Source organism: Falco biarmicus, chromosome 6 (genome assembly GCF_023638135.1).
Source record: "Falco biarmicus isolate bFalBia1 chromosome 6, bFalBia1.pri, whole genome shotgun sequence".
Classification (NCBI taxonomy): Eukaryota; Metazoa; Chordata; class Aves; order Falconiformes; family Falconidae; genus Falco; species Falco biarmicus.
Genome location: NC_079293.1, coordinates 90465464 through 90601226, shown reverse-complemented (window position 1 = coordinate 90601226; position 135763 = coordinate 90465464). Strand labels below are relative to the sequence as shown.

The following is a 135763-nucleotide window of genomic DNA, read 5'->3' as shown; positions in this document are numbered from 1 at the left end:
TCAAACAGGAAATATTAGGGCACTTCTCAAGTGAAAAGGTCTGTGGGGAGGGGGACATTCACAGAGAAAGTTGTTGCAGACAGCTGAGAGATAACAGCTAAATTATTTTAAACAGCAAAATAAGGATTCCACTTTATAACCAGCCATAGGACAGGTAAATATTTATATACACATATTTATTTTGAGGAGCAGAACAACCCACCCAAGCTCTTCACAAACAATTTTATACTGGTTTCCTAGTTTAGGAGCAGCTGTGGCGCTGGGGGAGGCCTGACCCGTTCTGCTGCACACAGCGGGCAGCGCCGGCCAGGGCCAGAGGCAACACCAGCGCCAGGCCGCATCCAGCCTCACCACACCACGTGGGTGCACACCACAGCCTAGATTTCGTCCTTAAAACCTTCCCACTTCCCACCTCCTCATTCCAGTTACTCAGGCAAAAAATCAGTTATTTGCAAAACTCTGTTTTTCCTCTGCAGCCTTCAGGTTCCTTTTTTCCTTCCTTCCCTCATGTTTCATGCCAAGCAAAGGAAAATGTTATGTTCGTCTGAGTCTAGGACCCCCTTCCAGAGAAAAAGCCACACCTGTGGGTAAAATCAGCCCTTCTTCAAATTAATTCCAAAAATTGAGAAGGGACTTCAAGGATTCCTCTGAAATAGAAAAACTAGAATTTTCTTCACTTGAGGAAAAAAGCACTTTGGGCAAGTGTTCCTTTAATATTTTTTCTTGTTCTTGAAAGAGGTTTTGTACAAATGTGAAAATTAATTAGGATGCAGAATGTAGGATCTTGTTTATGTGAACATATTTGTTGAAAGTTTATGAGGGCTGAATATTGCAGTAATTGATGCGTGCTTGTATTTCAGTTTCTCATGGATGCCATCTGGTCCAGTTAAGTTGCTCTGTTGTTTTATATATTGTGTTGTGGTAGGGTTTGGAGTTTTTTTTTCTTTTTTATGATTTTGTGCTTACTGTTATTTGGAAGGGGAGGGAGTGGGAGAGAAGGAAGTGTGGACAAGTTGGCGAAAGGGTGAAGTATTGTGAAAGCATGAGTGCAGGATCAGTTCTGATGAATTCAGTCCATACACACGCTTTACGTTAGGGACTGGCAGCAGGAGACTAGAAGGATGGATACATTTCACCCAGATTTTTGAACAGTAGTTGGCTAATGCCAGGAATGAGAGAGAACATCTGCTGAGCTCTTAATGAAAAATACGCATCTTTTTATCCTCTGCAAAAATGGACAACACGCTATTTGCATGCATGGTGGGTGAATTGAATTACTCCTGGAAGGGCCATATCGGGACAGTGCAGCTACTCTGCTGCATGTGCTGCCTGCTCACGCTCGCCATCCCTCAGCAAGTGATGTCTTTGTGGGTAGTGACATTTCTTTCCTGTCTCCCTTATCCTGGTGTAAAGGATGAGTAACCCACTGCCTGGAACCCAAATGAAGGGGCTCCAGATCTGTGCCTAAGGTGCTGTTTTTCTATCCCGAGGGCTCGGTCCCCTTCCTGCTAGCCAGGGACCCTTCCTTCATGAGCCAGACCTCATTTAGTCCAGCAGAGACCTGCCTGCCCATGGGCAACCCTGCATTTATACGTGGCAATCCGGATCCCATTTCCAACCTGCTTCTTTGCTGGCCAGCCACCACCCTTTCCCAGCTGCCAGCCCAGCACTACGTTGTCAGGGTGGTTTTCATCTCCTCGGTCAGAGATTTTTCCCCGCCACCTCCCAGGTCCGCTTCGGTGAGGTTCACCCTATGTTTGGGCCATCTGTTCTCATCTCACTCCACGCGGGCAGCAGCAGATCTACTGCAAAGCTGGCTTCTGTTCCACAGCAATAAACTTCTCTCCCCGTTGTGGCCACCGGGATACCTGTGCTAGCGCAGACAGCCAGGGCTAGTCCAGAACTGGCCATTACAACTGCTGGCCGGGTGACGGGCTGGCACCTCCAGGGGAGTGAGCCCGGTGATGATGCCATGCCTGCCTCCGTGGCCGGGGGCGTGCTGGGCCCTCCTCTCTGCAGTCTGACCAATGATTCTACAATACACATAGGAGATGAATTTTTTTTTTGGGTGTCTCTGTCAAATTAGACTGAAATCAGCTAATGGACTCTGAGTGCTCAGAGGGGACTGAAATGACTGTGCTTATTATAAAGCCAGGGGAAGAGCAGCGTTTCAGGCAAGGTGTAAATGGTTGCAGCTTGCTTGCCTATAGCATTCTATTGAATGTCCCCTTTCCCTATACCTTTATGCTTCAGGTTCCAAAATGCTTTGGAGGAGGTCTTGTCTTCGCAGATGAGAAGAAAAAGGTTTCTTAATCAAGAGACTAAGATGTCATTAGTAGGCTTGTGTGCATCACATAGCAAAAACATGAATGTGCAGAGGGCTGTGTATTGCTTTGGAGAGACAGAAAATATTTGGTAGACTTTAAAATCTCTCCTTTTTTTTAATGGCACTTACTAGATACTAATGCCCTTTTACTCCCCACACATTCACACAGTAAAATAAGAGATTTTTTTTAACTAACTAGAAAGAGGCAAAGCTTTGACGGATAGAGCCAGGCGGAAAAGGTATTAGGCCATAAATTCTACTCTGGGCAGAGCTGGCTGGGAATGGTTCAGCCTTCCTTGGGGGGTGGAAACTGCAGTCTCTTTAAAAAGCCAGTATTTCCCATAGGATATTTCTGTTTTGCCAAGAAGTAGAAAATTAAGATAGAGCAATAATAACATTCTTTTCTCTGGGCTGGGCTCACTCATCAAGCAATATCTCCCATGATGTCTTGCTTCTGGTTAGAAGTATGTGATATATGCTGTACTACTATCCTAGGCTTAGGACAAAACTAATTTTAAAAATACTGGAGTGATATCAGGAATAGAAATTACTTCCCCTGTCATCCGTCCATCTATGTGTCATCCCCGTCCCCGTTGTTGTTGTCTCCCCACCACGCTCTGTCCCCCCGTCCCCCCAAGACAGAGGATCTGGAGGAAATGACTGAAGAGAGGAACAACACTTTCCTCCCTTAAGTGATGCTGAGTCATTTCTCTGTTGAATGATGAGGCAGAAACTCAATTATGGCAGAAGACAGACTGTGATGAGGTTTATCTGGCAGCACAACTATCTTTCATATTTGGAGAGCCAAGGTCCAAACACAGATTGGACTGGAAACTGGATTTTAAATCAGGTCTTCCCAGCCAGGTGCTCCCAGTGCCTCAGTAGCCTTTTATAAGATGCATATGGTGATTTACCAGTGTTTCGCTCTGGGTGAAACAAATCTCTCTCTGCTCATTCTTGGCTGGTCGGTTGGTTTCAACGTGTCCTGCCAAATGCAGGAGCTGTGGTGTCTGCTTTAGCTGCCCAGACAGCAGTACCCTGGCATAGGGCAGCTTAATGGCTTGGATGGTGCTGTCTTTTGTGCTATCATGACCTTGTGTCGGCCACAACGGCCCGTGCAGCCAGCCCTGCTGTGTGCTACAGCGGGGCCCAGGGTCACCCCATTTCTCCTCCCATATGTCCTGCAGTGCTGCTGCGATGAATCGTGGCACTCGGGGCGGTGGTGCTTCCCCAGGTGCCTGCACAGGGGGAGGCTTGTTTCTGTTGCATTAATCCTTCTGTGTGAAAGTCTGCCCTTGGCTGTGTATCTAGGCACGTCCGCTGCTCTTTGCTTTCTTTTCTTGTGCCAGGAGAGCCCTGTGCATTGTCTCCCATGGCTCTACCACCCTGGGCTCAGCATTGTCTCGGCTGTAGCTTCTTAAGCCTTCCATAGTATTAAATACCAAGAAAAGCAAAACAGCACGGCTCTTCTCTCGGATATTTAATCCTGCCTAACTGCTGAGGGAAAGACCATTGTAGTTGCTTCTTGCATTCCTTAAATAAATATCTTCCATGAGTGTTTTGGCCAGACAGCTTTGCCTCAATGTCTTGTCCTGCACTTGGCCCTGCCTGTTGAATGAGAGACTGGTCTCGGTGAGACAGCTTTCTGCAGCATTTCTCCCAGCCCTTAAATGCAGTGATCAGCTTGATGGGTTTTAGCAAAAAACTTACCTGAGTATTTTATTGAGTCTCAGCAATGATTTCTCTGCTCAGCTTTCGCCAGATGCTCTGGCCCTTTGTTTAGTAGCCTTGTGTTGACAACTAAAATGTGTATGTAATTGCTTTGCTGAATCAAAGTTCTGAAGGCTTTAATCTTCCATAGAGTGATAATCTGCTGTATTCCTGACTCTCAGGATACCCGGAACATACAGGGGATGACCACATTACCTTGTCCAAAATGCTTTTCTGCTGGAGGCATCTCTGACAGGGTGGTACACTGGGAATAGATTCACAGCTTGGGGTTGAAGCTGATGGCAGTGTGCCTGGCTGACAATTGATGTGGCTAAGCCAGCAGCCTGGCTGTCCCTGCGGCAGGGGGCTGGGGTGCACCGCTAGGGACAGGGAGTGCTTTGGCTATAGCAGGTTAAACCCCAAAGGGATTATGAGTCAAGCGCTTGGATGCTAACAAAACAATAAAGTCAATTTATTTGGAGTACTGTGCAACCTGACCATGCCTTCACCTAACAGGGCTCCGGGATGGGACAGCTCCCTGGGATATCAGGAATGACGCATGTGTTGCACCATAACAGCAACTTTGGAAAGATAGATCACGGTTCTGGAAAAAAAAGATAGTTTGCAATAATTCTTGAAGAGCTTGATTACAGGAGGTAAGGACTTCATTGAGACAACACAGCAGGTATTAAGGGCCTTGCTAATCTCGTGGAGAAAACCTGAACAAAACCCAGTGTACAGAAATGAAAGGCAGGAAAATTAATTTGAGAAACAAAGTCTGTTTTCTGGCAAGGAGAAGGACCAGCCACCAGTGTGAGCTGCCACTGGGCATAACAAACTGCTCTGTGGGTGCCTTCCAGCCCGGATGGAAGATGTTTCAGGCAGATGGGGCAGATGTGAATAGCTGAGCTATACCTTAAAATGCCTGGCCTAAGTATCACAGCTGCTACTATGCAAAGGTCAGGACTATAATGGTGTGCCTTTCCTTAGAGGGGGCACTGGGGAAGAGTCATCTCCCACCCCTGGCACAGCTTTTTTGTGTGCCAGTGGTCAAGTTACCCAGCCCTTCCGCATGAGGTCTTGCTCCTCTGCATCGTGGTATCCTGCCAAGGGTCCCTGGGGCCAGGGAGAGGCTGTTGGGCTCCACAGAAAAGACCCTAATTCTGTGTTCATGGTGCCACGGATATGGACCCCAGAAAAGCTGTATTTGGGTTTTATCAGCTTTAGGGCATCCAGTTCATTCTCAAATGTTTATCACTGTCCCAACAAGGAGGTAGGGATTGCACTGGATGAAGGGATTGCGCTGGTTAAAAACAAGTAACTGAAACCCTGATTCACGCTCATTTGTGACTTTCTCCATCGAGATGAGTTAGTAAAGGAAGCTGGTGGAATGCGCATCCCCGTGTGAGCGGATGGAGCTGTCATGTCAGCCCAGTCCTTGTGGGGGGCAGGTGGCGGATGATGTCTCGAAACCCACTCTTGTCCCATGCCCTGTCGCTAACAGCTTGCTCTGAACAGGCAGCCTCGGGAGTGGGAGGAAATGGCAATTCTTCTAATGGAAAGCATCCCCTCACTCCAAGAACAGATTGCACTCATTCTGGCAACACCTGCCAGAGCCAAATAAAACCTGCTGGAGTAGCACAGCCACTGCTGAACCACGCGCCGCGTTCCAGCTTTTGGGAAGCAGCCATTGCCCGCAGCAAGGGGACTCCGGGTCCTGCTGGGTTTGCTCTCCAGAGGTGCTGGCATGGCCAAAGGAACGTGCCAGGCAGAGGTGCTCCGAGGATGGAGGAGCTCATCTTGCTCAGCGCTGGGGAAGGTCCCCTTGGGAAGTGCCCCCCACCCCCAACCGCAAAGCATTCTTCCCCAGCTCTGCCGTGTGACTTCTGCCCTGCAGGTAGGAGGGCTCACACTTTTACTTTGAGAGTTGTTGGGTTTAGGGATTTTGTAGCTCTTAAAGTCGACATTGCCTGCATAAAATAAGCTGCCATTTTGAAAAAAAAAAAAAAGGAACTATTAAATCTAGAAATCTTCACCACTCTAAAAATTTTTTGTCTTGTAACTATTGGAAACACAGACATAGTCATACTGCAGTCAGCTAATTTTTTCCATTGCTTTTGAGAAAAATAATGAGCTAATTAAGCAATTTCCCCTTTGGTCATGACATTACTGTTTTACAGCATGAACCTCTTTCTGGTACATAGGATATGTTATTTCTAGTGAAATCTGTTAAACTCAGAGCATATTTATTTATCAGACAGGCCTTGAAATTAGTAAAATAATTGGACAGGTGTGCTCAGTTTTCAACAGCCAGACCTCTTGGGCTGAGTCACCACAAAGCAAAGATGCTTACAGAAAGACATCTAGGACTCTGTGTGTTCTTTACTTGTAACAATGATCTCAGATATTTTTTGAGCTTTTCTTCAAAGCTTTTCTCTCCTTTTCCTTGCCCCTCCCCCAGTACAGCTTTTCCATAATCTAGCTGCCACTAAAAGATTTCTTCATTTCTTTGAATATTTTTTTCAAAGAAGCCCTAGGAAGATTTCCAGAAGTATTGTGCTCTGTTGCAATCACGTCTCAATTCTTCCCATAAAGAAGACAAGTCTGCAAAAAAATCTCCAGTGTCCATTGTAGAGCAACGTATTGCTTTCCCATCTCTTGAGCTACTCATCTACTGGACTATTCTGTGAAAAGTTAAGGAGGAATTCACTAGAACACACTGACATGCAGCCTAATCTCTAAGAGATTTATTTGTTTAGGGCTCTCTCACCTTTAACCTTTCTAGGGCACAGTCACTTCTAGCTTCCTTGACTCGTGTTTGAAAATTATGTTGGGTGTTTAGAGAAGCTGCAGTACTTGGTAAGGTGCTGGGCTGTTCAGTCTTGGAAGGTTTCAAGGTTTGGCTAGACAAAACCATGGCAGACCTGCTCCATTGCTGGCAACACTCTCGCTCCAAAGACAAGGCAGGTCTGAGGGCCTCCAGATGCCCCTTCCAATCCAGATACAGACAAAAAGTTATACGGCATCAGCAGCGGGGGATTTAAGGGTGGATGCCAGCATCGAACTGAGTGGTTGTTCTCCTGCCCTTGTCAGAGACATGCTGGAAAACAGACTGGAAAGGGTTGTTCCTTATCATCTGCAGCATCCACAACCTAGAAAGGCTTTTGAGAATGCTTACAGGAACAGCTGCTACATCCACCTTAGACAAGATATCCAGACCATTTTTTTTGCATTTACCATTCAACAGTGAATCAAAATGGTAAAACTCTGGGTTTTAACAGGTGGGTGGCTGGGTGGGACAGTCTTCCAAGTTCACCTGAGCTCTTTTCCTCACTGTTCATCCTCAGGCTGTCCAAGCCGTGTCTTCTGAGCTACAGGCAACAGCTATGTGCTTTTCAGAAACCAGGAGAGATGATGGCCAGATTTAATGCACTACAGTTCTCGTCAAACAGGCTCAATCGTTACACATTACAGCTACTGCAATGAGGAAACAAACACAAAAGCTGAATCCTGGTGGAGGAAAAGGTGCCAGAACACACACTGATATTTTTACCTTACAGCTCCTCAGACATCCTCGCTAGGAGGACCACCTCTCCTTACTTTTATTTTTCTCCCTGTTTGATTTTTTTGTTTGTTTATTTGTCTGAATGGATGGAAGTCTCTGCGGTTATCTTATATACATGTTTAGTCTCCCTGGAATACTTTTTCAATAACTTAGAGACCAGCAGTGGGGCACAGGTGAGTGTGTGGGAGAACTGACAGTAGAGGAATTCAAATCTGTAACCTCCTTTCTGACATCTCTTTTCTTCAGTTCACAGTTGGGAATCAAGCATCGTTTGAAATGTCTTCAAATATTAATATAGCATAAGCAAGATCTGAGTAGGTGGGGATTCAAGTTCTCCAATGCCAGCAACTAAAATAAACCAGATTAACTCTAAGGATTTGTCAGAGAAATGTCAACTTTTCTATGTTTTCCTGTTAGTGCATAAAAAAAGGAGATGTGGAAGTAAGATTGCCTCTTAGGCACCCGACAGCAAAGCTTGTCAGACTGTTTAAATGGAAGAGCTGCTCACCTTCTCAAAAAAAAAAAAAAGTCTCCTGCAGTACTGCTCTAACAGTTTTCATTTACAGATAAAAACTGGGCAAAAGTTTGAATGGTAATTTCCTGGTTTTATTTTCTCTTCTATTGTTTTTAGGTTTGTATGGGAGCATGCTGAACTAAATGCACAGCTGTACATGCAATGCATTCATGCCCACAGTTTGAAGTTCCTGGTTGCTGGTGGAGGATGGGACTCTTGCCAAGAAAACGGGTCTAGCAGGCCCAGAAAAGGCACATAACCCCTCGTACTGGGCTTACGAAATTGTTGTTTGTTTTGAAGTGACTGATGAGAAGGTTACCTGTAGGTTCAGAGTCACGATAGATGAGACTGCTTTGCACTGGCATCAGCCCAGCAAGTTCATGGGCAATGGTCCTGAGCAGACTGTCGGGCTCAGAGAGCTGGTCAGGCTCCGCAGCTTGAAATCCAGCGGCAGCTGCTGGCCGGCGGTGTTCCTGAGAGGGCCGCTGCGGGGCTGATGCTGGTTAACACCTTCGTTGGTGCTTTGGATGGTGGGACAGTGTGCGCCCTAAAGTGTGGTGATACCCAGCTGGTGAAAATGGTACGCTGGAGGACAGGACTGCCGTCCAGAGAGAGCTGGACAGGAGGGGAACAGGGCTGACAGAGCCTCGGGGAGTTCAACCAGGCAAATGCTGCATCCTGCAGCTGGAGCCCAGCCACCCCGGGAAGCAGGACAAACCAGGGCTAACACGTCAGAAAGCTGCTTTGCAGAAGAAAAGATGAGGATCCTGGTGTGCAACTTGTCTGGCCACAAGGCCACGTCTGGGTGCTGCAGCCAGCGTTGCACTGCACGGCACAGGACCCGCACTGATGTGCTGGACTGAGTCCAGCAGAGGCCATCGAGGTGGTCGGGGCTGGAGCACCGGGTGCAGGAGGAGAGGCAGAGGGAGCTAAGCTTGTTCAGCCGGCGGGGGGGGAAGCTCCCGGTGCCTGCAACCGCCTACCAGGAGGGTACAAAGGAAACAGATCTGGACTCTTTTTGGAGGTACATAGGGAAAGAATAGGAAGCCATAGGCATGCTTGCCAGCCAGCATAAGACCTACTAGATGTTAGGCGTCTTGGGCTGCCCTTGTTCTAGCCACGGCCAAGGGGCAGGGCGCAACCTACTGAAGGCAGCAGAGGAGAATTTGAGATCCTAATTCAGCGTGGGCTCTCCCACGGCGTTTGAGCTGCCCTGAGCAAATGGCTCAGTCTCTGCCCCTGGAGCTCCTGCTCTGGGGCTGGGCTGGTGAAACCGCACTGTCGTCTCTGCATTTGGGGAGGCTCCTGTCAGACAGAGGCTGAAGAAGCAAGTAAGAAGGTGAGCAATTCTTCTGGCTTACGGTGGCTAGACATTCTTCTAAAATGCACCATCAAGAAGGTTTTGTTCCAGGCACACATCTGTCACATCTTGAGGCTACTGGCTGAGGAGCATTAAGTTTTCCCACCACTGAGCAAGAGCGCTTTTGGCAGCCCCATTCCCGGAGGATCACTGGATGTTGCTGCTTTTGCTCTTCAGTCTGCCACCAAGGTCACTTGGGTTTAGGTCAAAACTCCTCAGGGAAATAGTGTGCAATATTAACCTTCCATGGGAGCTGATGGGTCCTGGGGAACTGCCTGACTCATGGCACTAAAAAAATGAGTTCTTTGTCAGTGTAAACTAGAGAAAATTGTAAGGTTTTTTTGTAAGTACAGAACTGTGCACAGTAGAAGGGGAGTGAGAATAACTGTTAATACCTCAATATCTGGGAGTAAGAATAACTGTTAATGCCTCAATATCTGACATTTACAGAGCAGCAACATTCCTGCCACTCTAAGAACACTCCACAGATTTTGTAAGTTAGAGGGATGCTGGTGTTTAGATCCAGCCCCCTGGCAAACAGACGGCAGGTTGAAAAGCCAAACACTCTAGCTAGGGCTAATTTTACAAAACACTAAAGAAAAGACTTCTGTAAATTTAAAAACTGCTACTTCATGCCACAAACATGAACTTGGAGGAGCCGGATCCTGGCTTGGACTGCGATGCAAGGACAGATTTTCAGGATTACCCTTGCGTGGGGGGTGCACAGCCAGATTGCTGGAGGTCGGGGTTACGGTAAGGAAGTCAGCTCCTATTTACGGCAGGCTGGCAGGTGTACAAGGACAGCCTTCCTGCAAGTCAGTTGATGGGTGGAAACTCACAGAGCTGCTAGGACTGGACTGGGAGGCCAGCCCCACCAGTACGAGGTTAGTGGGAACCCACCTGTAAGTAGGAGGGGGGAGCTGGGGTGCTGGCAGCGTGTTCTGTGCCCAGGGAAAAGCTCCTGCCGCCGCTCTCTACCTACACTTAATAAAACCTTCAAGAAACACAAAAGCAAGATTCCTGTCTGGCCACTTTAAAGCAGGAGAAAATATTATTAATGTACCACATGTTAGATATGTACCGAATGATTTGACCCTATTCAGGTAAGGAAACATGCATGTTGACTGTGTCACTGGATATTCGGTAACAGCAATGGCAGAGTCTTGTTAGCGGAGAATTGATTCTGTGGGATTGTTTCTGAGGAGCAAATCCAGAGCTCTGCAGCTGGATGCATGGTAACAGCATGTCACGGCCCAGCACTGCACATAACTCCCCTGCAAAAGTGCCATCTAGTCTGTTGCTTTTAGGACATGTAAGTGTATCTCCATTTGGCTCTGTTGTCAAAATGTATACCTTGTCAGGGAGTTGCTACTAGTACCCTAATGCATTTTCATGGAAGAATATCTTCATGAATCACAGATTTCCATGAAATTTTTTTTCACCACTTTAAAGTTTTTGGTACTATTATTATTGTTGTTATTTTCAAAATAACATTTCTCTTACCTTCCTTCTTTGGTCCCCTCCAGTTTCTTTTCCACTTTCTCCTCCTGCCTGCACTAGTAAAAGGAACCGAAGACACAGGAACACCACTTACTGGTGAATTCCCTTCCAAACACCTTCTAGTTACTGTGGCTTGAACTGATGATCAGCTGAGCTGTCGGCTACCTGCATTCTGTTCCTGCCAGTATTTCTTGTTGCATGGTAAGTATTTGTTGTGAGGCAGCCAAGGCAGCACAGGCAGGGATTTCAGAAGTGATAGGTCCTAGTCTCTGGTTTAGTAAGAAGCAAAAAGCATTCAGGGCCTGGGGAGCTAGTGCCATGATAAATAATAAGAGAATTCCCTCTGCACAGGGAGTTGAAAACACCATATGTCACCTCCCTGTATTTGTCCTAGTGTTTATTTGTTTAGTTTGGGTTTTTTTCTTTTCAGCAGCTGGAAAAGCTTGTAGTACTACTAGGTAATTGAATTAATGGGAAATTGTCAGCTTGTTTATACAATTAGTCTAACGAAGCATATCCCACCTCATGTGATTTCTGTTTAAAAAGAAAATCAGAAAAGACGTAGAAAAGAACAGCAACAGCAATGCACCCTGTGATGCTGGGGTCAAACTAGAGAGCTGTCATTTGGTGGTGGCGTAGTGGGAAACTCCAGCCTGTGGTCTGTAACCCGTGGAGAACGTTTTATACGTGATGGGAACAGATGCTCATGGCCATACTGCTAATGGCAAGCCCTCCTCACTAGGCATGGCACAGAAAGGGGGCACTGGTCTGTGGCTGTAATAAGGCAGGGAAATGGGGGAGGAAAAGCAGGTGGCCTGGATATGTGGAGGGACTTGGACAAAATCATGGGTCATGCAGAAGTTAAGCAGACCTGAACGCCACCATCATTCTGCGTTAGATCCTGGTTCCTGTAAGCTGTAATTAAAAATTTAAAAATTCAGTCAGCTTTAAATGTGCTGGAAGTGCCCTTCCTCAAGGTCTGCCAGTTTTCTTTTTGTTGAAGAAAAAGGCACAGTTCAGTGCATGAATTTTCCCCCAAATTTTCCCCAAAATCTGTAATATTTCCACAGCTTAGCAAAGCTGTCTGAGCAGTTTCTGCCGCTTGTTTCTCAGTTTGTTCCCCCAACCTTTTCCATGTGGAAGATTTCCAGGTGATGTCCACTTCATTTCCTCTGGAGGCAAATGGATGCACATCTGGTCTCTGTGCTTGTTCCTCCTGAAAGGGGCACCCTGCACGAGTAGTGGAGCAATGCCCATAATACTCAGTGCCTTAATGCGTGCACTGACTGCTGCAGGGGCCACCAGGTGCCTTAGACCTAAGTGCTCTGCAGGCTCAGCTACGGCAGCCCTCTGCCCCCAGAGACTGGGACATCCACCCAAACAGCTCCATCGCCACTGGCAAGGTGGCCATCAATGTCATCTCTGCTTTTCCTTTCCCTTCTCAAACCTGAAGCTCCAGCAGAGATTATTTGTGAGGTGGGATAATTAGAAGACAGTACTTATTTATTAATGTGATTCTGCTGTGCCCGGTCTGCTCTACTCTGTCACTCAGTGCCTGAATCACGGATGGAGCCATCCCCTCGGGCAAAACAGGGTTCAGCTGGCCGGTGTTGGGGTGCTGCAGTCCCCGCGTCCCTGCTCCAGGGATGGCTGTCACAGGCTCTGGCCCTTGCCCGGGGCTTTCTTGCGGACAATACATGTGCACTAGGAATAGGCAGAGCAACATTTTCTTGCCATTTGTAACGCCTTGGTTCCTTCATAGCTACTTCAGAGTTAACTGGGTTTGGGATCAGAGGCTGTAGACTCAGATGACAACCCCTTTGGACACTGGAGTTAGTCTGGAAAGAGCTACTTTCAAAGGTAGATTGTTTAAGACAAAATAATTGCCAAAAAACAGCACTCCTCCCTGAGCTGGTACTTTCTAGACTAATGTAGGCAGCGACAGCAGTTCCTCACCTCGGTTTTGCTAAGCTGTGTGCACCAGGCTCTTGTCTCCTTGGTGCAGTGGCCTCCATCCCCCTGCGTACCAGCAGCCTGCTCTTTGCTGGATGCCTGATGAGGGCTGTAGGCAATGTTGCCTGTCTGTGTGTGGGGACACTACAAGGTGTGTACAGAAAATAGCCAGCTAACTCCACTCACCCTTTTCATGCCTACATTACAAAGCGTGTCTCTGACTAATACAGCCAGACCTCCCTTCCCTGCTTCCTCCCAGCACTGAGCTCCCTTCCCGTAGGAGTTGTGTTTATTAGTACCTGAAAACACAGCCCTGCAATTTGTGCCACTGAACTCCCTCCTCTCCTCCCGGTTTTGATCACTCCAAGGCCTGAAGTCATCACGATCTTTCTGCTTTCCATGGCATGTGTTGCAGAAGTCTCTGACTCCGTAGCATCAGCAGCCGATCACAGCAGCTCAGGGGCCAAGGTCAGTAACGACTGATCGGCTGCCTTGTGGTACCAGCTCAAATGTTTTCTCCTTTGTCTTGGCATATGGTTCTGGGACTTGTCATTCACCATGGAGCTTTGCAGTGTGGGGTGGCAACAAAACAGAGGACTGTCACGGGATGTGCCGAGCCCTGCCTCATGCACTTGCTGGCTTGCTCCCTGTCTTGGGCAAGCGCGATGCAGGTGCAGCACAAGCTTTAGGGGGTGTGATGTGGGCTGAGGCACCGCTCATGCCACCCAGGCATGAGGGGTGAGCTGGTCAGCCCCACCACCCCTGGTCCTGTCACAACCAAGTGCAGAAGCTGGGAGCACCTGCAGAACTGGGTGACTCAGACACAGGGGACGGATAGTAGTAGCTGAAGCAAAAAAACCCAGTTCTGCAAATGATCCAAGGAAGCCCAATGAGAGCAGTGTTACCCATTCAAGCCAAGCCCAAATCTAGCTGCTGCTTGGGAGTAATTTCCAGCTGCTAACATCACCTCCGGGTAGCAGATGGTTAGCTCTGCCCAAGGTTAGTGGTCCCCACTGCCCCCTGAGCTGTCAGCCCCCTGCACTGGTCATTAGTCCCTGGAAAATGGCCCCATCTCTGCTGGAGCGAGGTGAGTGACTAAAGAAACCTTAGATCCCACTGGGGCGCAGGTCTGAGTGACGCACTGAGGCAATTGACAGCGGTTCCTTCTGCAGCACCAGAAACGCATGTGGTCCTGCTCACAGAAATCCAACTCTGCTCACGCCATGGACTTCTGAGCAGCCGGAGACCCCAGGTGGGACTGGCCAGGGTGTTAGTGCCACCTCTGCACCCACTGCCCTGCCCTGCCAAACCCACGTGTGGTAAGTATCAGCTGGACAGGTGTCTCCACACATCAAGGAAGAGGAAATTCAAGGCCTCGGACATCTCTTTGTCTTTCTTACCTACGTTTATGACGAGCTTTTGTCCAACAGTCCAGCCCGGTCTCTCTGCTGGGAGGATGTTCTGTGCAGGGCAGGCCAGCGAGGAGCAAGGCAGCGGCATTGGTGCTGGGAGCCGTGAGCCTGGTGCGGGCTGTAGCGCAGCTGCCCACCTGTCTCGGCGCAGAGCGCTGGGCTGTGAGCAGGGCGGCCGGACTGCTGCTCCAGGGCTGCTCCTGCACTCCCCAAGAGCTCTGGCAGCTGCCTGGGGAAACTGGGCAGCAGCACCCGTGACCAGGGCTCCATCCTCCGCATCCCCGTTCTTTTTCCTAATGCACAGGGGAATTTTGGGGCAGCAGTGCCCCACGGTTCAAAACAAAACCCATGCTGTACACTACTTTTTGCCTTCTGCCCGAGATGGGTAGCCTGCCCAGCCAAGGCAAATCAAAGTCTGTTCTGCTCCGGTGTAACAAGCAGAGCAGGCTGAAATGCTACGGCCAAGCAGTGGGGCTCGGCTGCAAACCACTTGGCATTTCCAGGAGCTCACCAACACCAATATTGTGAACAGCCACCCCATCCTCCCGTGGCTCCACTTGCTGTGCAACCCTGGTTGTCTTTTCATCTCGCTTGGTTTCCAGAGCTATGACAAGACGTGGGACATGAAAGCTGAGTTCGAAGGAGTTTGAGGGGTTTTCTAGGACTTGCATAACATGAGGGGAAATTGCTGAAATGCAATTTTGCTTAATATTCATATTACAGCAGATGTTTTCCCCAGTCTTTTAAGTGAAATTGCAGGATTTCAGGGTCAATTGTTTAATAAGTTGTTAAAAAAGAAAAACTCAACTCTTTTCTAATGAAATATTGGATTTACAACAGCATGAAGGGACATATTCCAAAATGTGTCATTTGGGGGAATGGGGAATCCCCCCCCCCCCCCCCCCCCCCTGTTTTGGTTTGGTTTGTTTCTGAAAAGCTTGCACAGTATGCCCACAAGGGAGTGGTGGATTGCTTTCCTCATGTTCCCATTCCTCTCTCTGATCCTGACATTTTGTTCAGATTGTATTTATCATGATGTGCCATCCTCCTGATACCAGTAGCAATACTGATGCCCGGTGCCCGTTCAGAGCCTGGCTTTGCAGACACCTGGGTGCTGAGGAAGACCACCACCAGCTTCAGAGACACAGAAGTAACATTGCCAACGGGAGACACCCTGGGCTTCGACTGAAACGGTCCTTACGCAACCCAAGAGAGTTTCAAAAGGAGGCACACGACTAGTGAACGCAGGTACATGCCCCTGTGCTGTGTTGGGCTGCTGTGACGGGGGCGAGGGGGCCCCCTCAGCAAATCCAGCTCTTGCCAAAAGAGAGGCTCGTGCCTTCTCCGTCCATGTAACCCTGCTGGTGTTCTGCCTTCTTTAGAGCCGGATTTAAGAGAGGAAAGGGAAAAGGAAAAAAGGGAAAAAGGGGGGAAAGGGAAGAAAGGGAAGAAAGGGAAAAGGGAAAAAGGGAGAAAGGGAAGAAAGGGAAAAGGGGAAAAGGGGGAAAAGGGGAAAAGGGGAAGGGAAGGGAAGGGAAGGGAAGGGAAAAGAGAAAAAAAGCAGAGGAGAGGAGAGGAGAGGAGAAGAAGAAAAGTGAAAGAGCCTGGGACTTGGTGCAATCGCAACTGCTTGGATATTCTTGAATGGCAAGGGTTAAACAAAGGGTCAGAGAAGGCAGAGCTTGTTTCTCGGGTAAATAACAAAAAAAGTTGTGGGATAACACAGTCCTCTCCTGCTCCAGATGATGACTTAACCTGTTTGGGCACAAATCTTTTGCATCCTTCACTGGCAACTAATATGCCTCTTAAAAGAGGGTGGCTGACCCCAGCTATTGTGGGGCACAAGTTTTCAGCCCTTGTGCTTCTTGCAAGCACAGGAGGAACATGCATGTGATTTGTCTGTCTGCCTGGAAGCTATCTGTTAACCCTTGGTGGGAAGGCAGCATGGAGGTGCCTGGCAGAGTGGGTAGTGCTGACCAGGACCCCTGTGCCACGGTCCCCACCCCTGTACAGCAAATCAGCTGAGCTACCAGCAAACTGAGCTTTGGGCAAGGAAGGCACCACCTGAGTTTTGCTGTCAGGCTAATTATGGCGGCTGCTTCCTTTCAAGTGGTGTTTGTACAGCCAGATTTCCAGCCTTCTCCCTCTGCTGTGTGTGCTCTGCATATTTAAATGAGCCTTGCTGGAGCCCTCGGTGAAACTGCCGACAAACTCACCGCCCTGCCACCCTTGCAGGCTGGTGCAGAGGTGGGCGCGCTGCAAGCCCTCCGCCTGCGAGAAGCGGGCACTAGCCGTGGTGAGAACGAGCGAGCTCCTGAGCAGATGTGACCACAGGTTTCCAGGAAGATAAAAAAAGCTGTGGTTTATGCCCATGGGGTTCCATTACAACACAGAACAGTGGAGGACTTGTGCTCTGTGGTAGATTACTGTGGTCTCTGCACAAAAGGCTTTATCCAGTCCTCTTTCTTCTCCAGACGCAACCAGTAAAGCATCTGTGTGTTGGCTTAAGTTACATGAGCAGTCTCTGTCTTTGCAGGTTTCCAAGGCAAAGACACAACCAACCCGACCTAGTGCTGGAGACAGTCCTGCTCTGGGCAAGGGACTGCACTGGAGACCTGCATAGACCCCTTCCCACCTGCACATCTCGAATTGCTATGCTCTAGCATGCTCCATCACTGGTTTTTGCAAGCTCAGCCCCCACCAGCGTTGGCATCGCTGGGCAGTGAGCCAGCTCCCTGCCCCAGCCAGGGGCTGGGAGGGATAGGACCCCCCCTGCCCCCCCAGTGCAAGCTCACAGCAAAGGGCAAAGCTCCCTTTGCCTACAGGAGCCGGTAGCCAGGTGCAAGCAGCGTGGGGGGGCAGCTGTGGCCACAGTGCCCACGGCCAGAGCCAAGCTCTGCACATCTCCTGGCCCGCTCCACCACGCCTGCTGCACCCTGCAGAGCAGTCGCCGGCGCCTGGCGCCTGCCGTTCCAGCGCCACAAACGCTTGCTGACTGCAGGGACCAAGAGTGGGCTTCTGTTTTTCCTGTGCAGAAGTTCTGCTAGGTCACACATCTATGGTGCTGCTCTGGGAAATAACGGTTTTCTTCTCTTGTTCAGGACATGAGTCCTGCCAGGTGTGGTGATGGGAGATGTGAGCACCCCAGATGTGTAAATGAAAAAAAATGATAAGGGGATGCAAGAACTGCGAGGTTTCTTTCCCAAGAAGTTAATGGCTCATCAAAGCCAGTGCTATTTTTGGCTTGGTAAGCAAGAGAAATCCCAATCTTGGATCACTTATGGCTGAATAAATTAAAATGGAGGGATGAGCAGGGACTAGTCAGATTGGAGAAGGCAGGAGACGGGCCGAGGAAGCTGGCTCGGCTGAAGGGGCCCAGGACACAAATGCAGAGATATTTGGGGCTCTCCTGCTGTTTGGGGTAGGAACCAGCCCTGCATGGCAGTCCCAAGCTACAGGAGTTCTTATAGGGAAAGTTCAGGTGAAAATCCTCCTGCAAAGGATGCTGAGGAATAATCAAGGAGGACACTTGATTTAAAATATATATTTTAAATATATATTTTATATAATAATAAAAAAATAAAGACAATTATCTCTCTGGGCTCATAAAATACAGGGAGAAGGTGAGATCTGCCCAAAGGCCTTTTAAATTGACCAGAAATTAAAATTTCCATTAATTACTACTGAATTCAGTAGTCCACACACCCTGTGTTTTGGGTAGTTTCCCGTGTCTGTCCACAAAATACAAAATTCATGGCATTCCTTGTTTTCTCTGCTGATACGACAAAGATGCAGCAGCATGTTTATTTAATTACTTTTCTATGCTTCCAGTCCTTGGTTTATTGCTGTTAGTGCTGGTTCACTGCTCACAGGAAGGATTAAGAGTCTCCAGTGGGCTTGTCTAGAAGGAAGTGATTGAACTGATGGTAGCCCGTTTCCCAAATTATTATCACTGTTGTTGTTTTTTTTAAAATGGGGGCATTTCACTGAAAATATGACAGTATTCTATCTGATTCTGTAACTGGTTGAAAGCCAGATATGGATTTTTTATTTGAGAAACAGAGTTCTTAGAATTTAAGATATATATTGTACAGAAAAAAAAATTAATTCCAGAAAATGTGAGAAGCTCTTTCTGCCAGAGCCAGGTCAGGTCCCACCTTTCTTTTAGCAACCGAGAGGCTGTACCGGTGGTCTGTCAAGGTGGAGCTCCCCAAGCCGTCCCCCAGCACTGCGCTTTGCAGCGCTGCACTGCTCCAGAGCGGGCTGCTGCCCCGCTTCCCACCGGCAGCTCAGTGTGCTGCAGTGATGCCCAACATGTGAATTATAGCCCACTTATCTCCTGGCTTTGCACATTTACAGACAGGATTTAGTTATAAGGCTCTGTGTGTGTGTCTTTTAACTGATATTGGGTCTTTGAACACAGTGACAGCTCTGGTTAATTATAAGTGATTAGCGATTCTGAAATATGTCCTTACTTTTGTATCATCTTGCCAATTCCCAGCTGTTTTCAGAAATACTTCTTGTGTTACATCTGAAAAAGGCTGGTTGCTTGGAACATCTCAAAATGAAATGTATTTTTAAAAATAATGTAAAAGCATTTCAGCAGCAGATGTTCATTTTCAGCTTAGCAGTTCAAAACACAGGAGCCCACGGTTTCCCTAGAGCTCTCCCTTGACACTACCACTGCTTTCCCTCTGACCATAAGCAGTGCAGCCTATTGAACCGAGGAATTTAAATCAGCAAAGAGAAAAAACCTATCAAAAGAAAATGCAAATTGTCTTAATGGTCCCTACAATCATCTGAAATGAAGAAGAGAAATTATCTCCAACTCCCTTGCAGATGGGTGTGTTTTATAACTGATGCTAATCTTCAACTCAAACCAGCACGCGTTGTGTTCTTCTCCAGAGGAGGGAATGAAGTTGGTTTTTTTTCGAACAGGTTACACAACAGCTGGGTGTGTTAGGGTTACAGTGGCATAGGCAGGATGGCCTTTCTGGTGACAACCTGCCATGACTCGTCATGGCAAGCTGCTATTTCCCTTCCCCGTTACTGTCCTAGCAGCTGAACAAGTGGCAACCATGGAAGGGAAAAATAAAGAGGTTTTTTTCCATTCATGTAAATGTCTTTCAATAAGAATTTTCAACATTCCTGGTGCAAGTAAGTCTAAAATTCAAGGGGTGGGGTGGGTGGGGTGGGGTGGTTTGGTGGTGCAGGGGAAGAAGTGTTTTTCTTTGGACCCGGCTTGGTATTTTAATAGATATGAAATATGAGGGTTCCCTGTGGGAAGGGTTTTTGGAATGTGACCAAGCTCTCCTTTCTTGCCTTGCTCTGTTGATACCTGCAGTGGCTATTAGACAGTGGGATACAGTGTGTTGATCTCTTGCTCTCCTTCTGGGCTCTCCTGGCTCAGCTCTCCTGGTGGGTGGCTGGTGCTCTCCTCCCGGGATGCGCAGGCTCTGGGCATTCGCTCTGCCATGTGCAGTGTCCCGGGGAGAAGCAGGGTCACCTGTGCCTGTTGTGGGTCTGTACCACGCGGCAGGATGCAGAGGTGAATCTCCTTCTGGAGCAGGGACCACTGGGAGCACGGTGCTTGTATCTGCATCACCGCCCTCGCTGCTCTGCTCTCCTGCACAGGGCCACCCGAGCAATCGTTGAATACATGGACGCTGTTGCATTCAGTGCAAAAGCCTCTCATCAGGTACTTAGCATTTTGGAGGCTGACACATACCTTATAAGTGCCGATTTTTAGACAGCTTACAAAGCAGATTACGTGTCCCACAAGGAGATTTCAAAGGGATTTTTACCTTCTTGCATAATATCTTCTTCCACCTTGCAAAAAATGCATTTTTGTAATGTGCTGCTATAAAATGCGAGGGCTTGTTGGTTTTGTTGTGTTGTTCATCATCGTGGAAATCTTTTCCAGCTAATAAGATGGAAATCCTGCCTGTCAGAGAATTAACAAAATGCCCAGAGAAGGCCCCTTGTGAAGGCAGAAGAAACTACTGTGGAGGACAAGATCTCTTCAAGTAGTATTTTTCCAATGAGCTGCTTCGTTTTGTGTAGGTTTTTCAGAGAACTGATGGGTATTTTGCTTTGGGGCTCAGGGGACAGGGACATGAGGAAAAGCAAGACAGAAATTCAGCCTCAAAAAGGCTCTCGCAGGTGGGGCTGCACAAACCTCACATGGTGCAGAGTGCCGTGCCAGCACTCTGTGCACATGGGAGCGGGGTGTATCTGGAAGGACTGCACGGGAAAGGAGACTCCCAAGTGGAATTGTGCCTGAGGTTTGCAGCAACAACCAAGGCAGGTGTCACGTGCTTTCAGCTGACATGTGCCTCAAGGCACAGATGAACTCTGATTTGTTTGCTGGTGGATGGAACTTACTGCCTGTCAGGGCTTTTGGAAGCTACCCATGGCTGGCTGGCGCTCAGGAATCAGCCTGCAGGCTGGGGAAGGAGTGCAATGACAAAGAGGGACAGACCCCCCCCCTCAGAGCTCATTCCTATAAGATGGTTCAAACCCCAGGAGCAAGACTCTTGCTAGTCTTGATGTTGCCTACCAGTCGTGGTGAGGCTTCCGAACTCCCCCAGCTTGCTTTTCTCTTCCGAACAGTGAGGTTGTAGATGTGCCGCAGGCAAAAAAAGTTCCTGCAAGGCAGAACAGGGCTGCCATGTGAACTCAGGGCAGTTATTTGGGGCAATTGCTATGTTCCCCTGCTAATGTAAGGGAGCTGGTGTGGCCTCTGCCTTCCCTGGTGCACATATGTGGAGGAGCAATCCCAGGGACTGTGAGTACGAAGCTTTTGAAGCAGTGCCATAACCTGACTTGATGCATGTCCGAGTTGTGCTGGACTCAGGTCCCTGGGAACCGTGGCCACGTGCCGCACTGCCTGCCTTCGGGGGTGTCGATGCATCTCCCAAGCGCAGGGTGTGCAAGGTTGCCTGTGCCTGAAATGGGAGATGTGGCTGGCAGCCCAAGGTATCCTCTGATTTTCCACTCAGATGCAGATTCAAGTGGATGGTGAGGGCTCCAACATGTATGCGGTGCAAATTAAATTGGGGTGGGAATAATCAAAACTATTTCTAAACAACCGAGTAAATGAGGACGGTACTTTCTCCAGACCATACCTGCCTTGCACCAGTGCTCAGGCTGGATGAATACCGACTCCTATTTCTTGGGATAAGCAGTGCTGAGGGGAGGGGTGCCATCTTCTTCATAACTCTGTTAACATTTTATACATTTTTGGTTGTTTGCTTGTTTTTATTTAACAAGTCATAGATTAAGTTCTTTTAAAACCCCAATAGCATTTCTAATACTTTCCCATTTTGTTTGTAGCAAGCTCATTTTCCAGTAAACCCTGGCCCAAAACTGTAAGAGGTCCCCTAGGAGCCTCAGGCAGGTGGGAAGTGCTCAACAGAACCCAGAGGTGGTGGAGAAGCAGCCAAAGGCTGGGGAGGAGCGAGAAGCAGCTGGCCAGGGAAGTATTTGAGTAGGGCTATTCCCATCTATTTTTTCCAAGTAGATACCGGCTTCTTCATTCCTTGAGCTAAGTACTGTCCTGCTGAAGGACATCATGCACAGCTTTCTGGAACTTGCATGTAAAATATTGCTGTGGGAAAAGCTTTGCCTGGACTGGCAGGGGAGCTCATGGTACCAGCTCTGTGAGGTGCCATGGTGAATCCAGGTGACTCGTGTGCAGGCTGCCCTTCCCTGCTTGCCAGGCTGAAACCTCTGGCACACAGTGACACAGCAGACACTGAGCATCCCGCCAGGCAGCGATCCCCACCTTGCAGCCTGACTCTTGTCATGTACCCAGTTTCCACAGAGGCTTCTCTAAAGGCTCTGTCAAGTACTTTGACTTCTGCTGCAAAGCAATACACAAATAAACAGCTTAGCTAAATCAATCCCACATTCACAAGTGCGCAGTGAAGTGACATCTACCTGAAGTCAAAGCAGTTCTGAGTGGCTCATTGATGGTAAGTGACTGTGTGCTGATGGGTGAGCACGCTGTGCTGCTGGCCTCCAGTCAAGGGACTTCAGATTTGGTGCAGTGAGAGGGAGAGAAAGCAGCAGCTGGAAGACAAAGGCAGCTTTTCCCTCATCAATAACTCCAGACTGTCAGAACAGAGACCTGTCCCCATCTTCCGCTCTCTGGGCTTACCCCTTTCTATCCAAATGTCAACCAACAAGCTTTCCTCTGGCTGCAAGGCAGAACAACGTCTCTAGCCAAATCCAGCATCTCTACGTTGCACCCGTGAATCATTGACTCTGTGCATTTCAATCCAAAAAGGATTTGTATGAAATCCCAAAGCCTCTAATATAACTTATAGATGTGCCATTATTGGAACAGTCTTCGGATGACCTGTAAACCTTTCATACACTGTCTGCCAGGACAGAACAGGCTGTGATGTAAAAGGACTCAACACCCAGCGTGGGGTTTTGCCCTCAGCCTTGGAGCAGCCAAGTTAGGATGAGACCCCACAAATGGAAAATTCCACCCCATCCCTCATCTCAGAAGTCCCCAGTCAGCACACTAATGCAGGGACCTTGTGTGAAGGGTATAACAGCCATTGATGTTCTGCTTTCCCTCTAATTCCTCTAGGCAACATTCCCTGGAGTATGTGGCTGGCTACCAGCTCTCCACTGCCCTGCTGGCAGCTGGGACCCCCCCTCCCCAAAAGGGTTTGCTCTGGGGCCAGCTATTACAGGCATCCCAAGATGTTACTCTCACCCCAGCTTACTTTGCTTTTTGCAGAAGTCCTTTCCACCTTCAGCTCAAGACTTGGCTCAATGTTCTTTGGCAGGACACTGGAGCAAAGCCAAGGTTGTGTAAATCAGTCATGGTGGTGAAGACAAGGGAGGCTGACACATGTAGTGACTTGCTCCGATGGCAAGTTGGGTGTGTAGAGAGACAGCGGGGCTCAGCTCAGCTCATAAAAATGAAAAGAGGGAGAAAAAAAAGAGAAAAAAAATATATATGCTGAGAGTTTAGCAACTTCATCCTCCTCCTACAAGAGTCTACTGTGACTTGATCTTTGGCTGAAGGGTAGATGAGCATGTCTGCATCCTAAATTCACTGGAGTATGTTGCGCATGGAGAGACACCAAGGACACGACGACAGCAGGACAGATCCAGCTGGCTCTCCCTTCTCAGAGCCTCATAAGGAACGCTCTTCCCCTGCATATGACAAGTGAAGGCTCCCCAGCCACCTTCCCTTCTCTCCATCTTATTTCGCCTGCTCTTCCTCTTCCCTGCAAGTGGAAGAGGCTGGGAGAAGGACAGCGTGAATGGGCAGACTACCCCTGTGGCTTGCTTCTCCTCCGAGCCATAAGCAAAGAGGGGCTGAAATTTCCAGGCAATTCATGGATTGTGATTCCTCAAATCCTTGTACTGTGATGTGAGACGAGGTCCCAGATCGCTCAGGTGCCCTGAAAAATTTCACCCTGTGTTTAACACTGCCCTGGCCCTCCAGAACTGTTGCATCTGCTGAAGCAGCACAGACCCAGCCGACACACCACTCTCTTCCTCAGCTTGTAGATGTCTCAATGCAGAATTCAAGCTGACTGCATTTCATCTGAGCCCACATGGGATCATGTGTCACTGTGTGCAAACTACAAGGAGAGGGTAAGAGCCTCTCCAAAGATGTTTCTGGAAGCTTTATGACAACCAGGAAATCTCCAACAGGTTCTAACATCAGTTCTCCAATAATCTTTGAAGAGCCTCTCATTTACATGCTTTAACCTTATTTCTTTCACAAGCCAAGGCCATGCAGGGGAAGGCTTGCACAGAGCGACGGCCCACCAAAAAAAAAAAGAAAAAAAAGAAAAAAAAGCAGGAAAGACAGGCAGGATGACTCTATCTTGAGCTTTTATTAACATTTCCAGTGACAGGCCTTCAAGCATTCTCTATAAATAGCAATTATTTAAACTTTATAGTTAACTGACATGACTCCAAACTGCACCAGACAATCAAGCCTTTAGGTAAGAAGCAGCAGCCACAAGCATGGCATGGATGTTTTTGAGCAGAAATACTCAGCTCTTTCTGTAAATTATTGCCCCGTTTTCTCACCAGCCTCCCAGGTGACTGACAGCGCTGCCGCGGCGATATTGGCGAAGGCTGTACCCCTTCCTTGCGCAAGCCCTGCGTAGCCAGCAGCAGAACTGGTAGCGCTTTCCCCTGGTGTCAGGAGCAGAGTTTGACTCAGTGCCTGGGCTAGAGTTATTCACAGCTCTCCTCAAATATCTGCCGATAAACAAGCAAAATAACTGAAAACATTCTGTTTATTTCCCTTGCTGTTTACTGCCAATTAGAGATTCATAAATAATGGCCACCTTTAATGAGAGGTGGCTACCAGCGATACTGGCAGTGGGCTTTTGATGGCAGGCTGCTACCACAGGCCTAAGAAATATAAACCTCAAGGTTTTAATTTATTCTAAACCTAAGGTTTGTAATTCATAAGCTGTGAAATGTGTGCTGGGGAGTGCTGACAGAGCCAGCTCCACATGGCCCCCAGCGCAGTGCACAGCCGAGCAGCCAGGGATGCTCTGTGCCACCCGCACTGCAGGGACCACTCGCTGCTCCGGAGGCTGAAGTGCTGCACAGAAGATATGTTCAATGGCAGAAACACTTCTGCAGCTTTGACTGAAGGACCTGTGCTGAAAGGAACAAACTGTTTTGACTGCTTTTTTGGGCATGTGAACACAGCTAAGACTTGTTAGCTGTGCCTCCTGAGGAGCAGCTGCGTGCATGCAGCTGTTCGGGAAAAAGAGGACTAGATCTGCAGAGGCCAGCCAATGGCTAATGCAGTCCTTCAGCAGGCAGGGAATCAACCTGAATTATTCTTCGGTCTGTTCAAGCTGGCAAAAAAACCCGGATTTTATTTTTTTTTAAACAGATGATCCCGAACTCCCTAAACTGAGCTTATTGCAAGTGGATGTCACCAGCTTCTGGTAAGATAAAACAATGGTACTGGGGTGGGAAGGGGACTGGGGAAGAAGGAAAGATAGTGAGTTGAGCAAGATAAATAAATACTCTGCAGTTCTACTTGGAATATAGAGCAATTTTGATGGAAAGGCCCTGCAGCATTGAAAATCTAGTGTTAAAAACCTAAAGGTTTTTATTCTAGGATTTAAGCAGGAAAGGATCTGGAGGGTCTCCAGTCCAGCTTCTCACCCTAAGCACGGTCAGCATGAAAACTGGCTCAGGAAAGAAAGGCACCTTGGATCCCACCACAGTGGTGCTGCTCGGAGTGGATGGGAGCCTTCTACATGAGAGCAGCGTGGCTGTACATTGCCACTGAGCACGTTCTCTCTTAGCCCGTGCTGCTGCTCGCCACGAGGTCGGGGAGGTGGGCTGGCGGGGATGCTCTCGGGACAGTGCTGCCCCGCTGTTCTTCGGGTCCTTTGAGCGACTGAGAGGGACCAGGCTGGGCGCAGGAGGCAGGTGCGTTCTCACCTTCAGAAAAGGGAAAAGCGATACTTCCATTTCGCTTTCTTCTCCCCACCTGGCGAGCAGTTCTCGGTCAAGAACTGAACGTATTTTGGAAGTTGAGAGCCTTATTTTGTCCCACACATGAGATGAGAGGGGAGCGGAGGCAACCTTGGCTAATAAAGTCAGAAGACAGAAAGCTGCAGCTGGCCCTTTTCAGTAAGCTAATATATTACTTTTGCAAATAGGCTATTTGAAAACTAGTTGTCATTGATGTCACCTGTGGTTGATTTCATCTAAGCTGCCAGCAGCGATATAATGTGCATAGACCCTGTTTGCTGGTCAGAAGGGTTGAGGGCAGACTTAAATTTAACCCCGCTATTTGGCTTCTTCGTTTGGGAGAAAAGTGTTCCTGATGTTACAGGCTGGGGTTTTAATCTGGTCTGGTGAGAAAAGCGAAAAAAAGAACCTTAAGGCAGAGATGTCACACTTTGGGAAGCCTGGCAGACTGTGTGCTGTAGGCACCGGGTGGTACACCCCAGCCCTATGCTCAGCAGGCAGCACTGGTGAGCCTGTGCTCCCCGTCTCACCCATTATCATAATTTTTATTTTGACAGAAGGGAGAGGGAAACGTTTCCCAGCTGCCTCCCCGCGGTCATGCAGCTATGACCTATCCTGCCCTGCAGCCAGCATGCCGGGACCGGAGGAGCCCTCCTGTATGCTTCCTCACCCCTCCGCCTGTGGGTGGGCTCCCAAAGGCAGCAGGGATGTGGCAGCCGCTCAGCTACACCAGTGCTGTGCTGGCAAACCCAGGGGTTTCTCTGGAGGGGGGGTACTTGTAGCATCTGGGCTGAATCTGTGTAGTTTGAACCAGGTTTGTGTAGCCTGGTTTGATTGTTTGGCCCAAAGACACAGGCGCCTTTGACCAAGGAGTGCTTTTGGTGGGCAGGGGTCCCCGCCAGCTGTTGGAGGTAGCCTACGGGACATTCGGATCTTTCACTCTGAGAGCACCTCGCGGCTCAGCGCAGCCTCCCCTGCCACCCTCCCCTCACCCGCGCCCCTGCGGAGTGGCACTGAGGGTGTCGGGGCGGGAGGTGCTGCAGGGGAGGGCGGCACCGCGTGCTGCTGGGGGGGCACGAGGAGCCAGGGGGGTGGTGGCCCCCCCGAGGGGCACACCGGGCTGGGTGGCTGGTGGTGCAGACCTGCCACCCTGCGTGTTCCCGGTCTGGTCTGTGCAGCCAGACGAGGGTCCCTTGATTTACCTTCTGAGACTTACGCTAGGCAGTCTTGTTCTAAGGAAAGCTAATAACGATGACAGTGCGGTTACAAACCGAGGTGTCACTGCTTTGTTTAAAAGTCGGGGAACAGGCAAATGAAAGCTCCTGGGCTGGCATGGGCAACAGGACCAGGAGCAGACACAGCATCCCTCGGCCTGGGAGCACTCAGCGCTCCGGGCCAGGCTGCCTCTGCTCCCGGGTGCCACAAGGACAGCAGAGCCGTCCTGCCTCGCTGCTGGGCAGAGCTGCCATGAGCAGGCTCACAGGTGAGATGTTTACCCGGTGAGTCTGAGATTTCCCCTCTGGGCCTCTCTTCTTCACCCTCGGTGTGATTCTCCCTTTCTGCATTTCTGTATCCGCACGTGGGACGAAGGAGCTGGCCCAGGTGTTCAGCTGCTGCTGCCCGAGGTCCTGGCTGGGCCACTCACACGTGGGCACCCACACGTGCTTTTGGGTGGGCAAGAATGCATCCGCAGCAGATAGCCACCTTTACTTGTCTGTACAACCGCAGAGAATTTCGGTACCCTCCCTGGAGTCCCTCCCACGCCCGCCCGCCAGGATGGTGCTGAGTGCTTCCCACCACGCAGCACAGCTGGAGTAGAACAGGTAATGCCGCTCCCCTGACCCCAGAATCTGCGCCTGAATAAATTGCGTGAATATGACTGTTAGACAGCACAGATTGTTCACATGTTGGGCAGAGAGGTAAATTCGTCAAATAAGTTGCTAAAAAAAGCACCCAACAAACAAAACCTTGCTCAGTGCTAATACGAAGCCTAAAATTTCCGTATTTCTACTGCCTTCCAAAGCGTTCCTGTCCTCTAGTCTGGCACACAGGAATCTTCTGCATGGGATGTCTACCACAGGCCACAACCGGCTGTAGCCCAGCCTTATTTTCTCTTCAAGCTTTAATCATCAAAGAGCGGAACCAATCTATTTAGTGCAGACTTCTGGTAACATAATTAGTTAACTGAGGTCCTTTGTCTCTTAAATTCAGAAATGTTACACTTCCCTTCCCAAGCCCTTAAATGGATGCAAAATTAAGTTATCTCTGGGGGTTGTTCTGGTGTTGACATGCCGAATTTTTCAGAAAGCTTATCTGCAGCACCAGGACGATCTGCCACTTAAAATACAGCAGCAGGGATATTTTATTCTCTCATGCTTGGTCTGAAATCAGAGGTGTTCTTAATTAATTTTTAAAATGCTCTTTTAAAAGGCTCTAAAGTAATTAAAGGAATGACAGGAGATGTGGTATATTACCCATGCCAAATATGATTCAGACAAACTGTCGCTAGAAAATGTTTCTGACAATTCAAAGTCCTCCAAAATCTATAATTAAAGCTGTTTGGGCTTTTTCTTTATTCTTCCCGTCAGCCACAGTGCTAAACATAATCTCAGATCTAGCAAAACACAAATTTCTGTGGAGGGCTCTGCTGTGGTTTAGTCTCTTCTCTGGTATTGGGCAACTTCTGGGATCTACGGGCTGCAGCTGGTGTCACCAGTAATGCGAGGCAACCCCCCTCCTCCAACGAGGCCGGGCTGCAGGAGCGTAGGAACCTTCCTCCTCCTCCCTCCTGCCTCTGCTCCCAGTTTGCAGGGTGATACAGTCAGGGAGGGCATTCCAGCCGCTCCGACATCGAATGGCTCTCAGTGCTGGCAGCGGTCCCATCAGCCTGGGGCCTCGTCCCGGTGGGTCTGGAAAATTGCTGGAAGTCTTCTGAAACTTTGAAACTGTGGTTTCCAAAGGGCACTTCGGATGTTGCAGAAAAAAATTTCCATAACCCCTAAATAGAGAGGGAAAAAAACCGTTTCAGCATAACACAAAGCAAATGTACATTATTATTTCAGGCTTTTCTTTGTTTAGGGGGGTGTCGTGGTTTCAGACCTGTCCCTTCAGGGCTAAGCACGTCATTCTGGTCTGCAGCCCCCTCTCCTGACCTTGGGCGCTGGGACTATTTTCAGACTGTGCCTGGAACAAACAAGTCCATTTCCATCCTTCGAAGCCCTCCTACAAATTTTCTTGGTTTTTGGCTGGCATTCTACAAATAACCTCCTACCGCTGCTCTCCCATCATCTCCCAGCTCTCCCTTCAGTGAAGTTCATGCTAACAAACCGAAAAGGAAGCAGGGGCTGACGGCTGACGGGATGCGATCCCTGCTCTGCTCTGCCACCAGCCTGGGTTCAGACTGCTCTGGGTCACCTTGTGCAGTCTGTGCCTGGGCCAGGAGTCCCCACGGTTTCCACGCAGGGTGCTTTCATTCTGGTGGACTGGGGGCTTTCCATCCATCCGTGTCCTTTGCCCTTCGCAAACTGTGACACTGGCTGAGATTTCCACCCATCTCCAAGCCCCCACCAGAGAGGGTACGATTGCTGGCGTGCCCAGTGAGGCTGATGCAGGGCTGGCGAGGGAACACGCTCGTGGCCCGGCCCAAGCTAGGTCTGCCAGGCAAGCTGGAGGGCCACCATAACCAGCACCCAGGTGGGCCAAGGCATGGCTTTGTACATAACCCTCCTACCCTGGTTCGGTTGGCTGTTGACAGAGATGGAGCCAGGTAGCATTTGTTTCCTTAAAAAATGCCAAAACAGCACATTAACGGCAAACACTGCATTGTCCCAGTGTCCAGGTGTAGCTTCTGGTGGCTGAACCTGCACTCAGCCGATGACCTCCCAGCAGCGGGGGCTTTGCTCCTTGGACAGCACCTCCAGGAGTCAGCGCCACCTCTGTGCTACCGGCTTTGAGCACATAGGGCACAGCCAGGGCAGGGCATGGCTCTCCTGGTGGGCTTTGGTGTCACACGAGGGTCTCTCTTGGGGAGCTGCCCCCTCCCCTCTCATCACTTCAGTGTCATACAAATGTGTGGCTGCCTTCAGCCCAGGGAAAGTGGGTGTCTTCTTGGAGCACTGGAACTTGCTGCTGCTGCCTGCACGTGTGGATTGTCCCATGAGGCTGGCCCATGGGGAAGGGCAAGGAATAACTTTATGAGAGAGTTAGGGAGAGATTTGCCCTAAAAATAGATAAAGCATGGAAAGAGGAAGCCCAGGGGTGGAGAAGAGTGGTTGAGAGCCCCGGAAGGAGGGAGCTGGAGGAGACTTGCATGCAGCAGTCCAGGTGGCTGCAGGATGTGACAGTCCTCCCACTGCTCAGATTTGCCTAGCAACTCTTTTCTTGGCTGCCAGCATCGCTGGTGTATTGCCATACAGATGCAGCCTCCATCTGACGGGGAACAGAGGAGGGGGGGCTGTGGGAACGCACCCCCACTCTTGGGAGGTCTGTGCCTGGTGCCTTGCAGAGAGGCTGCAGAGAAGGTGCTGACTCAATGGTTGCCCCTGGTACAGTGTCTGCCACCTTGTAAGTGATGGCTCCTTCACAGTCCTGCGACGCTCAGAAGCAAGCATTAATGAGGAGCCCAGCTTTATGTACTAAGAGTGCCCTTCGCCGCCGGGAACACAAGGGTATGGCAGTGTCATCTCCGTAGTTCCCTAACCATGGACACAAGCCATGAAAGCTTCTAGCCATAGAGAAGTGCTGGTGGAAATTCACTGGTTTGATCTGTTTTGTCTCTGGTCACAGCAGCGTTAAAAGCTACTTTTTGACCTACTTGCAAATCTTCACCTCTTCTGAGAGGGAGTCAAATATACAAGACCCCTTCTGAGAGAGGGTCTTATATTCCAACTCAGTGGCACAAATCTCCCAGGTTTTGTGCCTCATGAGTAACAGGTTGTGTTGTAAGTAGTACAGTGTCCTCCCAGAGGCTGGGCTGGCCCCATGCAAGATGAGAAAAAGTCCCAGATCAGACAGAGACAAATCTCTTTGGCAGCAACGGTGACAGAAAAGGGTGCTGACACCATCCACTGGGGCTGGTATTCAGAGGCAGTGGTGGGGCAGGTCTAAGCGAAAAAAGAAAAGGCAGCTGCTGGGAAGGGGAGGAGGAGGTCTGGGGGTGATGGCAGGGCCTGGGGTTGGGTGATGTCTCAGCTCACGGGGCTGAGGAGGTGCAAAGTGAGAAGAGAAAGGTTTGAGAGGGACCCTGGGCCAAGCAGTGCGGTTCATAACCAGCAGGAACCACAGGAAGGAGTGACATGGGTGGCTTTGTGCAGGATGGAATTTTCCGTGGGGTGTGTTGGAGGGGCTCTGTACCCAGTCAGTCTCTGCTTCATCCTCTCCTCCCTCTTCAGTTGTGGTTCGCTGGAGCTAACAGTGCTTCCACTGCAGCCCCAGGCTCTTTCATCACCTCTTCTCTCCTGTTGCCTGCTCTGTTTTGCCTGGAGAGCTTTTCCTTCAGCTTGCGATGTCAAGCTGTGCTCCTTGCTCTGCGGCTCCGTCGCTGCAGGCCCCAGTGAAATCCATTCAGGGATGGTGGGTACCTTTTCTGACTGTGCAGCATTTCCCAACAGATGCAGCATTTGCAAGAGGCGAGCTGAGGAGGCATTTGCAATCAAGAAAGAAGAGAGATGAATGTCAGCATCAAGGCTTGGGCTGCTCAGCAGCCTGCACACAGAGGAACATGCAGGGATCTCTCCATCCTGAGCACTTACATGGCCCACGTGATGGGCTTAGCTTCAGGGATCCCTTAGCTGGTGGGACGGAACCTCCGTAGGTCTCCAGTCCAACCCCTCTCTTGGAGCAGGAATATCACAGAGGTATAAACCTGTTGGTGATTCTGCTCTCCGCCCCTACAAACAGAGCAGTAAGCAGTGAAGCATGGCACCTTGCTGGAGCTCCAGGCTGCTGGGGCTTCAGCAGCTTCCCTGGGAGGAAGGCATGTGAGAAGCAGCAGGGAGCACCGCCTGTGATTCCCCCTGGGAAGAGGGCAGGAGCAAAAGTGTTTGGAGTTGGACATTTCAACTTCCAGGCAGCATTTTGCACACACAGAGTATTCAAGGCCAAGCTGCTTTAAGTTTAAAGAGAGCACCAAGCTGCTCTTCCCAAAGTCCAGCTCTTTCAGCCTTTCACGGGACCCTGATTTCTTTGGCCGAGCAGGGAGGAATCGGACATGTCTCACCAGGAGGTCACAGTTTTGAAGATACGCCAAGGCTTCTTCAAGAGACCCCCTCACACACCACTCTGCCCTGGAAGCCCTCGCCCAGGCAGTATTTTGGACCAAAGACAGAACTGGTGGCCTACAGGCCACAGCTCAGTCAATGTGGGGAGCAAAGGAGACACATCTCAGCGCAGCCCACCGGGGCAGCCTGATCCACCCCCCAAAATAACTCTCCATGACTGAGAAGTGAAAGGAACATCAAACATCAGTTTCTTTCTCAGCAGCTTAGCAGCAGATGCACTGAGACAGGGATCGTCTTCAGGCATAAAGTGTCCCTGCAGTTGTGTTTGAATCACCACCACCACCCCCAAGTGGATGGAACCAGCCAAAAACCTGACACCCACCCCCCCCCCCGCTAGTTAACTGCTAGTCAGCCGCGCTGGCTTCAGCTCGGCGGGGTCCCGGTGCCCGGCTGAAGGCTGCCCTTCGAGTGCACCACTGGCTGCACAGGTGTTCCCGGGACAGCCCTGAAACTTGGCTGAATCCTGTCACAAGAACGAGGAGGGCATGTATACGTAGACGGTGATGTTCCCGCAGCAGCCAAGCCAAAGTTACACACGCATGGAGATTATTTTCTGGAGAAAGAAGAGAAAAAAAGAATGTACCCAGGGAGCTCAGAGAATCAGTCAAGAACTGGGAAAGCTGGTCTGGAAAGAGGCTGAGAAAATGTGACTGTAGCCCAGGAAGGAGGTGACGGCAGCAGAAGATGACCTGCTCGTGAAGAAGCCCAGGGGCACTGGGACTCACTTGGGCAGAGGTCTCAGGCAGACGTTAGCACTTCCCAAGTAGGAGAGAGATTTATGAACAAGCCTAGAGTCAGTGTCCAGGCAAGTGGAGCTTTCAAAGGGCTGTCAGATTTCTTCTCTTCGCAATATACTGCAAGACAGTCCAAATTAATTTCTCATTTGTAGCAAAGTGTCACTTTACGCTTTGTCTTTGAAAAAGACACTTTGTGTCTCTTTGTCTAAGAAAAAATTCTTGCTTTATATCCCTGACTGAAATAGCATGCAAATGTAATTCCCAGAGCATTCATTTAAAAGACAGTTTTGGAAAGGCAATTTTGTAGTAAATTTATTTTTTATTTTAAGTTTTCCCTTCTCAAGGAAACACAGTGTTCCTGTGTACTACCAAAACGACCTGAGAAGCTCTGCTAACATTTTCAATTCAAAATTGCTGAATGCAACTTCTGTATCATAGAGGTCTGAAACAGCCATTGCACATGAAAGGGTCTCTGCTTGTATAGCACAAGGAAAGCCTGTATACTACAGTACGCTGCATACTACAAGTACACTGTGTACAGATATACAAGTATACTACAACCAAGAGACGTTTGGACGTAGGGAAGATCACCTTCATCCCACATTGCATTTCTGTCAAAATAGCACTGAATACTTTTACTAAAGTAAAAACTTTTGAATGTAGTGATCTGGTCTGAGGAAGCTTATCTGTGCTTTCTATCCAGAAGGCCTGTAGCAGTAAGCCATGTCATAGTGATTTTGGCATCTATTGACAGCCCCATGACGTGGTAGGTTTAGTAACGGGGAGCCTGCAAAATCTCTCTGGGCACTGCAGCTTTTTCTAGGAAAATGGCCCATCTGTGTTTCTCCATCTTCGTGTAGCAGGAACCAGGAACATTCAGTGCCGTTTCCCTGCCCTCCCACCATCCCAGACAGCCAGACCACCAAGCCGGTAACCCCCAGTGCGCAGCCAGCATGAGCTGTGCAGAACCATTGCCCAAAGAAACTGGCTAAGAGAACTGGGGGCAGGGAGGGGGAAGTCTACGTGTGTTTAAAAACCTGCTTGTGAAAGGGACTAGAAACACAGCACGAACAGCCCTTGACAGTGGTTTAGTTAGCAAAGGATTTCTACCACTGTAGTAAGTTTTAAACCTATGTCGCATCAAAGAAAGGAAAGAAATTACAAAAGCCCCTCTGAGCCCGCCTGCTCTCTGCTGCTGAAACCAGGCTGCGGCAGGAGTTACGTATCCCTGTCTTTTCCTCTAAAGTGTCACCGTTTACGCTGGTTTCCCATTTGCTGTGTGCTGTGACTGATCATGGTGCTCCACATGATAGCATGTTATGACTATCAATAGCCATCAAACACAATAAATCCCTATTACCTGCTGTTACAGGGAAGCAGAGTAACGTTTTCACGTAATGAAAAACACTGAGAAAAATACAGAGAGCACATTTCTCAGAGTATTTCAGAAAGGTTTAAGACAACAGGAAGATTTTATTTAAGGATTTAGATTTATCTGACAACGAAGCTGTAATATTAAATCCTGCTGAAATCTGGCATCGAAAATTCAGGGCTGGGTATTATTAGAAGCATGAGTCGGAGCAGTTGCTGAGAGGGGTATGGGAGTTTGACGTCTTGCCCTGGTGAGGGGAAATGCACTGATGCACACCTGGGCGAAGGAGCAGGGGAAGCTGTTCTGGTTGACACCACGTGGTATGCATCATGACATAAGGAGGAAGCAAGCCTGTTTCCATGCTACATCTAAAAAGCCTGCAGGCAGCCAAAACCTGCTTCTGTGCAGTTAAATTCAGTTAAAGTTAAATTTGCAGCTGAAGGCAAAAATCCAACCATAAAGGTGCGGGGGTTTTCTTTGTTAGTTTCTAGATGAATTCTAAGTCAAACTGCTCCTTTGCAAAGGGGCATGTCCATCTGCAAGCACATCTGCAGGGTCATCACTGCCCCACAGGAGGCTGAGGTCTGGGTGACAGCCTGAGCCATTGGTGTCTTGGTTCCTCCTAAGGCAGTTTGCACCCGCACCGGCCAGTCCCCGGGGATCTGCAGGGGAACCTGAACCTGTCCCACAGCCATTGAGTCGGTGGGCAGCCGAGTTTCTGAGAAAGGCTTGGAAGGGGAGGAACAGAGGGAACAGAGGGAGAGGCAGCAACATTCCCTTCCGCCGCCAAGCTGGACCAAGCAGCACGCTTAATCTCTGGATAGTCAGCACACAGGAAAATGTTGTGCTCGCTGAGGAGATAGGTACACAGTGAGGTGACTAGATTAACGTGTGTCCTAACGTGGTGACCGGACTAAGGTGTCCTAACAGGGCAGATCTTGGTGCGGTGCCCCATCTGCCCACACTTTGCCATGTGACTTTGGGTCCTGGATGCTGTCCTTGCCCTGCTTGTCTCCTGCTGCACACAGATGGGAGCTCATCTGTTCCTCCCAAAGCTGTAACGCCTCCCAAAGCACATCCAAAGGGCTCCAGGACCTGGATTTTCCTGCATCTCCATGGGCTGCTTACCATCACTAGCTGCTGTGGCAAGGCGAAAGCTCTGAGAAGCCCAGCAAGTCTGTTGGGTTGCTGCCCCATCCCTCCCTGTTTTGTCTCACCAATTCCCCCCACCCCCAAACCAGCCTTTCACATGGATGCAGGTCCCAGCCTGCTCCCCCACCTGAACTGCCTGCCCACCTCCATTCCAGAGCCCCTTTCCCAGCTGAGCACTGTGATTTCTCCCTACTTAAAAACGCGGCGGGAGCAGCTCTGTGAGGGCTGGCAGCTAGCTGGCACAGCTGCTGGTGGGAGTCGGGCTTGCTCATTGCTGCTGCTGCACTTGCCCATCAGGCTGAGCAAGACTGATGGGAGATGCAGAACCCAGTAATCCCATGGCAGATGAGATTAAAAATGGCTCTGCCTCCTTTCCACAGCAAGGGCCATCTCTGTATCTCTTTAATGCAACAGCTCTTGAATGTTCTGTAGGATGGCAAGGCATTCAGTCCATTATCTGCTATTTAAAAAAAAAAAAAAAAAAAAAAAAAAAAGGCAAGCAGAGACTGCATTGCTGGTTTTTAATTGCTTAAACAGTCTTCCAGCAGTCAGATCTGGACTTGGCACAATTCTTTCTCTGTTTTTATAAGACCTTTCCCCTCTACAGTCATTTCTCACCTTGATCATTTAATGTATCCTTTTTGCTTCTAATAGATTACATTATGCCAATGCTGGCTTAGAAGAAAAATGCTCTTCCCCACGGTACTAATTAGCAGCCGTGGCTGGCTGTTCCCAGCAGAGTGGACCTTCCTTCATCTGAAAAAGTCTTAAAACAGCAGAAAAAGTGAAATACCTTGTGTTAAAAAGCTGGGCCACGCTGGAACCCCCTCCTCTCTGTGCCTGGCTTAACAGGGATGATTCTGATTGCAGCTGGGAAGGGATTCCTGGCAGCCATCCCTTGCTGTGCTTTGCTCCGTGGGTTTGCAACAGAGGGGCTGCTGGATGGCAATGCATGTAGGAAATGCGAAGGGATGATCCATCTGCAGCTCCAGTCAGATGGGAACACCGGTGAGAAGGGGCTGGCAGCTCCCAGCTGGGAACGCTCTCCCATTCCGCTGACGGGCACTTGCTTACGCCACCTTCTTTGATGCACCCTCACAGAGAAGCAGCACTCATGGTAGTTTCTATTAAAATGAACAAGGTGCTTGCCTTACGAGAACAAGCCAAAAAAAAAGGTTAAACAGTTTCCTACAGAAAATAAATTCACTGGGATGTTGTCATCTGAGCCTTTGTAAGGACACGGTGGCCCCAGTGACAGTGGCCGAGCCTGTCAATCCCCTCCATGGGCTGATAGGGGCAGGCTGATACATCACAACAGCAACTTGAACCCGGGTCATATCTGAAGCAACTGTGTTTGTACCTTGTCTGTTATAATCCTCTGTCTCTAAAATGAGTCCTATTGTTTTGAAGGTTTTTTTACTATGCCATTGACAAGCCAGCTAACAGCATCCATGTGAGAGGGAGCACTTTAATACAAGAAGACCATCCTGATTTCTGCCACATCTCATTAATAACTCGCTGCCCTGCTATTGCGGCTCCAATTTCACGGCTCCCATTTGCACTCTCTCTGGTTAATTGCCACCGTTTTTAGCTTGCTGATATTAGTTGGTAATTTGTTGTGGCTCTGTCCATTTGACGAACACTGATTTCATCTCACCACCAATGCTTCTACCCCACTGCCTCCATGCGATCAACTGGTAAAACTAAAATCAATGAGAATTAAGTTTGAAGCTGGTTTGAAATCAGAACCATTGTTGTAATTGATTCACTTTAATTGTAGTGTCTCAGGCTCCTGAAGTCGGTGCTTCCCTTCCCTGTTACCACCTCGAAGGACACACAAGGGTGTCCTGCCCCAGCCCTATGGCAGCTACACCCGAGAGACCAAAGCAGCCAGAGCTGCGGTCCCCATGACCTACAGCTCAGCACAGGAGAGCAACCTCCTGCAGCGTCCCCACCGTACGAGAGCAAGGAGTCGTGCTGCTCTCCCTGACCCTCCGTGGGGAAACGCAGCCTGCCTGCAGCAGTTCAGGGATGTCTGTGACTAACAAATGCACCTGCTCCCAGAAAACACACGTCCATGGCCAGCATCCAAGGGAGGACCAGGACCAGGCTCTACTCCTCCTGGAAGCACAAAGACAAGTGTCATGGTTGTGTGGTTACAGCTATGATGGCTTGATCACGTAAGCAGGACGAGGCTTTGTAGGGACAGCTAATATCTTCTGTTAGCTTGAGTGACATGGCTGGGGAAAATCCCCTGCATTAGCCACTGATGAGCACCATTTATGAAGCTGCAGGTGGCCCTGGATGCCAGCACGATCCCTTGTCCCCAGCACAGTTGCAGCAGAAAGCACGTACTTGGAGCATTAGCTGCGGCTGCTGCTGCCCCTGCGCGCAGTGATGCTGGGGCTTGGAAGGCCAGGGCTGGGCTGGCCAGGTGGCCCTGTGCCACCAAGAATGTGTGTGGGCTGCTCTGTCTGCAGATGGCTGTGATTGGGCTCCTGCAAACGGGGATTTGCTGCAAGCCCCAACAGCTGTTCTGAGTTAAGAGGAGTGATAGCACAGAGCTGAACCTTGTGTGCCTGGGGGCCATAAATCTTGTGCAGAGCACTAGGAAATGAGGGGGGCAGGGAGAAAGCAAGATCCTGTGCTGGAAGGATATCATGTTAAACTTTTGAGCTCCAGATGAAGCCTTCTGTGACCCTGCAGTTGCATGTGAGTCTGTCACAGGGTGAGAGAGCTGTGGCACATGTTCTGTGCACCCTGGAGGTCCGAGTGGGGGCCTCAGGGTCTCTGGGGAGATGTGATACTTATTGTCTGCTCACCATCCTGCTTCCTTCTGCCACCCAAGGCCCCTTGCCTGCAGGCTGAGCCTTGGATGATTCTTGCAGCCTCAGTGGCTGTGGTTCTGAGAGCATCACCCTTCCCTCCCATTTTCTGTGGGTAGAAAACTGCTTTTTTGTTTGGCAAACCCAGGGGGCTTTCTTGGATTGTACCACCATATATGAGTTTTGGACTCTGTCAAAAATGCAGTTGCAAAATTAATACAAAACTTAGGTGTGATTTGCAAGATGAATTTGAGTGAGCTCAATTGGCTCCAAGTAAAGCAGGACCAAAGACAGTGGCTTAAAGCAAGAAATGAGTTATAATCCTTGCCTACAGAAGGGGTATATTGGATTCTTCTAGCTCTTCTGGGCTGGCAAGCCTCTCCCGCATGGACGCCATGAGCACACCCAGTTTGCTGCAACTGTGCACATTAGAGTCAGTCTTTGCAGCTCAGCAAAGATGTACTGAGTAGCCTTCTGCCTAAGCCTTAGATGCACAGCCAAGCACTTACCAGAGGTAAAATTACAGGCTGGATGCTGACAGTAAATCAGAGTTCAATTGCATCTCTGGGGTCTCAGAAGAGCAACTGGCTGTTTTATGCTGTTAGTTTTTGTTTGGCCTTCAATGCTGCAAGAGCCCAAATTAATAATGATTATCATAATTGTATATATATAAAAACAATAACAGTTTCAAGATCTAGGTGATAACATCAATCTTTAATGGTAGAATACTTCCTAGGTCAAAAGGAAAGGAAGTGGGACCTGTATGTACCATTGTAAGATCCAGGATTAAAACATAAAAGAGAATGGATGCAGCAACAAAGGCTGTCGGAGTTTCCAGCTCAGGGATGCAATTCAGTTAAATTACAGCTCCAGTCCCTTGCCCTTCCTGGACATAGTCCACTGGGAGAACTCAAAAATCAGCATCTTCATCCCCACACGCAGAAAAATAGCTCCAGCAGATGGTGAGCCTGCAGACAGAGTGAACGCATCAGGGAGGGAGGGGAGCGAGCCAGACCCCAATGAGATGTGCTGGGAGCGCAGCCCACCGCACTGGCTGGTGGCAGGACAAGCCAGGTTATTGCAGCAGGTTTATCCCCTGCTAGCGACGGCGTGCAGCACCTCGGTGCTGCCCCGTGGGTAAGCTGAGCAGGGTCTGGGGGAGCTCCCCCGTCCTACACTCCTGCGCAGCCCGAGCTGGTGTCTCTGCAGCAGGAGCCTCGCACCAGAGACGGTTGGATCCGGCTGCAGGGGTCTGCAGCACTCTGGCCCTGGCACGTTATCTCCCAGCTGTCTTCCACAGCAAAGAAAGAAAAGGAGCAGATCACTCATGGTTTTGTTTCAGCTGGTAATGTTTCTCACTCAACAGCATTTCCAAGAGAGACAGACTGAGCAAGGACTTCTGTCAGTGAATCAGAAAATTAATATCTTCCCCTCCGTATATCTTAAATTTTCATCTTAGCATTTTGCTGTTAGCATTTTTCCATGTTGACAGCTATATTGCTGGAACACTGCTAGCAGATACCTGAGTGCTTTGGAAAAACCCTCCTGGCCACATACCTCTTCAAGTATGTCGAGCTTTTCTAACTGGTGCAGTGGTTTGTTAAAGTGGGTGGAGAATTTCTTTAAAGAACAAAGAAGGAAATAATAATAATAATAGGGAAAAAAGTCTTGGAATGTGCCAAGGTCAGGTCATAATGACCTGATCAAATCTGACCCTGGATAAGACATGGAAATATTGGGTATTATAAAAATAGTAGAGTTCAAATACCTGGGGCAAATCACTCTCATTATACCTTTCCTGTAGTTCCCCCTAAGGATGGAAAAAATGTGTGAACCCGAGTTACCCGACAACTTCACAGCATGCTGAAATCCAGGGGAATCTCTAGCTGCCTTCTTAAACGGCCTGATACATTACTCTCTGCAAAAGAGTAATTAAAATGCAGAGGCGGCTACTCACCCATGCACAGGGGAGGCTATGCCCAGGGCTCGGGCTTTATTGCTAAACGGTCCTGGAGTGACCGGGAGCACATACTCTATGGAAAGTCGAATAAATGTGTTTCCTACATCCTTTGGTGACCAGGAGCAGCCCTAAATTTTAGTAATGTGGAGCTGTATGGTCTCTGTCATGCCCTCCAAACAAGGCAGCTTCGGTCTGTCTGCTCATGGCCACGCACGGTGGGCAGAGTCCTGGTGCCTCCAGCACAAGGGTGGCTTCTGTGCGCTCTCCTGCCTCGATGTGACTTGCTCCTACTGCGTGTAAAACGCACCCTGGCCATGGAAAGCTGGCTGAGGTAGATTCCAGATGTTTCCCAGGGAGCAGACACCTGCCCGTCACCAGGACACGTGGTGCCATGTGACAGGGATGTGGCTGCGCATCGGGCCAGCCCCAGCGTCACGTTGCATCGCTGTGCCTGGGGCTGCCTGCAGCCTCGCTGGCGCCGAGCGGCCGAGCTTTTCCCTCTGGTTAGGAGAGGCAGCGCCGGACCCTTGGCAGCAGCCGGGGGAGCCAAGTGACCTGCGGTTGCCTAGTAAACATTTCTGCACATCACAGCCTATTTGCACACATTGGGCATGACTGTTTCCAATGCAATGCCATCTGGAATAAGAACAGGCAACTGCAAGCATGTATTTGAGCATTCAGACAAGTTTAGAAAGCAGACAGGAACGCGAAAGTTAACATTCAGATATTTTCCAAGCTCATATACCTAGAAGCCAAATGCTCCAGCTAAACAGATTGTGCCCTATTAAATCAAGACAGTGCCTTGACAAAAGCCTAGCCCACAAGACGTCATCTGGGCCATCATTACACAACAGCGTGTCCATAGTTTATGGATGTTCTCCCTGCATTCCTCATAAAAGCAATGATGCCTTGCTGCCTGCCCTGCCCACCCCAGCCACCTTTCAAGGGCAGAGGGATTAGCGTCACAGGAGGGCAAGCAGTGTATGCGGGCACTGAGCCCTTCGTGTCTGGAGTGGCTTTTTGCACTGGGCTGCTTCTGTGTTCACACAGCACCCACACAGTGGGGTCCTCACCCACCTCTGGATAACCCCAGTACAGAACTATGATAATCTACCAGCTCTTTGAAAAACGATATGTGAGCTAGAGTCAAAATCTATTAACCTAATTTTCAGGTAGACTGAAGCCATTTTAAGCTGCTATGGCAATAGAAAGGGCTTCATAATTACAGGAAATTTTATTTATAGTCACTTCAGGGAAATGTTCTTAGATATCTCTTCCTCCAGTTAATTGATGGACTTTTAACTTCAGATATTGAACACCATTGCAAAGGCTGCAATAGATTCTCCATCCCTATATACTCATAGCTGCAAACTAAGCTGACATCTCATTTTCTTACTCTGGGGAGGACCCTTGGACATTTTGCAGCGTGGGTACATTTAAGCTTCCTGGGAACAGACCTGCTCTTTTTCCAGATCTTTCAGGGCTGCCTGGTGCTTACAGGCAGGAAACCCCTGCTCTGGTGCAGAAGGGGAAGAGGTGGCTGTCTTGTTCAGAGAGAAAGGCTCGACAACATCAGCTTTTCAAGGCTGCAGAGGAACCTGATTTTGGTGTATTTATCCAAATTTATAATGTGCTTGTCGTCATGGTATCTAAGCATTCCATAATGGGTTTAAAACAAGAGCAGTGGCCTGGGGCTGTCATTCGAACCTACTTAGGTTTTGCAGGCTGAGGTGGAAACAGAGAGATGGAGCGGTGCTGAGATTCAGAAATGGCATTAAAAAACGGAGGAGCCACCGTTAAGTCACTCACAGCCGGGTGCTGCCCCTTTGCTTGCTGCGTGTGGTACCCAGCGGTTGCCCCTCACGTCTCTAACCCAGCAGAGCAGGTCTGGCCCTTGTTGAGCAGTGCCTGGAAGAGAGAGACATGAACTGGGATATATTCCCATGGGAACACAGGAGGGAATTTCCTTATTCCCCCTTCCCACTCCAAGTACCCTCTGGCAGTTCAGGATTTGTCAACCAAAATGAACCAGTCTAGGTCTCTTTCTACTAAGTTAAAAGAGTGGGAGAAGAAAGACGAAAGACTGTTCATGACGGGTTATGGCGCTACTGTTCCAGATGAAGAGATGTCGGTGTGTATCCGCGGCCAGAGGCTGGCTCCCCGCCAGCGACCTCCAGCACCCCAGCCAGAGCAGGTACAAGAGCACAGTGCATCAGCCGTGCCTGAAGAAGGGATTTTCCTGAGTGGATTTATATCTAGAAGCATGAGCTGGCAGCCCCAGATGTCACCGCTCTGCTTTTCTGGGCCTCACATTGCAATTACCTCCTGGTCACCTGCAAAAACGCCTTGTGCCTCTGTGCCAGGAGCCATGGCGTGGGGCGCTGGGTCTCGGCACTGCTCAGCACTGCCGCGGGGTCCCATGTTTGGAGGGAGAGGGGCAGGCGCTGCTGCGGTGAGGCACAGTGCCCTTCGGTCCTCCCACCACCCAGCTCGCCCCTGCCAGGTCTCTGCTGCTCCCCAGCCGGTCAGTTGTGTCCCCCGCAGAGGGCAGGGGGCTCCGCATGGGGGTCCTGCCTCCCCCAGCACTCGGCCGGCCGCAGCACTCCTTTCCTTCACGTGCTCTCAAGAACCTCTGCTGGGCAAAGCAAAGCCCCCGGCCCGATTCCAAGATGCCACCAGCAACAATTGCCTTTTCCTCCCCCACCCAGTTAAAAACACCTTTCAACATCGGTGTCACCTGACGGCTACAGGCACGGAGCCCGTCACCACACGCTCCCCCTTAACTGGAGCGGAACAAGCTCTCTTTCCTCGTGAAGTATCATCTCCAGCTGCTGGCCAGGTTTTATTGTTCTTTTCTGGATTTCCTCCAGCTTTCCAGCAGCCGCCAAAGCACACGGATCCGCGCCAGCCCCGCGCAGCTGGTGCCCTGGCACAGCCAGAGGGGACACGTCCCTCCCGAGCACAGCGCCCAGCACTGCCCTGCACCCTGCCATCCCCAGCCCCTCACCGGCACAGGCACCCGGCTATCAGGCTATCAGGCCAAATGTGGGGTTTTTTTTCCTTCTGAGAATGCCTGTGGATCAAAGCTCCACAGAATGAGCCTGGAACCAGAGAAAGCAGAACATTGCTGTGCAATGGAGATTTTAAGTAAGAAGCAGGTCCCCATTCCCCATTTCCTCTGCCCTTCTCCTTTCATGTAAATAAAGTTGTATGTGATCCTCTGATTAATCTGAACTTGATATCACTACAGCAATATATTCTTCGCTGACACTAATGTATTCCACAAACCACACTCCACTGCATTGTGTAGCTGGTAAAACCACAACGTGACTTTTGCTCATCCACACCTTCAAGGCAGTTGTAAGAATTTGGGTGGGAGGGGGAATTCATCTTCCAGAAGTGGTGTGGAAATGTTGCCTTTTCTTTCCACTTCATAATTAGAGTATTGAAGCATTAGCATTTCCTGCATGGTGGAAACTGTCTGTCCAGCCCTAATTAAAATGCACTTTTTTGAATGGGATATACTTACTGTGTAAGTTATCTAAACAGCTCATTGTTTTTATGATGTACTGTATGACACATTTATTATACATACATGTGTATAATTATATATACTCTATTACATATCTATCATACATACAGGTATGTATGTACTCTATTACACATTTATTACACATACATGTATATAATTATATGTAGTTCCTGGTAGTCTCCTGTTCACCCGAAACTGTCACCAGCATTGATGACACCACTAAGCAACAGCCAGTTATGCTCATCGCGTAGCCCAGCTGAAATCCTGAAATCCCCGTGCTCTGCCCAGATCCTGCCCATGCGCCGGAGTCTGGCAGACGGCAGCACTGCCCGCAGCCCCGCAGGCAGGCACCCAGCCCCCCTGAGCTGTGCGGGGCTGTGGCTGGGGGTACCAGGGGCATCGGTGCACCCCCCTCCCGCTGGGCAGTGGCCAAGTGGCTTCCAGAAGCTTGAGCACAAAGTTATGGAGTTGAAAAACCTGCCTGAATAACAAAAAACTTCATGCACTTTGGTTGCCAAGTATGGGTGCCTTTCCTAGCCGCTGCAGCCAAATGCAAAGCCTCCAAGCACTGGCTACGGCTTTTGCAGCAGTAACAAAATAATTCTGTGGTACTAATAAAAACTTCCAATGAGAGCAGAGGTTTCTCAAGTGTTAACAAACGTTTGTGGAGGAATATCCTCTGTTCAGAGGTGGAAATGGAGCTTGCTCTGCTGCTGCCTCCTGCTCAGCCTCCTTGGCTTTCCTAGCAGGATAGGATTCATGATCCTGGGGATCAGAGACTCATGGAATGGTTTGTGTTGGAAGGGACCTTTCCAGGTCATCTAGTGCAGGGACATCTGCAACTAGATGTCGCAGCGAGGCCTCTGGCAGGAGTGTCCCCACAAGGTTACTGCAGGCAGGGCCCCAGCTCTGCCCTGGAACGTCACTGTATTTGGATGGCACATAGAAAAATGTTTTTCTCTCGCTTCATTTTTTGCAGAAATTTGCTGAGCCCCCAGGGAAACAGTTGCATTTAATATGGTGACCCCCAGGAAGTGGAGCAGCCTCGGGAAACACACTCACACTGGGCTTAGATTTCAGCTCTTCCCTGAGAGCCTCTTTAAACGTCGTCCCTGGGTCCCAGCCCCACGCCTTCCCTCCTGCTCGCTGTCCCGTGGCCGAGCACTGCTGATAACTCCTGCAGCGCAGCGTAGTGTGCTGCGGGGCCTCAGCAAGCCCTGGGCATCCTCAGGGCAGAGCCTGTCCCATGCCTGCCACCCCTCTCCCACCCCTGGTGCCCCAGGGGACTTACGCTGCCGGGGCAGGCAGTTCCACAGCCCTTCCCTCCAGAGGAGAAACAGGTTGTCCATTCAAGTGAGGCCTCACCTCAGCCTGGCTTTTTGGCCTCCCCCCGGCAGCAGGAAGGGATGCAGAGTGCTCCCCAAAAGCCAGACCCTGGGCTTGTAGAAGAAAATGCCTCTCCACAGGCCAGCGGCACGAGACATGCCACCCCGTCCCCATCCCACGGTCCCTCCTGCCCCCGTCCTCCACAAGCTTTGCCCCAGCCTGGCAGCACCTGGGCTGGCACCGCGGCGAAGGCAGGGCTGCGCTGGCTCTGCTGCCTGGCAGAAGTGATTTAACTCCAAGACTGTTGGGGAGGGGACGTAGCCAGCAGCATTTCAAAATTCTGGGTTTTTTTCCATTTTTTTGCTCACATCAGAGTCTTGCTCTGAACCTCCACATCTGTTCTGCTGTGAATACTAATCAGTTCTAATATGAAGCATCAGCCACAGCAAAGCTCTGCTACAGGGAATATCTCTGCATACAGTGACAATTCCTCAGTCTTAATGAAGGGACTTAAACACAGGGAAGCTGCTCCCCTTGTGCCCAGCCAAGAGCCAGGAGACGGCGATGAACCTTAGCTCGCAAGCCCCGATAAGCTGGACTTTTTAACCTTCATTCCTAGATCAGGCAGGTACATGGATGGAGCTAATGGGCTTTCAGCAACCCCTGCTGACTCAGAAAGCCTGGAGAAAAGTCCTTGGATCACAACACAGATGTTCCTTCTACCCCTGAATATACCTTCCTTGAATATTACTGCAGTGGTGCCACGATGCGTACCTGGGGGTAAAATCTGCTGGGTGCTTGGTGCGACCGAGGCACAGCAGAGAGGGCGCTTGCCTCAAAGGGACCGCGGCGGTTCTGGGTGCTTTTGTAGTAGGGTGTTGCCCAAGTACAGTATGTTCAGAATGGCTGTGGCTCTCCCGATGAAGCAAAATGCTGAGCGTTTTTTGGAGGGCACATGCTATATTCTGGGTGCTGAAGGACCCAGGCAAGGAATCCATAAATAACAAGCCAGTGCCCTCCTCCTCCGCCGCTCCCGCTGGTAAGGACTGCTGTAACCCCACACCAGGGCTGCTCCCAGGCCCAGCACTGGGGAGGGGGCCCTGCGGTTTGGGCAGCAGGCAGCTCTTTTCCACCAAGGTGAGAAATGCTGATGGATCTTCACCTCAATGAAATGGTGTTTGCAGTAATCGCACAGGAAAGCTCTGCAGTGGGAAAGAACCCCTCTGGTGAGCAGCCAGTTAAACTTCTTGGAAGTGGCACATGGACACAAGGACTTCTCCACAGACCTTCTCTTTTTGAAGGGGCATCTCAGGACTGCACTGCTTTTATGGGAAAGAATTTTTTCTCATTTCCAATTGTAAATTCCCTTGTCCCTGTCTTTCCACTGTGCAGCCCCACGATACCCCCTCAGACAACTGATGACAGCAATAAGACTTCTCTTCCCTAGACAGAAGAAACCCATGATGTGCTCCAGCCCCTTGATCATCTTAGTGGGCCCTTGCTAGACCACTCATCCTGGAGAACCCAAAACTGCACAATTCAATAGGTGCAGCCTCAACAGCATCAAATAGAGAGGAATAATCATTTCCCTTGACGTTTTGGCTACTGTAACCCAGTATGTACTTGGCCCTTACTACCACAAGGGCATACTGTTGGCTTGTAGTGTTGCCTAGTGTTGTTACACACAAAATAGAGCACAGGGCTTTGCAACAGCAAAGCTAATGCACGATATGCCAAGTGCAAGTTTCCCTCTCCTCAGCCAGAAGATCCCAGTACCTGGCCTGCACATCAATGAATCTGCACCAGCAGAAGGCTGTGGGACAGCAGTGAAATGGGGTGGCTCATTTTTCTGCTCCGATTGGAAACCTTGTTTTCAGCCTTCTGGACAGAGGACAGACAGCGAGTCCAGCAGGACAAACTTACGGCTTCCTAATGCACTTTTGCATTCTCTTCTGGGCTGGAAGGCATGTCCTGTTGAGGAGCGGCTAAGGACTGCGGGTTTGTCTCCTTTGGAGAGAAGGAGGCTGGGAGATGACCTCATTGCTCTTTGCAGCCTCCTGAGGAGGGGACATGGGGAGGGAGGTGCTGAGCTCTTCTCCCTGGCATCCGGTGATGGGATGTGCGGGAATGTTCAAAGCAACATCAGAGGAGGTTCAGACTCGATGTTAGGAAGCATTTCTTTACCAGAAGGTGGTCAGACGCTGGAACAGGCTTCCTAGAGAGGTGGTCGATGCTCCTACCTGTCAGTGTTTGCAGCATTTGGATAATGCCCTTTAACTTTTGGTCAGCCCTGGTCAGACAGTTGGATTAGATGATCATTGTAGGTCCTTTCCAGCTGCAATTTTTATTCTGTTCTATTCTGTTCTGTTCTGCCTTTTTCTCTCTACCGTGATAAGGCTTTGCAGACAGGAGAAGCATGTCTGCTGCAAACACCCAGTCATGGTTGCTCATTAGCACCTCACAGATCTGCAAGGAAGATCATTTTTCTTTTGTGAAGAAACTAGGTTAATATGATCTTTTATGAGGAAAAAGGGAGCATTAAATAATTGAGACGAGAAATGGTTGCAGCGTGGTCAGGTCTGAAGTGAGCAGAGCAGAACAGTGGGGGAGCCATGTGGAGTGAGTTTCTCCATGCAGTTTGCAACAGAGAAGGAAGAGGGTATAGCCAGCCCTGGTTTCTCCCTGAGCTGAAGAAGTTGTTGGTTCAGATAGTACCACGGCCTAAATTCAAGAGATGACTCACCCCTCTTAGTAGTTATAAAGTATCATCGGGGATTTGGGGTTTTTTAGAAAGCAGATTATCAGCTGTGTGTAGAAGGGAGTTGGGTGAGCTGTAAGAAGAATGTTGCTAAGAAATTCACGCACTAGGTGGAATGAACTCACTGCAGGGAGAAGAAATAAAATACCCATCCATGAACACTGCGTGGCAAACAGCATCACGTGCCTCCAGGCTCGCTCACACCTCCGGTGGGTGCGTTCTGTGAAGCTCAGCCAGATGGAAAGACTTAATGTTGTTTTGTCCTCTTCCCTAAGCGGCAGTGACAAACTGAATTATCGCTCCCAGGGGCAGCGGACAAAAAATCATCTTGATCCTTTTTCTGTCTTTGCTTTTGAAACCACCTGCGGTAGGTGGGAGCTCCACTTCCCACTGCCCTCTGAGGAGCCTTAACGCCCCATTTGCCCTGAGCAAACGAGGCCTTCCTCCTGCCAGAAGGAGCAAAGGCTGTCATTTCCCAGCCTTTGCTCTTCACCACATGGCTATGGGGTAAAACAGAAATAGGAAGCCTCTACAAAAAGTAAAATTAAAAAATTACAAAAAAAGAAGATTGCTGTTTGGCTAATGGTGGATCACTAAGGTCAATTATAATGCCCCTGCACAATGCTTTGGAAGGTACCAGAACATGACGGGCTGTGGCCCTGAGCTGTTCAGCCATGCTTCCTCGGGCCAGCACCATGGAACTGGTCCCACCGGAGGCAGTGGCAGGCTGTTCCGCAAGCAGCCACCTTCATTAAGCGTTTGCTTTTATTAGCAGCATTTTCTCTTCCACCAAGACCAGCTCTACTAAACTGCTAACGTCTCCTGGCCCTCTTTGTCAGGTTTGATGGGGGTCAGAAAATATTTCTGCCCAACCTCTCACCAAAAGTTTCACAAAGTCACATCTGTTATCCAGTGTTGCTTTATTTGGGGGGTGGTCAGTTTAGAAAAAAAAAAAAACAACAAACAACCAAACAACCCCCCAAAAAACCCCAAAACCAAAAACCAGCAAAAAAGCAAAGACCTCCAAAATTGTAATCAAAATCATGCAAGGGGAAGAGTGTTCTGAAATAGTTTTAAAAATACATAATTTATTACTGGAGCAAGGAAAAATGCAGGAGCAGATGAAAGCAGATGTGAAGCGATATAAGAGGGAAGGAACAATCGTATCTTTCTGTGTGAAATGACGGGCTGAGAGCTGGCTGTTACCCCTCGGGAGGGAGAGACGTGGCGGGCATGCTAGAAACCAGGCATGAAAGCGCCAGCTTAATGCATCTGTAACTATGAGGAAAGGAATATGCAGAAGGCAGAGGATATCGCTGTGCTTCTCAAACCGACTGGTGGGCTGCCATCAGCCGGCATGCGGCGTGCACTTCTGGTCCCACACCTGTACAAGGATGGAGCAGGATGGGAGAAGGTTCCACAAAGGATGATGGAAGATCAGAGATCTGGCACAGCTTCCCTACGAGCAATGGTAAATCACGTAGGCTGGGGCTCTTCAGTCTGGAGAAGCAATGCTTTGGGAGGGCATGTCAGGGCTCTGCCAAAGCTCAAGTGCTCTGGAGCAAGTGAGTAGTGGCTGCCTGTGTAAGAACACGGGGTCATGAAATGATGCTGCTTGAGATCAAGTCCAGAATAAATGAAAGGAGGCAACTTGTCATACCCCAGGTGTAAACTCGTGGAATTCCCTTCCAAGGGGCACTATGGGTACAAGGCAGGACTTTTAGACACATCTATTAGGGCTGTGTAAAAAATGGGCCACAACTTCAGGAAGCCCCCTGTGCTGAAAAGAGTTGGCTAGAATATATATAAGCAGGGAAGGTACCCTGTACGCTTGTCCTCTTATTCCTTTGAAATGCTTGAGGAAGTTCTGTCATGCACATGGAAAACTCAGCTGTCAGGTCACGGCATTGCTGTGTTTTTTATTGCGGTAATATCTGAAGACCATAGTCTCTCTGAATAAAACCCACAGGACTAGTAAGAAGAAAAATAATGCTGCGTCTCACTGTGTTATTATCAATATCTGGAATTTTTCATGCTTGCAGTGAAACTGGTGCCCACTGAAATAATACCCTGAAATAACCCTGTAGGTGGGGAGAGCAGATTCGGGCTGCTGAAGGAACTGGTTAGTAAGGTCCCCTGGGAACCTGCTTTTGAAGGTACTGGGGTCCATGAATGCTGGTCACTTTTTAAGAGCCATTGCTTGAGAGCGCAGGAGCAGGTGACTCTGAAGTGCCAGAAGCCAAGCAAGCAGGGCAGGAGGCCGGCTTGGATGCGCAGGGATCTCCTTCTAGAACTCAGGCGAAAAAGGGAAGCGTGTGGGCATTGGAAGCAAGGACAGGCGACACAAGAGGACTACAGAGATGCTGTTCCTCGCTGTAGGGAGAAAAGTCACGCAGCCAACGCTCGACTAGAGTTCAAGCTGGCCAGCACTGTGAAGGACAACAAAAAGGACTTCTTGAAATATGTTAACAGCGAAAGGAGGACCAGAGTCAACATTGGTCCCTTAGGTGATGAGGTTGGTCACCTCACAAATAGAGACAGAGACATTTAATACCACTTTTTCCTCTGTCTTTAACACAGACAGTTCGCCCTGGGACACCCAGAGCCCTGGGCTGGAAGACTGTGACTGGGGAATGATGAACTCCCAGCCGGCTCCAAACTTGTCTGAGCCTTGCTGCTCCCCCAGGATGTGCATAAACCTGTGGGGCCTGATGGGATTCATCCCAGGGTACTAAGAGAGCTGGCCAATGTTATCGTGGGACCTCTCTACATTATTTTTCAAAGGTTTTGGGAGTCTGGAGAGGTACCAGTCAACTGGAAGCTGAAACGCTATCCCAGTTTTCAAGAAGGGTAAGAAGGAAGGTGCTGGTAATCACTGGCCTGTCAGTCTCACCTCAGTGCCTGGTAAAATTGTAAAGAAGGTTATTCTGAGAGTTACTGAAAAACACTTGAGAGACAATGCAGTCATTGGTCATAGCTACAGCGGTTCACAAGGGGAAAGGCCTGTTTAACTACACTAACTTAATTTTTTTTCATGACATCACCCACCTAGTTGACCAAGGGAAGCCAGTAGATGTGGGGGTTTTTTTGGATTTTAGCAAGGCTTTCCATATTGCCTCTCACAGCATCCTCCTGGGCAAAATGTCCAGCACACAGCCAGGCACGTCCGTAACACGCTGGTGAGCAACTGGCTGACGAGTCGGGCCCAAAGAGTTACAGCGAATGGGGTTACAACAGGCTGGCCACCAGTCGCTGGTGGGCTCAGTCCTGGGGCCAGCGCTTTTCATGCTCTCATAAATGATCTGGACACAGGAGTCAAAGGTACATTAAGTCAGTCTGGCGCTGACAGTAAATCAGCAGCAGCTGTGGACTCCCTCGAGGGTAGAGACACCTTACAGGGAGGTCTGGAGAGACCGGAGAGCTGCGTGATCACTGATCATACAAAAGCTAACGAGAGCAGGTGCTGGATCCCGCATCTGGGATGGGGTAGCCCTGCCTATGCAACATGAACTGGGGGGCCGAGAGGCTGGAGAGCAGCCCCGCAGGAGGAGACCTGGGGGTCTGGGCTGACGGCAAGCCGAGTGAGCCAGGAATGTGCCCTGAGGTTCTTCTCCATGAGATTCTTCACCGAGAGGGCAGTTGGTCACTGAACAGGCTCCCCACAGAAGTGGTCATGGCACCAAGCCTGACAGAGTTCAAGGAGCGCTGGGGCGACGCTCTGAGTCCGATGGTTTAGTTTTGGTGTTCTGGGAGGAGCAGGGAGCTGGACTCGACACTCCCTATGGGTCCCTGCCAACTCAAGATACTCTGTGATTCTATGACAGAGGTCTTAGAGCAGAAACGAAAATCACTGAGCCTTAGTCATACTAAGATCGGTGGCTGAAACCAGACAAGTCCCCTGACGATAAATCTGGCAGTTCCTCCAGCACCTTACTGCAGCAGCAGAGACAAGTACTGAGATGCTTAATGGACACCCTGTCGCTTGTGATGGGGTCACTTTCAGATGGCAAGGATGGGCTGCCCAGCGGGGAGCTCGGGGCTCAGAACTGCCTCAGTGAGGTGTAGAGGAATGAAGCTGGGTTAATTAACAATACACAGCTGTGGGCTGGCTTCAGGGGCGGTGGGTGGCTGGTGTGGATAAGGTGCAGCTGTGGCTGGTTCCTGCTAAGTGGTTAAATAGCTCTAAGGGGTATGGAAGAGGAGTAGTCAATGAAGAGAGATTGGGAAGAAGCAGAGTGAGGAGAGAGAGTGCCCTGGATGGAAGAGAGACAAGAAGGATACAGCAGAGGGACTGGCCTGAAGAGTATGAAGAAACAGTAAGACAGTAGAATCTGACCGATGGTAAAAGCCTTGTTGCAGCCTCCTGGCTTGTTTGTGCTGCAACAAGGTGCCACCCCAAGCCATGCTGCTTGGGAAGCGTTGCAGAGGCTGTGCTTCCCTGCCTGCCTTCTGCACAGGCTCCCTCCAGCTCCCAGAGCACCAAACAGCCAGTGGTGGCTTCTTTCTTGTACATCTGCATCTTGGCCAGGTAATCCTCTCATTTGCCTTGCTGTCAGCTGAGATGATCTGCTGTTTCTCCAAGATTTTCTTGTTCCCCATGGCCAATGCCAGGATGGAGACAAGGGAGGGAACACTGTTCTGTACTCCTTGCATCAAAAGCTTGAAAACAACCATTTCAGGGTATGTCTGTGTCCTTTACCAGGAAGGAAAGCTGGTTTGCTGTTCAGTTATAGCCTCCCAGCAGTGCTGGTAGGAAGGAACCCTGAGGGTTTCCAGTGCCACCCTCTGCTGTCACCAGCACTAGGGCTACAGAAATTCTGAAAACCTCCAGGGATGGAGATCCCTGACTGATGAGCTGTCCCAGGGCTGAATTAAAAATCCTAGGGCAAAGCAGGACCATCCCCTTCTCACCTATAACCCAAGGCTGACCTTAGGTAAGTGCACTGAGAGAGGAAATATGCCCACCCGTTCTTTCCAGCATGACTCATAATTAAGATATGTCAATAGTAGCTGCCATAGCCTAAAAATCATCCCCCCCACCTTGTCTGCCATCAGCTAGGGCTGACTTCGCAGTTCTGGTAGCTTTACTTGCAGCCAACTTCAGATTGGATACCAGGTCTCTTCTACTCTAAAGGATAAGCACTGCTTAGCTGCTGGCTTGATTGACAGGAGATCTGAGGTTGTGATTTTTTTGGCTAATTTTAAGAGAGCATGGATGTAGCTGGACTCGGGCGCATTGTATCAGCTGAGTACAGCCAGCCCCACTTGAATGTGCCCGCTCTGAACCTTTCACAGATAGTTCCTTCTTGTTTGTGCTTTGTATTGCCCCAAAAGCAGGTAGGAAAGGGCACAGAAAAACATTCCTGCAGAACTGCCGGCCCATTTGCCTGGGAAGACAGGGAAGTGTCCCTCTGTGTATGGATCCCTGGCCCTTGATGAGCTGTGGCCTACCACTGAGATCACTTATGTCAGAAGATCATGGGGTGTTTGGGATGCTGGGTGAGGCAGGGGGGATGGTTCCAGCACGCTGACTCCTATACCAGCATCTTTCTGGCAGTGAAGTGCTCCCGCTAGGCACAGCCAGGCTCGCTGCATTTTCCAGCACACATGTGGTGTTGGAGCCAAGCATGCCTGCACATCCCTGCCCGCATCCTACAGTGCTCCGTGACCCCCCAGGGTGGCTGGCTGCCTCGGGAGCAGGAGCACTCTTGTCCCAGGCTCAGTGACATGGAGTTATCTGACCATCGTTGCCACCCACAGGCTGGTTTGTAGGATAGAGGCCCGCGGGGAGTGAGCATTGAAGTGCTCTGAGTGATGCTAACACTGCGCTAGGGTACGTGTGGCTGGCTAGGACCGCTGGCCATCCCTGCCAAGCACCCCCCGAAGCTGCTGGAGTGGCCAGGGACCCACCGTGCTGTTTATAACTGACCTCCCTGCCAAGAAGGGCAAGCTGGGGAAAAGTGTATTTCCATTCATGCAGGCAGCACTGAATATATATTGAAGGAACTGCAGTGAATTCGTGGCTTTTGTCAGTTGGGAAAGAGGTTGAATTCAGGCAACAAATTATTCAGAAGAAATTGTTTGCCAGACTCTCATTATGAGCTCTACAGAACAGAGGAGTTGAAACATCAGATACAATTAACTTCATGTTATAAAACCCTTTTGGGATGTAAAGACTAGACCTTGCCAGCCCTGCCGCACTGTAAGGGCCTGGCTGCTGACGATTTTAATAGGAACCTATATCTGTTTGGCCTGTGTATGTCTGGCTGTAGCAAAATCCCTGAAAAATCTATGGGATATTGCTGTGGATTTGTCTGAGGAACGGAGGGACACCCCGGAGCAACGCAAGCAGAATTCAAGTATGAGTCCTGAGTAGGACTAAACATTCCTCAAAGTAGCAAAATATCAAGTTCATAAGCATTAGCACTGGAAAGCATTTTGGAAATTTATTATATCTAGCAGGATCTTGCTGAGGGCAAAGCTAGACAAGCACCCGTCTTCTTTCCTAATCAGCCCTTAATTACAAGGTCTTTGCTCCATGCAGTTAATAAATCTCTTCAGGACCAGGCACTGTGAGAGCATGCATTCTGTGCAGCACGGCACAGGCTCCGTGGTGGGGCAGCGGCCCAGGACCCGCAGGGTGAAGGAGGTGCGATCGGCCCATGAGCACGGGAAGGCAGAAAACTGGCTCAGCTGACACAAACGTGTCCTATGGAGCCTACACCGTTCCACCGGATTGCTCACAGCAGCTCAGAAATTGTTGATCTTCACTTTTCTAATACACTATGTTGGACTTTTTATGTGATTTTATATTATTGTCAACTTCTATTTTTCAGTCCTGTTCCAGCTAAATTTCTTTGGCCTATGTGAAATATCTTTTTTAACTTTTAGGGACCTCAATTAAAAATAAAAATAGTAATGGAGGTTGTTTCTTTCTCTTCACTGCCAGGGAAATGAAAACCCAATTATTTGCACAGCTCCAGATAGATGCAGTGGGAGAATAAAGGGAGGATGTGCCCTGCAGCTGGGCAGAAAGCATTGCTTGAAGCATTCTGCCAAGTGAAGTTCATTGTAAGTGCTCAGAGGCAAATACTGTGTGTTCCTAAGGAAACTATATGTTGCCCATTTCCAGTTTTTATAGCTGTCACCTATTTAGAAATAAGGTTTTGGTGCTTTTAAGGTAACTGCTGATCTTAGAATAATTCAGTTTAATTAACCAAACCCAAAACAATGTTTGCATTAGTAACTAGCAAAAGAGAGACTCAAACCACTGCGATTATTCCCTGAAATCTCACATAAAGGAAACTTAATAACATCTGTCACTTCCTCAGCTTGAAAACAAAAAAGCATTAAAGGAAAAAGCCAAGAGGGATCCTGCTGACACAGGGGCCTTAAGCGTAATTCCACTAGACTTATTTTCTTTTTTATAAAACAACAACTGTGATGGTGACCCTTAGAACAACCTACAGTGATGATTCAGTTGCAGCCTGTAAACAGCAGGGATCAGATTTATTTTGCGTCTATACACATTGCAACGTGGGACAAATGCTCTGTACAACACTGCCAATAAAGAGCCATCGTTTTGCACTTTCGGTGTGGGGCTTGTTCAAGAAATAACTGAGGCCAGGGCTGTGATGCAACTGCACCTGGCAGCCTTAGGAAAAGGAAGGTTCCGAAAGGTGTTGCTTTGTTGCCTCAAGTATCAGAGGTACCCGACATAGGCAGCTCGTGGAAATAAGGAGTGCAGGACCAGGCTCAGACAAGGGGGAGCTCAGGGTGGCTGGGACCAGCTGGTGCATCCGCAAGCTCTCATGGGATTTAGGGATAAAATCAGCTGTTAAGAAGGGTCCAGTTTGTGCAGCCTTTGCAAATGCAGACTAGGTTTTCTTTGCAACCAAGAACACCAATCACAGCAGCAAGAAGATTTGTGCAACTGTCCAACTCAGCTGGCACCGTGTAAAGGGAAGCGATGCGACAGTCTCCCTGCGTTGGACAGGCTGAATGTGGAGCCAGGGTGGATGCTTTTCTGGAGGACTGAAGATCTCCCAGGAAGAAGCTCCTGCAGGCTGGCTGATGTGTGCTGTGTTCGGGTGGATACTGAAAAGAAAGCAGAAACGGAAGCACTGACATCCACATTAAGAGGCAGAAGCTGTTTTGGAATAGAGTCAAAGCAAATGGAAAGGAAAAAACGGAAAGGCTCCATTACTGCTGGACAAGTCGAGAGTAGCCAATGTCAGGAATTAGGCTTTTTTTCCTTAATCTCACAGAGATGCCCTCTTCCCTCCGATACTTTTAAACAGGAGTAGGAGGGCAAGGGCATGGATTTTGGGTGACTTTCAGGGAGATGCCCAGCGATGGCAGCTTTTCCTGGGCCGCCTCCTCTCACCACGGCTCTGCTGCATTTTTACCAAGTGCAAGGGTCAGGCAAACAAGCAAACCGAAGGAACAGATACAACCATTCCTGGGGAAGTGCCTGGTGTCAGGCACCCACTAAAATCAGCAGGACATTTGCTTTAACATCTGCAGAAGTCTTAACTGTCACTGCTAATTGAATCTGGAGATTGTTTAATTAAACTAAGCGGATTAGTGCAGAGATCAGCCAGAGAAAGCTGTTGCTTGGCCTTAACACGTGAGCGGTGCCGTAAGGACTCATGTGTGGCGACGGGAGCCGATGAGCTAGTGGGCATCCCAAGAACTTCACCGCTGCCCTGGCAGAATTTGAGGTCCAGCATTTGGCCCCTCGCACTTGTCATTCTCTGGACAGAGCCAGGTGCCCGTATCCACACGTGACATGTAAACTTGCCCAGTTTTTACACTGGTACAATTAAAATGGAAGTTTTAAATTATAGTTCAGACAGGGATGCTTTCCCACCATTTCCAGTTTGTCTTACAGGAAATAACCATAGGAGATGGGATCTGTAGGGATTCTGGTCACAGATAAACCCTGGCTCAATAAAATACATAACAGGAACCACCACTAAAGGGAAATGATTGCCTTTATTCAGTGATCAGAAGATCAGTGTTCTTGACTGCAAAAATCAAGCACTTGGGATTTAGCTGGTGATAGATTTGATGTTGCCTGAGCAAACCTTATTCCACCCAACCCCTCCACTAACAGCTGCTGATTGCAATGTCACAAACTGCTTTTTTCTACACTGCTAATGTCTCTCTCATGGAGGATATTTGATTTTTTTAATTGGAGTATATTAAACTATAATATATTGTGAATTCCAGCCTGGGTGACAAATGCTGAGAACTTGGAAGTGGCTGTACAACACTATTTGTGACACTCAAACTGCAAAGGTTTGTGCGCTGCTTAATTTTCTTTGCATGCAGCAGAGAGCAGTAAGCAGCATTTGCAATGCCCAGTATGCAACGCCTGGCGTTACTGGGAGAGAGGGGGGGCTGACTCCAGGCTAGAGCCTGCTGAGATCAGTGCCCTCGGGCAGGCAGTCCGAAGGGGCGAGCCATGGCCCTGGACCAGGACATTTCACGCAGGGCTGAGCGCAGAACGGGCGCCCGTGAGCCAGGCGGCGCCGGCAGCCTGGGGGCAGCTGGCCGAGGGGCAGCGCAGGGCGGGCAGCTGCTTCCCATCGCCCCTCGCCCCGGGAGCCCGGGGAGCCCAGCAGGGAGGCAGTGTCAAGGGCAATACGTGTAAGCACTCAGGAAAATGGAAAATTGATCTCCACAGGCGGGTGTTGCTCGCAGGGTCCTCCCGTCGCCAGCCCTGTGCTCACATCTGGTGCAGATGTCGGTTGCGTTCCCAGCTGGCTTTGCCTGGTACGCCACCATTCATACTGGTGAAACTGGTGGGCTTTACGGCATCCACGGAGCCAGCCTCACCGCGGGCAGGAGGAACGGGCCCAGGTGCCCTTGCTTGGCCGAGGCAGTAACACGCAGCTGTTGCCAGCTCACCGCGTAGCTGCTGCTCATCACGGCGCTCGACGGTCGGCAGCCAGGGGCTTTGTGCACCCATGCTGGATCCCTTGCACTACCCAGTATGCTTGTGTGCACGCATTATACACGCTAAATTACACAAATGCACAATTGCAATAATAGAATATTTATATTATACATGTGTTTATGTATATCGTGCTAGCTACCTTGATGCGAGTCTGAACAGAAATATTCTAACTCAGCTCTCTCATAGTGCTCACCGGCCATGGAGACTGCCAGCCCCGTGCTCCCACTCTCTTCAGGGTGCTTGGGCTCTGCTCAGACCCCACGTCCCACGTTACTTCTGGTCCCCTGCGTGCATGAGGGCACACGGGTGAGTCCTGGCAGGAACACCACACAGTGGCGAGGAGGCAGGTCCTGGCACAACAAGAGCTCCCTGAGGTGCTGTACAGGCATTCCTAAACTGAAATTTGGACTTGGCAGGTAAAATCGTTATCTGGAAAGATTATTTATTTTACAAGTAATTTTTGAGGGGGAAGGCGTTGCTCTGTGAATATGTATCTATCCATGGCAAACCCAAGTGGTGTTTTCTTGCCCAAGAGGTAACTTGGTATTGTAAATACTGGGAGAGCTCTGTGTCCAGGTGTAGTACAAATATGATGCACATCTTGTACTCACATGAACTCTTCCTACCAATGGTAAAAAGCATGAATGCATCACTTGATGGTTTTACCTACATTATTGGCCTTTGCATTGTGACCATTTTTTTCTAGTACATGAAAAATAAGCGATCTGTTCAGATGGAGTTGGTCTTGAACTGCTTTCAGCATTTTTTAGACACAAGTCCCTAGAGAGAAAGAGCTCTCAACTGCCAAACTCAGCTGTTAAAGCATCTGGTAACCAAGGAGGCTACAGGTCACCTCCTATAAACTTTTAGGTGGCTACACAAATGAGAAGAGCACAAAGCAGCAGAAGTCTAGGCTATTTTTAGGAATAAAGGCAGTGCAGCAGCTATCCTGTATTATCAGTGCAATTTACACTCTCCAGACAAAATCCGATGGACAGCTTTGAGTGGCTGCTGAGTCATCTTAGACTCCTAGAAGTGCTGGTTAGAAGGTCCCCATGGAGTCCTCAGCCCAGCCTCTGAGTCACAGCCTGAGGCCAGCACTAGGCTTGGTGGCCCGTGGCTTTGGCTGTGGCTTGGCAGCCTCTGCAGCGGGCAGGCCCCACCTCTGTGGAGCCCGGTGGATCGGCTGCACCGCCCTGCCAGGCAAGATGCCAACCTCATCATCCCAAATGCGAGAGCTGGCGCTTTGCTCAGCTCCTGCTGTCGGAAGAGGAGCTGCTCCCCCGGGGCCAAGCCGGGGCCAAGAGCACAGGGCTGTGGCAAAGCTCAGAGCCAGCCTGCGCCGCCGGGGAGGGCAGAGCTCGTTTCAAATACGACATGTTTCAGCTGCCTGCTCCTTCTTCAACCCTCGCAAGCACCTAGACGTGCCTTTTCCAGGTTTTCTTGTGGTGACCCAGAGGACTAGAAACAACAGATTGATAGTCCTCACCTTGCCTCCTGATACCTCCCATGGAACTGTGTGACCGTTACTTTTAGAACCGATTGACTCATCAAATAGCTTGGGTTGGAAGGGACCCTCGAAGGCTGCCTAGTCCGACCCCCAATTCAACCCAGCCCTGAGCCTGCTGCAGCGACAGGAGAAGTCACACCACTGGTGCACCAGTGTGCACCCAGAGCTCCTCCCAGTGTCACCACCTGCCAGCTCCCAGGCGTTACCTGAATTCCATCCTGGATCTCACAGCTGCTCTCAGTCTCTTCACTTGCCACATACCCACCATTCATTGGCTTCCTGCTCTGACGCTTCTTCTGCTGCTTCATATACGCGCTCTCTTACAAACAACTGTCAAGTCTCCTTTGCAAATCTCTACAGAGCTGGAAGGTTTTACTTACTGTCACTGAAAAAGACAGCTCTTCTCATTGATAAAAACAAGAGGGTCAGAGGCAGTAAAATCAGCGCATGAATCCAGCTGACCTGCAGAAACCTGTATAAAATGATGACCGTAAAGAGTGTCACTAGCCAGCTCCTCTCTGCCCTGCCTAGCGCTTGTTGGGGTGTGTTGCATGCCTGGAGGAAAACTCCTATGAGCCACAGGCAGAGCAAAGGAGACAAGACCTCTGCACTGGGCGTGAGGGATGAGAACTTATTTTTGCTTTGGGGAGCTCTGTGCTCTTTGCCAGCTCGCGAGTGCCATGGGAATCCAAGCCCTGAGCTTGTACAGGCTGGAGGGATCAGGGTTGGCGGGGTGGAGGGCAGTCTGCTCTCCTCTTGATTCTTCTCTGTGTTTATTGCAGAGGGCGGTCACCCACTGTGGTAGCAGCACTGGAAGAAAGCAAAACAATGAGATGAAGAACTCCCACCTGCCCACGGCATCGCTCCAAGGGATGCCAGAGCTGCCTGTGCAACCGTACTGCATTCAGAACAGTCACTGCAGCCATTCTGCTTCCTCTTCTGGAAGACAACCGATTATTGAGTTGAGTTATATCTCCCCATTTGCTGAAATGGTTTGTCAATAGAAAGGTAGTTTGTTGTGCTCAAAGCTTTGATGATTCCATAACAGCAATTCCCTCACCTACTATCAAGAACTTATCCTTTTATAAGGTGTACAGTGCGATGCCTGGGGTGTTCTCTTCCAAAGCAGCCAGGTACCTTATCCCCTTGCTTGGGAGTTTCCTTGCCTTGATGTTGGTCCTTCTTTTTCCTCCAGTTCTGTTTCAGGTAGTTTCTCCCAGCTCCGAGGTGGCACGGGATTTGCTCTGCACTGGTTGCCCCAGGCCATACAAAGAAGTAGCTCACAGGAACCTAACTGGTATCCTGGTGCGCTTTGCAATGCCTTGAATACCTGCTTCCATGTGTACAAAAAATACACTTTGAAAACAGAGGCAATATCCAGAGTCTCATTTGACACAGGTTATGGAGTAGCCTGAGAGATCTTGGGAAAGGGGACCTCAGTGCTGCCCGGCACGTGTATGCCAAGGGAAGCCCTCTTCTTTGCAGCCACTGCGGTCAGTGCTGCTGGGCAGGCAGAACCAGCAAGGCAGCAGGCTGTGGAGACACAGACAATACGAACCATGCTGTTGCCGCATGCATAAGTTAGCACTGCCCCTGCTTGTGCAGAGAACACTGTCAGGAGCTTCTCTGATGTGCAACAGCAAGATCAGCTTTGCAGAAAATGCCGCCTTTGTTTGTAAGCCTGCTAACACACAACTTGCTGTAGCACATGCATTGAAGTTGGAGATGCAGGGGCAGGTCCAAGAGCTTGGTTGGCACTGTACGTGCTGTGCCCCGCCAGGGTCTCTGTGGTGGATTTAAGAGCCCTGCACTGTGCATGTAGCTGCTGGCTCGCACCACACTGCGGGGTGCACAGCCACTCTGCCTGTTCCTGGCTCTTCTTCTCTCCATGCAGCTAATTAGGGACACATTCTCACCCTTAATCTCCTTCCAGGTTAGTTCTGCTCTGACAAAGATTTCGCTGGCTTTGGGTTTTGCTGTTTTGTTTTTTTCTCCAGTTCATCTCTCCCTTTTTTTCAAAAGACAAGTAATACTGGGTTGTTATGGAAGGAAGCTGTGCCCAGAAGGTGAAATGCTTCAATAAGAGAAAAACAGGAGAGAAAAATACTCTTTAGCCTGGCAGTAGCCAGGAAGAGCTCTAAATCTCCTAGGAGGTCATGTCACTGAAGATCAAAGAGGCTCAGAGAAGGCTTGCCTGCTTTGGAAAAAAATCACCAGAAAGCTCTTAGCTCCCTCCAGAAGCCATTTCCCATCCAGTAACTTAACCAGTAAAATATCTTGTGAGCCTCCTTTAAAGCAGTGAACTAAAAAGTGCAAAGTATGAAGTGGGATTTTACGTCCCCACATATATTTCCAAAATATGTTTATACTCTTTGTGGAGACTCAGCATGGAACTCCAATGCAAGAGAGCGGACGGTACAAAAGGCAAGGCAGGGACACTGCTGGCCTGGATGGAAACTGCCGACCTCACTCCGTACTCTCTGCTTTTGAGAAGGGGGAGCCGGTGCTGAGCAGGTTGTCATCCTGGGGCCAGGGCTCTTGCAGGGCAGAGGAAGAGGCACCCAGTGAAGCAATGTGTTAGGCTGCAAGCATCAACGTTCATAACGCTTACTCACAGGCGAGCTATAGAAACCTGAGCAGAGCACCATAAACCAGAACCACCTCATAACAAGAACGTTTTGTGAGAGATGGGGCCAACAGGCCTGGACACTATTACTGAGCAAGCCAAATCAGGATTTCCCTGGCACACAGGTGCTTTATTTCATTTTCAGCATAATTCTGCAATAAAAGCTCTTTTTCCCCTAGGCATTAGTGGCAGATGACAGGCCATAAGCGTAATTGCATCGCTGAGACACAGCTCTTGCTGCAGCTAATGGTTTCTTTCCTCAATAAATGATACAGGCAAGAATGTTTGCACTTGGTCCTCCTCAAGTATTCCGAAAATCAGACAAGACTAAAACATTTCCTGAGCTCAAAATAGAATAATGTATTCACAATTTATATTCAGAGCATTGGTACTTTATTCTGAATGAGGCAACAAATCGCAGGCAGGCTGACTGTTCACGAGCATGATCGTGCGCTCAGCAGAAAGTGCTTCTGACTGTATTTGTAATGCAAGGCACTCACTACATTGCCACAGTAAAAATATTTGGCTTTGTTTATAGATGTTGAAAACATCTCTGAAACTTATCTTCCCAAGTGACTGGGTTTCTTCTAAGCAAAGAAAAACAAATGCTTCTCAAGGTGTTCTCAGATCTCTAAGTGTTTCAGGTTGTCTCAACTCATCACAATACGTAAAGTCACTCTGAGGCAGCAGAAGGCTCCTGGGGCAAGGTTTCAGCAAAATACTGTCAGTATGTTTCTGCTCCCCACCTGACAGCTGGGCCCACAAACCAAGACTGTCTCAACCACAGGGAGGTACAGGACTGAGAGCGGAGACCATCTTCAAGACTGAAGTCACCCACCCCACCCCACCCACTGCAGGATTGCCCGACCCTCCGCGTAGGTGTGAGATGACACAGCTGTGCCAGTGCAACCTCTGGGGCACCCGAACCTGGGAAGGGGTGAGATGATGCTGGGCAGCATGGTGAGGGAGGCCCTTGTGCTTTCCAGGTTAAATCAGCACCAGGGACCTGTCTCAAGCGCTTGAATGCGAATGCATGTAACATGGTGAGGGAGCACTTGGGAAGCAATAGCGCATCTAATAAGAGTGAATCCGTCCTTGCCATAGCAGAGCAGCATGTCCCAGCAGGACCAGGGCACTCCAGAGACCGGGGTGCCTGGGGTCGGCAGCTGCTGCTTTGAAGGCGGCAGCAATAACCTCTCTGTGAGCACCGAGCCTGCCTCTGTACCGTGCATCTTCCCGTTTCCTGAGACCGTACAGAAGGTGCAGCTTGGTTAGGGAACAACACTGCAATTAGGAGGAGACAATCAGCACATGCACCAGTGTGTACTGCCCGCAAAGCCGGCACAGCCTTCTGCACTGCAAGGATTTGTTGGGTCTCCTAGAATGGTTTCACGTCCAGCCTGACAGATGCTGGCTTAGGGTAGGACTTCTGAGAAACGAGCCTGGCTTTTGTTCTGAAGTGTGTAGACTCTCCTGGTTCATAACTTTAATTTGTGCCTAATGTTTTTTTTCCTCAAACTAAGAGCAGAAGTGCAAGGCAGCAGCTCCAGGAGCTTACCCCTGAGGAACTGGAGGTGCAGCTCAGTGCGGGTGAGGGAAGGGCTGTACGTGAGCCCGACCTCGGCTTGGGGAGCCACTGAAGCGACCTGAGCGTGGGGAGGGCACGTCTCGACCAGGCTGTATCACGGGCTGGCGTCCTCCCTGCGTGTGCCTGGGGAACTGGTTCCTGCTGCTGCTGCAGGCAGGAATGCGGAGCCTGAGCCGGGGCATCCGTCACAGCAGGGATGCAGGGCTGCCAGAGAGAGGCCCTGGGAAAGCGTGAGGGCGTTTCCAGGTCTGAGCCCCAGGAAGCATGCATGAGGACAGAAAGCAAAAAGCAGCAGGGGCTGACTTCACTTAACCGATCCTGGAACTGCCTCTGCCACCAGCACGACTGGGCTTGCAGCCTGCCCTGGAGGCTGCACACTGGTGATAAGCATAAATATTTCAACATTTCATATTAATGAAATTGACTACCATGTGCCCTGAAGATAATAGCCATTGAGCTGTCACTCAGAACATTTTAGGTGTGAACAGATGCATTTTCCCCTGCAGCAATTTTCCTCTGTGAGAATAGTTAAATTATTAAAGTTTGCCCAGAAAGCATTTCAGCAGCTCATTAAATGCAGTGTATTTTGTGTAGCATTAAAGCAATTCTTTTAGTAATTAACTAAATGTATGATAAGACATTTTAACTAATATTGCTTTTCTCATGTGAGTGGTTTTCATTCATCTCAATCTAGTGTCCTCCTGGCTGACAGCACAGCAGGGAGTCTCGGCTGCCACCCGGGGTGGGGGCAAGGGGCAAGCCTGTCGAGCTACAGCATGGTCCTGACAGGCTTGTCACCGCAGCGTGGCAGGTCCTTCTCTGAAGCAACCATCCACCTCTGCACCAGACTTGCTGCCCTTCTCCCTCTTATCTCCATCCTGCAGTTCCAAATAGCAATCTTGATAGTTCTCCACATTTTGTGCTCCTGTTTTGGACTTCCGTGCTTCTCCTCCTGTGTCCATAGGTACCACGTAGTTTCTCCCTTCATGCTGCTGCTGCTTCTCTTTTCATCAAGGGCTATTTGGGTAGCTTTGCAGCCCTATGGGCTGGCCCATGTCCCACAGTGGCTCTTTCAGGTGCCTTTTTCTTCCTGGGGCTGTTGGATGGCAGAGCCAGAGCTGCTCTCTGCTGTGCAATGGCCTCAGGCCCAGGGGAGCTTTGCTGAGCCGGAACCCCTGTGTACTGGGCACCCTGGGATCTCTTGGTCTCCTGAGCTTCAAGGGATGTATTTGTCATCCCTTGGTTTGCTCTGCTGCTGTGCTCAGCTCCTTGAATCCCCAGTGTTGCAAGTGCAATTGCAATGGCCCAGCCACCACATGCACATGCATGGCACAGCACAGGGAAATGCATCCTCAGCCTCCAGCTCACAGTGTTTGCTGCAGGTCATCACCAAGACCTCCATCAAGAAAAGCAACACTCAAAAGCCTTATGCTACGTAGCCTCATGTCTTCTGCCCTTATGAGTGAGCAGGCCTGTCCTGAAGCATTCCTGAGGCTGGGATGGGGTCAGAGGCCCCATCAGGATCCGTTGCTGGAATCTTTGCGGGTCTCGCTTAGCGCATGTCAGGTTTCTCTGCAGCCTGCGTCCTGTCATGCCGCGCCAAGAAGGCGCTCCCAGGCTGAGGGGTGCTCTGTGCCACCCTTCCTCCCTGCGCCAGCACTGGCCAGGTGGGCACTGAGCAGCCCCCGGGCAGCTGTGCCGTTCCTTCCGCACCCCCAGGCACGGTGACCCCGGGGACACCTGCAGGCCCCCAGCATGCTGGGGCAGGCCCTGGCAGTGGGCACAACGTGGTGCCACAGCTCCTGTGGCGCTGGGGAGCATCAGGTCTGTGCCAGGAGGCAGCGCTGGGATGGTCCCTGCTCGGCCAGTGGTTTGCAGGCATTCCATCAGGATGCGGAGCCACGGACTGCGGAGTGAGCTGCGTGGGAAGCAGGAAGATGGATAGGGAGGGCTCAGGCCATTCCTGCAGCTAGGTTTTTGCTGAGCAGCCAGACCTAGGTGACCCCTTTGCTCAGCACTTGGGAAAATCTGTGGCAGATTCAGAGAGGTGCTACATATGCAGAGTTCACATCCTTGCCCTCAATGGAAAAAAAAAAAAAAAAGGATTCAGCATTATCTGCACAGCAGCCACCATCAAAGCCATTATTTCACTTCTGTTGTTCATAAATGGTGATACTATTTTATTTTTCCTAACAAGTAATATAACATAGGGCATCCACTGAAATGGAGCACTTTATTACACCACAGCGTCCAACATTCCTAAAGATATCTGGGATACTCCCTAAATTTAAAATGGACCCCCCTAAATCTCAAGACGCAACTGAGTATAATATGTATATAGTTTTTAGCAGCTTCCCTGTATGTTGCTTTGTAACCAGAGAATGAAAATTAATTGGTGCAAATCCTATTTCGGAATATATTGGCTTCATCCCAGAGTTGTTCAAAGAGTTTTCTTTTACTCACTTCCACCAATACAGAGCATGTGTGGTGTTCGTAAGGGAGATGGAAAACTCCTGGATCAACTCACTTTTCCTTACAAATAGCCTGCCACAGACTGGCACCTCTTTGCCTTGTTAGTGCAACATAGGCTGCAAAGTTTAGTGTTAAATACAAACCGGAGCAAGATGAGGAGCTTGCCTTGTCTTCCGAGCATTTAGTGTACCTTGGCTGTTAGAATCCTCTCACTGGATGGTGAAATGGAGGTTTTTGTGTTGGTGATGGGCTGTAGTGGGATCCCACAAGAGGCTCCCACATCCCTGCTTAGCACACTGCCCAGCAGGCATCGGAGGAGACGCCGACCCTGGCAGCACCAGGCTGGCAGGGAAGTGCTGTTGATAGAGACATCTTTGAAATACTTCTGGAGTCAAAGTCTGCCACCCACAAATGGACAGGGCATTCAAGGGATTATCGCTAGCAGCCTTCCTCTCTAAACAGCTTACTGAGTTTCAGTATTGACAGCTGGGAGTGCCCAAACTGGATAACAGGAATATTACTACTTTTTTTCTTTTTTCCCCACAGTCCCCAAGGTATTATTTTCCCCTCTTATTTAATGTAAGGAAGGTGATGTGTAACTGTGGAAACCTTTAAACTCATTTCACCCACGTTTGGGGGGAGGGAGGCTGGGGCAGAGAAAATGGAGAAGAGATACTCTTTTCTTTGACAGATTTCTCACAACTCCTAGATCCCACAAAAACAAGACACAGATTCTCTTAGGGAAGGTGTTTCTTTTGTTCTGTGCAATTCAATAATAATTTGAACACAGTTGAATTCTCAGTCTTGGTCTTTATGTCCTGGATCCTTCCACCCATCTGTCTGAGCCTGGGGTTTCAGAGCCTGGAAGCTGCACAACTTACCATCCATGTGGGAAGGAAACAGTGGGAAGAGAATCAGGAAGAGAATCAGGAGCACAGGGAGTTTTAAAGACTCCTACAGCCTTGCTGGTGGACTCATAGCAGGAGCAGAAACAGGAATTGACTCCCTGCTCATTACCCTCTAAGCCAATACAACCCTTTGTGCATTCTTGCTTTCATCTCCAGAATAGAGCCTTTGGCTCTGCCATTCCCTGGGAGAATGTCAGCGATGGAGACAGCGCAGCCCCTGTGGGCCCTTCGGGCAAAGGGGCAGTGGGAGAAGGTGGAGGCACGTTCAGGCTGGGCAGGGTAAGCAGCACTTGTGTCCCAAGGCAGGGGGAATCTGCCTCTGCAGCACTGATTTGCAATGCATGGAAAAAAGCCTTTGTTGGTTCAGGAGACAAACACTGCAGGTGTCAGTGAGACCAGCAGTAAAATATCCTGAGAGGACAATTACAGAAACTAAAAGTGAGCAAAGGCAAAGAAAGGTGCTGCTGTTTTGTACTTCCTTTCTCAGCTGTATCAGCAGTTGGGATGGAAGCTAGTGCAGGCCCAGGACCCAGGGATTAACGCCTGCCTATGATCCAGAGATCATACGAGGAAAGACAGTTACAGCCTGGTTATGATCAAAGAGCAGCGCTCTCACCAGCAACCACACAATACACTATTTGGCACACTGGTACTGCAGCTATGGCAGTGAAAACTTTAGCCCAGACCCTCCTGCTAGGTAGCATGTGAAGGCATCAAAGAAAAGTAGTAATAATTAAAAAAAAAATTTAAAGTATGATCATCTTTGTGTCAGTAAGTTCTCCAGCTCATACCGCAGCCTTGCTACTGGCACAGGAAAGAGGCAAACCCAAGTGACTGAGTGCAGGCTGGGTGAGAGCTCTTCGAGCTGCCTTTGCCTGCTGACACTGTCACCTGCATTTCCAGCACTGCCTGCTAGAGCTTATTGAACAACCTAGGCGTATGCAACAGCAAGCTGTCCTGAGGGTCCTGGAGTCATTGCAAAAATGGAGATGCTGCTGGTGAATAAATCAGCTGTTGGTCCGGCGTGCATCATTAAACCATATCAATGAAAGATGTGTATGGGTGCTTAACTGAGTTACCTGCTTTTCTTTAAGTACAGTGTTTCCAAAGAAAGAAGAAAAGACCCCAAATAGTCAAAGGAGCAATTCCAGTTTCGAACCTGTAGATTTAGTGCTGGTGGTGAACTCCTTTGTCCTGTACAGAATATCTGCCTTCCTTTGGGGTAACTGCTGTCTTCCAGGATGACCAGTATCGAAGCTGTCCATTCTGTTCTCTGATGCTTATATATATATATATATATATACATATAGAGATACATATAGTATGTTTATACTCATGTGCCAGACAGAGGCAGGGACCTGAGCATGCAAACAAGAGTTTGCAGATTGATTTAATCTTCTGCCACCACGTGACAGTGGCCCTAGCAAGACAGTCTTTGCAAGAGCAGGTCTACAGATGTGAGACTGCAGCTGCTGCTCCTGTGTGACTTCCCACTGCACCCTCTACTTGACATCACCTGTAGTGAAGCCTGGTGTGACAAACCCCCTGAGAGTTCCCGCTCTTGAAGGCTGCTCACCCCAGCACCACACTGGCAATGGATTTGTGCTATGACCCTGGGCTGTTCAGGCGTGCTGTCGCTGTGCTAACCCTGCCAGAGCAAGGGGCTGTGCCCGCCAGCCATGCTGCTGGCATTGCTTGCCGTGCCCCCCAGCTGTGCTGCTGGCATGGGGTCCAGCAGCGCTCACCATGCCCCCCAGCTGTGCTGCTAACATGGGGTCCAGCAGCGCTCACTGTGCCCCCCAGCCGTGCTGCTGGAATCCAGCAGCAGCTCTTCAGGACCGCATCCCGCTCTGTACCTGAGCGCTAGCAGCTGGTTTTTGCAGAGAGCAGCCTTCTGTTAGCAAATGAGCCATGAGAGACAGGTGGAGCATGGTTTGTTACTGCCAGCAATGGGGAGGAGAGCACATAAATAATGTGAAGAGCTGAACAGTTGCTTTGTTTACTACTCCTGTATCTCTGGCTGCTGCCATACTGAAGTGAACTACAATGCATTTGATGCCAGGTGGCAACAATACTTAGATCTCAGTGGAAATGTGTATTTTATTAAAAGATGGAGCAGTACTGTCAGATGAACGTTACCCTGGCTGAGAGGTATCTTTGAGCAGCCTTCTGGGCCTGCCAGACCCTGCTTTACATGTATGTTTATTGCTCTCCATAACTGATTGACTCCCTTTCTGACTGTGCAGCTTTCAAACCAGGTGCCTGGCAGTAACCATCTATTTCAAGAGGCGTGTAAATTATTTTCTCTCCTGCCTGGAATTCAGTATACCTTAATGGAGCTGGCCACAGGAAAGCTTCAATCTATTTCCAGCTTTCACTTTGGCAGGTTATTGATGTGCAGCTCTAGAGAAACAATGGCAGTACTCACATTAACCTTTCCAATCAGCTACATGCTGGTTTCACATCGCTGTGCTAAAAGCCTGGCAGTGGCTTTTGGGACTCACAGATGCCACCTCAAAACAATTAAATTCCAAGGAACGTCATTGCTGAAAGACTCTTAACAGTAATGGTACCTTCAGAACTGCAAGTCCGCTTATGACCTTTCTTTTGGCTTCATTAGCAATACCACTGTGCAATTGCATGGTAACTGTTACGAATGGCCAGTGCACCTGCTCATTTCCCTGCTTGATTCTGAGCATGACTAGCAGTTGCAAGGCCCATGCTGACCACCTACATATCAAAAGTGGAAGAGTAACCAAGCAGAGCAAGCAACAATTGCTCCAAATTCCTATGTTAGTATAATTTTGTATTGGGAAGAAGCAAGGGTTTCACCTGGTGCCACACCACGTAATGTTGTTAGATGCAGCATCGCTACAGCTGCTGTAACTCTGTCAAGTATATCCCTGATATTGTGGGCACCTGGGATTTATGTGTCACCTCCTCCATAAAACTGATGCTTATGCCCAAATAATAAGAAAGTCAAGCACCCAGAACTGTTGAAGGAAACAATCAGCCAAATGTGAGACCCATGGACTGAAAAAAAGAGGATCCTGACCAGGGTAGGAATGTTTCTGACTACAATTCAGTGAACAGGTGTATTAAACACCCACTGAAGATTTCAAGTTACTGAAAGCTGTCTGGTTTCAGCAGCTGTGCAGCATCTCCAGGTTAGCAAAGAGCTGTATTGTCTTTCCCACCCTCCTTGGCAGCTGATCTTTGGTCCCAGAGATACACTTCTGTAGTGATACTGGGGTTCTACAGAATGGGAGCCTCCACAGACTGGCACAGCAGAAAAGGAAATGAAACACCATGCAAGCTACAGGCAGGAGCAGAAACATCATGCAAGCTGCAGGCAGGAGCAGAAGGGTAGCACCTGCCAAGGGAATAGCTGATTTTGCTGGCACAGAGAGGAGTGACCACCTGGGGGATGGTGGGCCACAGTCACGCCCGACTGGCAGAGGAGAAACATGAGGTTTCAGCAGAAACCCTAAAAACACTCAGGTACTCAAAGGCAGCAGCAATCTGGCAGGTGTGCCCTCATGGATACTGCTGATGGCTTTGCTCTGGCATCTTTAATGACACCTTCCTGAAACAGGATCCTTGACAGTGCTCCTGTATGAAAGCAAACCGTTGAAGTGCAGGTTTCCATGGAGAATCTATTGTGCTTTCTCCTGGCAACCCTCCCCTAGGCAACACTGGCAACTGGCTATTGTGTTTGCAGAGCGGGGCTGATTTGGCCCTTAGCAGGGAAGCCAGGGATGGGGCCTCTTCCATGTGCCACCAGGGCCTGGGGTCCAGGTGGGCATCGGGGCTGAAAGCTCCCCGGTTCCTCACTACCCAGTGGCCCAGGCAGGTAAGAAGGGTACAAAACCTCATCCTCCTCTGTCTGGGGGAGATTTACTGCTCCTTGGCATGCAGCTGTTCCCACCACACCTGGAGGATCTTCCTACTCCTTTTTAAACATGCATGGCTTAGCATTAGTTGCTGGACCGCTAAATACATCTGAGGCTTCCACATTACCAGGCCACCCACATCTGCCTGTGCTGTCTCACCCTGAGCCCTGGGAGCAAGGTCTGGCTGATTTTCCCCAGGACAGCAGAGTGCCGATGCCGGTTCATTTCTGTTCATTTCTCACACGTTGTTTGAGACACCAGCCTCTTCCTGGCTGAAGTTGACCCAAAGTGAGTGAAGTCCTTCTGACTCCGCTAGGTCTCAGAGCTCCTCTTTAGAGAGGCTCCTTCTTGCCCATCCAAAGTTCCTAGGAAGTAGGAGCCAAAGCAGTGTAATGCATTTAGTTGACGTTGCTCTTACAATGGGAAAGCATACACTGGGAAGTAACTTTAAACAACAGAGATTTACAGGCAAGGAGCCAGGCAAAACCACAGTGTTTATGTTACCCGTTGTTAAAAATTACCAGTCTTGCTGAAACAAATGAGGTAGATTGAGACTTTGCTATTATTCAAAGATAGGAAAACGCTAATTAAAATCACATCTCCTCTGAAATTTTTATCTGCTGGCGTTTGAGTGCACTATCCATCCTTCATTGGAGCAGGCAGCCTGCCTTTGAATGATCAATTATCAGCCTGCATTGCTGTCCCTCCCAGTGGCAGCACTGTTCACACAGCAGTGACTAATTCTGGTTCAAATCTATTTGACTGCCACATAAAACTGTTATCACTGGTGAAAAAATTGGAGCAAATAAGGTTTGCTCCAAAATATAAATGACAACAAGCCCAGACAGTAGGCTTACTGTCACTGTTTTCAGTTCTGGTAAGTTAGCAGTTATAAATTGATTCCTTTTCCTACCCTGAGACAGCAAAGAAACAGCTGATAACATCGCTTTGCTGGAAGTATTCCAGTACTGGACAGTCCAGGTGTGCATCTCACAGGAGCGCAGTGGGACACTAAAAGCACCAGGCTGCCTGATGGATACCTGTGGAGTGTGGCTTTTCCCACCTTAGCCTCTCACCACAGGGAGAATGGTGGCTGCACCACGGTGTTTTAACAGTCAGTTGTTCCCCATCCTGGGCTGATCACCCCTCAGGTTCCTTCTCCCCACCAAGCCCACATCCTTTCCTGCCTGCCATGACAGTGCCGTGCTGGCGCTAACCAGGTGCCACCAGCAGCTCCGGTCATCTGCCTTCCCTCTAGCTTCTCATGGTGTCACCCACCCCAGCTTCTTGCACAGTAGCCAAGCACGAGCACTAGGTGTTTTTCTGGGGCCCCAGCCCTAACACAAAGACTTTTGCAGGTGACCTGGGTCTCTGTGGAGCTCAGGGCACATGGGGAGACTTATCATGCCATTCCAGTTCTAAGGAGAGAACCTGGGGTTCGACCAGGTAAGATAATAATAGTTTAGAGCTAATGGAACCAGATTTCTTTAAGAGGGTTGAAGTGAAACCCCCAACCCCCAAAACCCTTCTGAGTCAATTCAGAACTTTGTTCACTTTTCAGACTCGGAAGATTTTGCTCCAAGATGATTTAGCCTTTTGAAATGTCTTTTCTTAAAATGTAAGTCCATAGTTAGAGGGTATGGGAGGAAAATAATCATAGTAACCCTCACGAAGGAGGCAATCTGATTTCTTTGAGTTGGATCTAGAAGCTGAATGACCAGTAGTGAACTCTAGCTTTCAGGACTGCATATTACTTTTTCTCCATCTTTTTTAGTCTGTGCAGCCTACCGAGAGACTCACTAGTGCATAAACCAATTCCCATTGACACAAAACAAAACACGGCCCTACGCTGCTGGCATTGACCAGCTGTAACAGTGTGACAAGGTAATGTTGCTAAACAGCCATTTCACTGGCTGCAATTTTCTTTCTATGTAACAGATTTATACAAGGCAAATTCTTTCTTTCCAGTAAACGATGCGCAGAAAGTGGCATTTCCATCAGATCACCCAATGCATAAAGAAAAAAAAAAAAAAAAAAAAAAAAAAAAAAAAAAAGAGTTTAATTTTCTACGTGACACAATTACTTCCAAAAGAAAGAACTGGAAATAAATACCACAGTGAACATATCTGCAGGAATTTATGAGAGACTAATTGGTTTTATCCTTAGTGACACTGGCAGGGTTACGTCCTGAAATATGTGGTATCTTAATGCTGTGAGAATGGGCATTTTTAAAGTGCCTGAAGATAAGATAAAAACCCTGTTTAAAAGATTATGTCTTGCATCGATTTTCTGCCAGCAGCTGGTCTGTCAGCACACTATGGGAAATTCTTCTCTACAGCTTCTTGGGTGTATTTTTGTTCCATAAGGTACAAAGCAATCATTGTGTTACGTGTTGAATGTATGACAAATCCTGAAAACACTGCAGGTTGTGCGCTTCTGCTAATGCAAATTAAGCTATTTGCTATTACTGTAGTCTTTAATACTGGACTCGTACATCAGGAGGAAGAACGCTAATGCAGCACACGAAAACGCCTGTGTTGCAGAAGAGGGCAGTCAGCAACTCCACTGGCTTTGCTGCACAGGAAGAAGAGGGGGGGGGGAAAGCTGCTGTGAATCACTTCCATCAAAATCTTCCTTGCCTCAAAAACAGCTCTGAAAAAGCAAGAATTCATCCCCTAGCATGCTGCCTTTTCGTTCCTGCTGTAACTGCCACACAGGCACAGCGCCAGGCACTCTGCGGGAGGGGAGATGCTCCCACCCGCGGGGCTCGCACCCAAGGGCGCAGGTGGGCACCGCGCCGAGCTGCGGCTCCCCGGCTGCACTCCCTGCCAGCGGGTCCGGGCTCCGCAGCAGCTCTGGGCGCTCGAGCTGCCGCAGTTCGGGGAGGGAGAGCTGGGGCACGCTGCAAGCTGGCAGCGTTACTGCCAGGCACAGGGGAGCCTGCCCAGCTACAGGCAAAGCTCACTGCGCAGGGAGCGGCTTCTCCCGGAGCCCACCCGCCTCTGGAGCAACCGGCCCGCAGCACTGCTAGGGCGGCAGGCACGCCGGGCCCCCGGCCCGCACGGCGGGGCTGCCGGGCAGGAGGTAGCGCCCAGCCCGGGGCCCATCGCTGGGAGCACCCGCGGGTGCGGGCGAGGGGTGCGGGGCCCCCGCGAAAGCGACCCAATGCCTGGGAAAGCCGCAGGGGCTCCAGGCCCCGGCCCCAGCGCACCGCTCCGCTGAGCCCCCAGCTGCTCGCGCAGCTCACCCCCACGGCTGCCGGCCAGGCCGCGGCGGGCCGGGCCGCAGGGCAAGGGCCGCCCCCGGCTGGGGTCCTGCGGCGGCCTCTGCGGCGGGGCTGTCCCGGGCCTGCCTGAAGGACCCGTAATCGCGCAGCTCCGGCGGGAAGGGGCTGGGGCAGCCGAGCGTTCCCGTAAGGCTCCGACTGAGCGTCAGCCGGTGTTTTTCGCCGTCCCGCTCCAGTTTTCCTCTCAGTCGCCCGCTCGCTGCCTTCGCTTTCTCCTCAGGCGGTACGCCGGGCGGCTAAGTACGGTGGCGGGCAGCGGGGGACGGGGCCGGTATGGCGGCGGCCATCGGCCGGGCGTGCGCCTATGGTGCCTTCCGAGCGGCGTGGCGAGGTGATGGGGGAGCGTGTGGTACCGCGGGCGCCTCCTCGGCGGGGGGAGGCCGTGCTGGCTGGCGGGCCTGTCTCCCGTGGCAGTGGCCTGGTCCGGGCAGTCGCTACGGGAGGCACGGCCCCGAGCGGTTCCCCGCACTCCGGGGTGTCCCTCAGTGCGGGTGTGCCGTGCGTGTGTGTGTGCCATACGTGCGTGCGTGTGTGCCATACGTGCGTGCGTGTGTGCCATACGTGCGTGCGTGTGTGCCATGCGTGCGTGTGTGCCATGCGTGCGTGTGTGCCATGCGTGTGTGTGTGCCATGCGTGTGTGCGTGCCATACATGTGTACACAGGTGAGCGCAGAAGGTGGGTCTGTCGGTGTGTGTGTTGCAGCTGGGTGTACCCAGTTGAGCGCAGAAGGTGGGTCTGTCGGTGTGTGGTTTGCACCCGCGTGTGCACAGGTAAGCGCAAAGGTGGGTCTGTCTGTCTGCTGCATGCATGTGTGCACATGTAAGCAGGAAGGGTAGGTCTGTGTGTGTGTGTTGCATATGGTGACACACAAGCGCAGCAGGTGGGTTTGCTGTGTCCCAAGAGCAACCCCTTGCCACCTGCCTACTCTGGGGTTACACCAGCGGGGCTACTGGGGGGTGGAGGGAAGGCAGGATTGTTTGTGCTTCAGGGATGCCTGGTCATTGTCATATGTGTGCATATTTGTGTATCGTAAGCCCTTGCACTGATTTTCCCCCTGTCGTATTAATTCCAGTGGAGGAAAATGTGCTTTGCTGTTTGCTGTGTTCAGCTCTGTCTGTGAGACTCAGTGGTTCCTGTGGCACAGTATTAAATGGCAAGTGATTAACTCAAGAACAACACATATAGGAGCAGGAGCCCCTCTGTATGTGCATGGATGAGAACACGATACAGCTGCATACATTTCCTTGCCTCTTTAATCACTCCAGGTCCTACAAGAGCTACATATTAATTCAGTTTTATATCTGAACAATGCTAATGGCACTTCCTAAACAAATGTGGTTTTTTTTAAAAGCCTGTATTTTGCTAGGTAGTGTCAACCTAGTTGCTCTTGCCTGCGTTAATCTTCTCCAGTACAGATGTGATAAATACTTTATGAAATAACTTGCTTTACACTGGCATTGCCACCAGTGGACAAGGCTGCTGTTGTCACTGCTTAGCAGTTTCCGTATTTCTTTCTTCACATGTACTTCAGATCATAAATGCACTTTAGACATGCAGTTCTTGCTCATTGTTACAGGGTTTGGTGCAGGCCAGCTGTACCTTTGGAAACCTGTCAGTTATTTATTATCCCATCAGAGTAACTCGGGCCATATATGCCTTAAGATCATGGAGTGAGGTGGTTTGCTTTTTAATTAAAATGTGTTTTCTTCCCATTCTTTACCTTTCTCCTCTTATGTCTTCCTGGATATTCTTAGTTGTTAGGAATCCAAGTTTGTTTTCAACACGTCTCTATTTTTTCTGTAGCCATTTCTTTCTATTTTTTAGTACTCTCCAGTCACTTTCAAAACTCAGATGTATTATCTTTCCCAGTAGAGGCTTAGGAGGAAGGCAGAACGGTTTTTCCGCTAAGGATCAGAGTTGGCTTTGGATCTGTCCTTCAAAGACTGTGGTTAGAAAAGTGGGGAAATTGTGTTTTGATATATGAGAAACAATACTGTATAACTGAAAACTTCTGCTGAGTGGCATTTTCTGAATTATTTCGTTAATTTTGATATAGCTGGTTTTTTTTTGATCTGCACACTTCTCATAAGAGAAAATTATTTTCATTATACAGTGGTTTTAAGCAGTGAATACTCCTGAGGTTTTGAAACAAACCTAAGGTTGTATAGGTGTAGTTACTGCAGTGCCATGGGTACCTTAGCCTTTTGTATTGCTCAGAGCCCTCCATGTCCAGCTTTGCTGCCTGCCTTTCGTCAGCTCTGTCCCCGTTCCCCCAAAGTGTCAGCACGGCTGCAGAGCAATTGGGGCAGTGTTTTCCCATTGTTCTCTTGCTGTTGTCCTTCATGACATTGCAGCTGTGAATCCCAGTAGTATTTGCTAGTAGCAACCAGCAGCAGCAGGAAATAGTTCTCATTCCCTTTACTGTCCTCTGGGTTGTAGGTTTTGGATTCATTAGGGGATGCCACGACATGCCGTCATAGCGCTTAACAGCCAACCAGCCTGCATCTGTCCAGTGAGGAGTCCTAATGAAAAGTATATACATACTATGGGAAGTTCTTATGTGAGGGAATCATGTTCAGCACTGGAGACTACCTTGAGACACACATTGTATCTTTCTGCCTCCTTTTGTTTTCACTTTTCCTCCAAATTTTTTTCCATTGTAAAGAGGCACTGTATGCCATCAGCTGTGAACCCTGCTAACAGATATTAGCGAATCTGTCTCAGAATCCTTTATGCAGCCTAGATAGCTTGTACGTGCTTAAGTTCTAGGCGAAAGTCGTAATGAACTACACTAATGCCTGTGTGTTTTCCAGGGAAAGCTGGCGACTGAGGTGGGAAGAAAGGCCAAATTAAATTAGTAAAAGTATATTCAAGTTCGGTATTAGAAAACCTGGATCTGGGCATGTTTTTTACTTTCAACAGAGGATGTCCCTTCTTTCTCCTTCACTTTCAATGGCAAAATAAAGTTCTCTAGCTTTTTCTAGCTTCTACAGTCCTCTGAAAAGTCCTTGCCTCCACAGTTGCCTTGCCTCTAAGCAGTTAATGAATTTCTAGTCTCTTTTCTTCCTCAGGGCAATCTATAATGAGGTGTTGCCCATTCTGTAGGGAAACTGCAAGTAGGCCAGTGGTGTTTCCTTGGCGGAGGGAAACATTCTTACTGTTTAGTCACAGAGTATATCCTAAAAAACCCAACACGTTTCTTTCAAGTAGACCAGGCACATTAAAAGGTTGCAACTGCTTCTAAAGTGTTTATTAAAATAACCTGTGTCTTTTCAGGTGTGACCTCTAACTCTCTGATTCGATTACTTTGGTGTTCCATGCTTAGCCCCAAGCAGACAGCGACCCTTTCCACCCTTTCCGTGTGCTGTGATTTTAAATGCATGAGGTTTAGCTTGAGAAATTAACTTCTTCACATCCAAATTTTTCCAAGGTAGCTGGAGGGGTTTTTAAAAAGTAGTTTGTATCGCTGCAAAGATTTCATTACTACTTGTGCACTTGGGCCTTTCTTGAGATGATATGAAGAAAAAGTAGTAATGATTCTGAAGTGTCTTCCCTGTTGCGATTGTTTGTATGATTGTGTTATTTCTGTGCATAACAGTTTCATTTGAATAAAAAGTAGCAAGCAAAATGTTAAGTAGAAAAAACAGGCAAAAAATCTCCTGAAACTGCATTGCCCATTAGAGGCTAAATTAACAGTGCTTGATATCTTCAGAACTGCAATTTGGAATTTAATCAGAACATCTTTGGTTTTTTTGTATGGTCTCTTCGGAGAATGTCATGATTATTTCAGCCTGGAGCCTCCCATGTGTAGTCTGGAACAATGCTTGGGCAATTTTTCCAAAGTTCTAATTATAACTGCACAATAAGCATCTTGATGGCTTTTTTAAAAGTGTTTTTACAATGCAGTTCTCACTGCTGAAACCAACTTCATGCACTGTTTCTCTCAGGTATGGAACTGAGGAAGAACAGTTTTCTGTATTTACTCCTGTGGAAAATAATTACAGGAGTAGAGGGGATTATTATATTGTTGCCAATTGTTAAAAAAAAAATATTAGTGCTCAGCTTGCTGAACACTGCATTCACTAGTGGAGTAAGTACGTGGATGTTCAGCACGCTTGCTGTCTTTCACAATGTTGTTAGGTGGTGTAGCAAGCAAATGGCAATGCATGCCAATTTTTGGCATTGTGCATGGTGACAGATGCTGCACCCCGTGCATAAATCTCCTGAAGGTACCATGTTAAATATGCAGTATGTAGCTAAAATAAAGGTTAGGAAATAAAGGAATGGGTACAGTAGCGTACTTGTATATGAACTAGGGTGAGGGTTAGAAAGAAAACTGTTAGGGATTTAAAGTTCACAGACATAAGACTGTTAATCCATTGGGTTCACTTTTCTAGCTGTCTTGGATTCTTCTGTTTCACTTTGTGAGAAGAATGAAATGGTTTTGTAGTGGGTTTGTTAAGCGAACTTTTAGTGCTGAATATATGTATATTTATATTTGTAGAAAATTTTGTACCTAGCCAGTGAAAGACAACACTTGAAAGTCAGTGCAAGGTTTTAATTGCAATGTTTATAGCAGGGAAGTATCACTGAGGAGTTAATTTTATGTTAGCGCAGTGCATGACTTAAATACAGTAAGCGCATTTTTTTTCTTCTCCTTTGTTGATGTGTATTTTGCTGATGACAAGACATCAGTCCAGCATTCATGACCTGTCTTACTTTTACAAACGATTCAGTTTTGAATAGCTTATTGTAAGAAACATTTTAGATTTTAAATAAAAATCCCATCACAGATGTTTAGAGGTTATGATGCATCAAGTGTTCATAGTTACATGTCAGAATGCTGTTTTATTGAGATGTGAATTTCGAACTGTTTACATTCCATAAATATTTTTGTTCTTTGCTATCCTTTCAAAGTGTCTATTCCTTTGGTAGCAGTATGCGTACAGAAGTGTGTGGATATACTTTCTGAAATAGCAGCACTCAGTGTTTTGAACTGTGTGAATCATGTCAGTTTGTTTTTTTTTTTTTTTTCCGTATCTTCCTCCTCTCTCTTCTGTCCTGCTGCAGTTCAGAGACCAAAACAGTCTCACCTCCCAGCGTCCAGAATACAGCCATCACAGCCCCTGGGCTTTCCTAGACACAATTTTGATGGCCAGCTCAGAACTGGTATTCTCCTGCTGCAGGTCTTAAAAGTATAAATTGCTCTCACTTTAAAACAGACTGAATCCTTAAAGAAAATAGGAGATTTGGCACTGGTTTCAGTGAAGCCAGCATCTCACCCTGGGCTTTAACAACTTCTGTTATGAATTGTAATGGTCAGATGTTGCAGTACTTATTTTAAAATAACTGTATCACCAGACTTCTTGAGATCAGTTGAAGGTTGTCTGACCTTTTTCTGTCACACCAGTGTTCATTTGGCTGCTGCTTTTTCTGACATTTGACTTTTTCCTCTTCTGTGCCCCAGCCATTCTGTCAGAATTTTATTTCTTCAGCAGCTATTCATCTGATTCCACTGTCTTTTGATTCTTCTTGCTGTCATTTTGTCCTGACTTTATTGCCTCTTCATAGACATTTTTCAGATTTCCATCATAATTTCAGAAGGAGATGGTATTTAGAGCATGAAACTTTTTTTTTTTTTTCAATTAAAGTGGGAGTAAAAGAACCAACCAAAAGCAAATAGCATTGCAAATGTATTTGGTAATGAAGTAAGCTGTCTAATACTCTTATGTTTTGTTTTCCAAATGAATGTGTTGTTTCTCAGGCATGCTCCCTTCGGCTAATAAAGAGCAACCTTCCTACATTAGCTGAGCTGCCTGGCGATCTGTTCTGGAGGTGATAAGAGCATGTGTAATTGGCTAGCTTTGTAATAATCAAATCTGGAGGGCCATGGGGAAGGTACTTCTGGAGGTACGTTCTCCTTTCAGGATGCCAGAGTAAGTCAGGTTCACGAATTTGCAGAATCACAGAAGAGTTGAGGTTGGAAGCCTCTGGAGATCATCTAGTTCACCTTCCCTGCTCAGAGCAGCGTCAGCCAGAGTAGGTTGCCCAGGACCGTGTTCAGCCCCCAGGATGTATTGGTGCATGCCGTTCCTCTGTGAGTGCAGGACTTTGCACCTGCCCTTGTTGAACTTAATGAGGTTCCCGTCAGCCCATTTCTCCAGCCTGTCCGGGTCCCTCTGATGGCAGCACACGACCCTCTGGTGGTCTCCCAGTTTCACACAAAACTGGGAGGTGGTGTCCCAGATGACACAAAACTCCTCCCAGTTTTGTATCATCAGCAAACTTGCTGAGGGTACACTCTGCCCCGCTGTCCAGATCATTAATGAAGATACTGAACAGGATTATTGGGCTGATTTCAGATTATGTTTTCATAGCACATACCGTATTTTATTTTATTTATCTATCACTTTTGATTGTGTCCAGGAACATTACTACACATTTTGTTGCTAGGACAATATTTCTAGTTTTGAAGAGTGCGTTCTCACTCTATCAGCAATAGAAGTCTCTTAGAAGCCTTCTAGTCATTGTCTTTTTTGTGGGATTTTCTGTTGCAATATTTCCCCCCACCTTCTGCAACTTGCTCTGCTTTTCAAGACAAAAGGTTCAAGTCTGATTCCCTTTGTAAACTAAACTGTACGAGTAAATATTACTGGTTTTTCTTCTGATGTGTATATTTGCAGGAAATGCTGTTTCAAAGGAGAAAATGTCCTACATAGAAACACCTTTCTGTCTTTATTCTCAGGGTTTGCTTCAGTGCCAGTGAAAGGGAGTTACTGTTCATATTCTAGCCTGGCATGGGCTTTCCAGACCCGGTGTTCCATCTCTGCCCCCTGGACTGTGACAGTGGAGCAACGCAGACAAAGCAGTTTCTTCAATACGTGTAAGTCTCGAGTTGGATTAAGATTATTATCTGTAATAAACAGAAGAAGAAGAGAAAATTTTGCTTTGGAGAGATAGTAATGAAAATGTATGTGTGGTAAATTTTTGTATCTACTCTAGTTGTATTATCTCCTAAGATTTTAGTGGCAGCTACAGCTGTTGACAGGTGTGTGCAAAAGGTAAGTTTATTATCTTTTCATTGCAAGTAAGGGTTTGCTTCATGTCACAGTGAATCCATCTAATATACGTCATCGTGTGGAAGGGGAAACACCGTCCCCTCTGTTTCCTAGTGCTTTGCTGAGAATATGAATAATTTGTTTTTCTACATTATTTTTGAGCCATAGGCAAGACACACTGTTTAAGCTGTGCTGTCTCAAAAATGAAATTACTAAAATGAAATAATGTGTTAAACAAAAACTGCTGATAATGTCCTGCTAAATATCTGGCCAGCTGCAGTATTTTCCTCCAGTCCTGAAAGGAATTACACTCACGCTTAACATAATTGAGAAGTGATGGCTGTTTAAATTCAAGATTGGGACTGTGAACTGAGACAGCTGAGGGACCATTCCACCTGTTTTGTCGTTCCTTATCCTATCCTTTAGGGGAAGAGAAGGAATAGTAAGAACATAATCTGTGGAGGAGATAACCACAGCAGTCTGAGAGTGAAAGTTCTTTGTTTATAATCCGCAGAATATAAGAGCTCTGCAAAATCAGGCTTTCAGAACTCGTGATCTCTTCTTATTCTTCTCAGCTGCTCAGTGGCAGAATACTGTATTTGTTTTCTTTACATTTGCTAAACAAATGGGATTTAAAAAGATATGCTGGCTGGCTGTTTGTCTTACCCAATAAATTTTGACTGATGACTGATTTCAAATGACTGAAGGCAGAGAGGTCTTGGAACACCTGCAAAAGTCTGCACTGTGAACCAGCGGCTTTGAACGGTAGAGGTTTGCTAAGGATGCCAACTGCAGGAAAAAATCATTTAGAACTTTTTTCATAAGCACCCAAGCAGTCACAAAATAAGAATATGTGAGAAGCTAAGCACTGTTCTTATTTTGTTTAACTTAAAATTTAAGATATAGCACTGCAAGTGATTGCAATTTGATTACTATTTGTAGGATAGATTATTTCCTTAATTATGCTTATGTTCATATTTTCAAAGTCTAGATGAGCTCTGTTTTACCAGGAATTTTGCCAGCTGCCTTGTTAGATGACTTAATTAAAAATGTTTGTTCGGTGATTGTCTTGAAGGTGTTTGTTGTGATGGTATCCTCATTATCTGACTTAATAAAATTTTAAACAAGTTATATTTAGGCAAACTACCTAAAACTATTGGCTTACTTGGAAGAATTTAAGTGTACCTCCTTCATGTATTCAGCAGAGACAGTAGCCATCAGATTTGGACGACTGAGAGTTTTACATTTCAAAGAACAGCTGTTCTAAGAACAGTTTCTCTTACAGAATTCAAAAATAAAACCTTCAAAATTCAAATGAAGTAGGTATTAACAGTATAAATCGCTCATATCCTCTAACAGCATAGTTGCTTCAAAAGTGGTAACACTAAAAATGCAGATATGATAGTTTTATGTGAAACTATTTTCAAGTGAAATGTCAGACAAATAACAGTCCTTTTTGACGGAGAAGGGTGACAAATTTTTCTATCTCATTATTGAAGGTTTAACTTCTATTCTGGTTTTTAAAATAGTAACGCACTCTTGTTAGTAGGGTCATCTGTACCTTCAACTTAGCTATTAAAAACAGTTTAACCCATTTAAATAGAAGGAAGGAATTTAAAGAGGAGGAACTGCAATTACCCTAGGCAGTCTGTGTTCCTTATCCAGATAGCTGCCTCCTGCAGCTCTGACACAAAAAACATACACAGGGTTTTATTCCTGTCCAATGACATATTTCAGTGAGTTCATAATGAAATAATTTTAAATTATCTTGTTATTACAGGCTTAGCTTCTGTGCCTCCCCTCTTTTTCCCGTTCCACCCTCCCCACTATGGGAAGCAGTTCAGTTTCCATTTTACTTAATTTCACATGCTTAATTAGAGATGTGGAAGGGCCTGAGGTTTTTCAGATCATGTTTAAAAAATACATAACTTCCCCTGAAAAGTCTTGCCTCTTTTTCCAGTGCGTTGCATTAGACCTGGTCTTTGCAGATAATGTCTGTCTTGTGCCTGTTCCAGTCCAGCTGGTGTCCGAGCGGTAGGGCAGGGCTGTTTTCTCTGCCGCTCGTGCACATCCGTGCTCCTGCATGCTGGCACACAGACAGGGAATCCCACCGATCCGGACTTAGGTGCCTAAGCTTCAGTCATCGAGAAGCGTTGATAAAAAGTGCTGTATGTTTAATGGAAGAAGTATGTATCTGTCTGACCTGTAGGTGAGGAAGATGTGAGATATAGACCCTTTACGTTTAATAGCCACAGAATTGGGGTGAAATATGTGGGCTGTCATTCCTGAAGGCAGCAGAGGAACACAGATGGGTCATGAATACTGAAACGGTTTGGCTGACTTTCAGCCATAGGAGTTATCTTTCACCCCAATCATCCAAACCAGCTAGCATAATTTTCTCAGTATCTGTTTTGTATCTGGGTGCATGTGAGAATAAAGAACTTTTATTCGATACTGGGACTATATAGAAATTGTGCTTTCCTACTCACAGTATTAATTCCATTAGTTACCCTTGGGAACAAATGAAAAGAATGTAATTTCTCTGTTGCTAGGTGATGTTTCCTCTTAGGTTAGAGTACAGAATAAGGAATATGATGATTTTTCAGAGGTTATAGACCTAGATTGTGGCAATCAAGGGGAAATCATTTAGACCACTAATTTAAAATCATACTCAGAGTAACACATTTTGTCTCTGGAGGCTTTGCATATTGGAAGCCTTTGTGCTTAGTATAAATTTCTGTGTCTGTGTTCTTTCTTGGAAACATCAGTTCCTGAAAGCCTGCTCCTTGATAACATTTTATATTACATTTTTGTAGTCCTATGTGAGTTTTCTTTGGATTAAATTGTTTATTTTTTCTGCTGTGCCTAACTCTGAGGATCAGAGTGAAAAAAAAATTTTGGTTTTCAATTTTTAAAGAATTTTTTCTTTCAGTATGAACATCTGGATAAATAATTACTGAGTTACCACTTGTCATTGTCAGTAGGATCAGATTAAGAGTTTTGATGTTTCAGCATTAAGGGTATAAAGAGTTCCAAATATACAGCTGCCTTTTTCTTCGATTTCTTTTTTTTTTTTTCTGTTTCCTTTTACAAGGGGAGTACCTGTGTGTTGAAGAATAGCTGGTTAATTGTTTTTAGTCAGAAAAAGGAGAGTGAATATTAAATGCCTTACAGGTAATTGTACTTAAGGGGGGGGGGGGGCAAGGGGGAGCTATTTTACTGGATTTTGATTTGTTACTATGTGATATAACTTTTGTGAAGGTACTTGGCCTCTGGCTTTCATTTGTCGTGAGGAAATGAACCAGGCCAATGATGTTCAGTTTGCAGACCTTGCTGAAATCTCTGTTCTCCGTATCCATTTGCTGGCACTAAGGCCAGCTTTGTAATACTTATTATTTAAAAAAAAAATTGCAAATGAAAGCTTTAATAATCAAAGCAACCTTTAAAAGATAGTAGCATTTACAACAGCATCTGTTAACTAAGTTAAGATCTTGGGTTTTTAATAAGATGTTATAAAGGAAAAAAAATACAATTTCTCAGATGTTTCGCAGGATACTTTACATCAGTTTTGGGTTCTTTGTTTAAGCTAGCAAGTTTTTAGTCTGTTAATGGCTGGATTTGTAACTGGATTTATTCAGGATCTGAATTGTGACTAACCTGAAAATCCCATGTCTGCAACTTCCTGCTGACGTTGTGATAAATTGGTAGTTTTAAAAATGTAAAATTGCAAACTGCAATGTGCAAAGTGCACTGTGAAAGTGTCCTCAAGGTTTGCAGTTAAGCGGAGTTATTTGCTGTGCCTGTGTAGTATGAATGCATCTTTCAGAATAATGTTTTCCAGCTCCAGAGGTTTTGTTGTAATATCATAATGCAATAGATTTGTTTCTGTGCTGTGCTATGGCAGTAACAGATTATAGACATCTTTTGCTGCCACCAGATTTGCAGATACCTAAAGATGTTCTATCCTGCGATCCACATAATAAGAACTTTCACATTTTTTAAAAGATTAATATTAAACTTCTGTGAATAAGCAGGTAGCTGCTGGAGCTTCAGTCTTGTATCTGCAAAACCAAACAGAAGCCAGGAAGTTTGTTAGTACATGATTTTTTCTTCCCCCTGTTTCACTATTGTGGAAATCCAGCTAGCAGTGTGAAGTAGAAGTGAGCTTAAGTTTTCAGTGGAAACATTTCAAATATGCGCAGTTCTAATTTTTAGTCTGTGAAGTTTATATAAAACCATGTATGTGCGTCCCATGGTGCTAATCTCGTACATGGCCTCACGTTCCTCTGTACGGTCTTGCAGTAGTCCTTGTCTTTCTCAGACATTTTCAATGTCCAGATTCTTGCAGTTCTGCAGTCAGGTACCACCTGCTGTCCGAATTAGTTCTGAGTGGCTCGGTAGTGGGCTGCCTAGACTGAATGCTTTATATCCTTCACTACTTCCTGGGTTTGTGTGAAGGCCCTGTAGAGCCAACAAGCGATATCCCCAGAAGATGACAGCTTAAGACAGTTGAGGCAGAGTTGCAAAGAGGAACATGTATTTTGCTAATGCTGCCCTGTTATTTGAGGCATGACATGGTGGGGGGAAGTTTTTCTTCTCTTTCAGCAGAACTCAGTATCAGATACGCATCGTACGCTTCCATTTAGACTGTGAGGGGTGTCTTTTGCAGTTGAAGAAAACAATGTTTTGAGCAAGGTCAGTTAAGGAACTTGAGAGCAGTCCAGCACTTAGATCTCATTTCTTATGGATCCATGCTTTTCTGCTTGTGGACTGGGCTTAAGACAGGGAGTCAGGAAGCGGTGATGGCACACGGAAGCAGTGATGGCACACTGCGGCAGACGGCTCAGTCCCGAGAGGAAGGCAGTAGCAAGGATGGGTTCTCATTTGGAGTGAACACTGGTTTTCACAAAACTGCTTTAGAAGCTTGCATGTTATAAGTAATCCATCCAATGTTAGTATGCCATTGTTTGTTTTTCTCTCATAAATAAGCCTACTTGTATTATCATCTGCACAATATTCCCTTTTGAATTGTGGTGGAAAGGATTCAACCTGTTAAAGGAGTTAAATAGTTTACGTATGTGCCTTTAAACAGGCTAAGCAAGTCTTAAAATTAAAGACTTCCACTTTTAAAACTAACAGGAAAATACTGTATTAGAAACATAGCTTGTCAGGAATAATTGATGGTATGGGCTGAGTTGACAGTTTTTGAACAGTATGCGAGTTCAGTTGAAGATTCTAAAGGGATATAAAGGAAGACTCTGTCTTTGTTCTGGACAGTTCATTTCTGTTGTTTTGGAAGTAGGTGTTCCGTGTAATTATATAAAAGTTAATGTGTGTAATTGAAAGTGCCGTCTGAATAATTTGCTTCGCATTTGATTCACGTTCAGCCACTGAAATGAGTTGCAGGTTTTGGTCTGAAGACGGCTGCTCTGCATACACTTTTGCCTGTCACCTTTATCTTAAATGCTTTGTAGTTATGGATATTGTTGTTAGGCACATTTTGTAAGACTGTGAAAAGGTAAGACGTTGTAAGGCCCAGATGTAAAAATACAGTTGAGCACTCCTTTTCGTGACCTAAGTGATTTAAATTGCAGTCCATTGCCAAATCCTAGATAGAGTAGTTCATGTAGCCTGCTCTGTGCCAGTCTCTGTCCTAGGTAGGAATCTTTTCAGTACAGTTGGGGTGGTGGCTGGAAACAGAAAGGTGTTTTTTGCAGGGTGGGGTTTTGGAATGGAATTTGTGAAAAAAGAGAAACACACATTCTTGCAGAAAATGGGAGACCAAGCCTGAAGTCCTTCAAGTCAAGTAGCATTTGAGTGTCCAGATACCAGATAAGCATCTTAACTACTGAATTAAGCCAAGGGATCTTTTCCTTTGGGTGTAACCATCACCGTCACTTCCTTTGCCTTCCCTCTCCTGTCCTGTGTCAGCTGCATCTACATCACTCCCCTCGCAAACTCTTCCTGGCAGTTGCTGAATCTAGTGCCCGTTATGCTGGCAGCTATCGCCCCTAGCAGTTTGTTCTTTCCATCCCATATTGAGCAGTCACATGAAATAGGCTATAATTGACTTGAAGTTCAGATTTCTCTTGTACCGACTTAAAATGTGAAAATGATCTGGTCACGTAGTGTGTGTAAAATATGACACGTTAATCCAGCCATGCTGGCTGTGGGATAGCTAAATACAAACGCTATTTGCAAGTCATTCCACAGTCGTTATTTTGTGTGTATTTTTAATACAGCTGGCAAATTCATATTAGCGGATGGCCTTGACTCCTTTAAGGAAGATTCTTTTAAATCAAAATAGATTTAGTATTAATATGAATTAAGAATTCTAACTGTTAGTTTGTATCAAAACCAAAGGTTTCTCTTAATCTGTTTCTAACTTGGGGTCCCTTAATGACCTGATCATTTGTTGTTGACTGATAGATTAAAAAAACCTTTATGCTCAGTTATTTGAAATGTTCAATTTCATAATGTGCTTGCAAAGGAGTAAAAAAAGAAAGCTGCTTTTGTTGCTCTTGTACTTCCAGTCTTATTGATGGATAGAGTTCATTAAAAATCTGAAGTTTCTAACTTATAATGGTTCTTGGTTTTTTTTGTTTCTACTTCATTGTGATGTTTGCCTCTGTAGGCCTAATTTACATGAAAATAGCCTTTTAACTGTTGCTATCAATTTTCAGCTTAAATGGATTTTCTGCTGCGGTTTTGTTCTGTAAGCTGCAGTTTATATATGTAGCTTACTGGCCTTATTAGGGAATAGATGCCTCAATAGGGGACCTGGAATTTGGGACTGAAATGCTGTTCTAGCATATGTTGCCACTGGAAGTATTGAAGTTTTTATTATGGACCTGGGTTTAGGGTATTTTTCTCACCTTGGCTCAGAAATTTTGAGAGTGAAGGCACTGGTTTTTATTCTTTGCTTTCCTAACATGGAAAGGAATTTTTTTCTTCTTACATGGGGTGGCTCAGAAAATATTATTCTCTTCCCAGTTCTGTTACAGGAATTCTAGGCTAGGGTTTTTTTGTGCAAATGGTCTCTTGGCAACCTCATTGTAGATGTAAATCAATTTGCTTCTTCAGGTGCATAAATAAGATTTATTTAGCTAATTGATGTCTTAGTTTTTCTATCATGAGGTGCTTCTGAGCCAGCTGGAAGTGGCCGTGCTTAAGCTAGGTAGAGCTGGAGTCAGTGAAATCCTGTGGTCACTTCAAACCTAAATTATTTGATGTTTCTAAAGAAGACCAAGGCACACTGCTCTGAGAGGTATAGGCAAACAGCGAAGGGCAGGGAACACAAGTTGGATCAAGGGAAATTCTGGTTACACAGTAGGAAAAAGACCGCCCTCACAATGAAAAACTAACGCTGGGCCAGGGTAGGGGTCCAGAGAGATTGTGGAATTTCTATTACTAGAGCTATTCAAAGGATGACTGAGCAAGTCTGTCCATCCTCAATCTTGAAGTTGAATTTGGCTTTGAGGCTGGCTCTGCTTTGGGTGCAGGATTAGATCAAAGACCTCCTGAAGTCCCTTATGTAAATTTTTCTGTCAATCTCTGATTCTGGTTTATTTCACTCCTTGTACAGTATTCAAGGTGGGGAGTGGAACATCACTAAAACGTACAAGGTGACGCTAGAGTAGAAGCAATAATACATTTTCAAATTTAGTGAATTTAGCTCTAGTGAGGGGAGTGGATTGGGTGTTTTGGGAGTCATGGTTTTTTGGGTTTTTTTCTTTGTTCTCAGGTAATTCTTTGAATAATTTTATACATTATTTCAGTGCCTTTGTCTAGCTTGTTCTTTATGTTTAATGCTGTCCATATGCTGCCTCATTCCTTCATAAAACTATAGGCAATCAGAAATAGTCTGGGGGGGTTTGGCTAATTTTATGATCAAAATTGAAGCTTCAGGAAGCTATAGTTCTACAAGGAGAGAGGAAAACTAATGGAAGATAAACCATGTACGTGCTTAAGACTGCAAATTGTGAATTTTTCACGCTGTCTTTCTATCTAGTTAAAGCTTAAGATGAGAATCTCAGGAATTAGAGAGAGGTACCTACTGTTCTCAAGATTACTGAGCCTAGCAGGAGAAAAAGTGCTTCAGAAGTCCAGATGAGGAACTTCCCACCATGACAGTGCACTGTGCGCAGGTAGGGAACATCGTTCTCCTTCAGGTGCTGCAGCACTGGGGCCTGTGCTGTCTCTGAAGTACATCCTCACCATGGTGAGGTTCCTTTAATATGCTGAACAGTGCACTTGCTGTGTCACCTTAATGTCTAGTGCCACTTTCACTGTTGAAATACTGTGAACAACTACATGTTGAATGTACCGTTGCAGAATTTTTACAAGAGACACCCAGCTGAAATGCTGCCCACAACCTGTCAGAAGAAAAGAGGCATTGTTTTCAGGGTGAAGAGTTCTGATGGCCACTTGGCAACAAGCTCGGTGTGCAGAGTATTTGTATTCACTAATTTGTCTGAATAACTTTTTTCCTGAATTGGCATATTTATCTGGCTCTTCAGTAATGGATTCTGGCTATCTGGTGATGGTGTAGTAGCCATGAAGTTATTTTAAAACACCCCTTGTTTAGCATGGAAATTGTGAGTGGAACCCAAAATGCCAAACTTAATACATAGAGGCACCTTACTGGGAGGTTTTGTAGATTGACATGATTTAAACACTGGTTCCTAAAAAAATTTTAATTGTAAATTGTAATTATTTGCCATAATGGAAACATGCTTGACTTACAAGGATTGTGTTAGTGTGATTAATTTTCTGAGATCACCAGCAAATGCAGCTTAAACAAAGTACAACACTTTCAATTTTACAGTGATGCAGCACCCTGGCATGTGGCTGAGGATTTGTTTAATGGTACATGTCACTGGAACCAGCAGGTTTATGCATCAACCAGTTCTACCAAAAAGTGGCTGTGATGTTACTGTATGTGCAGCTTTACCAAAACTGTAAGCGTTTCGGTAAGATTTCAGAACAGCATCTTACTCGTTGCTCTTCTGTTTTACAAATGGAGGAAACATCTGGCCATAGTTCTCTGGCTTTGGAGCCTTGTTAATTATTTTTGGTTAAATTGGTAAAAGAATGCTAAAATTTTGTTATTTATTATCAAAATTATAAAAAATAACAGAACAACAGGTTAAAAGCCAATGCTTCTAAAAACCCATCAAGAATTTTTAAAAAAAGCAAAACAAAACTGCTGTTGGGCTTTGCAGGCTTCTGAAGAAATCTGTCTTCTTATGAGGAAAGCCTAATGTTCAGAAATCCTGCAGACTGTTCTAGTTGGCTCTGATGAGACAGGGTTGTGGTTGTCTTTTTTTGTAGAGATCATACAACCCAATTTAATCGGAATAATCCACTTCTGCCTGTACCTCAGTAATGAGATTGCTTAATAATTTAGTTTCATCATGTCTGTGCCCATGTTAAAAATTCTTATTTGACAGGATAGCAATTTATTGGCAGTGTAGTTGTCACAGAGAACTTGTGTAATTTAACACTGAGTGGATAACTGTGTTCACCTTAATATCAGTATTAGATGCTAGCTATATAATTAAAGTGTGACAAAGATTAACTTCACCTTTCTGAACTCTCAACACATTCTGCTTTAGAAGGATGTTCTAAATAATTGTTCATGAACACTGACAGGACGACCTCACTCTCAAGGCTTTGCCTGTACAGAACAAATACTGAAATGCAATTCTCAGTAGTGAAGAATTTGTTTATAAGCTGTCTGGGACATGAACAGACTTTTCACTGCCTAATATACAGTTGCATAGTTCTTACCAGAGATGCGCATCCTTAAAATGTTAGCCATACAGTAGACTTTGAAAAGTACAGCCGTATCAGAGAACCGGAGTAGGTATGGGTTGTTTTTTACAACTTATACGGTGATGTCTTGTTCTACAACTGAATCTAAGAGGCAAAGTTGTACAAACAGAAGTGACATACTGTTCTCCCTGTGCTGATCCTATTTCAGCTATACCTAGCGACCATCTCTGAGGGCAGGCCCGTCATTTGATTTTCATACCTGTTTAGCGCTTGGCCTATTCTCAGTCAGTCCTCAGTGCTTCTGCTTGTGGTGAGGTGATAGAAATGCGTGTTTGCCAAGAACTTAGTGCATCCATACTGTTTTTTCAGAAATATCTTTCAAAACCAACAGATACTCAGTATGAAAACTATACCTTACAGTAGTGTCTTAGAGGAATTAATTAAAAATTGACTCTAGAATGTGAGAAAACCTTGCCTTATAATACCAAATGTCCTGCTAAGTGAGTATCCTGCCTCCAACAGCAGCTGATGCTATTGGAAGAAAGTAAGAATTGGATGAACATGTAGGGATGCTTCCATAGAAAAACTTCACAACCTTCAGTGATTTGTGACATGGAGTTTTTTTGGTTTATAGCTCTGGATAGCTTTCTCTTTTATGAGTTTTTCTGGCCGCTTTTGAACCCATGTAAATGATCTGACAAGAGTGCATTCTCTTTTCTGTAGATGAGTAAGTATGTGTTTGTCAGAGAAGACAAGGTCAGGGAAATGCTCTCTGCACTGCAGTGTAGTGAGGTTTGTGAGGCTTAGTTCCTAGAGGACTTGATTTTTGAGCCTTTGACCTGCCTTCAAGAAAAAATGTGTCCTTGCAGTCATTAAACGGCTGAGTCTAGACTGTAATTTGTCATGCAATTTGTAATAGAATATGTAAGCAGCACATTCCCTTTGCACATGCTCTTTCTGGTTTTGTGTGTGAAATATTTTTTCGCAGTCCTGTTTTTCTTTGGAGATGGTGGCAAAACCATTGGTGCCTGGAGAAGGAAAGGGGTGAAATACCATACCTTTTTAGAATTAATCTGCTAATAAAAGTACATACTCCAGGCTGAAACCTGGAAAAGAACGTTAGTGACCAAAAAGAACTACGTTCCTTAAGGTAATATTCAGGATTGTAACTGCATTAGTGGGTGGCAGTACATTGAAAGAAGCATGTTTATTATAACATGTTCATTAGTCTTTTAGTTATATCATTAATATTACTATCTTTGGGTCTCTGCTTCTGTGCTGCCCCATGACTATTTGTCATAAAAGCAATTTTTCCTTAAATTTTTTGATGTGGAAGAAGTGAGCCTACTTAGCTGTTTTACAAAGTTGATTCTTCTCCTTTTACTCCTTTCAGTTTTCCAACTTAATGCTATTTGTCTTTGTGTAGTTTGTATTCTAAGCAAGCTGGGAGTTCAACTTGCAGAATGCAAAGAAATCTGCTTTTAATCTCAGTTTATCAGGATCTAGGATACTGTTTTTTGATGTGGTTTACAGCAAGTCTTTTTGGTAATAGTTGCGAGTCACTGAGATGTGGTCTAATATCCATCTTCCTCTGAAGCAAGCACTAGGGCTACCTGGTTCCTGAAATTCAGGGATAGTATAAAAAGACACAAAATCAAATCCTTTTCAAAAAATTACAAACATTTTTTAGGTAGATTAAGCAAAATGGAGTGTTGTCATACAAATTTGTTATTAGTGGTTGTTAGTGATCAGCTTGCATAAAGCATGCTTTCAGCAAAATTCAACAGTGGATCTTTTTCTAGGCCATAAAGTAAAATCTTAAATATGACATATTTTCTAGTAGTTTTTTCAATTAGTAGCTATGTGCTTTTTGGTAACTGACTGGAAATGTCTGGTCGCTTTTATAACTGGGTCTATTTTAGCTCTGATGGAATGTATGCAGTGTTACATTTTACAAAGGCAAAATAAACGTAAGACCACAAATCACTACAAGACTGCATACTTACCGCACTGTCTTCATTGCAGACCATTTCTGAAATGTGAAAAGCAGTACAGTGATTCTTATTTCTGTCTGGGGTTATTTCCTCCACTGAAAGACATTTGTCCTGCCTGTGTATGTGCTCTCCCATCATATTGATGCTTTGCTGCCAAGCCAGGTTGACCTTTCTTATGGTCAGATTTTTGTTTTCTTCGTTGCTGTGTTGTCTGTCTGTTGTAAGCAATATCGCCACCATTGTAATCTTCTTGACTGCAGCCTATCCCTTCCATATTCCATTCTTGTCACTTTGTCTTAAAATCAGCGTGGTATCTGCCATCTTATAAAGAACTCTCAGCTCTGTAGCCTGCAGGCTTCTGATGTGTTTCATTAAATTCAGCTGCTTTCCAAACACATGATATTATTATAGACTGATTAGATGAACTGCACTTTGGTACTAAATGTGATGTTTTCATCTGGTTCTAATTTTGTCAATATTTGTGCAGTGCTTGAGGCCAAAACTTGACTCAGGCTGACATCATCTCTCTGGATCCGTTAGCATTGACTGGTCTCCTTTGGTACAAAACAATCTCCTTGCTCCATGACTTTTGCTACTTTCCTCTATTAGGTGATCTTATCGTACAGATATTTGGAATACCGCTCAAAGTGCTGAGGGTTTTTTGGAGTGTATTGTCAGCTCGAGAACTCCCTGTTTTTGTCTCTCAAACGCTCATTGCTGCCCCTCTGCAGCCTCCTTTGTAGCTGCTGTGAGCCTTTGTGAGGCCACACAAACTGCAGGAGATTGGGGAACTGTTCCAGCTGGAAAATAACCTTGCAAAGGAAAATGTGAATATCTTTATTATAATTCCATGTTTCCAGGCTAGCAAGATTATCATAAAAATAATAATAAAAAAGAAATTGCCCGTTACAAAGTGTCTTCTGAATAAGCTAAGAAGCTTAACGTGATTGATCATCCACCTTCCAATTCGTGCAACAGTCCTGTAGTCCACTTGAGAACGTGAAAAGCTGCATCATGCATTACCTGCTTACCACCAGCCGTTGTGTATACTAAACTTTAAGGCAGTGTTATCTTAGGGTAATATTCACTACTTGTCAGACAGTCTAGTACCTCTCACAGTTTGGCTTTTATTGAAAGTAACATGCTGAGTCAGCAGTGAAGTTTTTCTGTTTAGAGAGTTCTGTGAGACTGAAGGTTTTGGGTTGGTTTGGCATGTTTTTTTATTTTATTTAGGACACAACTACATGCATCAGTTGATTATAATCAGCTCAGAATTTTTTAGTGGCTGATAGTTCAGACACTGATTTCAAGCCATTTGATACAATTACTGTTTGGAAATTTTTTTAACCATAAACCTCTGGACATTAGGATTCATTTGAATGTCCAGAAAAGAGAGCGTAATTTCAGATAGAAGTTTCTTTTTTACAGGGACTAAAGCCTACTCAGAAGCAAATACAATTCTTGCCTCACGGTGTGTAAGTGTGATAAGCGTTGCTGCTATCCATGGGCATTTCTACTTGTCTATAACATGCAATTTCCACTTGTCTGTAACACAGCTGAAATCTGTATTATATATTTTGGCTTGTCAAACTATTCGTACAATATGTTATTTGGGTATGTAGTGACTTTCTAGGCCATTCTGCCCTTGCCCATCTTGAGGGAATACTACTTTGTAGCTTCCTGGGCTTGCAGTGTCCTGTCCCCTTCCCCGTGTGCTTGCTTTCTAGCGTACTGAGCTTTGATTACCCGGGTCGGGATTGCACTTCTCAAAAAAGTCACGGTTATGCATCCTACTTTGAAAAGGATTTTTGAGTGAAAAGATGGGTGCCTTACCTTTGGAAGAGCCACCTTGACAATGTATAAAATTATTTGATACAAAAATAAACGTGGGCCCTTGGTGGTAGCTGAAGAAACCCTGGCTAGCTCCTGTGCCCCGCTGCTGTCAGCAGGCAGAGCTCCCCCGGTTCCAGTGCCTTTGCAGCCTGTGGGACAGGGTCTCCCACGTGCATGGATCAAACCAGTGTGAATCGCTGATGGGAAACTGGCCATTTGAGTATAGTTACTTTAATTCCCCTGGTTAAAAGTGTTAACTGACTTTTTGTCTACTTTAAATGAATAAAATCAGTTTCTAATCAGTGAAGACAAGAGATTTAAACTGCCATAGTAACATTGGCCCTAGGTGAAACGCATAATAGCCTCAATCTGCAAATATGGCAGTGGTGACGCTTGTGTGTTCCGTGGGGCTAGCCTTCTTGTCTGGCCTCACCGCATGAAGTATCGGCTGTGGTGTCTTCTTCACATCCTCAGTTTTGTTTTGGTGTAGTTTGGTTTCGTCTCAGTTGTGAGGACATCCTATGTTTCCATCAGCTGGGCAAACAGTAGTTTGAAGTTAACTACTAAATACGTAAGTCATGCTTTCGGGTGGTGGGTGAAACTTTGTACGAGAGCGGACGTCCCACGCGCAGCCGCTGAGCGAGGCAGCGAAGCCTGAGCCCGGGCTGGGTGGCAAGGCTGCTGGAAGCGTCCAGCAGTCCTTCTTCCTTACGTCCCTTCGCAGTTACACAGGCAAGAAGGGGCCTTGCGTGTTGCCAGAACACAAGAACAGCACACATACATCTACATGTACACTGTTGGTTAACTTCTCGGGGGGGTTGTGGCTTTTCAAAGCAGGCTGACCCTTGGGTTTTTAGGGGTGATTCAAGTTGACTGTCACTGGTATTTGTCCTTGGATAAGTACTTACAGGTACTGCTGCTCTGAGTTACTAATGAGTAATTTTCTTTTAATGACTTGGGAATTAATACCGTACTGGTTAGGGATGTCTGCCTTTAAGTCAATTTTGAAAATCCTTTTAAAAACCATGCACCTGCCTGCATGCCTGTCTGATTGCAGTCATCAGGAGGAGAGCACATCTCTGCACCAGGTACGTACACACACCATGTAATGGCTCTCTTAGCAAGGCAGTAATCCTACATCTTAAATCCCAGCAGAGATTAAGCAAGGGTTAACATTTCCAGTTTGTGGTGGTTTGGGTTTGTGGTTTTTTTCTTCAGCTTTAGTTTCCAATGTAAGCTGTGCTTGTACATTACTTATGAAAGCTTTTTTATTTCAGTGACAGCTGATGAGCTATGGAAAGGAGCTTTGGCAGAGACTGGTGTGGGAGTAAAGAAAGGAAGAGGAAAGAGAAGGAAGAAGAAGCTAAGGAAGAATCTCAATAGAGGCCAGGAGATTGGTGAAGGTAGATTCACAAATCAGGGGCTGAAGAAATGTCTTGAGCTTTTTGCGTATCATATTTCTTGATTTAATAAATTGAAAAATTGCTGTTAATGTCTCTGGTGTCAGAACTCCTTGAGATATTTTTGTCTTTTAAAAAAAAATCCTGATAAGATTGTTCAGTGTTATTCTTGGATTCTAAATATAAATTCTGTATCATAAACCACACTAGAAATATGTGAAAACCTTCCACTGGATTGCATTTTTCCAGCGTGCAGAGTTTCGGTTCCAATTTGGCATAAACCATGATTTTTCTCTGTTAATTTTAAGGACGTTCTGGTTTCCTCTGGCCTGGTCTCAACGCTCCTGTGATACAAAGTGGGAGAGTCCAGGCAGTTACCCAACGAAAAAAAGAAGAACGAGACAGAATTCAGTCTGAAATTGTTCAGCAGAGAGATACATGGGAGAAGAAGAGAAAAATAAAAGTTAAGAGAGAGGGAGGATGGAGTGGGAAATGCTGGGGAGGTGTCCTTCTGGATCCTCCTGAGCCAGGTCCTAATGGAGGTAAGAAAACCGATTATCTGTCTTGGTCTTATTTAGCCTTTCTGATAAGGGGCTCATAGAAAGTGAGATCCAGACTTTTCCTGTGACTGAAAATTGATTTTATACTTCTGTTACATGCCCATACATGAAGCAAGGCAGCTAACAAGTTCTATTAACACAAGTGACATTTATTAAATCACTGCTTAGTTTAATGTAGCTGTTACACTATTGTATTAAGCTACAGACAGTACGTTGTTACACTGTATTACGGAGTACTGTATTACCTTGTGGACTGTTACAGGAGTCATGAAGTATGGAAATATTTTTCTGTGTTCAATATTGTCTTGAGTATGAAATATAGTCACAGGTTGTTTTATAGTTTCTTGAAGGATCCTATGGGATAAATCAGGCTTTTATTTTCTAGTTCAAATAATGAAATTGGTTAAAGATGATGTAGTTTGAATGTAGCTAATAGAAGTTATTTATTTACTTACTGCCTTGTTAAATATCAAAGTGAAACTAGAGTTCCTTACCTTTTTTTACAGTGCTGTTCTTCAGACCACTAGAAATTCTGTAGTAGCTTTGTTTAATATTTCGAAGCCTAATCCTTCTCAACTAATGAAAATGAGTTCTTACTCATATTCAGCTGAATTTTTCTCGCGAAGCACTTGGTGATGCTTGTATGCGTGTTGTCTGTAGGCTTTGTGGTAAGATGAGCGAAGACAGACAGTTGATGTTTCCTAGCACTGTTGTTTCAGACTTGTCGCAGTTATTCCAAGCATTAAGCTTGGTCATGTTTCCGCAGCTCCCTTTGTCGAGAATATGTTCCCTCAGTGCAAGCGTGGATCTTGGAACATACATTGTAGCAAGCCAACATGAATGGAGAATTACGTGCATGAAATCACACTTGGGTCTTGCAGTCACCTTTGCTCCTCAGTCTGCCTGGTGCTTTGTTTGTTAATTTCTTTCTGTCTGTGAATATTTTCTGGTTACATTCTATTTGCTGTTAATTAACCTTTTGGACATGTTTTGAACCAAGCCATACAGGAGGGAGACCATTGTCTTTCCAGCGTGATATACTGCCTTTGTCTGTGTAGACTGGAGTTATGCTGGCATTTTTGTAGCTTTCAGCTTCATAGAGTTATGCTGTTGCAGCTGTCTACTACTTCTGTGTTCCCTTTCCAGGTTTTCCATTCTGGTAGCTGGTACAGATGATTTTGTGGCTTCTGTTACTGTACTGTCCTGAGATGCATTGTTTACCTTGTGAATTTAGGGAGAGCTTGCCTGCCAGTCTCTTAAGAGTATTTTTTGGTTGTCTTCAATTTTAAGAGCAATTCATTCTATTTTAATATCAGCATAATACTGTGTTATACAAGTGAAAGATTTCCTATATTTACTTCCCTGTATTGCATTTTATTACCTTGAAAGTGAATATTCTGTGGAAGGCAGTGATGTGAGAGTGGGCTTGGCAGACTGTCACTGAATCTTACAACTGTAAAAATCAAAGATTTGAAAAATTAATGAATTATTCTGAATTCCCCATAAGTCAGTGGTGGAATATAAAGTCAAGAAAACTTCATGGTTCTAGTTCCATACTTGGAATACAAGACTATGTTGGTTTTAAATTCGAATATATTTTCAAGTAGTTCATCCCACTAAAAGAAGTGGCAGCTGTTGCAAACAACATTTATGCGTGTATGAATTTCACCTTCCGGTGCTTTCCTTCATTTTGCATTTGGCTGATACTACTGATGCTGATCACTTGTGTTAAAGTTGGCTGTGCGGAGGCTGTAGTAGTCAGGTCCAGTTCTGCCAAAAAGAGGAAAGGGTACTACAATCAAAAAAGGAAAATGAAACTGACAGCTTGTATTATAAATGTGCTTGAGAAAAAGTAGTTTCTGATGAGTATACACTAATTTCCTTTTAATCTGTTAAAAGTTATGGGGATTTTCAGGTCCCCATAGTCATTTCAGCATCTTTTTAGTCAGAGAATTAATGATTTTTCAGGGGAATTGGGATGCTGGCTGTGTGCAAAGCACTGTCAAGATGGTAGAAGGAATAGACCTGAAACCGCCAGACACAATAAATCCTTTTGTCCTGAGACTGTGGTGTGGCTGGATTCCCTTGTGTCTAAGCAAGAGTGAGTTCTGACAGACATTCTGCAGTTCAGCCCTTCCTGCTGCTCTGGTGTTATTCTCTGATAACAAACAGAGGTTGAGCATATGCTGCAGCTTCCTTTCAGCAGCATTCATATTTTCTAATGAAAACAGGTACAGGAAGTTTGTAGAAAGCTGGATGTTGTTAGCCTTCAACATCTGACAGATTTGGTTGAAACTGACCAATATGTTAAAAAATAAATGAAAATTGTGGATATACTGTGCCTGTATGTGTGCCATTCTTTTATGGGGATCTTCTTCCACTACACCTTTATTTATTGTAAATGTGAGTAGAGAAAGAACAGTATTTCTCAGTTGAAAATACCATTATTTTTCTTCCAAGTTTACGGTGTTTCTTTGCAACTGAGGAGGCTTCAGAGAAGGAGCCTGTTGGCATTCATATCCTCTGCTGTGAGCGAGAAGCCTACTTCTTGTAGGCTAACAGATCTCTAAATTGTGCCAACATGTTCATATCTGTAATCATCTTGGAGGTTACGTGTAAACGATAAAGCAATGTTTGGTGAAGGAATGAGCCCTCCATTCTCCATCATTATACTGTTTTCAGCTTTCCTCCAGAATCTCACTGTAACTACACCAAATAAAATAAGAATTAAATGTTTTAATTAACACCGGTCTTCTATGTTATACTGAAATGCTTTTGTTCGTAAGATAATTTGGAAAAGCAGGAGGTTGGAAGGATCTCTTATCTACTCTCTGTGTGATGTTCAAACAGAGCCCTTAAAATGGTAAAGCAAGACAAATTTTAAAAAAATTATTATTTTTCTTCTTTTGTGCTACTCTGGTTATTTAGCTTGGACAGTCTTTGGAAACTGTTCCCATCTTACTTCGCTGCATGTATGGTACTTAAAAAGATGAGGAATTGATTGCAGTTGGAGGCTGGTGTCCCTAATAGAGTACAACGAATATATTTAACAGTTGTCATCTCTTAATTATAACAGGAGCTGTATTGTAATTATAATAAGTAGTATTACACTTTCTGGGAAATTAGAAATTTAACTGGATTTTCTTTAAAACTAGTTTTCTTCACATAAGTTGATTTTACTGAAGAAATGAAAAAAAAAATCCATGCTTTATAAATAAGAACTATGTGCTGGTTTTTCACTGACCTTATTCTAAAAGAGATTGAATGGAGTCAAATAAAGAAAAGTATGAGGTCTTTTTAAAAGGAAGCAGCTAATAAAGCTCACTTTAGATATGTTTGTTCAAATTATTCTTTTCTACTTATTGCTGAGATTAATTTATAAGTTACAGTTACATAAAAATAATGTCCTTTTGAAATTATACCACCTACAGGGAGCTGTGCTGGTAGACAAGTAATACAAGGAAATGTAATGCCCTGTTTTTCTCCCAACAGAAACTTACGAAGATTTTGAAGCAAGAGTCATTGAGGTAAGCATCACAAATAATTTCAAGGACTTTAAATAACAACCACTGTTTTGCATCGAGCTTGCAATTATTTAACCAGTTTTTACTAAGTCAGTCTTACAGCAATAGGAATTAGTCTGGTATTCTGTTTCAACTGCATGACATAACCTGTCATTCCTTTCATTGGGGCCTTACTTTCTCTGTTGAGCAAATAATACCTGATTCAAAGATGCTTTTGAGTAACTGAAATGGCAGTAAAGCATTGGGGTTATTTCTCAGACAAAACTACAAATAGGAAGTTGTATAACTCTGCTTGTAAATTAATTAATTAAAGGGAGGGGAGCGGTGGCACAGGCCAGAGAGTGAATGGAATGAAGATCCCGTTTTGTGTGCCTCTCAATTAATAAAATACCCACTTACCCTAGATGTCTTAACCTGTGATATTTGTACCTTCTGGGAAAAATATTCTGACAAAATTTCCTATTCGTAGTTTTATACCCACTTTATTGTTGTGCTTATTCATAGAGTAAGGTTGATGCTTTTGACTGGACTAATGCAAATCTTGTTTCCACCCTGATTTCTAAACGTTATTTTGCATCATCTCACTTTTTAGTGAGGTGATGGATAGATAAACAGTTTGATTGATAGATATCAAATCAAAACTAGTAACTGACAAAAGATGTCTGTGTTTCAGTATTTTCCTTTTCTCTGGCTGTTAGTAAATAAGATCTAATACATGCTGTAAATCCTTCTATCTTAATTTGCAAGTAATAAGGTTGTCTGCCACATGCTTATCTCGCAAACTTGATCCTGGTTGTACATCATAGATTCCTATTCTCTGTGCCCTTGAACTGTGACTGGCTGACTAGGGCTTCCTGATGGAAGTGTGGAATATTTTAAAGAACAGCATATGTGCTGAAATGCATTCTGCGTGTCCTAGATATTTAATGAAATCACTGAATCACCTTAGAATAATTTTCTTGTGGTAAGTTAAGAAGCTACAGAGATTTAAAAATATTTAATCTCCTATATTTCATGACGTTGTCACCTTTTTCAAACATACAGTAACTTTGCAGCATGTAACTGGTGGTATTCAACCGCTTGGTTGGTGTGAAGTGATATTAGCTCACTACTAAATCCATGTCACTCAAGATACTTGCTGACCGACAGCAAAACTTCAAGCTAAAGGGTAAAGACCTTAACACTACCAAAAAAAGTTCTTAATTATTTCAACAGAAGCACCACTCAGAATGTGGTGAGAGAAGATAACTTATTTCGAATATGATAAAGGCAGATTTTGCTTTGAAAGCAGGGTAATCCATCAGTAATAATTTTCTGCTTGGTGAAGTGTAAAGTGTTAGTAATGCAGGCATGTGGACCCACGTTATGTCTCAATGGAAAAGCCATTTCTGAAGATGACAAGTTGCAACTCGTTCCAAAGCGGATCATTAACAGTTAGTGCTACACACACCCACACTATCACAAAACATTTTATGCTTCCCATCTATCTTACTATTTTTCTTTCATTTGAAATAAATTAGTTGCTGTGGAAACCATAGAACTAGTATAAGTATTGTTGGGGGAATGTGGGCTTCAGAAATAAATTGATTTCTGGGGACATATTTGCTCCCAGCCCAGAATCAGATGATGCACAGCATCCAGAAAGGGAGCATCTCTGAAGTGAGAACAATTATTTGCTCTCTATCCTTGCACGTTCCCTTCCCTTCTAATTTCATTGTAATTTTAGTGAGGCTTGTGATTGCAGTTTTACAGCGCTGTGTCCAGAAGTTTATTTTTCAGACAACTAATATCTCAAACCTGTTTATTTTGTTTATTTAATGCATAATGTGTTAAAAGGACTTGATTTTTGCTAAAATGATTGATCCAGTAGAAAGCAAAATGCTCTACACTGTGACAAAGTGACCACTTCCAGCTGGGGGCGTCAGAAGGCCCCCAGATAAGATTTTGCCAAGTCTGTCTCGTTCAGAAGTATTGATCAGATTGGTGATGGAGAAGGGGCTGTGAGAAATTCAGTGTAACTTGCAGCACTTTTGCTGGGAGGAGATCTTAGAGCCATGCCCAGCTGCCTGGGCCCTGAAGCCCACCGGGGCCTGTGGAGCCCCACAGAGGCAGGAAGCCGTGCCTGTGCAGAGGTGGCAGCAGCAGCTGTGCGGTGGCTTCTTCGCGTAACGGGGCACCCAGGGCGGCAGAGCCTGAGCCCCCAGTGACTGCTGCTGAACCATCACAGACCAAAGGAAGTCCTAAGGACTTTTTGTGAAAATTTGAATTGTGCTTTGATAAAATAAATTAAACCTTGTTATACAAATACTCTGGCACATAAATCAACCCAGTAGTTTTGCAGGTAATTAGAATCACAGAGTATCTTGAGTTGGCAGGGACCCATAGGGAGTGTCGAGTCCAGCTCCCTGCTCCTCCCAGAACACCAAAACTAAACCATCGGACTCAGAGCGTCGCCCCAGCGCTCCTTGAACTCTGTCAGGCTTGGTGCCATGACCACTTCTGTGGGGAGCCTGTTCAGTGGCCAACTGCCCTCTCGGTGAAGAATCTCATGGAGAAGAACCTCAGGGCACATTCCTGGCTCACTCGGCTTGCCGTCAGCCCAGACCCCCAGGTCTCCTCCTGCGGGGCTGCTCTCCAGCCTCTCGGCCCCCCAGTTCATGTTGCATAGGCAGGGCTACCCCATCCCAGATGCGGGATCCAGCACCTGCTCTCGTTAGCTTTTGTATGATCAGTGATCACGCAGCTCTCCGGTCTCTCCAGACCTCCCTGTAAGGTGTCTCTACCCTCGAGGGAGTCCACAGCTGCTGCTGATTTACTGTCAGCGCCAGACTGACTTAATGTACCTTTGACTCCTGTGTCCAGATCATTTATGAGAGCATGAAAAGCGCTGGCCCCAGGACTGAGCCCACCAGCGACTGGTGGCCAGCCTGATGTAACCCCATTCGCTGTAACTCTTTCGGCCCGACTCGTCAGCCAGTTGCTCACCAGCGTGTTACGGACGTGCCTGGCTGTGTTCTGGACATTTTGCCCAGGAGGATGCTGTGAGAGGCAATATGGAAAGCCTTGCTAAAATCCAAAAAAAACCCCCCACATCTACTGGCTTCCCTTGGTCAACTAGGTGGGTGATGTCAAGGTAGTTAAACAGGACTTTCTCCCTGTGAACCTGCTGGCTGTAACTAATTGCGTAACCTTGTCACTTCAGAACATTCTCCTCTTTACCTACCTGCAGATGAAATTGCTTATTAGATTTATGGTCCTTTCAGGATTACCACCAGAACCTTCATTTGCAATTAATATTTAACTACTTTATTATTGAAAAACTATACTTATCTAGCTACTGCTTTGAAAAATATACTTCTCTATTTTCTGACCACGATCTGAGAGCCAAGGTATTAACCTGAATCAATACACATTCTGTAACAGGTGCACATCAGGTCTCTTTGATTAATATGAATGTTGCATCCTGAAACATAAGGATGTTTATACATGTTACTGCGTAAAAACACCCTTTTATCACTGTAAGACAGACTGTCCATTGAGTTGCCATGCAGTTTTAAATCGGTAGAGGTGACTGTGCATCACTTTACTCTTGTTGTTACTACAGCTTCATTTGCTAAACAAGCCTGTGAAACACTGCCTGTATTTTTAGCCAGTATTATGCTGTGCCAGTGTCCAGATGAGGTATTTGTTCCAAAGTATCTGGAATCCAAAGTGTTTGAATTTCCATTTAGTTTCATTCACGGTATATCATGTTGTGTTCCACTACCAAAGTTCACAGTGATGCCCTTTTTGGGAGGGATCACACACTCTCTGTCCACTACCACGCACTGTCATATACTGTTGGATAAGCTGGGTTTCCTTCGTGCAAATCCTTTTCAAATCCTTTGATAAAACTGGCAAGGAATAGCATGTTCTTAATTAGTAGGATGCACTTGAAAACAGCTCTTCCGTCTCAAGATTCTGCATTGTGGTCATTTTAAAATCTCATATGCAGATTTTAATCTTTTTGAGACAGCAACTTTATCCTGTATCTCTAAGCAAGCTAAAAATGCCATTGCTTTTCTTGCCAGACCTTATGTCTGATTGCATTTTTGTTGGAACATGGCCAAAAATCTCCCTTTTTGAGGCAGGAAAAAGTGAACCAGTCCCTTGACAATAAAGTCAGAGCTGCTGCCTAAACTGTGAAATCAAGTGTTTACTTGGTTTGGAGAGAAAGGAAAAGGTTGCCCTTTAAATGGGATTGTAGTCAGAGGGAAGGAGACTGCCATGTCCCAGTCCAGAACAGGACCGTATGTGTAAAGCAGAATGTCCCTTTATCTGCCAGTTTTGCAGGATTCATTGCAACACAAGGCTGCATAGGTTTAGGAGCAGGGTGCAAGACATGCAAGAGACCTTAAAGCTACATCAGTATCTAGTCTCCATCATTGTCTCTTCTTCTTTTTTCTTTTTTTTTTTTTTTTTTTTTTTGGGGGGGGGTGCTGGGGGGGAGGTGGGTGTGTGCACGGGGCAGTAAGCGGATACTTCAAGTTAGGGTAATATGTAATGTCCTTTAATAATAATACTTTTACGCATTGCCTTGTTTAGAGGCTTAGGATAAAGGGTGGAACCAGAAGTACTGAATATCAGCTGTGAACCACATCTCTCATGTGGAGGCAAGAAACTGTTTCCCGTCGTTTTGTTTTTAGCTCTTGACTCCTTGTCTGTGTCACCTGTCTTTGGAATGAAGGTCAACTGCTTTTTGCTTGAAATTGTTTTGCCATTCCTTGATGAGGTATTTTCCATATGCAGAAATGTCTTATTCAGAAATCATTTTCACCAGCATTTGAGAATTTTAATGTTGTGAGAATAGGAGTCTTTCCATTGTCTTAACTGAAATGTGTGGCCAGAATAGGTAATATTTTGCCAGAATTAAAATAAAACAGATTTTAAATGGGCTTGAGTAACTAATAGATAGTGTGTACAGGGTGCAAGAGTAACAACAAAGTTAATACAACTGAGAGCAGCATTCAGTTATTTTAAACTGTGTACAAGCATAACCTCGTGGAAAGTACGTTAATATATTGAGTCTGTCTAATTAGGAGAGAGGGATTATGAGAAGCATTTCCTTAAAGGGAATAGCCTGATTCCCACAGCTGCTTGTCTGAAAGTTAAAAGAATAATCAGGCAAGTCAGAAGTTGAGTTGACTGACAGTCCTCTATAGGAAAGTTTCTGAGGGTTCTCTCCTGTCCTGATAAATGAGCAAATGGGTTTCTTTGTCCTTGGTTATCTTCCTCCATTTTGCTGAGAGGGCGATCAGTTGGGAATCCATCCATTGGCTCGAATGACTTCTAGATGAATCGCATGTATCAAAATCCTTCCTTGCTCAGTGTCTGAGACATGGAAAACAATATCAGACTGGGTAACTCAAAGTCATAAGTTGGTTTATCTTAATTTTTTTTTAAATCCTCCAAAGAGGAAAGGAATAAGCTGGTTTACATGTCTGCTGTGATGTAAAGCAGCAGATTTAAATAATGAGCAAGGGAAATTTAAACATAAAGAATGAGTTGCAAATGGAAAGTTGAATACTAGGATGGATTGTCTGGGAGTATATGGGATGTCTGTCGCTGGAGATTTTTAAAAACAAGTTAGATAAATCTGTTGAGAGGAGGCAGGGAATCAATCTGGTAACCTTCTAACCTATTTTCCTATGATTCTTTTAAGACTTCAGGTGCATTTCGTTTAATCTGTAGACATCTTTGTGCATTCCACTTTATTCTAAGTAGCATAATTATTAAGATTAGGGCAGATTTACCTTCAAAGATACACACTCGGCTCCCAAGGAATACTGATCTGCCACTATGATGAGGTGGAAGTAGATCTGCACTGTTCTCAGTGTGTGATGAGAGGGAAGAGGAATGCTTTCCTCCCTGGCGACAGCTGGGCATAGTCTGTCATCTACTCCTTATAGACGTACCTGCAGCAGCTGAACTGTTCTTTCTGCGTTGGATGCATTTGAGAACAGTGTTTTGTCGGAACTTCCAAAGGACTCTAGCAAATCTCCCACTTGAATTAAAAATGTATTTCCTTCCTTCTCCTCATTTCTAGAGTCCCCTCTCCCACTAAATGTAGTGAATCCCTCCATCACTGAGCTCGTGTTTCTTCCTCGTGTTCTGTTTGCCCTGAGACAGCGTTGATGCCGATGTTTTCTCATATGTCTCTGCTACCCAGCAGTGCTCTTTTATGGTGACAATAAAGACATCGAGCAAAATGACTTTCCAATATCTGCTGCTCAAAGTGATGATAACATCCTTGCAAATGAAAAATAGGGTCTTTTTCAGGGTTTTTTTGACAGTCATCTTTAAAATTTTTTGATAGACCTTTCTTTGCCTTGCTGCCTGAGTGAGTCATTTTTTTTCCTGAATAAAGTCCTCATATTTTTCTTTTTTTTCCCATTTTTAATTTTTTAGTGTTCCAGTGTAAGATGAGTGTTTGTAGGGTCCCTTCTGTTATTTTGACAAAGTTATTTTACTCATTGGGTATGATCACTACTGAATTTAAAACTAAATTGCTGTTTAAGGTCAACTTTGACTTTTCAGAGTCTTCAACAGAATGTGTGAAGTGGTACCGGTATGCACGGAACCAAATTAAATTAAAATCAGTTCAATGAGGGATATCTTTTCTGTTAATGAGTGTGTTCAGTCTAAATCTTAAGATGACATTTGGTAAAGGATCTGACCTTCAGTGGCAGTTCGTATTTAATGCTCTATGCCACATATATCTAAACAGACATGAATATAAACCTATACAAATGAGTTCGGTTTCAAGATTTGTTGTTTTCTCAAGTATCTTTGATACATTCCTGTCAGATTTGCCATTGGTGCCTAGAGATGATAGAAAATAAAATGAGTAGCAAACTTGCTCAATGTCAGAGGTGGTTTGTTGCAATGGATTGCATGCTTCTATACCTTGCTGCACGTGCTGGTGTGCATATGTCTAGACTTCCCCAAAACAGCCTTTAAAGGATGGTATTATTGGGCAAAAAAGCTGGTGAACCATGTGTAAGTGGATCATCTGATCCATTTACATACCAAACTCCCATTGAATAGTCTTTAGGTATTATGCTGAGAATAATAAATGCAACAAAAATGAACATTTACATAAGCATTAATGAGATGTCCTGAATTGCACTGTATACTTTTTATACATTGGGTTTTTAATATGCAAAATGAATGTATTGTTGTCAGGTTTAAAACCACGTGTGTGTAGTTTCTTCTGAGATGTTGAAGAATCAGAGGAGCCTTTTCTGTTAGTTCCTCTTAGATCAGGAGTAGCTGTACACACAGCAGACTGTTGTGGTGGGATTTGGAAAACCTATACAATTTGGTAAAGCTCCTTTAAATAAATGAGTTTTTGGAGTGAACTGGGCACACTGGAGTGAAGTGGGCTTTGACTCTGATGTAGCAGAGGCTGTTTGGACCACTTAGCCTTTAGCCGTGTCTGTGTTGGAGGGCAGCTTGTAACGGTTGATTTGCATGGGCCCCGCTCATAAAAGTGATTTTTTTTGATGGGCCCTGCAGTTGGCAGTGCTTTCAGTTAATTGAAAGGGCACGCTGCAGAAAAGTGGTTGTTGTTTTGTTTACTGTGACATGTCACAACTGTCTGTCAGTTTGGATACTACACTAGGTATTTACTAAAGCTGGCCATTCTGTGCTGGCATAATTATTTACAGTCAAATTCATTCGATTAAACAACAAAATAAGTTGCTGTGCTATGCTTCCATGTGTTATAGAAATCTATTTCGATGCTTTATTATGTCTGAATAACAAAAAAGCTTTTAGAAGCAGGCTCTGCTGTTATGTGAGATTACCACAGATGTCAACTGAGGAAGAGGAGTGCTTTTTGCAAAAAAATAGCAGCAGCAAAAACTTCTACATTCAAAGGCAGCAGTGAGCCCAAGATAATGGAGTCCTATAATTTTCTGATAACAAATATGAGTTTTGAAATAAACAGATCTTTTTTAGCATTCTTATTTTAAATAGATTGCATACATGATGCTCTTTCTATATGTCTTTTCCATTATCTTTATCTTCACAACAGTACAGGAGATTAAAATAATGTTTGCTGGGAAATTATGCTTTGCAGCGGGAAACGGAAAGCCATTTTTAAAAGGACTGTCTTGTGAACAAAACACAAAAGCCCCTTTCTGTTGTAATTATTCTACTAAAAAAGCTGTGCTGCCCTTCTAAAAGAGAAACATTGCTTATTAAAGTTTTTCTTATAATGTAGAAACAGAAAAGCTAACTTGATTTTTCCCTGCTTGTAGAATAGAGTACAAACAAGGTCAGATTTTTCTGTAAAGTAGAGCTGAAGCTGCCGCAGAGAAGCAGCTAGCTGGGGTGAGTGTGAAGGGGCAGCAGCAGGGACTGTGTCTTGGATTTGTTTCTGGCTTTCCCACAGACTGTTGCATTACTTTAGAGTAGGTGGCTTGGGCTACCTGTTTCTTTCTTTCCCTGCCAACCTGAAGGCACATTTCCCATTTTGCTCAATATATTATGTATAAGAAGAATTGCTGTGAATAGAACTGGTGGTAGTATTTACTGTTGTTTAACATAATGTAGTAATAGTAGTAATTAAAATTTACTGCTGTGGTTGACATATGCCGATCTTATTTTAACTGGAAGGTTAACATTTCATGTTATCAACCATCCTCAGATGAAATCAACACGGTGACACAGTACAAAAAGTAGCCGACATGTTATCCTGTGTTGTGGTAGTATTTGCCTTGCAGTGCAATGAAAATTAGAACGTGAGACCTAGTCATCAGTACAGCCTGAAAGCGCATAACATGAGGTTAGTGGCCCTCTGAGTCTTTCATAAAGGAGAGCTTTCTAGGAGAGAAGATAAGGTGTAAATAATGTCTTTTGCAAAAGACAGATCTCAAGTATTTTTGTCAAACACTGACGTTTGCTGCCAGTTGTGAAGACTCTGCCTTTTGTTCACTTGCTGTTATGTTTATGCTTTTTTGTTTTCGTTACCTGTTTCTTAGAAAGATAACTTCAAAGAATTTTGTGCAAGCATTGTCCCATTTTAACCTGGTCAGTGTCAGAATAGTTAGGATATGGTACTGTAATTTTTAAACAAAAAAAAAAAACCAACAAACACTGATTTGTGTGTGAGTGTTAAATTGCAGAAAGTTATGGGCTTGTCAAAGAAGTTCAGGTCAGGCAATGCACTCAATTTATAGAAATAAATGGTGCAGAAGGCAGCAACATAGACACTGATATTATCCTTAAAAGCTGCTTTCTGCAGATATAAGTACACTGGTGCTTTGGTTCATATACAGAGCTTCACATGTCATGAGCTGGGTACTGGGATGTTGGTACAGTCTTTTTTCATCCTTAAAATGCAAAATCATTTTACACTGTTGAATTAGTTCAGGGTCATCTCTCATTCTTTCTTACATTGTACATAAAACTGTATGTGACCTTTTTCTTCTGGGTGTTTGTGTGGTTTTTGGTTTTACTTTCTAAGAGTGTTGGAAGGGAGAGAAGAAGAGAGGACAAAAGAGATCTTTTTTAATACATGCATAGTAAAAATAGCTAACTGGTTCTTCCTCGGCATCAATCAAAGTAAATTGCATTGAGTGGATAATTGAGTGTATATTCTGAGAAGCGTACAAATTACATTTTCCCAGGAATCGAGTTAGTGATGAACTCTACAGAAAGCCTTTGAGAAGAAAGCTTTTTGTGTTATAAACAAGATAGTGTGCAGTAAATGAAGCCAAATTCTAGGTCTTCCCTGAATCTTCTCTTTTTTTTGCACGTTACCTCCAGTAGTAGTATTTACAGACTTTATTCTTAGTTGAATTGGCTTGAGACTGGCTTGAGACTTACGCAAAACCTGTAATTTCTTAAAGCTGGCTTTTTCTGTCAGGTGAGTTTGGTCGTTTGCTTGTTCTTCCCCTGTTTTCTTCAGACATTCAGCTAGTTTTGAAGCATGCTTGTTTTGATTGTCTGAGACCTGTTGGGGTGCAGTGTTTACCTCAAGCACTTTGGAGAAGCAAGACTGAAGAGAGCAATTTGGGGAAGAGCAGTTTTCTGATCAGGGTCTGCACAGCTTGCATCTGATACGGGTTGCTGCCCATGTGCAAAGTAGTGTTAGATTTGCTTGTCATGGTCCATTTGGATTGCTCAAATTTAGATGGCAACATACACTGCAAATTAAACTTGATCTTATGAGTTTACAAGGAAGGAGAACAAACATCAAACAATCACTCAGTCGTCTTTGTACTGACTAGACTAACACATGAATTCACTAGTTCATCATTTAATTCACGAGGTTTCTAACTCAAAAGTTCCCTGATTCATAACTCATAACTTGTAATTTGTGCATCTGTGAGCAAAACAGTTGTCAAACAAGAGGAGTAAGAGTGCTCCATCCTTCCCCGTATTGCAGCGGGAGGCGCGAAAGCCTCAGCAGTATGGCTGCTGTCAGATCCGCTTCAAAATCTTTGGGGGCAAGCTGACATATTTATGCCATCCAGCTCGGAGGTTTGGTCTGTACCATTGCCGTGAGTTAGAGGATTCTGAAGAAACTGCCAGACAGTGTGCAAGGGTGATGGCTGTGGGGGACAGTGGCAGTGGCTGCACATGACCTACAGCCCTCCCTGGCCATCGCGTTTGCCTGTGCATTGCTCTCGGGCTGACGGAGCTGCTCCCAGCATACGTCAGGTCTTAGCGGCCGCTGTGTGCCAGCCAGGGCCTGAGCGGGAGCAGGGTGAACACTCACTGTTCCTAGCTGGAAAAGACGAGCAGAACTTTCAAGGTTTATGTTCCAGCAGTTGAATATCACCTGTACTTATTTAACCGTCTGAATCCATCCCCTGGCAATGTCAGTGGGGCAGCAGAGAGATGGGTTGGGGGGGGACTCATTCTGTTCAGGGGCAGTGGTGCTAGGAGCCGCTAGGCTTTCTTTACCAAGCCACAGAGAACTGACTTGCCTTGGGATTCCTGAGTAGCTTTGTGTTGGCACGTGGAAAGCAGGGTAAAGTCAGAAAAACAAAGGTTTGTTGCATCAAAATGATGTGAAGGACCTTGTCTTATTTCTAAATGTATTGCGCGTGCAGCTGTAGGGAACATGAACACAGGAGAGAGTTACAACTGTATCGCTCTATAGTAATTTGTTCTGCATCCATTAAACAGAAATAAATTGTCGAGATGCAGCAGGGGATTGTTAATAGAGGATAAGGCTATAGTTCCAACTTCCCACAGAGTAGCAAAAAACCCATGAGTGCGTGTTTGTTTTAAGACCACAGAGTTAATCTCAGTAGACTTCCTACTTGTGACAAAAAGAATATTCCTTAATACACAGTCTAAACCCTTTGTTTCTTTTCATAAGTCATTGGAAATTGTTTTCTAGCTATTGTTTTTACAAAGGGTGCAATAAAAAAGGCTTGTGAAAAGGAAATGCTGCATGAAATTACAGTGTCTGAGATCTGTTGTTTGACGTCTTTGACTGAAAAATTATATGGTATACAGGATACTCTCTGAGTAATAATTTACTTCAAATGAGATGTTGGCTCAAAAGTACTTCTGTGGTATTGGAGCTCTAGATTTTGCTTTTAGAACTACAGGGAGGTTTTTCTGTTCCCTGGATGACACTGGCAGTGTCTTTAGACTGACAATGAATGTTTCAGACAGTTTTTAAGGTAGCATCTGAAGCAGCCTGTCGCAGGAAAGAATGAGAGGTCAGGGCTGTGCATGAGAATTTATTTCTGATATTCTCAGCATTCTCAAGAGTTTTGGCACTGCCTTTAAAGTAGAGTTTAGGGATGCTACCTTCAACTGGTTCTGTGGCTTCAGTAATTAGATCGTTTTATCTCTTTTACCTGTCAGCCTGTACAGATGAAGTAATTGGCATTTGGAACATTCAGAAGCTTCTAAGTGAATTACAATTCGGCGTGATTACGGATCATCCTTTGGAGAGGAAACACGTGTAGTGTGGCTTTGAGCATGCATTATTGTGGGGTTAATCCAAGGGATCTGTACTCAGATGCGAGCTGTAATATGAAGCCACATTTAGACATGCGCTGTGTCAGTAGGGCATTTGAGCTGTGTTATTTTTCCTAATGGGTTATAAAAGAGAGAATTTCACACATGTGACAAGGGAAAACTATTAGTACTAAACATGGCTTAGTCTCTCTGCAGATTGGGCTCATTACTGATTTGGATGAGAACTGCACTTGGAGCTTATCCCAGAGCTGCGATGAATTAGCCTGTATGAAAAACACTTCAAGTATCTGGTCAAAACCTTTCTTCTGTTTCGCTGAGTGAGGGGTTGAGGAATCCAGGTTATTTTCTGTACTGCAGATTCTTCACCTACTGTGTCCTTGGGGGATGGATGCACCCTGAACAGGATGGCTGGTTCTAATCCTCCTGCTTCTCGGAGGTTATAGCTACTGAATCAAATTCTTCAAGACATAAGTCTTTTATTCTAATGATGACCAAGTTGGAGAAAGTACTGACTGTTAGGTTATGTGATAAAAGGCCTGTCTGGCCACAGACAAGGGAGCGCAGGGGCAAAAGCAGGTGGAGGGACCCAAGTAACGCCCTGCTGGCACTCCTCCCAGGACCATCTTAGGGGAGGTGTAACCGCATCGGTGGCTCATCTGCACAGACCAGAGGAGCTCAGAGGCAGGCAGGGGAACCAGAACGACAGACTCGGAGACACAGGCAACCCTGTCTGGCTCCTCCTGGGGCTGCACTGCACTAGCTGCAGCCCAGTGGTCCAGGGGTGCCACCTATCAAGATGAGACTCTCCAGAGCACCCCATAGACTGAGGGGGGGTTGCTGCCAAGGAGTAGAGGACACATTATGGAATGGAGAGGAAGAGCATTTCCGTATTACACAAGACTTAGGGGATCTTAAGAGCACAACCAAAGGGAGAGCAAGGGAGGGGTCTAGGCGATTTAGGGGAAACAAGAGTGGGAAAATGACAGTGAGGGATAAGGAGATAGAAGCAGTGGCTTGCATTTAAGCAGGGCTGGTTGGTACACTTGTCTTGCCATGACCTGTGTCTGACTGGTACGGTTTATCCTGAATTCTTACTAAACTCAATTTCTAACTATTTTCTTGGGCTAAGGACTCTTGTTTACTATGTGCATGTGTTTGGGGTGTGTGTGGGGTGTGTGCTGTCTAAGTGCCAGCAACTGGAATATATGTATTTCCCACTAATGGGCCTTCACCCTGATTAGCCAGAGAGAGGAACAGGATGAGGTAATTAGTGCTGTTCATTTCTGTTTGTGTCGATCTGCAGGGCCAGAGCCTGCTGTGTATGTATGAATGTATGTGTTGTGTAGATGTGTTGAAGTCTGTGCCCGCTGGGACTGCATTCCCATCTTTTTGTAAGGGTACATGGATGGAGAGAGCACCTCTTCCTTTAAGGGTGCGCGGTAAAGGACCCTTTCAATGTAAAAAGGTAATAAGGGAGAAGCCATAAAAGAGAACATACAGAGGTGCAAACCTGACAAATGATAAAGCAGGCGGTAATGAGAACCAAACCTGGTCAGCCACACTAGTTGCTTAAAGGTATGTGGAATGTGAGAATGTTTATTTCATTAAGGTTATCTGATAGAGGTCCAGTGGGATACTGAGGAAGAGGGGGAGGCTGTAAGTGAAATATGCAGAGACACAAACCTGACAGACACAATGGAGGGAAGAAAAGAAACAAAGCTCGTCACACTCATTGATGGGCTATCAAAAAGCTGCAGGAAATCCAGTACTTTGCAACTGATAAGGATGCAAACCTGAGGGTCTGCCATGTTTGGGGGTGTCCTTGGGACTGTGCAAACATTGAAGGAAGGTGCAATGGAAGTTGTTGAGGCAGAACAGAGGAGGAATAGACAGAAAGGAGTATAAGAGGGGCTGGCTGCATTTAAGCTGGGGCCGATCTGTATGCTTGTCTGACTGAGCCCTGCACCTGACAACTACAGTCTGTCTTCTTACTAAATCCTTTCATAATTATCTCTGTGTAATCTCACTCTTTGTCACTTCTGTGTGTGAGGTCTGCAGGGACTTAAGTGCAGGACTTCAAGAACTGGCATTGAGTGGCCAGTGGGCCAGCAGCTGGAGTCAGACTGGGGGTGTGGGTGCCCTGTGGGTGCCAGGGGTGCCAGGGGTCGTAGCTCTCTAGACTTAAGAGAGGGTCCTACGGAACGTGAGCCCGGGGTGCCAGCCACATGAGGGGGCCAGTGGGAGTGACATCGGTGACAGCAGCTGCAGCCAGACTGGTGGTGTGGGCACCCCTCACTTGTGGTGCCAGCAACAGGAGCGAGCGGGGCCTCAGTGCAAGCTGCTGGAGCCAGCGAGGGTCTTTGCCACCAGCTGCTGGCGCAGGAATGGTGGGTGTCCTGAAAATCGGCTACTAGGAGGGACCAGGGCAGGTGAAGCAAGTCAGGGGCTCAGCGCTGGTGCCGGGGACAGGACCGCAGGTCGCAGCCTGTCTGCCGGGTGCTGTGGAGGCAGCGGGCAGCTGAGGGTCTGCATCTTCCCCAAGCCTGATGTTCGTTTGTGTGCGTGTAATTTACTAGCAAATTCCAAGCTGGACTAGCCAGTGGGTAGGAAGCCTGAGCTCTGGGCATGGGATCAGGCAAGCAGAGGAGCAGTTGCCTGTGTTCAGGGGGACCAGTGCATGCCGGGTGCCTGCGAGAGAAGCCTGCGAGTGCTGCATGTTTGCTGGTGAGGACCAAGCGGGACCAGCCAGCAAGCAGAAGGTCCATGAAGCGGGTAAGAGGGCCTGGGTAGTGGTATTTGATGGACAGAAGGGCTGTGCTGGTACTCAGAGGATCTGCGTGCACTCATGGCTCTAGAGAATGGTGTGGATGTGCCTGCACTAGTGAACTCCAGTCTCTACCAGCCAAAGAGAAGGAAGGGGACATGGCTGTTTATACTGAGGTTTTATCCAGGTGCTATACGTAGGTGTTACTTGAGGCAGTGCCTTGTCTGCGATGGGCTGTGGCTGGACACGTCAGTGTCCTGCACGTCTCTCTGGGATACACACCCAGCTTTGCTGCTGTTGAACCTGCAGCCACATCCCTCAGCCTGGGGCTGGGCTCCGGGCCAGGCAGGACAAAGCCCAGGGCCGGGAGCTGTGGGAGGTGGTGTCCGCTCCTGACACCCCTTAACACCTTGCTGCTCGTTGGACCTGGCAGCAAGGAGCTGTGGCAGCCTTGCCTCTGTGGAGCTACTGAATTCAGCCCTCCCTAACACATTAAGCATCAGTAGGGGCTGATAAATTCTCTAGCTAGCTGTTTTCTTCGAGAAGGTCACGTATTGGTAATCACAGCAGAAGACACTAGTTTGCCTTCTGAAGCGCTGCCCTTGCCGCTGCCCACCGTTTGCACACCATTAGGGATACCACGTGTCACCCTTGTCACTTGTCAGCAACAGGAGTTCTGCCCTCCAGCTGTCTTGTGCAATTTCTGATTTTTAGGTACGGTAGGTTTAAGTTACAGCTGGGAGATACTCTGTCTCTGTGGTAAAAATCTGCTCTGCCCTTTTCACGGAGAAGAGAAGGCTGATATGGACATATCTAGCTGACATGGGCTTGATTTCTGTGTACAAGTTTATTATTCAAATGTTTTCCATAACTGGCTTCCCGAGCCTTTTAGCAATGTCCCTGAGCCTTTCTAGGCTCACTTGCCTGGAAGTGCTTTTCTTCCAGCACTGCACCCTGCTCTCGATTTATCTCATCTCACCTTGTACCTTAGAGAAGAGGCACTGGGACCAGAGGTTCTTACGTCTTGAGGGGATCAGCCTGTTTCGGACACTGCTCTGCGTAACAGAAGAATACGGGTGTCAGGAGTAGGGCCTTTAGGTGGCACGTTGCTAAAAATCATGACTAGAATATGATTTATAGAAGGGAGGACTTTCCAAGAGCCACTCATTTGGCCTGTCATTCATTCTGCTTTTACAAGAATAAAACCTCTAGGGAAGCGCTGGGTTTTCGCCTTTCTCTGACAGAGTGCCACAGCGGGTAAGTACTTGAAATCACGAGAACCGTTAGCAGCCTGTCTGACTGCAGTGTATTTCCACACCTCCAGTTCTGCCTTTGAAGCTGTTGCTTGCTGTTTCTCCTCTTAATGAATGTTTGAGGTGGTTTCATTTTATATTTGAGAGATGCTGTTCCCTCACCTCTTGACGAGAAAGTGGAATTTGTGTTGTCACCATGGATAATGGGTACAGGGAGACAGTTTGAGGTACACGGTGATGAAGGTTGAGCACGCATCTCTTTTCAAATTTTTAAAATTAGCTTTAAGTCTGGCTTGAGTGGCAATCTAGTAAATAGGGGAAATTGTGCCTTAGTTTCAGTCACCTCTCAGAGATCATGCTGTTTTAGAAGTGGCACGTTGTTCGTTGTGTATTAATTAATTCCAGCGCAGTTTGATGATAGGCTTTCGCTGCAGGCTTTCTTTGCAGGCGAAGGGAAGCGTTGCTGAGCGGCTTCCCCGGGTGGAAGGAGGCCGGGGCGGTGGCGGGGGGATCTAAGGACATGTTGTCCCGGCTCCCCGTGTACGTTATCGAGCCTGAAAGCCCTTCGCAGCGGTTCGGGAGAGGTGCTGGTTGCGATGGGTGATGGAACACATTTTCCTGCAGAGCTGCTGGGAAAGGGCTGACAAGCGCAGTTTTGGGAAGGGTCTGGAGAAGCTCATTGCGTGTGTCTTTATTGCCACCTTCTGGAAAGGGAGAAGAGTAATTCTTGAGTAGATTTCTACAAGCATCACGGCCTTTTGTTTTTGACAATCCGAGTGCCAACTTTTTTTTTTTTTTGTACAAGTACTTACCAATATTGGCAATGGAAGACAAAAGTATGTGCAAAGCAAAAATACTATTCTCTTGATGCTCCTGGAGAAATCGCTGTACTTGACTCTCTTTCTTTTATCATTATTTTGCATTTTCTGCAAGTAGCCTGTTTCCACGGGCACTTTCACCTTAGGGGACTTGGGTTTTTAGCTTGTTCTTGTAAGCAATAGGATTGCAGAAAGAAAAATTACTTGGAATAAGCAATTATCAAAGCTGATACTTCTTCAGAGTGCTTTCTAGAACATATGTGCGCCTTGAATTTAACAGCATCTTTATTTTAATGAAAGGAAGGTGAAATTCTTCAGAAGCCCTTGTTCCTAACCTGTACTTAGTGATGTCAGTGGAATTTTTTGTTTGGGTTTGGGTTTTGTGAATTTCAGTAAGAATGTTTAAGCCATGACCAAGTATTTGATAGTAATCCCTTTCAGATGTATAACACTAGAACCAGACTAGCTTACTGAAGAATTGCGTACAGGGAAAAGGGAAGAGCACTGCTTAATTCATATATAAACAATGCATGTTTAATTTATTATAATTTATGGAAATCTTATTAAGGCCTCAAGAAAGTAGACCCTGATGCATTTGAGAGGAATGGCAGAAATGAACCACGAAGTAGATTTTTATCTTTGCACTGGTAATTCTGAGACACAGATATTAACACAGTCAAGCAATATCCAGTATGCAATTTATATACATATGTGTGTTTATATATACTGTGTTGTGTTATATTTTATATATAGTTTATATATTATATAGTGTGTGTAACCTGTATATAAAATATATGCCTATATTTAAATAAATGTATGTTTTAATGTAGAAAAAAACCCCAAGGAAACCAGAACAGGAGCTAGACAGACAAATTATCTCAGATGATATATTAGACCATTTAAGGTAGGAGACTGAAAAGCGGTGACTTGCCTATAGTCACATAGAGGAGTCTGTAGCAGAGACAGAAGCAAATTTAGATTTCTAGAATCATACCCACAGGGCCAGGTGTGTCCCCCCACGCCAAGCTAAAGAGCTTTCTTACATCTCTGCTTGAATTTCTTGCAGAGTTCCTGAAAACATTTCTAGTTCCAGGAACAAAATACCATTTTCTTCTTCCCATCTCTTAAATGAAGTCTTCTTTTAGTAGCTGTCATCTCAGTGATGAGACTGCCTTCTGCAGTCTGCAAGTAGATTTCAATCCAAAATTTTAATCCATGCGAAGCAATGACACACCTTGAGCAATTCCTGAGAGCAGTTCTAAAATATGTTAAAATGTGAGAGGTGCAGTGAGATGCTAATGTCACTTTCAATTTTTCCCCATGGTTTGTCATCATAATGAAATCCCACGTGAAGCTAGCAGCATTAGAGCATTGGCTGTTGTGCGGGTAAACAGAGGGGATATTTTAATGAAACTACTGAGGTTCTGTGTCTGCCTATAGATTTTTAGCAGCCTTTACTTTACATGAAGTATCTAATGCCTTGAACCCAGTGTCCCTCTGCAGATGATGTGTATTGATAAAGGCAGCATATTATTGTAAGGTTTCATCACAGACTCTTAATTCCTTTTTGGTAAACTGACACTCTTTTTGGAAAAAAAAAAGGCAACCAAAACAGTTGGACTGTGCCATAACAAGATGCCTTGTGTTTTTTTTTCCTTCAGGTGAAAAATGTGTTTTGTATGAAGGCAAAGGAAGGCAGAAAAAAATCAATACGTGCTTTAGTGGCTGTCGGAAATGGTAAAGGGGCTTCAGGTATGTGTGTTCACTGTATGTAAGAGATCATTGTTTGTAATAGGACTGCAGGAGGCATGGTGATTTAAGGGGACTTTTTATGCTTAAAAAAAAAGAAATATACTCTTCTTTCCTCTGGGCAATATGGAAATATCTGCAAGAATTTTGAGTTTCATCTATAAAAGTAAGCTTTATAATCAAATTATATATGTACTTATTTGAACACTTTGTTTTGTGTGTAAAAAGAGTTTAGAAAAAGTAGTAATGTGCGATTAGGTTTGGAGCATATATTATCCAGTGGTAATAACATCTTTTATTTAACTCTAGAGTGATAGCACTAACCACTGGTAGTTCCTTCCAGAAGGGATCACCTGTGCTTTCCTGTACACACAGTTTCATTTTATTGTAGATACTGTTTATGTTTTGTAAAAAAATCAAAGCCTGAAAGTATTCAGCCATGCATACTGCATTTGTTTCACCTGGCCTTAATCACCTAGCCGCAGAGTGCAGCTGTTTACTCCCAAGCCAAAGAAAAGAATCAGGCACCTGCAGAAGGTGCTGGAAGGGCACGGGGGCCGGCTACGTGTCCTCTGGCACAGGCGGTGCAAGAAAGCTCGGCTGAGCCGGCTGTTTCACAGGCGCGCCTGCGCTTGGCTGGGATGAATCTGGGCTTCCATGGTTACTAGAGCAGACAGAGTCATAAGGAGGTAGGAGTCAGCAGATACGGGTTTGTCTTTCTCGTTTTGAAAATTGCTTTCATGTTGTTGGGGTTCTTGGGGTTGTATTTTCATTTGCTCTAACAGCAGTGACCACCTTGTGGGAAGGGGCAGCGGGGCTGGTTGTATGTTTTCCTGGGTTATTTTCTAGCTAGTGTTAGCATTTCTAGATTATTAGTATAAATCTGGCTGCTTTTTTTTTTTTTTCTCCTTCACCCTAACTGTCAGGATAGTCCTTTGGAAGTATTACTGCTTTAAGTTAAAAGGGGCTGGTTTACTGGTAGTTTTGCCTAGCATCTTGATTCAGAAATTCTTAATGAATCCGTCTGATCAGAAGATCCTAAATATTAAGCCTCTTTAGGAAGCTTTCTTTTATTAAAATTAATCATAAAGAAAAAAATGCGCTTTGCAGGCTTCCTACAAATACTATATTTATACTTTAGGGAACAATAGAATACTTGGGCCCCTTTGCGTCCAGCGTCATAGTAACCTCGGTGATCTGCAGGCTGACCCATTTGAATTCTTTCTTTTTTATGACTCTTTATAATGGTCTCTTGAGCAAGCAATTTGAAGTCTAACCATAGAAATGCTATGGCATAAATTAAATACAACAAATCAAAAGAAATGTAGGATTTTGAAGGATCTTATACGAGCTGTGAAAAGAAACCTCTTTTCTTTCTGAGCAAAGACTGAGAATACTGGTCAGAGGCGTTCGGTTTAGTTGTGATTTCTTTGTAACAGAACTGAAGCACAGTTATGTGTGGAGGGTGATGATGACCAAGCTGTCTCTTGAAGCAATCAAAGCATCGGAGTGCAGCATCTCCCCTGGATTAACTAGCCCTGGATCCCAGCGTAAAGACACTACGTAGCCACCATGTACAGCAGTGGGTTTCTTCCATGTTTCCAGTTTTGTTATTGAGGAGATAATATTTATCTTTCACTCAGTTTTCAAATACCAGGAGTTAAAGGCTTTTTTTATTGTTGTTGCTGTATGATAAGCTTTATTTAAGCAGCACCCTTGAATGCGCTACGTTTTTCTTCATAAGGAGGTAGTTTCCGTGCATCTTCCTGTGGATACAAATGGATGTACATTAACATTACCATTAGACCTCACATGGACTTAGAGATAAGACAGTGCTGCAGAATTAAAAAAGAATTAGTTAAAACAGTGGAAAATTAATAGCTGGGAAGTACATAATTCAAATAATATAATCCAAATGATAGAGAATTCTTACCTCTGTCAGGAGGCAGGAGTAGGGCATGTATTGTATTTGGGACAGAGTACAGGAAACTGCATTTGTATTGCTACGTGACTCTAGTAAAGAAAATCCATATGTATTCAGAGCACCCACCTTTAACTGTAGTCTCCTTTTATTCTGAACAGAATAGGTATCGCTGATGTATGGAGAGCTTTAATAAGACAGCTGTATTTCCAGTCAACTACAGTTTTGCAGAACTTCATTTATGTGAAAAATTCAGGTCCAGATGTGTTTCTAAAGCTGTATTTTAATTTAGTTTGGAGGGGAGGAAAATTTATATCTAGAGGAAGGTATGGTTCTCCAGCAAGAAGATAATTACTCTGAAAAAATTCTTCCTACCTCTTCTTTGAAAAGCTTTTTCGTGAAACATGTTATCACTTTAAACCATATGTGCTGAATGATTGAACTGAGGTTCCCAGGTGACCTCATTGTCCTCAATTTCTAATCTGTTGTGTGATTTCACAGCATTAATACGCTGCTGCTGTGCTCTGCGTGTGTGTTTAGAAGAATAGCGCAGTTTCCTTGCGTTTACTTGTGCAGGAGTTGGAAACTGGCAGCGGGCTCTGGGTGCCGGGTGCGTGCGCAGGGAGAGCAGGCGCAGGAGGGAGCTGACAGCGGCAGTGCTCCCGGCTGCTTCTTCCGCAGCAGGCTCCAGGCTTGCAGTCGTAGCCTCTTTGCTTGTAGCACCACAGCAATCAGGATGGTATTTCTTTTCTGGATCTCTCCTAGCTTGTTTCTCCTGTAATGTCTGCATGGAATTAGCGAGTCAGTGTTGGCCACGGGGTCCAGTCCCATTGATTTTGGGATTAGGCATTTGGATACAGGTAATCCACAGCTCCAGCTGATACAACAGAAACATCAAAGGACCAAACAAAATAGATCTGCTGATTTGAGGTTAAATGATTTAAATTCGATCTACCTTGACATTGTTGGACTACAGATTTGTGAAAACAGGTGTCACATCCTCTTATTCATTCCATACGGTCCATTGATGCCCTGTCTGAGCAGACTGCAAATACCCAGAGACCGCTGTGAAATCTTTTGATCGCTACCACAGCTGACCTAATAAATAGGAGTAGGTCTGAGGGTTTGGAGGTAATTAGGTCGCAGTTTGTAAACTGGCACGCTGGTTTTTCTGTTTTACAGGCACGCAATTTTTGCAAATGCACTATTCTCTTAAACCTAATTTTCATGTTCTCTATTTTGCTAACAGAAACCCAGTCTCCTTCGCTGCTTCTAGGGTCTCGGAGCTGCTCTTTGTACAGATGTAGTTGATATAGCTGCATCACTTTCCTTTCTTTTTCTTCATTCTCTTCTTTCTTTTTAAGCAGAAGACTGGACTTTTTTTTGGCTGAAGCAGTCACCATTATTCAGTTGTTTGGAACAAGTTTGGACAAATAAACAGAGTAACTTAAGCCTTATTTGTTTTGCCATTTGTATTGCCAACAAGCAATTGGCATCCAGTTGTCAGGTATACATAACTGTTAGGTATACATAACATAACTTACTTTCTGTGCTTTCTGTGGCTTTCTTTGGACAATTTTCTGAGTATGATCTGTGCGATGGAGTGGAAATAACAAATAATAAATGTACTTGTGAAGTTCTCTTTTTTTTTTCTTTTCTTTTTTTTTTTTTTCCTTCCCCTTTTGCTTTCTGAAGGTCCTGCCTCGTTTCTGTCTTGCAGGTTTTGCCCTGGGGAAAGCCGGTGACCGGATGAACGCATTACGGAAAGTATGTTGGTTGAATTATTTGTTGCTTAATCAGTATCTTTTGTAGTCTATGCAGAGGATCCATGTACATGACTTGTCCATCCTGACACAAATAATCATAGAATCGTTTAGATTGGAAAAGACCTTTAAGGTCATAGAGTCCAACCATTAGCCCAGCACTGCCAAGCCCACCACTAACCCATGTCCCTAAGCACCACACCTACACGTCTTTTAAATACCCCTACGGATGGTGACTCAGCCACTTCCCTGGGCAGCCCGTTCCAGTGCTTGACCACCCTTTCAGTGAAGAAATTTTTCTTGATGCCCAACCTAAACCTCCCCTCGTGCAACTTGAGGCTGTTTGCTCTTGTCCCATCACTTGCAACTTGGGAGAAGAGACGGACACCCACCTCGCTACAACCTCCTTTCAGGTAGTTGTAGAGAGCAGTAAGGTGTCCCCTGAGCCTCCTTTTCTCCAGACTAAACAGTTGCAGTTCCTTCAGCTGCTTCTCACAGGACTTGTTCTCTAGACCCTTCACCAGCTTCGTTGATCTTCTTTGGACGTGCATAGTGAGGTTGCCCTGCTATGTGATTCAGCTCATGCACTCTCTGTTTTCTTTCTACTCCCTTTTCTATGGCATATACCTATCCCCCACCCCCTTTGGTCACTTGTTTCCAATATCTATATAGTGTACAATCTGCTTGTAGCTTTAGCGTGTAGGAACTTTTCTCTTACCCATGCATAGTGACCTTATTAAGGGTCCTTTAGACTTCAAAACGTTACTCGGCCATCTACATTAATCTCATTTGTGTTATAATGCTCAACTAAGCTATCAAAGTAGCAATGCTAAAATATGCAAAGTTTGATAAAGTTGATACTATATTGAGAAGTCTTTTTAAATATTAAACCTGTTAGGAGAAAGCAGTTCTTTAAAAAGAACATTTTCATTTCCATAAATTAAATGGTTTAGATGTGGCAAACCTGTTTTCCTAAGTTTTCTTGCTTGCCTTTTTCCTGTCTAGTTAACTAGACAATGGTAAATTTCAAATATTTTACAGAAAAAGAAGAAATGTTTTCTGCTTTTATTCCCTAGGCAAAGAATAAAGCAATACGCTGCTTACATTTCATAGACCTCTATCAGAACCACACAAGTAAGTATTACGATTTATTTAGACTTTCTTTAACTTCCAGTAAGTACTGAATATACCAACAATAACTGGTTGCGACTAGTTACAAAGCATAAAAAGATGTTACCTAAAACTTTTCTGATCTGACACATTGTATTATTATTATTATTATTCATGCATCATTTTGCTTCTTCAGCATGCTGTATGAAATCTTAGCCCCAGACTGTTGTAGCTGGACAGTGGTAGCGTTGGAGTACATAGTCTGTCAATCCCTGTGTAAAGTAAATCACCATGATCTGGGACAAGTATGTGATTTACGCTTCACTTTCACTCAGGTTTGTATCAACAGTTGTAGGAAGGTCCATGAAGAAAAGTTAAGAATACATAATACAAAATATTGTTAAAATATTGAGAGATATATCTTCCTTCTGGTCTCCTGCATTTGACATGGGAGATGGGGGCAGACTTTTTAGTAGGGCCTGTTGCAATAGGACAAGAGGTAATGGTTTTAAACTAAAAGATGGTAGGATTAGACTAGATACAAGGCAGAATTTTTTTGTGATGCGGGCAGTGAAACACTGGCAGAGGTTGCCCAGAGAGGCTGGCGATGCCCCATCACTGGAAACGTTCAAGGTCAGATTGGATGGGGCTCTGAGCAACCTGGTCTAGGGGGCTGGAACGAGATACCTTTAAAGGTCCTCTCCAACCCAAACTGTTCTATGATTCTGTGTTTAAAATTTGGACACTTCATGCATAGTATTTCAGGCTCTTTAAAAATGGGGGCAAGGGAAGGGGGTAGTAGCAAGATTAGGTCTCTGCTGACGCAATTTGAATTAAAGAGGTCAGATACTGTCTGGGCACCCCTTCTCTACAGTGAAACCCTGCGTGCTTTCCCCCTTTGTATGTCAGAGGTGGTTCCCTGTTGATGCAGTCGATGTACGCTGACAAAGCCCCGCAGCCAGGCAGAACGTGGGCTGGGGAAGTCAGTCTGATGTTTCATGGTAGTTGTTTTTTAGTTCAGTGTAATGCCATACAAGTCCTCTCTGATGCCAGATGTAGTACCAGTACACCAAATACTCAGTTATCTTTCAGAAAGTTTTGAAAGATAGTACCTTACAGAATATATGAATATTTAACCAAGTCATTGTGTAGATAAATACTCAGTATAATAAAACTTCAGCTTACAAGTACAAAACTGCAGTTATCCTCGTGACTCTATTCCTTAAGAATTGTTATTTCACACTAACAGACTGGGGATTTGATTGAAACCCGGTGGTGTTTCTACCGTGCTTCCCATTCTACTTTATGCATAGAGGTCTTCTCTGAACCATCTTGAGTGCAGTGCTCGAGTCCACTATGCAGAGACTAAGCCGCTGAATCAGATGCGTCTAACAGCCACCACCAGAGGGTGTGAGTTTAGGGTTCCTTTTGAAGCAGAGAGAAGCAGAAATACTGGAATGGTAAATATTCTGATTGGAAAATCCAAGAATGCTGAAGCCTATGGGGAAATCGTAGGTTAAAAGCTAAATTATTAGGAAAGTCTGAGTATGAGGGAGAAGGTTGAATTTTATCCCGTGAGCTCACTTTAAAGCTAAATTGAAGCTCACTGGAGGCATGCAGACACTTGGTATTTTTCAAGTGAAGCTTGGTTTTGTGTACAATAGTAAGGTAGTATTCACAGATGTGTAAACATTCCTAAACCGTTCCAGAAATTTGGGTAGATTAACCCTTCTCTTTAAGAACTCAGAGGAGAGTAAAACCAAGTTCCCATTGTCAGTTCTGAAAAAGAGAGGTACTCCTTAAATGTGCTGAGCTAAAGCTTTTCTAGAAGGAAGAATTTAGCTGTAACACCCTTTTTTTTTTCCTCCCTTCCAGTTTACCACGACATTACAGTGAGATTTAAAAGCACATCCATCCGCATGAAGAAGCAAAACAAAGGTAATTGAAGCTGCTTGGAAATTTTGAAGTTTTATTTATTACTGACTGGTATCTTTTTGATGAAGTTAAATCCATGCAATATCTCTTTACTTCAGAGATGGATCATTTGATGCTAGTCTACCATGTTTTAAAATGTTGAAGATGATCAGTTGTTTTTCATTAGAATACCTAGTGCGAATGACATGGCTTTGTTATTGTAAGTTGGGGGTTGTCCCTCTTACAGTGGTGGGAGCTCTATTTGTGGTTTCCTTTCATGCTTCCTGAGTGTAGTTCCTTCAGCTCTAAGTTACCTAGATGTGGAAAAGTCAAATCATAGATGTTGGAGGCAGAGGCCTTTAGAAGAACCCTGCAGGTTTTTCTTCCAACCATACACCCCCTGCATCTTTGGAGAACTGATAGGCTCATTCTATTATTTTTTAAGTGATTTTTAGTTGATGTTTTCAAGACAAGGTTCAGAGGTAGTTTAGTATGCAGTAGTGGAAGTGCTTCACATGGGAATTGGAGCGCAAGCTGCATCTGTGTGCCTGTCCCCAAGTCCATACTGGGATAGCATGGGGAGATGTCCTCCCTCAACTGCCTCAGACTACCTGTGGTCGTGAGCTGGAGCCAGGATGGCATCTAGCCTACTGCTTCCTCAAGACCATTACTGCTTTGTTTTCCCTAAAATCAAGAGCTCCCAGTGTGCAGACTAGAGGGGTTATCTACCCTGGCTTGTTGTCCTGCACCATACCAGCACAAAGACCAGCTGATTGTTACGCAGTAGCAATGTTTTCATTTCTCCGTCTCTGCAAGCTGCTCTTCACTTTGATCCCAGGCGAATGCTTCTTTAGACTTCTGGTTAGATGTGAGCAGCAGTGAGTCTGTGCCTGGTAGCTCTCGGCTCACAGGTCTGTTCTTCAATAAGGCTGCTGTTCAGTGATGTTCCATCTACAGCTGCTGCCTCCAGCCGCTTCAGCCCAGGACCCTCCTGCCCAGCCAGGAACCCGGGGCCTCCAGATGTGGCTGTCACGTTCCCTTTCGCAGGTTCAGCCGGTAGCAAAGGTTGCATCCCAGAGGCACACGGACACATGCGGGCGCGCAGGACGCTGGCACGGCTGGCCACAGGCAAGGCACTGCCTTCAGCAGCGCCTACGTACAGGACTCAGTTAAACACAGCCAGCCGGCTCCCCTCCTCCCTCCGGCTGGCAGAGGCAGAAGGTTGCTAGTGCAGCACGCACAGCTCTCCCCAGGTTCGCAGGCACACACACCTCTGTGATCCCTCAGGTACCAGCAGAGCCCCGCGGTGTGCCTAGCCCCCTGCCCAGATCCTTGCCCTCTGACCTGCGCGCCAGGTCCCCTGCTCGCCGGCGGGTTCAGCCTGATGCTCGCTGCCTGCCTGGCCTGCACTGACGCTGGTTGCTCACGCGCTCCACATTCATCATCCCACTGGTTGTATGGGCATGGACCCCCTGCCCCTGAGACCCCGGCCCAGACCTACTCACTGGCTAGTCCAGCTTAAAGTTTGCTAGTGAACACCCCTGCACCCCTCACACACCCCAGGCCGGGGGAAGATACGATGCTCGGCCAGCAGGCAGGCCATGCCTGGGGGTCCTGCCTCAGCCCCTGGGGGGTTGTATAGCACTGCTGGTTCTCACAGCCCCCCTGTCCAGCTCTCCCCTGGGTTATAGTCTCAGCTGTTGCAAAGTCCAGGCTGATCTTCCTGGAATTTTGTAGATTAATTTGTGTGTGTGTGTGTGAGAGAGAGAGAGAGACTGCATTATGTCTTGTGGCCTGGAAACAAGTGTAACATTACATGCCTATGCAAAAAATGAGGGTTTGGGGAAGGTACAGATAAAGCTGTTGCTCTCTTTTACCTTAGTCCCCGACAAGCTTTTGTGTTGTACTCTAAGGGAAGGACTCGTAGCAGCAGCGAGAGCTGGCTGTCATTTTAGAACAACTAAATGACTTGTGTGTGTACTGCTGGAGTTTTCACATTAGACCACGGCATATGTAGACTGTCTTCACTTAAAGTATGAAAGATTCCTTCTGTTTGCTGCTGGCATTACAGCTGTTATGTATGCCGAAGCCTCTCACTTTGCGTAATTCCAGCTGGCAGTTCATTTTGAGTTCCTGTACATAGGACTGGGGCAGCTATCCCAGCAAATGATCACAACAAAGCCTCGTGTTTCAGTAGGAAAGGTGAAGTCACTGTTACACTTAAATATTCCTTTCTTGAATTTGTTCTTAATCCCTGCAAAGTGGAGAACCCCCCCAGCGTAGTCAGGATGACATATTAGACAAGTGAAAATCCAACTTAAGACAGTAACGTAATGTGAACATGTGAATATAAACTTAAAGTAGTCCCTTAGTTTGGATTTGAAGTGGATGTGCTATTTACAAATTCTTGTTAGTGGCTACCCAGAAAATCTAATGTAGATTGCTCATTACAGGTATAGCTATAGTATGTATAGGAATATAATACTTCAAAATACTTCTCTTGGTTACCTTTGTATCTTTTCCAGTGTGAGAAAATTTGTTACATTTAAATGACCCTGTTTTCTTATATAGGCCTCCCGTAATTAAACTGCAGTAAGGCAGCACGCCTGCCACAGACAAGTTAAAAATGTCTGAGCCCAACTTTTTCACCACAGCTGGAGTTTGCTGTTGGGATCCCTTCCTTTTGTGTTCAGAATAAATTTTATTCCGTGACTGATGGACTAGTTTGCTGGCTTCTGACTTTCATGTATTAACAATCTGCAGAAACCTGATTGAGATAAAATGGGAGAAAAGCAACAATAAAAACACCAAAATTTAAATGCTTTAAGTCACTGAAAATTACTTCATGTAATTCACATGTAATTGTGTCTAAAACTTGATTTTGTCTTGTAGCATAGAAAACTGTTTTATCAAATGGCAGAGCAAATGACTGTGGATGATTATAGTTTATTTTCCAATTATAGGTTAAAAGAAAAAGAGACATATTGGCACAATAAAACATGCAGCACTGGAATAGATTTCTGCTCCCCCCTCCCTGGGTCATTTACTCAGCAGCGAGACTGTCCCACGGAGTGAACTAATCAGTAACCCGGCTTTTCAGCTTTTGAGTAAGATACATTAGAACAATAACCAACTTATTTTTAAAGACTAATAGAGCTAGGCCATGTGAAACAGATCTCTCAGGGGAATGAGAAAACAAAATTAGACTCCTTAAAAAATAACTCCTTCATTAAAATCTGGCAAGTCTAAGAAACCACTTGCAATTAATGCTAATATACTACAGTTACACATTGGAGCTACTATAACGCTATGATGGAGATGGATGCAGATGACATGCAAATCTCTATTGTATTTGTGGATTTTGAAATATGTTTTTCGGTCCTCACCACTCACCTACAAATTTCAAGTTGTTAGTCAGAAGCTTTTGTAATTTGGCCTGTGGTTTCCACAGGTGCACACAAGCTTTTTTGATGATCTTATTGCTTTGAACAATAAGTTGAAAGGGAATCAGTGTCGCAACACTCATTTGTTCTTTAACCTTTATGAAATATTTTTTTTCTAGAAATAGAGTATTCAGCTGTCTTTCCAAAGCAGTTTAGCTCCAAGGCGTCTGTTACCTTCTTATTTCCACTCCCCATCTTTCACGTTGTGCTGCTAATGTAATAACAAGGTGTAATTCATGCCAGTTTCTGGCCCAGGAGCAGGGAAGCGCTCTCGCTGAACCATACCTTGGTAACGTGCTGTCTTACTCTCTTGATAGTGCACAGTATTCTGCTAGCTTTTGTAAGCTGAAGGGGTAAAGCATAACTTTTTTGTGGCTGGTGACTGTTAGATTTTGCATAGACTCTGGAACTGGTGAATTGCTGTTGCTGCGCCAGGAGGCACGTAGCAGGTTCACATTTTGGAGATCCAGCTGCCAGGTGTGAATTAGGTTGAAGTGGGTGCAATGATACCTTCTTGACTTTGCTGGCAGCTTCAGTCCCGCTTCTGCTGCTCAAAGATTTGCTTACCAAAAGCCAAATAAAATAAAAACGTGGTAGGTTTTATTTGTCTACCCAAAGGCCCGTGAGCAGCAAGAGACACAGTGCCAGTGGGTGCTCACCCGCTTTCCCAGCAGCTCAGTGCACACCAGACTTTTCTGGTGGAGCGTTATTGCCTATGGACTTACTTGGACTTCCCTTTTCCTTCCCTCCCTAATTTCTCTGCCTCTCTGTCTGAGAGAGGTCTTGAGCACAATCTCACGCTTTGGGAAGGTGCTGTAGGTCTCTCATCCAGCAGCAGTCTGCCTGGGAAGGAGAGGCACTCGCATTGCTTCTCCACAGGGTCCTTCTGGAGGGAAGCCCAAAGGACAGCAGTGCTTGAGCAGACCAGTGGTCTTGAGCAGTAACTTCACAACAGGAGGCCAGTTTAAATACCTGACACCACTATGTGAACCAGGACTTTAAAGTCAGATTTACTGTCATTACGAGTTTCTGAAGCTCTCATTTGGCAGTTGGTCATCTGAAATGGCAAAGGAGGCGGGCTTGAAGCTATGTACGTGTTGCTTTTTAGAAGAGAGAGTCTCAGTTGGGATCCAGTTACATTTAGATCCTCTCCTCTTGCAATGGGTTTTTTTAATACTCTTAGTAGTAGTGGTTTTATATTTGGGAAGTATTAGAGTGTTATTTTTCTGCTGAGTGGAAGAAAGCTACCAAACCCTTTGGTGGGTGTTCCCAGGGTAGCGGGGTATGTTTGTGGAAGGTTCTTCTAAAAGCTGCCAATGGTACTTCTAAGCCAGGGGGCCTCAAACGTTTTAACCAGGGGGGCGGCGCGTGGATGCAGTGGCAGGGACTCATCTGCGGCTGCTTGGTTTCCCCCCCCAACCCCCAGCGGGGGGGGCGGGGGGGGGTTTGTAAATACCGGGGGCCGGATTGAGGACCCTGGGGGGCCGTATCTGGCCCACGGGCCGTAGTTTGAGGACCCCTGTTCTAAGGAATACCACCCAAACCTGTGTATTAAACAATTCTTTGGGGTGCATTTTTTATGGTTTTATGTTTGGAGTTTATAGATGGTGACATTTTCATTTGGTTTTGCAATATACTAAGTAAGGTGTATTTAGTTAGGTGCAGTTGGCATGCTGGAGGGAAGGGATGCCGTCCCGAGGGACTGCGACAGGCTTGAGAGGTGGGACCGTGCAAACCTCATCAAGTCCACCAAGGCCAAGTGCCAGGTCCTGCACGTGGGTCGGGGCAATCGCAAGCACAAACACAGGCTGGGCAGAGAACGGATTGGGAGCAGCCCTGAGCAGGAGGAACTTGGGGGTGTCGGTGGACGAGAAGCTCAACAGGACCCAGCAATGTGCACTGGCAGCCCAGAAAGCCAAGCGAGCCCTGGGCTGCATCCCCAGCAGCGTGGCCGGCGGGGCGAGGGAGGGGGCTCTGCCCCTCTGCCCCGCTCTGCTGAGACCCCCTGCAGTGCTGCGTCTGCTCGGGCGGCCCCAGCACGAGAAGGAGCTGGAGCTGTTGGAGCGAGTCCCGAGGAGGCCACGCGGATGATCAGAGGCTGGAGCCCCTCTGCTGTGGGGCCAGGCTGAGAGCTGGGGCTGTTCAGCCCGGAGCAGAGCAGGCTCCGGGGAGACCTCAGAGCAGCTCCCAGCGCCCGCAGGGGCTGACAGAAAGCTGGGGAGGGGCTTTGTGCAAGGGAGGTAGTGACAGGGCAAGGGGTACTGGCGTTAAACTGAAAGGGGGGAGATTCAGGTTAGATATTGGCAAGAAATTCTTCCCCGTGAGGGCGGCGAGGCGCTGGCCCAGGCTGCCCAGGGCAGCTGAGGGTGCCCCATCCCTGGCAGTGGCCAAGGCCAGGCTGGACGGGGCTGGGAGCAGCCTGGGCTGGGGGAGGTGACCCTGCTCGTGGCAGGGGGCTGGAACTGGGGGGTCTTTGGGGTCCCTTCCAACCCAGACATTCTGTGATTCTGTGACTGCAAAGACTGTGAAGAATGGTCTTCCCAGAATGGTTTTGCCATTTTTAAGATATAATGTGTTCTAATGTGCTAGGTAACAAAAATAAGAGGTCTTAGTTCTTTATTCTTCCTTAGCTAAATTGTATGCTTACAAATAATCACTTAAGGCTTTTTCCTGCCCCACCCCCAGGTTATGGTCTTCGTTGCCACCGAGCTATCATCACCATCTGCAAACTCATCGGCATTAAAGACATGTATGCCAAGGTTTCTGGATCCAAAAACTTGATTAACGTTGTCAGAGCTCTCTTTAAAGGCTTGACTCAGCAGGTAGGTTTCATTCTCAGTGGTTCTATACGTTAGGTCAGGGGACAGAACAAGACTGATATTTTAATAGTTTGTGGTTAGTTTACATTCCAGGCTTAAAATGAAGTAATTTTCCAAAGAGCAAACAAAATCAGCATGTGGATAATTCCTCAGCAGTTGTATGAGGTTGCCCAGTCAAAACCAGCTGTATGTAACTGCCCGTTCCACAGGCAAGTGCCTCTGGGGGACATCTGAATTTCTGGGCTTTCATTTGTAGTATTTTTGGTGACATTAGAGGATGTTGTGGCCCAGCTCTGGTTGCTGCTGCTTATTTTTCTGCATTCTAAGTTTTCGTTGCCTAAGGACTGAGCATCACAGCTGCTTCTACCACTGGCATAATTAAGATCTCTGAAGTAAGTCCGGGAGGTGGTGTCATTTCCTTTAACTCAAAGTGCTCACAATGGAGAGGTCTCTCACTGGGCCAGCTGCCTGTAGCTAATGGAAAGATCCAACGTGCAGCGTTTCCTCCGACTTCCTTTGAACACCAGCCTTAGGACGAGTCAGTCCTTTGGAAATTCCTGGTTATCTCATTTGGTCATAGAGTCTTGGTAGCTGCCAGGATTTAGCTGCTTACATTCCCAATATAGCCCTGCAAAGCTATAGTTGTCAATTCTGTCACCCTGTCCTGGCCAGCTTTTTCAGTTAGGCTCAGGAGGGGAGGGTGTTATGATCCTCTTTGCTTATGAGATAGTTCCAGATGCTTACCAGTATGTGAGGTTAATCAGACTTGAGGAAGTCTGGCATTTATTTCCAATGTACTGTCTCTGAGAAGTCTTCCACAAGAACGAACAGAGGAAGGGCCTGCTTTATAGATCGTTGCTTTGAGATGTGCACTTGTTACATCTTCTTGACTGCCCTGAATGGGAAAAATTTCCTGTTCCCATTAACATTAATTCTGTAAAATCTGAATATTAACAAAACAGCTTGTGTGCGAGGAAGAGGTATAGTTGAAAATAAGGTTAAATCCATATCATTATGTTAGCTAATATTACTTGTCAGGGCAGTGATAAGTACTTTAGTCAAAGCAAAGTTTATATCCATATAAAGACATACAAATGTTACTGTACATTACTAACATGCCAGCATGCATCCTTATTAGCAGGATGTGCCTTTTCTGGCCAGATCCTTTCCAGAAGCCAGTTCCTCAGGTGACATTGTAATGCTACTGTGTCTGCAGTCTGGCTGTCTGAATTCCTGCTACTTGTGCAATTAGCGCATTTGAAACCCATGAGGATGAGCCTGACACATCTTTTAATTGACACACTGTTTAAACTACTTACTAGTAAATTGCTTTTTTTTTTTTCCCTACCCCATGTACCATGTAGTTTGACCTGAAGTAAACCAACGTTGTGCATCATTGCTTTGATTGTGTTTTCTCTTTCCTGCTCGCAGGAGACCCACCAACAGTTAGCAAACCAGAAGAGCCTCTGTGTAGTGGAGTTCCGGGAGGAGCAGGGCCCTCTGCCCATCGTCGTGGCACTGCCCGAGGGGACTGTTCGCGAGGATCCCGAGCCTGAAGATGAGGTTCCAGACATAAAGCTGGAATGGAGTGAGGTGAAAGAAGCTCAGGGAATGAAGAAATCTCCCTGGGCAAATGTCAGACGGACCATGTGGTAAAAGCTCCAGTCCCTCCGTCTCTTCTGGTCAGAGATGCACCTGGGAAAGCCCAGCCCAAACAGACAAGTTGTCTAGGCTTACATTGCAGAGGAGGGTGCCAGTAGCGCTGTCATGCCATTTGTGTTGCTGCTCCCACTGCTGCCATTCAGTAACAGTTTGCTTTCCCACAATTTGTCTGACCGCTGTTGGACTAGGGACGTTCAGGTGGAAACAGCCAGTGAACAGAACTTGGTCTTCACGCATGCATTTACTTGATTCCTGAAGCTGATGTTTAACCAACTAGATCCCCTGTTTCTTTCACAAGCTCTGGGAAACTACCAAAAAGATAAGATTGTGAAAGCAATAAAGGATCCTCAGAATGAGTTCAACGTGCATTTGTTGGGGTCTTTTTTGCAAAATGCCAGTGCCTGGAAGATCTTGAAGCACTCTCCATTTCAGTTCCTAGGCTCCCTTATTATGGTGGGGGAAATGTGAAATCAGAAGGTAGTTGTGTGTCTTCTGGTGGGGGGGAGACAGGGGTGGGAAGGAGGTGATGGTGGGCAACAGCTGGAGTTGTGCAAACAGTATTTATGCAACTGGGAGAGTTCCCCAAATGAAGCAGAGCCCAAATAGGTGAGGACAGCCACCCCGCAGTCTCCTGTGGAATATTGCAGTATTTTGACTAGCTCTGGAAGTCCAGTACAAAACCTGCAATCCTGCCTTTCTTACCGTCCCCTCCTCTGCACGGGTGCTGGGGTAAGACCTAACTTAATTTTCTGCCAGTTTGGTACTGAGCACAGTAAAGTCTCAGACCCTACCCAGAACTCAGAAAGTGCTTCGGCTGCCAGGGGGTTAAAGGAGAAAGAGCAAGTCCATGATACACACCAGCCTCTGACCGGAGATGGAGTAAACCCCTTCATGTATTGGATCTCCAACTGAGGTATGTGCTAGATACTAATCAGCTCACTGACTGGAGGGGATCCAGCACCCAAGTCCCACCAGAAAATAAACAGACTCTGTATCCACATGCTAGGGCACAATGCCGTACCTGGCAGCTCCATGGTTTTGTATTGGGCATGGCAAAAGAAACAGTGGAACCAAACCCAAACAATGTTTTATTAGCAAGTATTAGAGCAATCCAGGCTATAAAACAAGGCAGGAGTTAACTTGCGTGCCTCCCAGTCTGGGAGTGCTTGTCATGACATTTCTCTGTATGCCAAAAGATGCTTGTAGCACTGTCTTGTTAGCACAGCAGAAAATGCCTTAGAAATACTTCAAGACCAGCCTAGGAATTTACATTTGAAGTTCTGATGTTAAAGCTGTTTAGGAGTGATATTCTACATTGATTTCCATGCAGGTTTCTAAAGACAGTGGTTGCATACATACAAACAGGCATGGTGAATTTAATTGAGTTTTATCTCACTCGGGTAATGAAAATTCTAATTCAAAGGCCATGCCTGCTGAGCAGTTGGCTGAAGGCTTTATTCCTGTGTGCCAGCTCAATCTGAACCCACCTTCAGTAGGATTGCAAAGTGTTCAATATGCAAACTTTCTTGTAAGCAGCATTATCAAACTACTGGTAGGGGATGTGTGCTCACATTTAGTTTGCATCTTGCTGTCAAGCGAAATCAAGAATGAGTAAACCCTGGGCTAAAGGAATTAAATCTTGCTGTATTTAGATGACCTTCAGTTTGCCTCTGTCCTTGCAGAAACAGTGAGATGAAGCGAGTTGCCTCTGCCACTGACCCAAACCAGCCTCAGCTTGGGTACTAGAGAGAGCCTGAAGTGACTGACTGGATCAGCAGTTGTCATTTGTGTCCCTGTGTTGCAGCGAGCTGGTGGCTCCTGCCAGCATTTCCTCTGTTCTGAGTCAGGAATGAGGTGTGTGTCAGTACCAGTGATCGCAGCCACACTTGTAGGCGTCCCGCTGCTGCCTTGTCCTCTGTTCCTGCATTTCCTCACCCAACACATCTGGAGAAGCCCCTCCCCCCATATTCTGGCCTACACATGGTGACAGTGCCACAGGAGATCATACAAGGCCACCGCTGCACAAAAACTGGGGATGTGGGTGACTCCAAGGTCTCCAGCAATGCCCATCTGCGTAGTGGGATGAGATGGAAGGATTGGGCAGGTCTTTGGGTGACCCTGGGAGGGGCTGAGGAAAGACAAGCTTTACGGCTGGGTCCTTAGGTAGCAGCACCCAGCGCAGAGCAAGCTGTGAAGTTCAGCTCTGCCCTGGTGACCTGGGCCGAAGCGCTGCTCCTTGTGCAACCCCAGCCAAGATCTTGCACCATATTTTCCCAGCTCACGACGTGCATAGACCGTCCCTTGGCAGGAGGGTCCCAGCCTGTCTTTTGTGCATAGAGGTCTGCAAACAGCTCTGCCCCTCGAACCCAGCCCTTCTTGGTGACTCAGTAACTTCA

General features: G+C 46.2%; 1 protein-coding gene across 1 annotated transcript; it reads left to right on the top strand.

The window, feature by feature from the left end:
- The first annotated feature begins 74165 nt into the window (after positions 1–74165).
- MRPS5 (mitochondrial ribosomal protein S5) lies at positions 74166–133729 on the top strand. Its single transcript, XM_056343837.1, has 11 exons — positions 74166–74345; positions 80760–80897; positions 95954–96079; positions 96385–96618; positions 100129–100163; positions 118648–118738; positions 122377–122423; positions 123496–123553; positions 125405–125467; positions 131572–131708; positions 133137–133729. The coding sequence occupies exons 1-11, from the start codon at positions 74288–74290 to the stop codon at positions 133359–133361; spliced, it is 1212 nt and encodes a 403-aa protein (XP_056199812.1). The 5' UTR covers positions 74166–74287; the 3' UTR covers positions 133362–133729.
- The last annotated feature ends 2034 nt before the right edge of the window (positions 133730–135763 follow it).

What these genes read in the sequence shown, in the direction of transcription:
- MRPS5 (XM_056343837.1), top strand. Translation starts at nt 74,288, where the DNA reads ATGGCGGCGGCCATCGGCCGGGCGTGCGCCTATGGTGCCTTCCGAGCG. An exon ending in AAGCAGTTTCTTCAATACGT is followed by an intron (nt 80,898 to 95,953) that starts GTAAGTCTCGAG and finishes TTTTTATTTCAG; the next exon opens with TGACAGCTGATGAGCTATGG. An exon ending in AGGCCAGGAGATTGGTGAAG is followed by an intron (nt 96,080 to 96,384) that starts GTAGATTCACAA and finishes GTTAATTTTAAG; the next exon opens with GACGTTCTGGTTTCCTCTGG.